General features: G+C 44.6%; 3 protein-coding genes across 5 annotated transcripts; 1 reads left to right on the top strand and 2 right to left on the bottom strand.

The window, feature by feature from the left end:
• Window positions 1-1,294: 1,294 nt before the first annotated feature.
• Bltp3a (bridge-like lipid transfer protein family member 3A) lies at window positions 1,295-47,484 on the bottom strand. Of its 2 annotated transcripts, XM_051187174.1 has the most exons (21): window positions 47,151-47,484; window positions 24,296-24,458; window positions 24,157-24,195; window positions 23,697-23,788; window positions 21,537-21,726; window positions 21,131-21,271; window positions 20,408-20,578; window positions 19,382-19,577; window positions 17,060-17,146; window positions 16,522-16,692; window positions 16,035-16,174; window positions 15,396-15,537; window positions 14,848-15,041; window positions 13,232-14,679; window positions 7,775-7,971; window positions 6,119-6,270; window positions 5,881-6,031; window positions 3,838-4,100; window positions 2,671-2,779; window positions 2,449-2,549; window positions 1,295-2,126 (listed from the first exon to the last, which is right to left on the bottom strand). In XM_051187174.1, exons 1-21 carry the CDS (start codon window positions 47,192-47,194, stop codon window positions 2,001-2,003), a joined length of 4,317 nt encoding a protein of 1,438 aa, XP_051043131.1. In that variant the 5' UTR covers window positions 47,195-47,484; the 3' UTR covers window positions 1,295-2,000. The 2 variants fall into 2 exon arrangements, 1 of the variants encoding a protein (XP_051043131.1); XR_007834691.1 differs by lacking the exons at window positions 1,295-2,126; window positions 23,697-23,788; window positions 24,157-24,195; window positions 24,296-24,458; window positions 47,151-47,484 and adding an exon at window positions 3,026-3,124 and having other exon boundaries at window positions 2,519-2,549; window positions 21,537-21,836.
• A 7,997-nt stretch (window positions 47,485-55,481) lies between these two features.
• Snrpc (small nuclear ribonucleoprotein polypeptide C) lies at window positions 55,482-66,818 on the bottom strand. Its single transcript, XM_051187200.1, has 6 exons — window positions 66,747-66,818; window positions 66,415-66,457; window positions 65,066-65,174; window positions 61,365-61,454; window positions 58,961-59,065; window positions 55,482-55,837 (listed from the first exon to the last, which is right to left on the bottom strand). The coding sequence occupies exons 1-6, from the start codon at window positions 66,752-66,754 to the stop codon at window positions 55,713-55,715; spliced, it is 480 nt and encodes a 159-aa protein (XP_051043157.1). The 5' UTR covers window positions 66,755-66,818; the 3' UTR covers window positions 55,482-55,712.
• A 16,564-nt stretch (window positions 66,819-83,382) lies between these two features.
• On the top strand, window positions 83,383-141,443 carry Ilrun (inflammation and lipid regulator with UBA-like and NBR1-like domains). Of its 2 annotated transcripts, none has more exons than XM_051187191.1 (5): window positions 83,383-83,772; window positions 104,001-104,155; window positions 107,980-108,177; window positions 123,981-124,309; window positions 141,250-141,443. In XM_051187191.1, exons 1-5 carry the CDS (start codon window positions 83,615-83,617, stop codon window positions 141,283-141,285), a joined length of 876 nt encoding a protein of 291 aa, XP_051043148.1. In that variant the 5' UTR covers window positions 83,383-83,614; the 3' UTR covers window positions 141,286-141,443. The 2 variants fall into 2 exon arrangements, with proteins under 2 accessions (XP_051043148.1, XP_051043149.1); XM_051187192.1 differs by having other exon boundaries at window positions 123,981-124,084.
• Window positions 141,444-143,819: the final 2,376 nt, after the last annotated feature.

A 143,819-nucleotide genomic window follows, 5' to 3' on the forward strand; every position in this document is an offset into this window, starting at 1 on the left:
GGATGTGATTTTAGGTCAATTCAAGTGATCCTGATGTTGAATGATTCTATTTTCTAGTTACTGGCTTTCCCTCTAAGAATCTTAGAAACACAGATGCCAATTCTCAAACAAGCTCTGCAAATTTCTGACATTAATAAAAGTGCTTTCTTTTACCTGAGGCAATGATAAAGCCCTAGAGCTAATGTTTCAAGACTGGGTTTCGCCCCAGTCATGTGTGGTAACCTGCTTCCCTCAATTTTCATCTCTGCAGACTAGTCTCCATTTTCAGTGGACATCCCACATCACTCTCCCTGTTCTCTGAACCCCCGTTCCCTTCTCTATGTCTGAGATAAAGCCAATAGAACTGCCCAGTGGTTGGATGGAGTCACTCCCACAGTTCTACAGGTGATGCTGCTCTTGCCAGCCAACAGTGCCTTCCTAATGGGAGCAGAATGTGGCACGGCATCACAATGATCCCTCCTTCCTCAGCAAGGGTCTAGACCCTTTTCTGAGTATTTTTAGTAGTGGTTCAAATACATATGACCTTGATTTCTGTTGTGTTTATAATGATGGGGGTGAGTCCGGGCCCTCATATGTGTCACTGAATGCTACCACTGAGCCACATCCCAGTCCTTCCCTGTCATGTTTCATATTTACAACCCTGCTCACTGACTTTTTCTATGGCTGTGTTTCTCTCTTCTGGTCTGCTTTTCATTGCCTAGAAGCAGCAACATTTAACTGCATTTAAAGTTCTAGGTCATTTATAAAAATTTGAAACAAGGGAACTTCACCAGCTAACAGTGTCTCAAGAAGATGTCCCCAAGTCTGTACTGTGTCTCCTCAGTGTAACAAACCACAACCCTTTACCAACTATGTAGAAATCAGCCTTGGTGAAGAACATGACTGAGTCCTGAAAGTCCCAACAAACTTCATAAATCTCTTTTACCCTTGAAACACACAGGATTGTGCTTTCACTTCCCAGCCCCCAGCCACAAGCATTGCCAGCTCACAACCAACCATCCCGGCAGGTAGTGAGTTGATGCTTCGGCTAGGTCAGTACTACTTGGAGCACAGCACAGAGCAGAGTTCTGGCCTAAGGAGGGAAGGGAGCTCTTTCTCAGTACCAGAAGGAAACCTAGATAGATTGACTTAAGTTGAAAACCACATGATTTTAAAAGGCCATAATAACAGAGGGAGTGAGGCAGCACACTGAGGTGTTACGACTAAGTTTAGAGCACATGTTTAGTTCCCAAACTACCGAGTGCTGATGTTAGCAAAGGCAAAAGGCCACAGGCTAGGGAAGCAAGTGACCTGGGACTCCTGGTGTGTGACAGAGCTGTTCTTCTGTCTCACCATGACCTCAGCTGAGCACTTTTTCTTCATTTAAATCTCAAACTAATTGTTATGCCAGGAATAAGAATCTGGCCAAGTGACAGTCAAAGCATCACAATGAAATTCAACAGAAAAGAAGCTGGACCCAAGGCTATCAGCCAAGGTGGTATCAGCTTAGCTCCTATTCCAAAATAGGCAGTCCACGGTTCCCTGACCTCAGGCCTCCTCTGACCCCACCCATGAGGTTGGGCTATTTCCTGATCTACTTCAAAACTCAGTCCAAAGACTTTTCAGATATGCCATAGGAAGCGCTGGGACATGGGATCTTTGGTGGCTGTGCACGTGACTCAGGTGGACACTTGTTCACAGGGGCCATAAAGGAAGCAAACACCACTGCAGGAAACCATAAGGTGCAATGCTCTACAGTGTAGAGAAGATTCCTCTAGTATGCAGAGGGCTACAAGGCTACATAATGGCAAGACAGGGTGCAGGGCCTGGTACATAGCCATCCCAGTTCCCGGATGCAGCCATGCTCACCCTTGTCCTACACTCAGGCTGACAACCAGCAGGAAGCACACAAGGGAGTGACCTGGATGCTCCCAGCCCCGCTGGCTCCTCAGCACCTCTGTCCTAGGTGATGCTGTTGCTGGTGATATCTCTTCTCCTTGGCACAGATGGTTGAGCTGCTGTCAGAGCTCAAAGAGAGGGTTGTATTTCTTAATCTCCTGGAGAAGTTTTTCTTTGTCCTGGTTGGCAATGGCCAGTGCTTGTTTGGTGTCCACAAGTTCTTGCTGTAGGGTAGGCAATTCTTCCCCCTGAGAGACAAGTAGTTCACCATTAGGGAATCACCAATATGGAGTTGGGGAAGGAGAATCCAACAGAAGCATCAGTGGGGCAGTGGTTAAGACAATTCAAACAGTTTCCCAAGGGTTCCATTCCCTCTGTGGAGCTCATCAACTACAGTGACAGCAACAGCAGTGGCCACTCCCCCACCAGCTCCCATCTATAGCTGCTGCTGGTGACAGGAGCCCACACCACCCCTCCACACAACAGGTGATCCTTTAGACTTCTGGGTTTTAATGCTTCCACAATTACAACCCCCTAGAGGCTTATGAGAATGTTAGGTCGGGTCCTCACCTGCAGTCCCAAGCTCTCTCCTGTGGGCACCAGGAGCACCTGTTCTTTTGGGAGCGGCTGTTTCTCAGTCACTTCGGACAATGGCCTGTCCTGAGCAGGAGCTGGAGAAATAACCACTTTAAGTGATGAATGGCTGCCAACAGCCTGGTAGGTCCTACTTGTCAGCTACATTGACTTATCAGAGAAAGATGCAGAACAGAGAAGCCAAGAAGCCTAACTCACCGCCAAGGTGAAACACACCATCGTCATTTCGCTTCAGCACAAGATGCTCCACTGCCAAAGTGATGGGGACAGGGCCAGGGGATGTTGGATAGATGGGAGGGATATCATCCTGAAGGACAGAGAGGACCATGTGACTTTCCCACCCAGCTCAGGGCAACATATCCATAATTCTGCCATTCAGCTCAAGGCAGTCTGACACCACTGATTTTGTCTCTAGTTACATTTAGTTATTATTCCTGTGTGTGTGTGTGTGTGTGTGTGTGTGTGTGTCTGTGTGTGTGTGTGTCTGTGTCTGTCTGTCTGTCTGTGTTCTCAGATGGAGGTCAGAGGACAATTTATGGGAGCAGTTTCTCACCTTCTACCATGTGAGTCCCAGGGATTGAACTTGGGTCCTCAGGCTTGGCAGCAAGTACTTTTACCCACTGACCCATCTTGCAAGCTCACCCACACATTCCTGCAAGGTATAAGAGACATAACCAAGCCTCGCCCTTCCTACAGATGGTGAGACTGAGATTACACAACTAGCATCTTGGCATGGTTGGGTTACACGACAAAGACATGGTTAGCATCACAAATGACCTAGGTTTTGTGAGTGTATATGTGTGTGTATGCACGTTCACTTTCATGTGTTCATGCGTATATTCACGTGTGTGCATGTGGAGGCCAAGGTGTCTTACCTCAATCTTGCTCCTCCCTTTTTAAATGTTTTACATTTGTGTATGTACATGTATGTAACATGAGTATGCCTGGTGCCTGCAGAGGTCAGAAGATGGAGTCAGATGCCCTGGAAGTGAAGTAATAGATGGACACTGGGAAAGAAACTCAGGTCCTCTGCACAAGCACCCAGTGCTCTTAACTGCTGAGCTTTTGCTCCAGCCCTCTCAAAACCCTAATTCTGAGATGATTTCTCACTAAACTTGAAGCTCACTGGCTAGCAAGTCCCTGGGATGTCCTTGTCCCCACCTCCCCAGAATGGGTCTTTTTAAACACCCATCCTTACACTTGAGCGGAAACACTTTTCCAGCAGAGCTGTCTTCCTACCCCAATTTAGTCTTTTACATATGCCACCCATTTCCTCAATACTGAAATACTGGCAGATAATGCCATGAGGTGACAGGGAAGGTACTGTCACTATAGAGTCCAGAGCAGACACCATGGTCCTCTCACCTTGAGGGTGATACTGGAGTGCAGGAGTTCAATCTGCATCGGGACCACCACTGGGACTTCCTCGTCCTCCAAGAAAGGCCCCAGACCATTGAGCACTGAAGTGAAGAGCTCCAGGTCACAGCCCTGAAGTAAGAACCGCAGGAAGCCATTTTGTGTGGCCAGTGGAGAATGAACAGATGCACCAGGCCCCACCTCAAAGCGCAGACCCACAGCAGGCCTGATGTGGCCAGTCTTCGGATTTGAGGATTCCTGGGAGCTTGTGCCTTTGAGAAGAAAGCCAAGGAAAACGTATTACCACAGGGACTATTGTAAGCACTTCCCCTATGCCCTATACTCACAACCCTTGGCCAGCATATTAGTACCATCCCATCTCACATGAGTGAATGAAGTCTCGGAGAGTAACTCACCCAAAGCAGAAGTGAGGCCTAAAGTCAGGCAGTCTGAGCCCAGGAGTTGGGCTCTTTGTTAGAATGCCTCAGATTCAGGAATGGGAAAAAGCCTTGCAGGAACATGAAGCACTTAACTAAATAGTGCAAGGAAATTGCTTAAAACACAAGCCCTCTAACCCCCAAACCCTAGCATCTTTTCCTTCACATCTGTCACTCCTCCACCTGAGTTTCCCCGAGGAGAGAACAATCTGCATGGAAAAACTGGAAAGCAACTGCCCAGAGCAGTGGAAGCACCCTGCTTTAGGGATCCAGAGTGGCTATGTGGGAAGAGCCTCAGGGCAACTCTCTCAAGCATGTGCACCAGGGAAGAGATACATGGAAGGTCACAGCACCTTAACTCAAACAGTGACAAAAGGTGGCATGGCGGCACATGCCAGTGAGCACAGAATTGAGGGGACACAGGAAGAACAGTAAGGAATTCAAGGCCAGCCTGCCACACATAGTTGAGCTGCAGGTCAGCATGGACTGCATAAATGAGAACAGGCCTATAAACAAACAAGACTTTTTACTATTCAAATTATACCTTAAGACCTGGGAGGGAAGGGATACCCAAAAGGTATAAAACTATAAAAATGAACTGATCTAACTCAAGAACCTGAAGCGTCAAACAGACCAGGTTTGAGCCAGGAGTGTGGTTGTATATGACAATAATCCTAGCACTGGGGAAGCTCAAGTGGATCAGGAGTTCAGGACCATCCTCAAACATGCCACTTTCGTGCACAGCCTGGGCTACATGAGACCCAGATTCATAAATAGGGGCTGGAGAGAAGGTTCAGTGGTTAGGAGCCATGCTCTCGCACAGGGCCCAAGTTCTACCCCAGCCCCAGTGGTGGCTCATAACCATTTGTTATTCAAGATCCAGGGGATACAGCACCCTCTCCTGGCCTCTGCAGGCACAAAGCATGAACCTGGTGTACACACATCGATTCAAGTTAAACATGAAAGTAAAATCAATCCTTAAGATTTGTTAATAAAACCTAGAGTAGTGCCACACTCGAGGCTAGCCTGGTCTATAGAGCGAGTTCCAGGACAGCCAGAGCTACATAATGAGACCCTGTCTCAAAATAACAAAACACAACCAAAAAGATTTGTCAATGAAAACTGTTTTGTGAAGAAAATCAAATCACAAAATAATAAACACAGTGTAATGCAAGAGAATGGTTGCTCAGGAATGGAGGGCAGACCAGAGGCAGTGTTAGGGGCAACACCCAACAGGTGCTATGGTGCATATAGACCAGGTGTAAAGTGTAAGGTATATAAGGAAGGCAATAGAATACACTGCAGTGATATTATTTTATGTGTATTTTATAAATATTCTTCGGTATCTAGTTAAGAATCCAGATTCTTCCTGCCATCTGATGAATGTGGCACAAGACAAAGGACACTTAAACTTCCTGTTTAATCCCAGTGGGAGCTGGAGGTGAGGGTGGACACTACCCACTGTGTGTGCAGCCCAGGAAGGGCTCCAGCAGGCCTCCTGTTAGACAGGGATTCACTGGAGATCTCCTTCCCCACCCACCCCCCTGACAAGACAAGGCCGGGTGCCTCAGGGAAATCCCACCACTCTTCTGGAACAGCCACCATGTGTCTGTACCTGGGCACTGTCCATGCAGAAACTGCCAGAGGCCCACAGTGCCCAACTGCTGCAGGGCCAGTTCTTCTGCTTGCAAGGCTACCGTCAGGTCCTGACCACGAATCTCGATCCCCATTGACACTTCATTCACCTTCAGAACCAAAACTGACACCTGTCAAAAGAGATTCTTAGTTTTGATTCCCAACTTTGTGCTTGGCCCAGAGCCTACCCCTGCACAGAAGAAAGCATGGCAGCTGACCGAGTGAAGGACGAGGTCACCACTGGCTGACACTGAGCTGTTAGTCTCTGGCAATCCCTGGCCACAATTATCCAGAACAGGGCTTCCTTGAACACCACTGTCATCTAAGACACTTGTCACAGATGCTGATGGGACAGACTCTGGACCAGACTCTGCATGAAGAAGGTGATAAAAGAGGTCAATGTCAGAAAGTTCTATTCCCTTCCAACCTCTAAAAAAAAGCAGCAACTGTAAGAAACATAAAAAACTGGACATTTGAAAACTAACCAGAGAGCTGATGAATTTAAGAACTGTTATTTTTAAAGTGCAATACTGCATTTAGTCAAATTTAATACAACCTGTAAACAGAAGCAACACTGGTAGTCAACAATCAGCATAAGTATAGATAGATATACACAGAACAATATATGAACGTAAAATGAAAGAAAATTCTACACTACACACCATGAAAACGTAGGAGTCTTACATATATACTGTATTAAATAAACAAATCATAAAAAGATGAGCAAGCAGAGCATGGTAGCACATGCCTAGAATCCAAGCACACAAAAGACCTTGGGGGGGGGGGTCACAGCCTGGAGGACCTACTTCTGTTCCCAGTGGCTCACAACTATCTGTAACTTCAGCCCCAGGGGACCAAATGCTTTCTTCTGGCTTCTGAGGACACCTACACTCACATACACATACCCATACAGACATACAATTAAAAACAAATAAACATGCTTTTAAAAAGCCAAAATCACCCCCACACCAAAAAACAGAGACCAAGTGGAGAAGAGCTAGATGGTAACAGTGCATGCCTTTAATCCCAGCACTCAGGAGGCAGGGGCAGGTGGATCTCTGGGAGTTCAAGACCAGTCTGGTCTACAGAGTGAGTTCCAACACAGCCAGGGCTACATAGAGAAACCCTGTCACAAAAAAGCAAAAAGAAAAGCCTGTGGAGAAAAGCAAAGCCACCCTAGCACTGTTGGGACTGATGTACATCAGCTGGGTCACATGGACAACAGCAGCCCTCAAAAATAAGAGTTCTCACATGGCCTAGCAAAGGAAACACAGTAGTGTATTCAAGGAATGTGTGCACTGCCATGTATACTGTAGCCCAGTCACAATTACCAAGCCACACAAACAGCATGTGCCCATTATCCAGTGAATAAAGAGAAGTGTGAGTATGTAGGAAAACCTGTCATTTGAGGCAATATGGACAGAAAGGCACAAATCAGGTACTACCTCTTATATATGGTGTAAAAAACAATCAGTAAGAAACAATCAGACACATTGCAAAGAAAAGAACGATGGTTACTATGGAGAAAGGGTAAAGATGTTGGCCAGAGGGCATCATTCTGCTGGACAGGAAGAGTAAATGGTATATATGTGAGATAACATTACCATATAAACACACACATTACAATAGGGAGTTTAAGTCTAGCTAGCCTGGGTTACATGAGACCACCCCCCCCCCAATAAAGAATTAAACATAAAAATAACCTAGGAGATGTGTAAAGAAAGCCACAGGAACATATGTACTGAATTCTCTTTCATTTTGCTTAGGAAAGTACCTATTACATCCTATCTCAACTCCACTTGGGCCTGCTAGTGTGAGCATCAGCTAGAGAGAACACACACTCCCTGGACTCATGCAGGTTCACTCCTACATACCCGACTCCAAGAGCATCACAAAGCCATCACTGCCATCACTATCTACAGAAATCCGGTCTTCAGGGCCACCGCTGTCCACTGAGACACCATCAAATGACTGCTGAGAGACTGTCCTCTTCATGGAGAAAAACCGGAGCCGGGCAGTGCCCCCACTCACTGGGGCTGTTGCCCCCTCGTCTGTCCTGGTCACGACTTCCCTATGTTTAAAAAAAAAAAGTCAAAAGACCACCAATTCAGTTTTGAGGACCTGTTTGTTCCCTTTCAATTTGCCCAGCCTCAGTCTAGCACATTTTCCTAGCTCAGGCAAGAAATGTGAACACACACTTGCTGTTTGAGCATTTTAACTACCTAAACAGACAGTAACAATAAATCTCAAGGTTATTCAGGGTCGTGCCACTCACACAAGAGGCCCACTACCTACCACCCTGGTGATAAATGGTACTAAAGCACCTGCACGCATTATACAGTTCTCCTTTCTATGAATTTGTGTATGTGGATGCACACACATGTACATGCATGCACAAGATACATGGTTTCTGAGTTGGCCAGAAGAGGGTGCCAGGCTCCCTGGAGATGAATTACACAAAGGTAGTGAGTCTTCCGACTGGAGTCCTGCAAGAGCAGCAAGAGCAGCAAAGGCCAAACCACTGCACAAGTCTTTACTCAGTTGCTCTGTAGAGACCAGTGGGTAAGCTGATGAAAATACATTCCCTACCCTCAGAGGAAAGACTGGTTAAATAGTATGTTCTATGGGACTGAGTCACACATGCCCTAAGAGGGCAGATGAGAAATTATCAAGAATGGCATTTTAGGAAATGGCATTTTCTTCCTTTGGTTTTGAAACTAAAGTCTTTCCCTATAACCCTGGCTGGCCTGGACCTTGGTATCCTGAATCCCAGGATTCCAGGTCTGTGTCACCACACTAGGTTCAGGAGCCAGCACTGAAGTGTTTGTGTCCTTGAAGGACTGTGCAAAGCAAACAGCATCCCAAGAGCAAACAAAACAAAACACAAAGCTAGACACAGGTGAGGGCACGAGCAGCTCTACCTGGCTCAGCTCACATGCAGTGGGGGCTGGAGGGGAAAGGAGATATGCTGAGACAGATCTCGAAGACAGATGGCTGAAGTGACAGCTTAAAGACCCTCCAGCTCCACTGTGGGGAGTGAGTCAACAGCTAAAGGTGGGATGAAGAAAGACCCAAGTCCTCTAACCTCCACTGAGTGCTTCTCATGACAACACAGACTGTATCCAAATCATAAAAAAAGCTTTAAAGTTTTGTTTTGTTTTTTAAACTTGGTGAAGGTGGTATCTTTTTGAGACAGTGTCTCAATCTCATGTCAATCTTCTAGAATCCCAAAAGTGCTGGGATTAGGGAAGTGAGTAGCTTTAAAAATTCTTAGAGATGGGGCTGGAGACAGCTTGGTGGTTAAGAGCACTGGATGCTCTTCCAGAGGTTCCTAGCATCTACATGGTGGCTCACAGCCATCTGTAACTCCAGTTTTGAAGGATCCAACACCTTCTTCTGGCCTCTTCAGATGCTGTGCCCACATGATGCACAAACATAAATGCAAGCAATACACTCAAAAGTAAATTTTTAAAAAGAAAAGAAAGAGGGAGGCAGGTGTTGTTGAATTTTACTTCAAACTAGGCAAAGATGTGTTACATTTGTTTATGCTGTATTTGTTTAACAATGTAAAGATGTGTTGCTGATTCACTTTACCTGCAAGGCTGATCTAATAAAAAGGTGAATGGCCAATAGCTAGGAGGAGAGGAAGGACAGGTAGAACTGGTAGGCAGAGAAAAGGAAGAGAAGGAATGTAGGCTCACCAAGTACCAAGGAGAGAACAAGGGAGAAACTGGGGCCAGCCTGGGGCCAGCCAACCTGGCAGCTGCTAGGCAGCCAGGCACAGAGCAAGCAAGGAAACAGGACATACAGAACAAAAGCCCCAAGGCAAAACAGAGATGAGGAAAACAGGTTAAATTAAGTCATAAGAGCTAGTGGGACAAGAATAAGATAAGGCCTAGCACTCATAGCTAATAATAAGTCTCTGTGTCATGATTTGTGAGCTGGTTGGTGGCCAAGAGAAAGCCTGTTACAGCCAGCAAAGGTAGAGAGGAGGCTACTGTAGAAGACAGCAAGAGTGTGCTCCCCACCCCGTTCTCTTGAGCGTGCTCCCACCCACATCCCTAACCCATCTCTGCCTGGAGAAGGAAAAGTTAGTGCTTAGTAGCCTGGTTCCCAATCTTTATCCCACCACTCAGAGGTTACGTGACATACTTTCTTTTTGACACAATGGTCTATAATTAAACAGTAATAACTCAGGTTCCAGAGGAGCTGTTCCATCCTCTGCAAGTGCGTGCCTTGCTGAGATATTTCCTATGAAATGAGGCCCGGTATCAATGTGTCCCACAGAACTGGAGGAAGTCAGCAGGTAAATACCACACTAAGGGCAGAATCCAGCACACAGCAACTTTCAGTATGGTATTTATTACACACTCTTCTGTGTGTGTGTGCATGTGCGTGCATGAGTGCCTAAGGGTATTCGCATGTGCGTGTTTACAGTGCAGACCAGAGATCAGCAAACATCAGGCGTCTCCCTTGACTGCCCCATCACATATTGAGACAGGCTTTCTCAGTTAACCTTGGAGCTCCCCAGCTTAGTTAGAAATGGCGGCCAGCAAATCCAGAGTCCTCCTGTCTCCTTATCATTAGCTTTAAGATTACAGGCAGATAGATGGCCTGCTTTCTTTTATACTGGCCCTGGTTACACCAACTAAGCCACCTCCCTGGCTCACAAAAGACCCCTGTGAGGCTTCAACCCCTTCTTCCCTGGCTAACTACCCTAGCAGGCACTATACATACAGGGAACCACTTAGGACAATTCAATTCATACAGAAAAAAGTTCCAAGGATCTAGGGAGATGGGTCCTTGGCTAAAGCAGCCAGAATGCAAGATGAGGACCAAAGTTCAGATCCCCAGAACCACAAAATGCCAGTGGACATGGCACCCTACCTTTAATTCAGGTTTAGGAGGTGGAGATAGGCAAGCTAGCTAACTAGACTAGATGTCTAGGTAAGTTCTGGGCTTGACTAAGAGAACTTGCCTCAATGAATAAGGTGGAAGAAGAATCCAGAACGATTAAAAGCATCAACCTTGGACCTCCACACATGCCCACTCACAGTAAAACAGGAAAGAGGACCTGGAGAGCTGGCTCAGTGGTTAAGAGCACCAGCTACTCTTCCAGAGTACCTGTGTTCAATTCCCAGAATCTCCATGGTGGCTCACAACCATCTGTAATCCTGATCCCAGAGGATCTGAAGCCTGCTGGCCTCCTTAGGCACTGTTCTTATATGCAGACAAAACATCCATACACAAAACAAATTTAATGGAAAAAAAGAAAAAAGCTCTAATTTCTTGACTGTAATGGCATTGTCTGTGAGCCACCAATCTGTGCCAGAAGAGACTTCATCGTGCCACATTAAAAACCCTGTTTTTTTTAGACAGGGTTTCTCTGTGTAGCCATGGCTATCCTCAAACTCCTAAGAGATCCCACTGCTTCTTCTGCCTCCCAACTTGGAGGGAGGGTGTTGAGACAGGGTTTCTCTGTATTGCTTTGGAGCCTGTCCTGGAGCTCATTCTGTAGACCAGGATGGCCTCGAACTCACAAAGATCTACCTGCTTCTTCTGCCTCCCCAGTGCTGGGATTAAAGGCACACAACTCCAAAGCCTGGTCTCTTATCTTCCTAAAACCACAAGAAACTCACAGGAAAACCCATCATTTTCCAACCTTCTGACTATGCCTTTCTATGTTTTTCGTTCACCCTATTATATCCCCAATGCTTAGCACAGGCCCTATTACACAGTAAGCTCAATGTAGTCTTCCTTCTCCATTGCTACAGCAGACACTAGAGCTACAATCCCACAACAAGCAAGTGCAAGTGCAAAGGCCCAGCTCTTTTCTTCATCAGATGTGAGTCAGAGAGCATGACCTCTCTCAAGAATCAGTCTCCTCAGCTATGAGAAATACAAAGTTCTGCAGTTACTTTACTAGGCTATTATGGGGGTCCAATTAAACAAAGAGATTACAAGACTCCAATTACCATTATATCAGAGTCAGGCGCAATGGCACACACCTGTAATGACAAGACTCAAGATGAGATAGACTCAGTTATTTATTTATATATAGATAGATAGATAGATAGTTTCAGCACTAGTAAAAATTTTTGTTGCTGTGTGAAAAAAATAAAGTTCATTTCAGACAAGCCTGGGATATACAAGACTATGTCATTGGGGAATATTATTTTAAGGTGTGTGACTTGTGTTTATGCTGCATTTGTTTAACTCAGTGAAGCTATGTTACTGTGCCTGTCTTAAACACCTGATGGTCCTAATAAAGACCTCAACAGCCAATAACAAGGCAGGAGCAAGGATAGGCAGGCAGGCAGGCAGGCAGGCAGATAGTATAAATATAGGGAAACCAGGGAGGAGCAAGAGAATGAGGAAAGGGGGAAATCAGGGGCCAGTCACCCAGTCATCCATGGAGTAAGAGAAAGATTAATAGAAGTAAGAGAACAGGAAAAGCCCATAGGGAAAAGATAGATGAGATGATCTACACTAAGAAAAACTGAATAGAAACAAGCCAAGCTAAGGCCAGACATTCATAACTAAGAATAAGACTCTGTGTGCAGTTATTTCGGAGCTGGGTAGCAACTACCCCCCCCCAAAAAAAAGAGCAAAATCAACAAATCGAATACTGTCTTGTCTCAAAACTCAAGCAAACAAGATTTGGGCCAGGAGTATGGCTCAGTGCTAAAAGTACTTGCCTAGCATTTGTGAAGTCTTGGGTTCCTTAGCAACAAGAACAGAGTATGGATGCCAGGTACTATTATTCTGATATAGCATAATCTGTGTCGATAATTGTGAAGCTACACATCCTAAAAAGCTACAAATACTGACTTGAAGCCTTCCCATTCAACCAGCCATTTCCCCCCTTGGTTGGTTGGTTATTTATTTATTTATTTATCTTTGTTTTTTCAAGTCAGGGTTTCTTTGTGTAAAAGCTCTGGCTGTCCTAAAACTGGCTTTTTTAGACCAGGCTGTCCTCAAACAGAGTCTTGCCTTAAAGGTGTGTGCTATAATTTATTCATTGGTGTTTTGCCTGCATTTATGTCTGTGTGAAGGCATCAGATATGACTCAGGTTACAGATGTGAGCTGCCATGTGGGTGCCGGGAGTTGAACCTGGGTCCTCTGGAATAGCTAACAGTGCTCTGAACCACTAAGCCAGTTCTCCAGCCCCCTATTCCTTCTCTGAAAGTGCACACAGCAGACCGCTGAGCCATCATCTCTCCAGCCCCTTATTCCTCCTCTAAGAGTGCACACAGCAGGTGGCCTAGAGCCCAATGGTCAGAATTAGAGGAAAAGTAGAGTAATTAAAGGAGACTGAGGGACCACTCACTTGGCAGGAGGTAGGGACCACATTTTGTGCATGGTGGAGGTCATTCGATCTCTGCCCAAACTGAAGGCATCTCTAGTCAGGGACACAGCTTCCTTGGTGAGATCCATGGTAGCATGGAGAGCCTCTTTTGTGGCATCCTTGGTCATGTGAATAGCACTGGACAATTCCCCCTCAATGTTCTTCAAGGGTATGGGTTCCCCTTGTCCATTTATAGCAGCATCCTTGTCAGCTGGGGACTTCAACGCAGCTGGTGAGGCAGCAGTTTCAGTTCTGCTCAACTTCTTGGCATGGAGAGACTCAACTGCCTCACGGCTTTTCCCTGCTGGCTGTCGTGCAAGTGGACCAAAGTCCTGCAGCACTCCATCGTCATGCACCATTTCCCGGGATGCGCCCAGATCTTCAACGCTGCTGTCCTTCTGGATTTTCTCGGGGCTCACTGGGCCCTGGTCTGAGGAGGCATCAGACTTCAGCTCCCGGTCCTCTGACGGAGACAGCTCTGAGTCTATGAGGCTGGTAGTATCTGAGCCTGCACAGTCAGCATCAGCAGTCCCAGGGGCAGGATGCATGAGGAGAGCCACCTCAGCACTAGGGAAGAGTACACCAACGCAAGCTGTCTGGTCCTGCAGGGGAGACCCAGTCATAGCCTCTGTATCCTTGGTCAGCTGCTCCTGAAGCCCCTGAAGCACTTCCTTGAGACGAAGCAGAGCCAAGTACTGGTAGTGGTCGAGCCTCACTTGGAGGTGGGCAGGGGAGTGTACGAGCATGTGAACATCTGCCACACCCTCCAGCTCTGCCACATGCCCTCTGTGGTCCACACCAGCATCACCTTCTCTCATACCCTCTGAGGCTTCAGTAAAGCCTGAGAGGCTTTTCAAGTCCCGTTCAGTCTTCGACCTCTGATGGGACACAGACTCAGGGGCAAGAGCTTCAGAACGCACAGGACTGCCAAAGCTGGCTGACGGTTTTAGCCTCCCCTCTGAGGCCAAGAGGAGCCGCCGTGCCTGGGCTTGCTGCCAGCGGAGAGGAAGGCAGGCCCAAATGGACAAGGGGAAGGGGGCCACGAAATTCAAGGTATGGCCTTTGAAGTTCTCTGTGCCTTCAAAGTCCAAGGAGATCTGGGTGAAGTGCAGAGACCAAAGATCCTGGGAGGCTGTAGGCCTCTGAGGAGGGAGGAAGCTAGGCTGGGCTGGGAGAGAATCCATCTGGAAAGCGTGATGCAGAAAGAGCATGTGCAGAAGGCTGAAGCCCCCTGGAACCTTAGGAAAGTGACCATAACTAGAACGAAAGAACTCAGCAGCAGCAAAGCCCCGGAAGAGACTCTGCAGGTCTGGACAACTACAGTGTGGGGCATGCCGAGTATTGGTGGCAGTCATTCCAGAGGTAGATAAGACAAGTGCCTGGGGTCGATGCAGCTTTGCCTGCTCTCTCTTCTCCAGTGGGAAGCTCACCTTCATAGAGAAAATGAAACACAATTAAGGCTATCCGAGCAGACATGTGGGGATCTGAAGCTGATAGTCTTACTTCTACCAAGTGGACACACAGAACTGTAGATGACAATCTTGAAGAACTGTAGCTGTGTCTACCAGCAAGTGCCAAAGCTCTAGTTCTGTCCCTACCTTCAACCAGAATGCATCCAGCCGAATGTCCAAGTGCTCATCCTTTTGCCTTGAATCTTCTAGCTTATAGATAGCTTTGAACTGCTCCAAGCTGCGGTATAAATCTAGGCAAAAGAGGTTTCCCCAAAGCAAGCTGACAGGATCCATGGTAAACGTCAGACCATTTAACTGGATGTAGAGATTGGGACAGGGAACTGGAAGTAGAGAAAGCAAGGACAGCCATTTACAATGCAACAGCTAGACTCTTACCCACCAGCTAATGTTTCACGATCACAACAGCAAAGACACGCCCTTGTACACCAGCTTTGTTTGTTTCTCAGACAGGATCTCATGTATCCCAGGCTGACCTCAACAAGCTAGGTCAGAACTCTATTAACTGAGTTCAACTACAGCCCCAGCCCCAGCCCCAGCCCCAGGGCAGTTTGTGACTTAGACACATGACTTAGACATGTAAGGCTCCTAAACACAAGTGAGACTATACATAGTTGTCTCAGGGCTGACAAGGATGAAGGGCACCGAGAGAAGAAATGGTGAGCCCAGGGGCTTACCTGGAAGCTCCTGGTTATCGGGAAAGTAATACTCTGTGAACTGTACATGAATGGCAGCCACCTGAGTTGGGAGGTTGTAGTGCTTGCGGCTGCAGGAGAGCAGAGTGGATGGCTTCTTACTTGGCTGTCCAGCTGTGGAAACCTAAGTAACCACAAGCCACTGTTACCCTGTGTCACAGCACCCACAACACAACTGTTTCCTAAGCAATGCTTGCCTCTGCCAGCACACATCCTTCACTGAGAGGAGCACAGAGCTGTCCACACATGTTCCAGACATGGTCACACTGTGCTGCACTATCCCCAAGTTGCTGTTCTGTTTGGTTTGGGGGATGTGTCTCATGTAGTGTAGGTTGGTCTCAAACTGGCAATGTAGCAGGGATCGCCTTGAACTCCTGTCCCCACTTCAAAAGTGCTAGAATTACATACAGGACCTCAATTGGTCCAAGTTCATTTTCAGCAGGAGGTTATAATTCAGCATTCTGAGAACACCCCAAGGCCTTTTCTCAAAGGCCATGCTCAAGAGAAACCAACCAACTATCCATCTACTCAGGAATAAGGCTAACAGGCCCTAGCTTCCATATCTGGGTTCACGCTGTTCTAAACTATTCCACACCCTCCAATGTCTCCCTGTGTCTTCACCTGGTGGATGTCCAGGTCATCCACTCGTACAACCAGGCAACTAGAACGTAAGCGATTCCATTCTGGAGGCCCAAAGGCAGCCTGCCAGCCCTGAGCAGGGCTTTTGTCAAGAGGACTCTTCCCAGGACTAGAAAAAGAATCTAAATAAAAAGGAAAAGGAAAAAAGAAGTAGATACATTCATTATTCACTATTAATAAATCTTAGAAATTAAAACTCCAGGATCCTTAATAGTATAAAGCAGAAAGAAAGCTCAACCTGGTTGGTGGCAACTTGGTAAAAGTCTCTGTGGATTCAAGACAGCAGCCTGCTGACAGACAAGTGTTTGTAACTGCAGCTACACTGCTGACAAAGGGAACTCAACACTGGAATCACACTGTGAGATGCAGCTGGGTGAACAGATTCTCCACTGCTCCATCTTTATCAGTTATCCAGAGCCAAACAACAAAAGGCTGAGCAACCAGAGCCTTCCAGGTCCTCCAAACCTACCTGCCTTCTTCCGGAATGCAGAGTCTCCACCCAGACGCCACGGTTGTTTCAGACTGGTCTCCTCATGCCACTTCTCCATCTTACTCTGAAACTCCATCACCAGCTTCTGGGCCCAATGGCCTCGGGTCTCCATTGCCTCACAGTGCCGCACCCAATGTTTACAGCTGTCACCTGTGGAGTAAAGAAGAAAAGGACTGGAGCCCAATGTCACAGACCAATGTTCCAATGTTCCTCCTGTCAGAATAGTCAGAGTTCAGACTAGATCCTAGACCTAACCCAGAATTTCTTGGGATAAGAGAGCACCCATCTTCTTCTTAGATGGATTTTAAACCTAATATCTTGAGAGGCTGAGAGGAGAATCCAAAGCAACGGCCATTTCCTCTAGTCATCACCAACTGCATACCACACAGGCTTGCAAATGTCCTCATAGGAAGATGCTCCCAACAGCCCTCTGAGCATATGCAGCAATATCCAGCACCCTTTTGCTGGCTGGTCAGCTATGAGCCCAGAAATCCACCCTCAATTACATTTCTCTGACCTGCCCAGTGGAAGGGGTAGTAGTCAAACTCCATCTTGTGGAAGGTAAGCTGCATGGCACCACCTGTGAGTCTGTTTGCAGAGACACCTGTGAAAGAAAGACACAGGTGAACAGCACTGGGGGGGCAAAGAAACCTAAGCATCACCTGAACCACTAGGAAGACCTCTACAGGGCTTGGCAAGAGCAACCAGTGTTCTTAACTAATGAGCTCCTACCTGTGCTTTATATACTAAAAAGAATGTACAAAGATGCCTTTGTTCAAATAATGGATAAGAAACAATAATAATTGTTTTAAATTAGCTATTTTAAAGCTACTAGTATTTAAAATTTAAAAATATAATTACTGATAATGTTTTGAGGATTTTTGTTGCTTTTTAGGCAAGTTCTCATCAAACTCAAGATAGTCTTATTCATCATAGCTAAGAATGACCTTGAGCTCCTGATCCTCCAACTCCCAACTATCAGAATTACAATATATACAACTACAATAACATATTCTTTTCATTTGGGGAAAGACTATACTTTGTTTGTTTTGTTTTTTTCAAGACAGGGTAGGTATCTCTGTGTAACAGCTCTGTCTGTCCTGCATACTGCAAACAGATCAGCAGGCTAGCCTCAAACTCAGAGATCTGCCTGCATCTGCGTCACCAGCACTGGGATTAAAGGTGTACGCCGCTACAGGACAGCCTGCTTTTCTCCCCAGAGGGTGGGACAGAGTCTTGCTATGTAGCACAAGCTTCCTCAAACTCATGACAATACTTGTGCCATAGTCTCCAGATCACTAGGATCACATGTACGAATCACAACAATCAGCAAGAGCACTATGTGGCCCTGGCTGGTCTCAAACTCAAGAGACCCATCTAGCACTAAAGGCTTTCATCCCCACTCCAAGTCCCCAAGCAACACTGGGGAGAAATTACTCAAAATAAATAAATAAATAAAAATAATAATAATAGCTCTAATAATCACTTCCTCTGGTGAAAAAGAACCATGCCATTCCTCATATCTCCTCTTAAAATGGACGTGAAGTTTCACCAGGACCATGGAATAACAAACTGGAGAGGAAGTGCTGCTTGATGGCCCAGGAAGAAAAAAAAAAAAAAAAAACAAGTGTTTGGCCCTGAAACATTACAAGAGGCAAGGATACAGCAGGAGTTGTATCTCAGTGGTACAGCACTTGCCCAGAACTAACAAGGCCCTGGGTTCAACCCCAAACACTACCAGAATAAATAAGTAAATAAGGGGCAAACAGCAAATGTAGCCTAAAGAGAAGTTAAAGCACTAGAAAACACCGTCACCTGTGAGCATCAGAAAGCATGAGAGAGCAAAAGGAACAGAGACAGCGAGGGAGCAAGCAGGTAGTCAAAATCAAGTGATGACTCCGGGCCCCCAAAGCCAGGAGACTATCTCATGTGGGCCTGACAATGGCTTTGAGGTAAATGAGCCAAGACTGTCTTCATGCAATCTCATAAATGAGGCTATTTGAAGAAGTTAAACAAAAGGTTATTGGCTTCTGCGGGCTCATAAAGAAATGGCAATCATTCTGAAAACATATAAGTACACATGTATAATGTGTATAATACTATGTTAAACATACCACTAACTTGACATAACCTCCCTACACAAATTAATACAATATATATATAATCGGGGGAGGGATTGAGTCAGGGTCTCACTATGTAGCCCTAGCTGTCCTAGAACTAGTTATGCAGACCATAATATAATAGCCTTGCACTCACAGAGATCCTCCTGCCTCTGCCTCCAGAGTGCTGTCAGAGTGCTGGAATTAAAGCTGTGCACCACATCTGACTATCACAACATAATATTAAAATGATTTTAAAACCCTGAAAATTTTTTTCTAGGTAGACCTGTGGTGGAGCGCCTATTTTTGTTTAGTGCACAGGAGGTCTGGACTCAATCCTCAGCTCCAAAAAAGGGAGAGAGAAATGTGAAAACTGAGTTTCCTGGACCTGAATTTACTGTTCCTACAATTCCCCAGCAGTTTCTCCTCTTCTGGCAAATACCAGCCTATCTCAGGGTATTTAAGGAGGAAAAAAGAGTGGGCTCAATCCTTCAAGATCTGCACAGCATGGTAGGAAAATGGCCTGCATGTGTACTGTGTGACAGGTGGCTCAGCATACCCTGATGCTGGTGAGCACTGCCTCAAGCTCACACACGGCTAACACAGGAGGGCTGGGGGCCAAGTAACACCTATGATTAAGGAGCTAACTGAAGGGTGGATGCCACAGTGTCTGTGGGAAACCTTTATCCCAGGCTCCTCCAAAGACAGACCAGCCAGCCAGGCACAGGTCAAATGGGTACCTGGCTCCCGGGACTGGCTGTCATCACAGATGTGCAGGTCCAGGCGGGAGATGAGCAGGTGGTAGGAAGACTCCTTCACATCAAACTTCTCAAAGTACTGGCTGAGGCGACTGCTACTGCTGCTGCTGCTGTTGCCCTGGCTGCCACTGAATGCCTGGGCCCAGGTCTGCTGGGCACTGGGGGCAGGTGGAGTGATCTACATGTGACAGAGAGGAAAAAACAGAAACATCAGAGGCTCACTTGGCGAGCACACTAGCTGCTCTTCCAGAGGACCTAGTTTCAATCCCAGCACCAACATGGTGGCTCATGCCTACCTGTAACTCCAATTCCAGGCTTTCAAACACCTTCAACACAGACACACATGCAGGCAAAACAGCAAAGCACATAAAATAAATTATACATTTAGACAGACAGACATCAAGTCCAGGCTCTGAGAGGCTCCTTCTGATGCTTCCTGAAGCTTAAGTCCACATGAGTAGAACCACAATTTAACAGCATTCCTTCCATCTCATAACTGTCTAACCTCTCACTCAGCACTAACAGAGGAAGCAACCTAAACTCCAAAAAGCCCACCCATGACAAGTTTAGCAACTGTCCCAGTGTGTCTTCAGGTTTGTGTTGCCCTGCAAGCTCTCACCTACCAGGCCTGGGCTGACCCCAGTCATCTCTAGAATGTCCTCCCTAAGGGCATTGCCATGCTGGATAGGCAATGCCCCTTCTCCATGCTCTGAAGCACCAGGCCTACCTGTTACAACACCTGGCACACAAACCTGTATCAAAAACTTGTCAACTGTCTATCTTCCAAGACAGTGCAAGAAAAAAAGGCTCATGCCACCTCCTTTCTCCAGAAGCTATCTCCATCTGCTCTACAGGAGAAATCCAGTGAACACGGCAAATGAAAGATGACAGGTGTGAGTGACACAACTGGTGAACTCCATAAGGAAGCCTTCATTCCCTCAACACTGGCACAAACCAGGGCTGGCCAACTACCTCCCCAGTCCCAGAAGATGTCCAGTTGTCGCTAACCTGCACAGGCTCAGGAGCCAGGCTCTTTCTCTGCTGGGCTGACTTCTCCATGGCCTCACTCAGTGACTCAGCATACTTCATCATCGCCTTGAGCTGTGAGTCGGTCAGCACCCAGAGCAGGTCATCCAGCAGGAACGTCAACTTGGAGGCAACCACATTGCAATCCTTGGTCTGAGAGGCCACAGAGAACCCAGGTTAGCACCTTGTACCTTCCAAGGCTTTAAGGTAACTACGACCTGGTTTTCCCAGGTAGCTTTTCACCTTCCAGGAGGAGAAAAAAGAGCCATCAAGCACTCTGGAAAGCCTATATCTTACAAAATAACTCAGGTTTGCTTGATTAAACAAAAGCCACCAGTCAACCTGGAGATGCTGAGGCCAGTATATACACAATAAATATAGGTAGACACTGTGGGTTGGGTTTTGTTTTGGTTTTTGGTTTTTTTTGGGGGGGGGTCTTTTTTGTTGTTGTTATTTTTGAAGTAGGGTTTCTCTGTGAAACAGTTCTGGCCTGGCTGTCCTGGGACTCACCCTGTAGATCATGATGGCCTCAGAGAGCCACCTGCTTCTGGGATTAAAGGCATGTACCACCACCACATGGCTAGAACCTGATTTCTAAAAGTACCAAAACAATGAAAAGTTTTTCTCACACTGGCGGGACCGACAACAATGTGTGTGGACAGTGGCAGAATATCAACTTCCCTGGCATGGGCAGCACACACTCACTCTTCTCTTGAGGGTTATGTGGATCCGGCCTTGGTTGGTAATGAGCCTCAGTGGAGTGGTGACTGGGTCCTGGTCACCATTATCTGTGGCATCTGCCTCAATTCGAAGTGTCTGCCAAGTTATTTCCTTAAATGTTAAAACCTGGAAGAGGGAAAGTAAAATCCCATGATTCTGTGGACCAGAGCTGAGGGGAAAGACAGGACTGAGTGACCACTCTCAGCCAGCACCCTAACAGAAGAAAGCAGTGGGGTCCAGATCTGTAACTGAACAGTGACACCAGACAAACGGACAAAAAGGATCCCAGCTTTTCCAAGAGTGGGGACAGCGCCAAACAGGAAGAGCATCCTCCAGGGGGTTCTACTTGGAATCCCTCCACTCACTCCCCTGAGAACACTAAGGCTGTCACCTCTCCTCGGCGGGGATCAGTGATGCGGGTCAGGCGCAGGTCACTCTGCTGCCAGTTGGGGTTGACACTGTAGCCCTGGAGCTGCCACAATTCAAAAGAAGCATGGAAGGCCTTGGAGTGGATCCTGATGGTGATGGAATTGACGATGATGAACATCCCCTCCACCACCTTCTCGGCAAAGCCATACTCGCTGCAGTGAATGAGGAACAGTGATCAGAACCCAGCAGGCTGCAGGGATGGCCACTGTTCTGGAAGACAGCAGATTCGGCTACAAATGTGACTACTTAGTTTTCTTTCTTCTTCTCTCCTTTATTTTTTCCTCTAAACTTTTTGGTTGGAGTTTTTTTCTTAATATTTTATTTTTGTTTTTATGTTTATAAGTATACTGCCCACATATATGCCTATCATACATCACATGCTTGAAGTGCCAACAGAGTCCAACAGAGGGAGTTAGAGCCCTAAAATTGGAGTTACAGATGGTAACAGTTGCTGTGTGGGTGGAAGGACGGAACTCCTAACCCCTATCTGCTAAAGATCAGCAGTGCTCTTAACCTGGTGGTAGTACACTCTTTAATCCCACCAATAGGGAGCCGGAGGCAGGAGGATCTCTGAGTCTGAGGCCAGACTGGTCTACTAAGAGAGTTTCCAGACAGTCAGGGCTACACAGAGAAACCCTGCTCGAAAAGTAGGGTGGGGGGTGGGGGAGGAGAGAAAGGAGAGAAAGGAGAGAGAAGAGAGATTAATTTATAAATTAAAGCTGAAAGCACACATATATGTGCAATTTAGTCATATAGGGTAGTAAAAGGTCCAAGAGCCCAATAAAAAACAGAAAAAAGCATACACAGTTCACAGAAAAAAATAACAGTAAACTAAACCTTACACACAAATCAAAACTACAGTGACACCTTGGAGTACAGCTAAGTAAGTCGATCATTTGGCTGCCCCCGATTCATCCCTAATATAATAACAATGGAAAAAAGCTGTGACTCCCACCTGTAATCCGAGCACTCAAGTAGAGGCAAGCAGATGTCCACAAATTTCAGGGCAGCTAGCTCTGGGAATCCTCTGTTCCCATCTCTGGATCCCATCTCCAGAGCTAAGATCACAAGTGGATCCCCATGCCCCTCTGGCATCACATGGCTGCTAGTGATGCAAACTCCAGGCCTCACACTTACAAAGCAAGTGTCACTTTACCCACTGACCCATCTCTCCAGTCCTACAAAAATTAAAAAGAAAAATGCTGTGCCTGGTTACCACACCTTCAATTTCAGGGTTACAGAGACAGAGGTAGGTAGATCTCTGTGAGTTGAGGCCAGCAAGTTCAGGCCAGTGAGAAAATGAGAACACGTCTCCAAAAAAGAAAGGGGGGGGGGGAACCCACTGAGAAGTTATATTCCCCTTTAGAAAAGGAAGAAAAAACCCCACCCTCCCAAAGGAGAAATGGGAATATAGGACAGAATAAAAAGTAGATACTGTTAAAAACAGACACAATTTGCTAAGGTGTTGGGAACTAGTAGGCAGTTTCTTCCAAATTTAAAACTCCCCACACCACCACTACCCAAACATTTCCATCCACAACACACAAATACATCTGAATGGATATTCACAAAAGCCAAAATTACAAATGAAATAATAATTGAGTGGAAAGCTGGGCATGGTGGCACAGCCTGTAGTCCTAGCTCTTGGCAGGTGGAGGCAAAAGGTTTGGGAGTTCAAGGCCAGCCTGAGCTACCCACAGTGAGTTCAAAGGCAGCCTGGGCTACATATGTAAGACCTTTCAGGAACTTGGGGAGGGTTGGTTGTCTTAAACCACATAATGGAATGTAACTCAGTTTGAAGCTGTGTTCTCCCAAATTCATACTGCTATTAGTAACATAGACTATGGAGGTACAACACAGCATCTGGGATTTGCTTTTAAGTCCTGGAGCACACAGGGAAAAGACTGGGAAAATGTTGGTAATTTTTGAGATTTGACATTTGAAACATGGGAATCTGATATACTAGTCTATTGGTTTTAGTTGTATGTTTGAAATTTTCAATAATAGAAGTTTTATTGAGCCAGGAAAGGTGTGGCACACTTATAATTCTAATGAAAACCAGCCTGGGCTACATCGAAGGACAATCAACCAAGACTCTTTAACTGGGCTCATAGTAACTGACCTCTGTCCAGAAGCAAGCGCAATGGGAGACTGTCCATTGGGGGGGCGAGGATCCTCACAGGTTTTCATCTCCACCTCCACTTTATCTAGACACTGGAATGAAAGTTATACAGAACTGAGCATCCACATGAACCTCACACAGCACCAGCAAGACAGCAAAGACTGTGCTACAAGCCAGCCATAACCAACACAAACCACACTCCTAACTTTCTGTCTGGATCCCAAAGGAAATGTAAGGATAGAGTCTGAATGATAAAAATCATTATTACAAATCAAAGCTGGGCATAATGGACCACACCTTAAATTCTAGCACTTGGGAGGCAGCGGAAAGCAGATCTCTGAGTTTGTGACCAACCTGTTCTACAAAGTAAGTTCTAGAATAGCCAGGGCTATTTAGAGACCCTGTGTTTCAAGAAAACAAAAAACAAAAAAGATGACTTTCAAGTATAAAAGGTCATTACCAAGCAAATCGGATGTGTCTTCAACTTTGTCCACTGGATCTGAAAGAATGAAGCAAGGACACCGGCCTGTGACAGCTGTTCCTCAAGAAAACAAGCCTTCTGGCCCGCCACAACAATAGCACTTAGACTCTATTCTCACCCGGATGGAGGCCCTGTTGCAGTAGACCCTGGTAATAGCTAGCCAGGTGGGCAGTTCCAGCACATTCTGCAGAACCTCCTCATCCAGCTCCAGGTTGGTCAGCTGACCCTCCCCTTTCAGGGTGCTCAGGTTGATCTTGTCCGGGGAAAGATTCTTAGTGAACCTGCAAAGAGCGATAGGAAAACACCACTGTTTCTAGGGCAACATGATAAACTGACACTGCTGTAACCAATCATCCATGGTCTCCACACCACAAAAGGTACGAGGTAAGACCTCTCATACTCTTATGACAGTCACCATCCCCCTGATAATGCGTGGTAGGGAATCTGGGGAAATGGATGGGGGAGTAGCAACATAGCCTTCCATTTCTGAATCCCCTCATGAGAGTCCCCTAAAAACAGAGCAGTTAGGCCAGATGTATATATACACCTGTGATACCAGCACTTGAGAAGTTTTGTCAAGGCCACAATGAGTTTGAAGCCAGCTTGGTATACATGTCACCCTGATCCAAAGGCAACAAAAAAAAAAAAAAAAAAAAAAAACCCAAAAGATAGCAACTAAATAGAAACATAAAATGCCCATGAGTGGTATTTTGTTTTGCTTTTTTTAATTTATTAGTATTTGTGCATGTTTCATGTACTTAGGCAGGTGCGCCAAGGCACACATTTTTTTTATTTTTTTAGTACATGGGTTACCAGATTCAATGGAAAACACCTTTACCCTCTGCTGGCCTCACACAGCTAACATGTAGAGAGAACTAGAGGAGCTGGTTGGTGGCTCAGTAATTAACAATGCTGGCTGATCTTTCAGAGAATTGGAATTTGGTTCCCAGCACCCACATCAAGTAGCTCACAAATGCCTGTCAACACCAGTTCCAGGGGATCTAATGCTCTCTCTTCCTGCCTCCAAAGGCACCCATAAACATGTAAACACACAAATAATAAAATACATCTTTAAAAAAAAGAAACCAAAATTCCTCCTGCTCATTAGTTGCCCCCATCCTCATTGTGTGACCACATTCTCCAAGGTCACAATGCTTTCTACCTTGTGTGCTGTGGCTTTCCCCTGGCTACACACAGAATCCACCAGTAAAGCCCTACAGCAATCAACAAGTTATCTACTATATTCAACCAGCTATAACCATGACACTAAACCATTGAATTTCCAGAATCAGCAAGTGATGGCCGACTTAACTCAACTCTAAACCTACTACATTAAACTAGTGCAGACCTACTAGAGTCAAACCACTGATCTACTACTAGACTCAATCAGTGACCAAGCAAATCAAACAGTGACACAGTAGAGCTGACTATTGATCTGGAGACTTTGTTTTGTTTTTTGTTTGTTGGTTTGGTTTGGTTTTTTAAGATAGGGTTTCTCTATGTAACAGCCCAGGCTGTCCTGGAACTCTGAATGAAGACCAGGGAGTGGTGTGGCACACACTCTTAATCCCAGAACTCAGGAGGCAGAGGCAGGCGAATCTCTGACGTCAAGGTCAGCCTGGTCTACAGAGTGAGTTCCAGGACAGCCAGGGCTGTTACACAGAGAAACCCTGTCTCAAAAGTTCAAAACCAGAAAAGAAAAAAGAAAAGTAGAAAGTGAAGCTTCCTCACCAGTCCATGGAGACAGGCAGATGGGTGAAACACACCCAAGCATGTTTTCTCTGCACGGGTACAGAACAAAGCAGAGGGTGCAAAAAGGCGCTCCGTAAGTCCAAGAACAGAGGAACACCTAGGATTCAGTGAAAACCCAAGTGGACTACTCTGAGAAAAGTGATTACAAAGTGGGAGGGATTTGCACCTACTGAAGAGACAGAGAGAATCCAAGCAAGTGCAGCTACCTCATCTGTCAACTCCACATGCAAAAATCAAAATAAACAAGACAGATGGGGGAGATGGTCTACAGCATCTTCCTGATGCTGCAACCCTTTAACACAGTTCCTCATGTTGTGCTGACCTCCAACCATAAAATTATTTTCATTGCTACTTCACAACTGTAACTTTGCTACTTTTATGAATTGCAATATAGTTATCTGTTACGTGACCCCTGTGAAAGGGTGTTCTACACAAACAGGTCGTAACACACTTGAGCACTGCTGGTCTAAATCATAGTGCGATGGAGGAACAGACCAGCAGCTGGGAAAGCAGCCACCATGTTTTCATAGCACTGAAAGCAAAAGAGGCCTTTGTAGACTATAAAACATTGACAAGCTAATCACCTTACTGATGGGATCAGAGAACAAACCAACTGATCCTGACTCTGTTGAGACATGGAGTCTAAATGCTAATCCAAAGGAAATGCAGAACAGAGCTGCTGGTCTATACCACTGAGTGCACCACCAACAAACTCAGGCTGGGAACCTCCAGATTCATTGTCACAGACCAAACTCAAGGCTCTCATCCTCATTCCCTTTCCTGAAGCATTCATCAGCAATCCACTTTGTTCCCCTGGGGGGTGGGGGGAGACTATCTTGCCCTTCACACATTGCAGTCCCAATCATGGCAGACTCTGATGTGGAGCCATGCTTGCTCAGTTTGAGATCACACCTAAGATGAAAGCATGAAAGTTTAGTTTACACATTCTTCCCAAGCAGTGACTGTGACTGAACAAACTAACTGCTAACAACTACCAAATCCTTTCTGGCTGGATCAACTTAAGCCTTGTTCTTGAAGCTGGGCCTGCTCTTCTGTGTGGCAAGTGAGGCAAATGAACCTCATCTTGCTAGTGCATCTCAGGGTTGCTATTTTCTGTCACAATATGCAATGTTTTTCCCTCCAACACTATTCTTGTGCTTTTTATGTTTATTCTTATCTTGGATGCTAACAGTTTAGGTTACAAGTTTGTAAGTTTCTCCCCCATGGGTCCCTCTTTCTCTAAGCTGTGTTTCAATGGTGCACACTACATTACTTATTCATTGTGTGGATGTGTGTGACTGTGGGAAGGTGCACTTATGTCAAGGCAAGTTGGTCCTCTTCCTCCATCATGTGGGTCCCAGATGGAGGTCAGGTTAAAAGGCAGCAAATGCAGTTTCTCTGAACCATTTTGCTGGTCCACAGTTTTATTTTTGTAATTGTTTATAGTATATAAAGGGTATTCTTTTGTAATTTTAATAATAAAAATTCCTTTTGGAAGTTGCAACTATGCAAAACAATATCATATGACAGAAGGGACACACAGGAATGAACTGACCTGATAAGCAAATTCAAGAAAGTGATACCTGTGGACTGAGGAAGCTCCAACTGCATAGAGACTCATTTCACAGCTGTTGATTACCGTGGCCTCTTCTAAAGCCCCCATCAGCTCCCATTACATGCACATGGGGCTGGAAGAACTCTCTCCAGGCCCAGTAGGTGGTCACTTAGGCCACTTGTCAGGACAAATGCGAGGGATGAAGCCACATCTCCCTCCAGGACAGAAAATAGGCAAGGACTACAGAAGTTATAGAGTCCCCAAGGTCAGCACCACATCAGCCACTCACACAGGCATCAGACTAGGTACATCATTTCACTCCCAGGGGTCTTGGGGATATAATTATTTCAACCATTGCACTCACACTGCTTGCTACCTCTGCAAATAACCATCAAACAGTAGCAAGCTGTATTAGCTTCTAAACAATGTTGAAGTTCAGAAAAATGGCATCCTAAAATATGTATGACAACTGGCATGCTAACCACTTTTAGTTAAAAGCCCTAGAAAGACAGCAAATGCCCAGCGAGGCTCTAGTCTGACACTTCTTTATCTGCTTGAAGAACAGTCACAAAGTGGGAAATTACATTTGGTCCCTTCTCTGGGTTTGTAAGCATATGGGTAGATTTTGTCACAAGTTATGCTGCCTCCAAAACCAATTCAGTTCCTAAACAGACTCATTTACTAGTACACTCTAGGGCACTGGGCCTTTCACAACCTTTAGCACCCATCAGAATCCTGCAGTCATGAAAAAAGGTCATGAGCTAATCACATTTCTCTGATTGTCCCTAAGGATGTAAACACATGAGAAAATCACTCTCACCTAGCTAGGTCCTTCCAGCAAGGCTTTAGAGGGCCAAGGAAGGTTTCTCCTTTGTTCTACAATAGGACAAAAAGAAAAAGGAATCCCCCTTTAACATATATGTTGACTGATTTTTAATTCATTTAAAATTATATCTGTGTGTGTGTGTGTGTGTGTGTGTGTGTGTGTGTGTGTGTGTGTGTTGCTAGGAACTAAAGGCAGTTTATCTAAGCACTACATCCTAAGCCTTAAAACAATTCTTTAATCTCAACAAAATATGAACCAACTTTGTGCTTTAACCCACAGAGACCAGCTTTTTTCCCCATGGACCCATGGATACTTCCCTCTGAAAACTAGCTTGCCACAGCATGGAGGAATCCTTCTTTTACTGAAATGAATGCCTGCCCACGAGCAGAAAAAAAGGAAAAAGTCAAATCCATCTACTTCAAACGTGACAGAAAAAGTCAAATGCAACTACAAGAAACAGGTCCTAAAGAACAAAACATGTGAGTCATGCCTCTAAAGAGAGGAGGGGCAGTCCCAATGCCTCCAGAGGAGGGGGGGGGGGTCCTGAGGAGAAAAAGCAGACAGAACAGGAAGCTCAGCACATCTGCTATCGAAAGGCACTTCCAAGCCCTGTACACATTCAGAGGATTAAAAGGATTACAGTTCCTTCCTCCAACTTCCCTAGTAACCTTCCTTCAGTACAGGATGAGAACCAGCAAGAAAGACTGCTCTTCCCCAGGCTGGCTTCAAACTGGTATCCTCTTGCCTTCCTTCAGAAGTCCTAGTACTGCAGGTAGGTGGTGCCACTCCCACTTGAGATCTTTTAAAGATGAAAGTGAGGAAGGAAGGGGACTGCTGAGCTAGATCTGAGATAAGAACACTCAGAACCCAGTGACAGGAGAAAACCAACTCCTGAAAGTTACACATACATACACATACACACACACACACACACACCAAAAAATTTTTTGGAGACAGGGTCTCTTTGTATTTATTGCTTTGGAGCTGTCCTGGAACTAGCTTTATAGACCAGGCTGGCCTGGAACTCAAAGAGATCCACCTGCCTGTCTCCTGAGTGCTGAAATGAAAGGCCTGCATCACCAACACACAATTATCTTATATAAGATCCTCCTAGCTTTATTCTGACACTCCTTTATCTGACAATCATGGACAAGTTCCAGGAAGTGTAAGGATGTCTCCCTTTACAGTCACCTATTTAACCTGTGCAAACAGACTAAAATAAACTTCAATTTATGTGTAAGGTCATGGTGTAATATCATCAGAAACATTTCTGAACTTCAGAAACCCAATGAAATTAGCAAGACCCTTCTTAAGAATGCCAGGGATAATTCACATCTCCACCAAGGTGCTGACTAGTGAGCACAGAAGGCACCATGTTACCAGCTGGACAATGAACTGCAAACAGCATCCATCAAACATCAGAAGCAAACACTGCTACTGAAAGTTCAAGATGGGGGTGGGTATTCAGCTCAGGGGCAGAGTGTCTGTCTAGCAAGTGTCAGGTCCTGGGCTCATCCCTCCTCACCAGAAAGTCTTTGGTATATTACCAGGATGGTAAACAGGCTTTCCCCAGGACAGTAATGATGTACCAGTATGCATTGAAAGACCTTAGATAAATAACCCCCAGATGGACCAACACCCAGCCAAGAACATTTTGTGGTTTTTCTTGGAACATAAATAACCCTTACCCCAGTTTGACCTTATGCTAATGAAAGAATGTCAATATAGCCAATCATGTTATGCCTAATGTATCTATGCTAATTTGTAGTTTTGCCCTATAAAAGGAACCTTGGTACTTTGTTGGGCAGGCAGCCTTCCCTGGAGTTCCCTGGAGAAGCTGATGCCTGATTGTGCATTCGCTCACTAAAAGCCTCTTGCTGATTGCATCTCCTGGACTGGTCACTGAGTCGAGGGGCTAGCCCACCTGAGTAATTAGACCCTGCATTCAGGGTCTAACATCTGGGGGCTTGTCCGGGATCAGGAAGCTCCCCCCCCCCAGACTCATTTCCAGAACCAGAAGGAGATAAGTCAGGCCGGCATTTTGAATTTGTTATATGTGTTGTCTCTTTCATCCGGTACCTGTACAGACTCTGTAGAGACTCAAGAGGCGGGCTGACAAGCCAGGAGACCTCTGAGTCTGACCCTGGAGGACGCTGGGTGAACAGGCAGCCCTCGTCCTGGGAATGGTGGGTCTCAGTCCCCATGCCCATCTCAATTAACAGTTTCAGCTTTGTGCCCATCTGTTGTTGCACAGCTTTTGATTATAGGCCTGTCTATTTGTCTGTTTGTCTCTTTGTGTTCATTGTTTTAGAATATTACCCAGGCATGGGTCAATAACTAACTACCCCCTTAAGTCTGACTTTAGATCATTGGAAAGAAGTCCAAGACCAAGCCAACAACCACTCGGTCCAAGTCAAGAAAAAGGAATGGCAGACTTTCTGTTCCTCTGAATGGCCCACTTTCAATGTGGGCTGGCCCCGGGATGGGACTTTTAACCTTGATATCATCTTGCAGGTCAAGGAGCGGGTGTTCGACACTGGCCCGCATGGACACCCTGACCAGGTCCCTTACATCATTACCTGGGAAAGTCTGGCCCAGGACCCCCCTCCCTGGGTACAGCCTTTTGTCTCTCCTAGGGAACAGCCACTCCTGGCGCCTAAACCGTCTCCTACCCTCCTTATCCCCGTCTCTTCTCCGTCCACTTCTCCCATACAGTCCTCCCTCTACCCATTAAAGGAAATCAAGGACCTCCAAAAGAAAGTCCCTGTTCTCCCCGCCGACTAACAGACGGACCTCCTCACTTTCGATCCTCCCCCTCCAGCGCCAGGCCCACCGCTCAGGCCCCCCCACCACCACCACCCAGGGATCAACCCAGGGGCCCAATCTCCTCCGATTCCACTGGCCGGGAAGACATGGGGCCATCACCATCACCTGGGATGGCTACCCGTCACCGTCTCCGAAGGGAGCGAACAAATGACACCAGGATACCAGCCCTGGTCTTCCCAACTTTTCCCCCTTCGATCAGTGGGTGACCAGATGCAATGTTGGCCCTTTTTCAGCATCAGACCTTTGTAACTGGAAGACCCACAACCTTCCCTCTCCCCAAGACCCTCAAGCCCTTACCGGGTTCTTAGAGTCCATTTTAATAACCCATCAACCCACTTGAGATGATTGTCACCACAGAAGAGAAGCAGAGAGTCATCTTGTAGGCTCGGAAGAACCTGCCCAGGCCCAATGGGGGCCCCACGCAGCTCCCCAATGAGATCAATGCCGCGTTTCCCTTGAACAGACCCTGCCGGTAGGGAGCAACTCTGTCTTTATTGCCAGGTTCTCTTCGCAGGTCTCAAGGGCGCTGGCAAGCGACCCACTAATGTGGCCAAGGTAAGATCAGTCACCCAGGGGCCAGAAGAAACCGCCACCGATTTCTTAGAAAGGTTAATGGAGGCATACAGTATATATACTCCTTTCGACCCTGTCAGTCCCCAGTGGCAGGGCAAAATGATGATGGCATTCAGCCCCTGATATTAGAAATAAATTGCAACGTTTAGAAGGGTTGCAGGATTATACTTTGCAGGATTTAATGAAAGAGGCAGAAAAGATTTTCAACAAGAGAGAAACACCAGAGGAAAAGGAAGAAAGGCTTAGAAAGATGCAGGAAGAGAAATAGGAGAGGATTCGAAGAGAGCAAGAATAGAAAGAAGAAAGATGAGATAAAAAGCAATCTAAGGAACTGAGTAGAACCCTGGCCTCCATAGTGCAGACTAGGCCAGAAGCAGGGAGGCAGGATAGGAATCTGGGAGACAGAAGACGGCCCAAAGTAGATCTAGACCAATGTGCCTATTGTAAAGAAAAAGGCCATTGGGTCAGAGACTGCCCTAAAAGACCAAAGGATCCAAAGAAACAGCCGATGCAAATCTTCTCTTTAGAGGACTAGGGCAGTCAGGGCCAGGAACCCCTCCCCCACGAGCCTCAGATAACCCTTAAGATGGGGGGGGGGGAACAGCCCCTGACCTTCCTGGTTGACACCAGGGCTCAACACTCGGTGTTGACAGAATCGAAGGGGCCCATGAGCTGAAAAACCTCAAGGGTGCAAGGGGCCACGGGTGGAAAGCTGTACAGGTGGATCACCAACCGTAAGGTCCAACTGGCCACTGGCAAAGTGACTCATTCCTTCTTGCATGTGCCAGATTGTCCTTACCCCCTATTGGGAAGAGACCTCCTCTCTAAATTATGAGCCCAAATTCAGTTCCATGCAGAAGGAGCCTCCATCACTAGACCCAATGGGGTCCCCCTCTACATCCTAACTGTGAAATTGAAGGACGAATATACACTTTTAGAAGACTTACCTGAGTCACCACAACCCAATACTCAAAAACTGGCTTGAAAAATACCCACAGGCTTGGGCTGAGACAGGAGGCATGGGGCTGGCTAAAAATCAACCACCCATCATTATTAACTTGAAGCCAACTGCCACCCCAATTTCGGTCAGGCAATACCCTATGTCGGATGAAGCATTTAAGGGGATTTGGCCTCACATACAGAGGCTCCTTAAATTGGGCATTTTAAGACCCTGCCACTCACCATGGAACACCCCCTTACTGCCTGTGAAGAAGCCTGGCACTGGGGATTACAGGCCTGTGCAGGACATCCGAGAAGTCAATCGGAAGGCGGAGGACATACATCCTACCATTCCCAACCCATATAACCTCCTGAGCACCTTGCCACCCACACATATTTGATATACAGCGCTTTATTTGAAAGATGCCTTTTTCTGCTTGAGATTAAGTCCACAGAGCCAGCCCTTGTTTGCTTTCGAATGGAAAGACCTGGAGGACGGACTATCGGGACAATTGACCTGGACCAGGTTGCTGCAAGGATTTAAGAATTCTCTGACCCTCTTTGATGAGGCTTTACACCAAGACCTGGCTGAATTTCGGGTACAGCACCCTGATTTAATACTCTTGCAATACATAGATGATCTGCTATTGGCTGCCACAACTGAACGAGACTGCGAGCGAGGTACTAGGGCCCTATTAGAAAGACTGGGGACATTGGGGTATAGATCCTCCGCCAAAAAAGTCCAAATTTGCCAACTGAAAGTAACTTACCCGGCTATTTGCTGGAAAATGGCCAACGGTGGCTGACAGAAACAAGAAAATAGGCGGTGGTGGTAATACCCCCTGCCAGATGCGGGAATTTCTGGGGACCGCTGGTTTCTGTAGACTATGGACACCAGGCTTCGCTGAGATGGCCGCCCCATTGTATCCCCTGACTAAACAAGGGTCCCATTTCAAATGGGGGGGAAGAACAGCAAGGAGCCTTCGACCAGATTAAGAAGGCCCTACTGATGTCCCCTGCCTTGGGTCTCCCTGATGTGACTAAACCCTTTGAGCTTTACTTTGATGAGTGCCAAGGAATAGTGAAGGGGGTCCTAACCAAAAGGATAGGGCCCTGAAAGAGGCCAGTAGCATATCTCTCAAAGAAACTGGACAATGTTGCAGCTGGCTGACCCGCCTTGACTCCGAATGGTGGGGACAATAGCAGTTTTAATAAAAGACTTTAACAAACTGACTCTGGGCCAGCCTTTGACAGTGATTACCCCACATGCGGAGAGCATCAGCTCTCCAATGCTCAGATGACTCTATCAGTCCATGATCCTGGCACCCAAAAAAGTGCTATTTGGGCCACAGTTTCCCTCAACCCAGCCTCACTCCTCCCGGACCCAGAGCCAGACTCAGAGGAGAGCATACCTCATGACTGCCAGCAGAGGTGCATGGGATCCGCAAGGACCTATCCGACCAACCCCTGCCAGACACAGACATCACCTGGTTCACCGATGGGAGCTACTTTCTCCTGAACGGTGAGCAGAAGGCAGGGGTGGTGGTAGTGGACAGGACAACCATCATTTGGGCCAGTGACAACCATCATTTGGGCCAGTGCCTTACCTCCGGAACATCTACTCAGAGAGCTGAGCTTATCACCTTCACCCAGGCATTGAAGACGGCGGCAGGTAAGAAAGCCAACATTTACACCAATAGCCGCTACACTTTCACTACAGCTCATTCATGTGCACTGAGAGATATATCATAGAATAGGATTACTAACGTCTGGGGTAAAGGAGATTAAAAACAAGGCAGAGATCCTGGCTTTACTGCAAGCCTTGTTCCTGCCAAAGAAACTAAGTATAATGCACTGCCCAGGCCACCAGAAAGGTGAGGGGCCCATTGCTAGAGGAAACCGCCTGGCTGACGAAACAGCCCGAGAAGCGGCCCTGGGACCCCATATATTGCCACTGCAGGCCGAAGCTGATAGCCCTGAGCCTGAGTCTCCCCAGCTTAATTATTCTGATCTGGATTTGAACATTGTTCAACAACTGGGGGCCACTTAATGACTCTGAGACAGGAGGATGGAGGTATCAAGGCAAATTGATTCTTCCCCAAAGGGATGCCAAAGACCTACTAACCTCCCTCCACAAGCTGACACATTTGGGAAAGAAAAAGATGACCACCTTGCTGTAGTGAGAAAAACTCTTCTTCTATATACCTAATATTGGTTCCATGATAAAGAAAATTGTTGATTACTACGTCTCCTATGCCAAGGTCAATGCTGGTAGACTCAAGCTGCCCAAAGGCATCAGGGAAAGGGGACATCAACCAGGCATTTACTGGGAGATAGACTTCACAGAGATCAAACCCGGCATGTACGGTAACAAGTATCTTTTAGTGTTCATAGATACCTTTTCAGGATGTGTTGAAGCCTTTCCAACCAAAAAGGAGACTGCCCAGATGGTGGTCAAGAAGATACTGGAGGAAATGTTTCCCCAGTTAAGACTGCCTAAGGTAATAGGGCCCGCTTTTGTCTCCCAGGAAAGTCAGCTGGTGGCCAGGCTACTGGGGATTGATTAGAAATTACATTGTACATATAGACCCCAGAGTTCAGGACAGGTAAAACCATTAAAAAAAAAAAATAGCAATGGAGACTGGCACTAAAGACTGGGTTCAAGTCCCACCTATGGCCCTCTCCCAGGCAAGGAATACTCCTGCACGACATGGCCTCACCCCCTTTAAGATCCTCTACGGAGGGCCTCCCCCTGCTGCCTCATTCTTTGACTCTGATATCTCTGCTTATGCTAACACCCCAACCCTACAGGCCCACTTGCAAGCCCTTCAGGCCATCCAGGAGCAGATCTGGAAGCCCCTGGCCACAGCCTATTTTGAAAAGGGACCTTCAACTTGCCCACACCCCTTCAAAATCAGGGATTCTATCTACGTTAGAAGACACCAATCTAAGACTTTGGAGCCTCGCTGGAAAGGACCTTACACCGTGCTCCTGACTACCTCCATGGCACTCAAAGTGGACGGCATCACAGCCTGGATTCACGCTTCACACATCAAGCGGGGACCACCAGAGAGCAGTGACATCCCAGAAGTACCAGCCACATGGAAACTCCAACGCATTCAAAATCCACTCAAGATAAGACTTTCAAAAGTTGCCTAATACTATGTTTCCTTTTAGGTCTCATAGTCCCATTCATGAGCAGCCCCCATGCCCCGTGACAATTTACCTGGCAGGTTTCCTCTCAGACAGGAGAGGTTGTCTGGTCAACCACAGGCTCATACCCCCCAGGTACTTGGTGGCCTACACTTACCCCTGGCTTCTGCCAATTGGCAGCTGGGTCTGATTATTGGGACATCCCTGATTATGAACCTGCAGCTATCCCCTTAGCTAGCACACCACCCTTCTCAGCGGTGGCTAGGGGCTGCAGTATGCCCCATGTTAGAAGCCTACTGGGAGGTTGGGATCTGTATGTATGCCCCCGGGATGGTAGGAGCAAAGCAGAGAGCCACAGATGCAGAGACATGGACAGTTATTACTGTGCCACTTGAGGCTGTGAAACCATGGGAGACACATATTGGAGACCCTCCTCCTCCTGGGATTGGATCACCGTTCGTAAAAACTTTTCAACTGACTATTCGATAAGGCTAAAAACCTGTCAAGCTAATGCTACCTGTCTACCCCTTAATATAACCTTCAATGACCCTGAAAGAACAAATTGGACCAAATGGATCATGGGACCTTAGATGGTACCTATCCCGGTCAAACCCAGGTCTCATGTTCTGGATAAAGCTTCAGGTGAGGGGCATTCAACCCATGCCCATAGGACCCAATATGGTTCTCACAGAACAGGGTCCTCCTCTGCCACAGCACCCCCCCCAGCCAGAAGGTACCCCCTTCCCCTGGAGTCTGGACCCCCAACTGGCACCCCCACCCCACTGCCCAAGCCCTCCCCAATGGGGCAGTGCTTGTTCAACCTGGTGCAGGGAGCTTTCTCAGTCCTTAACCGCACCCAGCCCAGTCTCACTAATCCCTGCTGGTTATGCCTGGCCTCGGCACCTCCCTATTGTGAGGGGATCACCACTATCGGGGCTATAACAACACCGCCACAACCAGCAGATATGATTGGGACTCCTCACACCAGCTAACCCTCACCCATGTTTCAGGGCTGGGAACCTGCCTGGGAGACCCGCCTTCCTCCCACCAACACCTATGTAACCATATCATACCCCACTCTGGACAAGCCTCCTACCTAGTCCCTGAGCCTGGCCTCTGGTGGGAATGTCGCACCGGGTTGACTCCCTGTGTTTACACCCAGACTCTCAACCTTACTCAGGACTTTTGTGTACTAATCCACCTGCTGCCCCGAGTCTTCTACCACCCTGCTAATTATCCGAAGCAGGTCTACGAGGGACATCCCAGCCGGTTCCATAGAGAGCCACTATCACTCACCCTAGCCATTCTGGTGGGAATGGGGGTGGCGGCAGGGGTGGGCACAGGGACAGTGGCCCTCATACAAGGCCCTCAACAGTACAGTGAGTTAAAATCATCTATGACAGAAGACTTAAAGGCCACAGAAGGGTCTATCACTAGGCTTGAACACTCCCTAGCCTCTCTAGCTGAAGTAGCCCTGTAGCCCTTCAGAATCGTAGGGGCTTGACCTCCTCTTCCTAAAGGAAGGAGGACTATGTGCAGCCCTAAAAGAAGAATGTTGTTTCTATGTCAATCATTCCAGGGTCATCAGGGACGCCATAGCCAAGCTTAGAGAGAGGCTCAGCCAGCCGCAGACAGAGAGAGAAAGAGGCCCAACAGGGTTGGTTCGAAGGATGGTTTAACAAGTCCCCCTGGATGATGACCCTACATCAGGACCCCTGATTATTCTCCTACTTGTGCTCACCTTTGGACTTTGCATTCTCAACCGCTTGCTCCAGTTTATTAAGGATCGCTTATCCATCACCCAAGCCCTGATCCTCACCCAGCAATATCAAGCCCTCAAATAGCAGGAGGGATCTTAAGTTTTAAGATTAAAACTAGAACAAAAAGAAATGGGGGAATGAAAGACCTTAGATAAATAACCCCCAGATGGACCAACTCCTGTCCAAGAACATTTTGTGGTTTTTCTTGGAACATCACCAACCCTTACCCCAGTTTGACCTTATGTTAATGAAAGAATGTCAATATAGCCAATCATGTTATGCCTAATGTATGTTGGGCGGGCAGCCTTCCCTGCCTGATTGTGCATTCGCTCAATAAAAGCCTCTTGCTGACTGTGTCTCCTGGACTGGTCATTGAGTCGAAGGGCTAGCCCACCTGCCTCTTTAGACCCCGAACTTTGGGTCTAACAGCATCACTTACACACAGGGATACAGTCTGAGTGACGTATCCTTAGGCCATTATCACAGAGCATACTTACATGAATCAGGATGACAGCACACTGCACACTGAGGCTGTGTGATGTGCAAGCACACTATGTATCTGGTCACTATGGGATGTGCAAGCACACTGTTTAACTGCATCTCCCTCATCAATTATAAGCTTCTCCAGAAAGGCAGCAAGGATTCCTTAGAAATATAAGGCGTACTTAACATACTGGAGCCCCCTAGGACTACAATTAAGACTCCAATGGGGCATGGTGGCACCTTTAAATCCCAGAAATTTGGAGGCAGAGGCAGATGGATCTCTGAATTCAAAGGCAGCCTGTTCTACAAAGTGAGTTCCAACCCAGTCACAGCTATTTAACGAGACCATCCTTTTTTTAAAAAAAAAAAAGATTGATTTATTCAGCATGAACACAACATTCTGTCTCTATGCATGCATGCATGCCAGAAGAGGGAATCAGATCCCATTATACATGGTTGTGAGCCCCCAAGTGGTTGCTGGGAATTAAACTCAAGATGGCTGGAAGAATAGCTCTTAACCTCTGAGCCATCTCTTCAGCCCTAGAGGAACCATCTTTAAAACAAACAAAAATTCGCTGAACTGGTATCTCCTGGATTTTGTAACAGCGAAAAAGAATATATTTTAAAAGGTGAACCATGGAATCTGTTGTTGTGGGAGAGAGACAGAGGATTCCTGAACTGAGGCTCCCTCTCGAATGCTATGAGATGTCTAAGATGTCCAAGTGGCTCTAATTACCTACACAAGGATTCCAGCACAAACTCTAGGCCCATCATGGAGTGCAACTAAATTAGACTGAAGCAATGTGATGAAATCAACTGTCCCACACCAGCCTCAGAAGCCAGATGAAACTCAAGAAACAACAGGTATTTGAATTCTTGAGAAGAACCTTGCTGTGTGCATCTCTGTCCCTGGCAGAAACATTATTCAGCATTTGTGTTCTAACTGAACAGAGTACCTATGATTCCCTCATAGCCCAAGGGTGGCAAAAAAGGCTAATGGCAGCCTGGCATTTGTTCCAGTTGAGTATATGGGGAAACACGTTCAGGCCATCTGTTACTATTACTGAGTACAGAGGCTTAGATGAAATCAAGTTGGAAAAACACACTGATCAACTTCATCTCCACCAGAGAAGCACAGTCTGCCAAGGAGGAGATAGAAAGTCTGCCAATCATCCTTGCAAACTGTCTCATGATGTTAGGAAAGCAGACTCTTAAGAGCCAGAGACTTTCTTAAGTCAGGATCTCAAGTAGCCCAGTACTTACGAGGCTTGCTTTGAATTCCTGATCCTCCTGCCTCATACACTCTAGTGCTGGGGTAGCAGGTATGTACAAACATGACCACTCAAAAAGGATTTTAAATGACCATTAATTCAAGCTGGGTGGTGGTGATGCATGCCTTTAGTCCCAGCACTCAGGAGGCAGAGGCAGGTAAGTCTCTGAGTTCAAGGCCAGCCTGGTCCACATCGTAAATTCCAGGACAGCCAGGGCTACACAGAGAAATGCAGCCTCAGAATTAATTAATTAGTAACCATTAATTCAAAATGTTTAATTTGCAAATAAAAACACAAGGGTCAAAAATGAGAAAGGGTTCCCCAAGAGTCATAGTTAGCTGGTGGTTAAACCTGGGGCTAAGCACCCACCATTCACTCCACACACTCCACTACCCTGCCCCAGGAACCTTCAGACAGCACAACTTACAACAGTCCCTCCCTCTGCTCCAGATCCACAAATGTAATCTGCAATTTCATAAAAATATAACAAGACCCAGCTCAGAAATCCAAAACCAACAGGACTAGAGAGATGGCTCGGAGGTTAAGAGCTCTGCTCCTCTTCCGGGGGAGCTTGGTTCAATCACCCACGTGGCAGCTCATATAATGCCAGTTCCAGGAGATATGATAACTCTTTTCCCTCCTTCAGCACTGCATGGACAGGATACACACACACACACACACACACAAAAAAAAAAAAAAAAAAAAAAAACAAAAAAAACAAAAAAAACCCAAATACTGAAAACTGTTTTCTAATTTAATTCCATTATGGTCAGGGAACCTACTAAGTTTTTGATATCTTGAATTGTTTTAATTTTACTATTTTTATGTGTATGGATATTTTAGTTGCAAGCATGTATGTGCACCACATATATGTACCCACAGAGGCCAAAAAAGGGCATCAGATCCCCTGGAACTGAAGTTACAGATAGTTGTGAGCAGCCATGTGGGTGCTGGAAACCAAACCCTGTTCCTCCAGAAGAGCAGCCAACAACATTGGGGGTGATTTGCCATAGGTGTGGTTTTCTGAGTACGTGACTTGGTGAACTGGAGAAGACTACCTGGGCTACCTAGGGAGCCACTGTCTTGAACAAAAAACAAACTACTGATCCTCACTGCACTTATCTTCTCTCCCACTTGCCTGACCACTCCTCAGACTCTAGTTTGGTGTTCTTTTATTTTTACGGCAGTTACTTTGTGACTGCATGTGTATACAGTGTGTGGTATACAAGAGAGCGCGAATGCGAAAGGAAAAAAAACAACCTGTAGGTGTTCTCTCCTTCCACAAAACCCAGGTCCTCAAGCTTGCCAGCAAGGACCTTTACCTACCTCCTAAGCCATCCCATTGGCCTTACACTCTAGTGAAGGAGTTGAAGACAGATAGTTACGGTTATAGTTTTCCTTAGTTATGATTAAAGATAAGTTACATATAGGACTTTAGACTCACAAAGATCGAATAGATGGAATATTTTCTTAAATCTTGCTAAATGTTAATGGACTAAATATTGTTAACTGTGATTCTTACTTGATAACTGGTGTGTGATATATTTTGCTATGTTAAAGTTAAAACCCTTCTTTTTATTTAGACAGGAAAGAGATGATGGGAGATGCCATTATGTATATATGCTTCTCATATATATGGTTAATGAATAAAGCACTGTTGGCCAATAGGAAAGGAAGATAGGAGGGACTAGGAGACAAGGAAGAAAGATAAGTAGTAAGGAGGGTCCAACATGGAGAGTCTGGAGAGATCAGTACGCTGCAGCCGGCTCCCGGTAAGAAGACCACATGGAAATACATAGATTAACACAAATGGCTTAATACTTAAGACAGAGCTAGCCAATAAGAAAGTAGTAACTGGCCAACAGCATAATATCAAATACAGAGTCTCTGTGTATTATTTGGGGCTGGTGCGGCGACAGGACAAGACTGGCGGCAGGAGGAAAAACCCTACTCCTTATACTCTAGTTTCTTCAAAACTATGAAAACACAGCCTCTTCTGCTGTGCAGGCCACTTTCTAGCTAACAGAAAGAACTGGATTGTGATTAAAACCACACTCACTGATTATTGTTTAACCGGGTTCTATACAGTGAGGTAACTAAATGGCCTCTAATGCTTAAGTAAATTCTCTAAGGAATTAATCTAGTGTTCACCATTTTGGCCGCTTCACCTTGTGGTGGCCTGAATGAAAATGGTCCCTATAGGCTCATATGTTTGAATGTGTAGTCCCCAGTTAATGTTCTAAGTTACTGCTCCAGCATCATGCCTGTCTACTTCCCCCAAAGATCATGCACTAACCCTTTGAAACTGTAAGCAACCCCTTGATGAAATGTTTTCTTCACAGCAATAGGACAGTAACTAAGACACACACACTGACACCAAGGTCCCAGTCTCCCTGTGTCATGCACCATGGCATGAGAGGATACTTCCTTTCCCTCTTTAAGCCCAATGAGAAAGCATCTATCCAGACTGCTGGATAGATGTAGTAAATGTCTGGAAATGTAACATTAGAGGCTAGGGAAACTGCCCAGTGGTTAAAGTTCCTACCACACAAAACCAATATAAATGCCACACAGAGTGACAGCCTGTCTGTAATTCAGTCTTGGAAGGTATAAACAATGGAACTTAAGAGCCAGCTAGCCACTGAAGTTAGTCATACCGAGTTTTGGCTTTGTCTAAGATAGTCTGCCTCAATGATTGTTTGGAGAACAATGTGGGAAGATCCCCAATATCAAGATTGAGCCTCCACATACATACACATAATAAGAAAATTGAAAAAAAATGTGATTAAGGCAGGAGAAATGACTCAGCAGGTAAAATACTTGCTATACAAAGCTGATGACCCAAGTTTGGTACCCAGAATCCACAAAGAAAAATGACTCTACAAATGTGTTCTATGATCTCACACATGCTGGCACACATACCCTCTACAATAAATATATTAGTTTTATTTTATTTATTTCTTTATTTTTGCCTTTTCAAGACAGGGCTCCTCTGTGTAGTCCCAGTTTTCTTTTTGTTTGTTTGTTTGTTTTTTTTGTTTTGTTTTTTGTTTCCTATGGGTTTTGAGACAAGGATCAGACTATAACCCTGCCTGGCCTTGAACTTGCCAGCAGCCCTTCTGCTTCAGCCTAACTAGTTGGGAGCTGCCACATCCACCTTCTCAAAATAAAATCTTCCAGAGTGGCTGCAATGAGAAGAATGGAAAATGCCAAGTGTTCAAGGACCTAGAACCAAAGTTCCCACACACTTTGGTAGCAGACATACTAACTAGCATGTCATGTAGGAATATATTCATGAAAGCCCACACACATTCTACAACCCTAAATCTCAAGCCCTGATCTTAAAGAGACTCCCAACAGGTATACATACATTATCACTAAAAAGACATGTAGTAGAACCTTCATAGTTTCACAATATCATTCATAATGGCTCTAACTGAGAAAATACATAGTATTTACCATCTGCAAGTATAAAGACATTGAATTATATTTCCATAAAAAAATAGCATACAATAACGGAGTCTACAACCTGATGTAAGCCATGATCATGCACTACAACAGCCAGACAAGGACTAGCGAGCTGACTCAGCTAGTAAAATGCTTGCTGTGCCAGCATGAGGACCTGAGTTCAGGCCTCGACACACACATAAAGTCAGCAGTGGTGATGTGTTTCCAATCCCAGCTCTAGGGAGGCGAGACAGGAGAATCCCTGGAGTTTGCTGGCCAGCTGGCCTTCCCTTAATCAATGAGTTTCAGGTCCCAGTGAGGTTAACTATAGACTGCTACTAAGAAATGACATATAAATACATGAACACATACATACGTAAGACACAACAAATGTTTAAGCCTAACCACATATAGTAGTGTAAACCTGTAACACTTGTTCACACAATAAAAAAGATGCATAAAATATGTATATGAATCAATAACCACAATGGGCTGGGGACACAGCTCAGCTGGTAGTGTTTACTGTCTGTTCATGAGGTACTGGGTTCAATCTCTAGGACCACGGGATAGGAGAGGGAGAGCCACAAGTGGTTGTGCACACCTGTAATCCTGGTACTTGAGAGGCTGCCTCAAAAATGAACACTTTGGATGCTAGGGATACAGCTCATTGGCAGAGCACTTGTCTCAAGCACACAAAGCCTTGAGCCAGTACAAACCAAAACAAAATATGAATCTATTTTTTTGTTTGTTTGTTCTTTACTGAAATAGGGTTTCTCTGTGTAGCCCTGGCTGTCCTGGAAAACTGCCTCACTTGAAACCACTTTGAAACAAACTTGTGGGGTATTTTGTTGTTTTTTGGTTTCTCTGCATAATAGCCCTGGCTGTCCTGAAACTCGATCTGTAGACCAGGCTGGCCTTGAACTCACTGAGATCCTCCTGCCTCTGCCTCCCAAGTGCTGGGATTAAAGGTGAGCCACCACCACCCAGTTGAATCTAAAGTCCCCTGATTGACTTCACAGTCTATCATATACCTTCTTACTTTGTACAATCCAAGGTCATTAGTTAAGGTAACCTAAAGCAAGAAGAAACGCCAGACACAGTGGCATCATATCAATAATGCCAATACTCCTAAGGCTGAAATAGCCAGGCAGGCATCTCAAGAAGAGGGGGAGAGAAACCAACCAACAAACAAAAACACTGATAACCTAACTTAGTGAACCTTCCTGCCTCAATTTCCCAAATGCTGGGATTACAAGCCTTTAGTACCACACCCGGCTAATTCTTTTAAATAAATTAATTAAAAATAAAGCTATAAATTTAAAACAATTTTAAATATAATTACTTCCTGTTACTAAGTAAAGCTCTTTACATAGATTCATTTCAATGAACATTTAATGGTGTATTAAATTTCTGCATATTGGACAATGATCACCCAAACCATGGGTGAAATTCCTAAGAGACATTTAATCCCTGCTGCCTTCCCAGTGCCCTGATCAATACCCAGCATAGAGAAGGCATTTAAAATAAATATCATAAGGCAGGCCTTGGTGGTACATGCCTTTAATCCCAGAACTCATAAGACAGAAGCAGACAGGTATCTGTGAGTTCGAGACCAGCCTGGTCTACAGAGCAAGTTCCGGATAGCCTCTAAAGCCACAGAGAAACCCTGTCTTGAAAAACCAAAATAAGCAAAATCTTAAATTAATAAAATTACCAGAACGCACTTTATCATCAATGGTCTGTGCCCTTTGCTCTAGGACCCTATCCCTATTCAAATGGCACTGCCACACACCTGCCAAAAATAGCACAGGGACTCTGCAAACCTTCCCAGCTTTCTCTCCTTGTCAGGTCCCACAAAACCACAGAACCACAGCTCCTCCCTGGCCTGTGGGGGTGAGCACAACACACATCAGTATCACCCAAGATTAAATAGTGAGTCCAAAATAAACAAAAGCCCTGGGAAGCTGGCCTTTCCAACCAGACCTATAGCCTACTCCTCTGCAAGGGGCACAGCTTTAAGTGACCTCTTCCTCCTCCCAGCCCCACATCCAGGAAATCTGAAATGACCCTCCTTGTCAGGCATGCTACTCCTACTTTATTTAAAGCAAAAACAACAACGAAAACAAAACAAAAAGCTTTCTTCTCCCAGAACTCAACAAATGTGTCAGGGAATACAGAACTAGTTGCCAGCTTGAGTTACATGACACCATGCCTCAGGGGAAAAGAAAATCTCAAAGACTTCAGCCTGTATCATTAAAATTTTATGTTCACAGAAGGTGCACAGAACATGTGTGCACTACAAGGAAACTGCCCCAGAGTTAGGAAGCTGGTTCTACCACACTCTGGATAAGTCACTTATCCTTGCTGGGCTTCTTGCTTCCTCAGGCAAAAGTGAGAGGCTGAAGCCAGGCTTGGTGACATATGCTTTTAATCCCAGTACTTGGAAAGCAGAGGCCAGCCTCTTAAGTTTGAGGCCAGCCTGGGACTGGACTACATCAAGAATTTTTCTTTTATTCCAGGATGCTTTTCAAGATTCAGGTAAGTGCATTAGGCATTCACAACTCCCACAAAAAAATTACCTGAAGTCAGGAGTGATGGAAAATGTCAATTATTCCAGCACTTTTGAGGCTAAGGCAGGAAACCCACACCAGTTACCTTGGGCTACAAAGTGAGGCACTGTCTCAAGACAGGGACAGAGACAGCAAGAGGTCAGCAGATTAGATCAGCAGTTAAAAGCATTTGCCATACAAGCCTGATGACCTGTGTTTGATTCCCAGAAAAGTGGAATGAAATTAGCAGCTCCCCAAAGTGGTCCTACAACTTCCACATGCACACCGTGGGTCTCCTGCACCTCCCCAAACATCCACAACACACACATCCCTGATAATAATAAATCATCTTTTGTTGTTGCTGTTGGTTTTTCCAGACAGGGTTTCTCTGTAGCTTTAGAGGAAATAATAATCATTTTCTAAACTGTCAGTATGTATGACTTTTTTTCTAGACAGGTCTATGAATAGTACTAAATTGTCCACCCAAGTTATGACACCCAAAATAAAAGTATCCTGTGTCCTACACATGACGTGTGAGGCTCTGTTATAAGTCTGCACATATGATAACTTAAGTAGTCACCTCACTAACTTCTTCAGATTGTCTCAACAAGTAGTCCAAGTCGACTTGGGACTCTATGTTCTCAGGGCTGGCTTCAAAATCCCACTCCCGCCTCAGCCTCCAAATGCTCACATTGCAAGCATGTGCCATCACAGCAGCCTGCAATAATCTATGCAGTATATACGAAATTATGAAAGTAAATGAGGAAGTACCCAGGCTCTAGAGGAGCCCTTGAGCCCAGGTGTGTGTACCATGACTAACCAAAGAATGGATCTGAATATAGCTGATAAAGTCTCAAATATGCCATGTCAAGAACAGTCTCACACATCATTTACCAAATACAATGAAAAGGCTTGAAAGGAAACATCAGCACAAGCCCTGGTGTTCCATGTTAACTGGGAACACACAAACACTCACACACACCCCTCTCTTTAAAACCACTAACTACTGTTCAGACAAACTAGATCACTAGAGGAACTGAGACCACCTAAACTAACAGCTGTCAGCAACCCCAGGCTAGAAAAAGAAAACTAATTGCAACACTAGCTCCTGATTTTTCGCAGCCACCAGTTCTAACAAGTAGCATCATCTCCTACAGACCAGGAATCCTTCAGGTATAACTAAAAGTTGTCTTAACAGCCAGTCAATCCATCACACCCCAAATACCGAGCCTCAGAATGGCCTAACACGACGCACAAGTGGACACTGGCTGTCAGGAAACTTCCACTGCATCTTAAAGGGAAGGTTGCTGAAACTTTATGCCCAACTCCGCTGACCTTTCTCCAATTAGTCTGTGAAAGAAAGCGGAAAGAGAAAGGAGGGAGGTCCGAAAGGAGGACGAGTCTCCGGCGAAGGGCTTACATCTTTTCAACGATGATGCAACAGGGTCAGACATAGGAGGAGCTCGCTTCACAGAAGCCAGCGTCGGTGCTGCAAATCTAAGGGGTCGTGGGTTATGCAGCACCCAGGAGCAAAGCGAGCAATGAAGCGGCGGCTGGGCGGCTCTGGAGGCGGGAAGAGGCCTGGTGCTGAGCAGCGGTGCTCAGAGGAACCGGCTGGCCTGTCTGTGCTCCGTGCGGGTCCGGACCAGGAAAGAGCCGGGTGACCCGCGCAGAGGGAGGAGGTGGCGGCGCGGGGGAGGGGACCGAGCTGGGGCGAGGTAGGAACGCAGCTCTGACAACGGCCGGCGAGAGTTGAACCGGGACGCCCGGCCAGCCAAGCACGGCCTGAGATGGGGGGGGGTTCGGGAAGGGCCCGGACACTCAGGGTGGCGCTCTCACCGGGACAGGTGCTTCAAGATCTGCTTCTTGATGATCCCGGCCATGCCGGAGCCGTGGCCCGCGCGGAAGGCAGGCAGACAGCCGTGGCCTCCTCGGCTGTGGAGAAGAGGCGGCCCCTCACCTCGCTGCGGCGCGGGTACCAGCTGCCGTAGCCACGGCTGCCGCCATGGCACTCTGTCGCCCCAGCCGCGGCGCCCGGAGTTCCGCCACGTTCCCACCCACCCGCGCGGCACCGCAGCCTCTCGCGGAGAAGAGCCGCGACCGCACACCGCTCTCCCGGCTCCCCGTGGCGAAAGCGCGCGGCGAGGGACGGGAACGCGCGCGGCGGCACAGGCGCACCACATGAGGGGCGGGGCAACCGAGGCTCACCAGGCAAAAGGCGAGGCCGCAGGGGCGGGGCCTACGGAGAAGGGCATGGCTTAACGCTGAGGGGCGGGTTTACTCTGTAAGGAGCAGGCTAGTGGCACTGGGCTCTTGACTCCAGAGGCAGAGGCAGGCAGATCTGTGAGTTCGAGGCCAGCCTGGTCTGCATCGGGAGGTCCAGGACAACCAGTGTCACAATGATAGACCTAAATCCAAAAAAGTAAAAATATACAAGTGTCCTCTGGATGGTTCTTGCAACTTCTAAGTCTGAAATCTCACAATGATGACACAGCTCACTTGCCACCACATCTACCAAAGGAAAGCGCCTCAAGGCCTAAAGAGCAAGGACAGTAAGACATGTTTCCAGTGACCTGACTGATAAAATGTCCTAGTGATTTTGAGCCAAGAAATCTGACCTTTAATGCTTCCAGTTTCAAGGGAAAGAAATATCTGCAGTTATGAAGCTTCTATTAAATACATAAGGTCTTCATAGTTAAACAGTGTCACAAGCCTTCAGGACAGGTGGAGCAGGCTTGCTCATGCTTCACCACTGTATCTAGGAGTCTAAGATACCATCTGGCCGGAGCGATGCAACGGGGACAAGGGCTGAATCCTGTTTCCACACAGCACAATGGCTCAGTGCAAGGATCTCATTTCAAAATGCAGCATTCAGACAAACTGCTGAGAAGTCAGGACTCCAACCAACCAAACCCAAGGTAAACAGCATACTTTGCATTAAAGCCTCCTTTTAGAAAGTTAAAAATAAAATAATAAAAAATAAACCAATCTCCCAAATGGCCAGTACTATACATAATTCAAATGAAGGGAAAAAAAAAAAAAAAAAAAAAAACATACTCAGCAATGGCTTCCAAATGCCCTTGGAAAAAGAAGCAACCATGCAGATGAATACTGATGTCTTCAATTCTTCCTATGTAGTGTGGTTTTGCTTTGTTGGTTGATTGAGGGTTTTTTTTGTTTTGTTTTGTTTTGTTTTTGGCAGTAGTAGGTATTAAGCTGAGTGCCTTGTGCAACTGAGGTAGGCAGGCACTCCACCACTGAGCTACAATCCCAGACACCCCCTTTTTAAAGATGTATTGTTTTTATTATCTGTGTGTGTTCCTATGTGGATTTATGTACACCATGCATGTGCAGGTACTTGCAGAGGCCAGAAACTGTCAGATCCTTTGGAATTGGACTTAAAAGCAGTACAGAGCTGCATGGTGTGGGTGTTGAGACCTGAACCTGGGTTCTCTAAAGCAGTAAGCATTTAACCACTGAGCCATCTCACTAGCCCACAGCCCTTCTAGTTTACTCTTGAGTTGTTGTTTTGAGACAAGGTATCCTAGATGGCCCAGAATTTGCTATGTAGATAGACCAGGATAGCATCAAAATTGTAGCAGTGTTCCTGCCTCTGCCTCCTGATGCCAAGATTCCGGCTGTGTACACCACACCTGGCTATACTCCTGTTTATTTACTTCAGCTAAAATTCCTTAAACTTTCACCAGGCAGTGGTGGCACATGCCTTTAATCCCAGCACTCAAGTAGGCAGAAGTCTGTGAGTTCAAGGCCAGGCTGGTCTAACCCTAACCCTGAACTACAGTCAAAAATTTTCTGCCACACAGTGACTAGCTACATATGTCACAGCCAGTTCTGTTGAGAAATTTGGTTGCTAAAAATTTTCTTCCATTGGAGCAATCATCGTCCCATTTCAGCAGGAAGTAACCTTAAGATAATGACGCCCCCTTTCCCTACCCTTGGAATTTTGGGATAATAGTCATAGTCTTTGGGTTGGTTTTAGTTATTTAGGATTGGGTGATGCTTACACTCAGGTTTATCTTTTAGACAGGAATAGGGAATGGTTGGGAAAGGTATGGTTTAGATGGGATATAGGTAGATTAGCCTATTTTCTTGAGAATTTGAGTAAGAATGAGATAGTATTTTACAGCTTACATTGTTATGTATTCTTATGTGGTAAGCTATGTAAAATTAAGTTTATATTTTGTTATATTGTGTTAAATCTTTCCACTTACAATGTTTTATGCACATTATTTTTTACCATATTCTATGTATGTATACTTTTCTTGTATTCAAGACATTTGTATATTGATACAATTTGGGATATTTATCATACTGCCCTTTATAGTTCTACCTCTTGTCTTGACATTTCTACTCTACCTCTATTTTAGGGATTTATATGTATGTATATGTATATAGTTATATCGTTTAAGTATTTGTTCCTGCTTTACTCAGGGAAGTTTTAATCAGTTTTTTAGCTAAGTTCCTGAGTATTACAGATTATCTTCACTCATATTTCCTGTACCTATGAGATTAGTCAGATATAGATGCTTAATCTTCAATCACTTCATAGACATGCAGAACATGGCATTTAAATGTTTTAATATTAGTACTCCATTGACATGAGACACTGTTGCTCCTGACAGCACCGTGCACTTTCCCGAAAATATGTTGGACACTGTTGTTGCTCCTGCTGGAGTTCATTCTCGACTCAGCTAATGGCCTGTTGGGCAAAGAATTGCCCCCACCTTGACCATGCACATGCAGTCCTATGTGCTTGCAGGAGACAAATATAGAAGACTGCTTAACCTTGCCAAGTCAGGGTAAGACAGCCATTCTACTTCCCTGCTGTTGTTGTGGTCTGTCAAGTTCTCTTGGCCTTAGCCAAAACTGGGTGTACCAACGTTGCTGTGAGACCTTAGGTGACTGTCCAGGTGGCTTGCTGTTTCTGTCCTTGCTGCACCTTTTGGAAGTTGTCTATCCGTACTTCCTGTCTACTCTAGTATTGTTATTTTCCTTCTCAGGTCTTGATGAGGTTGAAGATTAAACTATCACAACTATTATTCTCTCTTCCTAATTAGATATATTAGGTACTAGACTTAAGTTTTCCAGCTTAGGACAACTCTATTGTAAACTCCATTATGCCTTCACCCTAGGACTAGATATGTAGGTTATTTTGTTCTCGATTTTCCTTTTCTTAGAGCACACTTGTTATTCACTGTTTTGTATTAAGCCTAAATCTTTTCTTTAGACTAAAAGGGGAATTGTAGTGAGATAGTCCTTCTGTGGCACTGACCATGCCCATTGGGGGTGGAGCCATGGGCAGAAGTGACCTGTGGAAGGAGTCGGAGGGAGAGCTCTTGCTGGCGTGACTCGGACAGGAGAGTATCGGGTTGAATTTCCTGGTGTTCATCTGTCTAGGTTGTGATGGGAGAGGTCATTCTGTATGTTTCTCATACTGGTTAATAATAAAGCACTGTTGGCCAATAGAAAGGAAGATAGGAGGGACTAGGAGACAAGGAGGAAATAGGAAGTAGTAAGGAGGAGTCAAGATGGAGAGTCTGGAGAAAGCAATATGCCGCCGGCTCCCCGGTAAGAGAAATACATAGATCAGCAGAAATGGGTTAATAATTAAAGGCAGAGCTAGCCGATAAGAAACAAGTAACTGGGCCAACAGCATTGTATCAAATACAGAGTCTCTGTGTGTTATTTGGGGCTGGCGCGACAATAGGACAAGACCAGGTGGCAGGCAGAAAAACCATACTCGTTACAAGGTTGTAAGTTATTTCTCCCTGAATAAACATCTATTCGGCCTATTTGTTTATCCTTATCCTTATTTACCGTGATACTGGTCTACAAAGTGAATTCCAGGATAGCCAGGGTTGTTACACAGAGAAACCATTGAAAGATTTTAGTTTGCAGAGCAAGGATGTAGGAAAGGGGCAGAAGAATAATTTTTGCATGTGGAATACAGAAAATCATAAAGAATGGACGTTGATATGGGAGGAAAAGACAGAAATTATGAGAACAAGAAAGGTTACTGTGGTGATGGGGGTAGTGGTCATGCTAGGCTGATCTTGTTAAATAGGTTAGTTACTGAATCATCAAACCTTTGTGAAGTAACTGAAGGCTCTAAATGTACAGCCAAGAGAAAGCCAGAGTATGAGAAAAGTTTCTCACAGGTCTTGGCCCACAACAAGGACATAGGCCCCCAACCCTGGAACAAATTATTCCAGGCCTTGTTTGGGTCACTCCTGGCCAACGGACAGTCTGGGGACTTTCCAAATCATTCTATGGTTTATCCTTTGAATAAGAACAGGTCATACCTGGTGATCTCTCAAACATGAGATCATACTTTGTAATCAATCACCTTGTGCCTCATGCATGTATGCTGATTTGTGGTCTTCTCTATAAAAAGAGCCTGAACCCTTTGGGGGGTGTGCAGCTTTCCCCGAGATTGCTGTCACTCGAGTGCACTTGTTCAATAAAAACCTCTTGCCTGTTGCATCTCCTGGTTTTGGTGTTTGTGTCGCGGGGCTCTCCCACGGGCCCATCAGGACCCCAGAATTAGGGTCCAACACCATGTCTTAAAAAAACAAAAATAAAATAAAATGTTTAAAAGCTTTTCTAAACTGGAAATTTCCTAGTCCCAGATCTATTAATCCCAAATCTAGAATTTATAGTTAGAAGCTAGGACAGAAAGATCACAAGCCTGAGGGCAACTTGCCTTATTCGCTCTCCATCTCCCACCTCTGCAAAACAAATCTTTATTTTGAGAAAGGACCCCTGTGACTTGATTACGTCAACTAAACTTGTAAACTGCAGGCTTGGGCCACTCTCTGTCCTCACATGGCAATGGCACCATAAGTTTGGCAAGGATATTTTGTTTTTGTGATAATTTTTTAACAATAACTCAAAATACAGGCTACCAGAAAGGGACAAACTTTCCTCCCCTCGTCCCTGTCCCCCAGTTACTATTTGCTCTTCCTGAGCTACCAGTGTAACAGTTGCTTATCTCAAACACAGACAACTAAAAATAATTCCTTAAGGACAGCAATGAATTTAAAGAAATTATCTAGCCAGGCAGTGGTGGTACACGCCTTTAATCCCAACACTCGTAAGGCAGAGACAGGTATGAGTTTGGGACCAGCCTGATCTACAGCCTCCAAAGCGATACAGAGAAATCCTGTCTCAAAATAAAAAAAAACAACAAAAAACAAAACAAAAAATAAATTATCTGTTAATAGTTATGTATCATCTATATGACTTGTTTTTTTATGAACCATCCAAGGCACAGAACCAAGCTTGTCTTGGCTTTTTCTGTCGGTATACACAGCATCTCTTTCTCTTTTAAATCCATTATGTAGCCCAAGTGTGGTGCACACCTTCTATCCCAGCATTCTGGAGGTAGAGGCAGGTGGATCTCTGAGTCTGAGGCCAGCCTGCTCTACAGAATTCCAGAAGTCAGGGCTACACAGAAAAACTGAGAAACCCTATCTCATAACTAACACACACACACACCACTATGTAAAGGCAAGCACGGCAGGCAGTACATGCCTTTAATACCAGCACTCAGGAGGCAGAGGCAGGCAGGACTCTCTAAAAGCAGCTTCTGAAGCCTGGAGACAGGACACTGCTGTAAGGTGCTTCCTATATGTGCATATTGACATTGATATTTCTCCACAGCTGCCTGTGAAGGTGGTAGCAGCAGTGTGTCTAGGAGTTGGGTTGGCCTGACCTAAAAGTAGTCCCAGAGTTGGCAAGGTGACTCAGTGGGTAAACTGGTGGCTTTGTAAGCAGGACAGGGATCTGGGCCTCCAGCACCCATAGGGAAGCAGGGCAGACGCAATGGCTGTGGTGATAACTTGCTTGTACAAATAAAGCCTGTCTGGGGGTCAGGGAATGGAGCTTGCCGCTTAGCTAACCATAGAGGTCTGGAGGGCTGTACAGACAGACAGGAAGTAAGGTAGCTGGGCAGAAACAGGATATAAGCACTGAGAAACAGGAACTCGCTCTGGTCTGCTGAGACTCTAAGGAGCTAAGGTGTGGCTGTGGCTTGCTCCTTCTCTCTGATTTCTCAGCATTTTTCTGTATATCTGATTCTAACTTTTTATTTATTATCTAGACCAGTTAAGAACCCCATTTACAGCTGTGTTCCTGTACTTGAGTATGGAGATGGGACCCCTGATGCATACTGGCTACCTAACCTAACCAAATCATGGATAGAGCTCTCTGTTCAACAAGAAATCCTGCCTCAGCAAACACACAAGTGATTCAGGCAGACAGTGGACATCCACATGTGCCCACTGACACTTGAACACAGACACATGCAACAAGGAAAAGTTCCAGATTGATAACCAGGAAAGACAGGGAGGTCTGTTTTACAGAAACAAGTAATTAAATTATTCCAAACCATGAGCTGAGAAATGGATGTGAACTTCCTGAACTTTGCAGAGTGAACAATCCACCTGACACCTGTTCTTCACTCTTAGAAGACTGACAAAAGTTAGCAAGCTTGATTTCTGAGCAATGTAACTGTCTCAATGACATCAAGGAAGCAAGATGTTCTAGTTGGGGCCAAAGCAAACAGTATACCCCTTTCAGTAACTGGATTTGGGGGCTTGTGTTGAGGCAGTTGAACTCTTAATTTATTCACCTCTGCACAGATGGCCAAGTGGCCCAGAGTACAGAAAACCTAAAGCAGTGGATGACTTAGCAAACTGATTGTTTGTCTCTGTGCTGTGCTTACTTAGTTAAGTCCTGTTATTTTCACAGGTTGGATCCAGATGCTGTCAAGCTGACAATATTAATCACATCTAGATATATGTACTATTTTATTTACTGAATCCTTTCAAAATTAAATACACTAAGTTCAATCAACTCAGAAAAAGAACCTCCACAATTTTACAAATCATGTAGATATCAAGCCATTTTTGTTTTGTTTTTCAAGACAATGTTTCTCTGTAGCATTAGAGCCTGTCATGGAACTCACTCTGTAGACCAGGCTCATCTGGAACTCAGATATAAATCGGCCTGCCTCTTGCTCCCAAGTGCTGAGACTAAAGAAAGGCATTCGCCACCACTGCCCGGCAATATTGAGCCATCTGGAAATGCTGGGCCATGGTGATGCATGCTTTTAATCCTAGCACTTAGGAGGCTGAGGCACATGGATTTCAGTGAGTTTAAGGCCAGCCTGGTCTACAAAGCGAGTTTCAAGACAGCCAGGACTGTTACACGGTGCCTCAACACTGCCTCAACACCACCCCTAAACCCCCAAGGGGAAAAAAAAGCAAGCTGGAAATGATAGTACACACCTGTCATCCCAGTACTAGGGAGGTAGAGGTGGCAGCAGTTCAAGGGCAACCTTAGCTGTAAACTGAATTCAAGGCCAACAGGGACTGGAGACCCTTTCTTACACTGTGCCCCTGCCACACCGCAAGGCAAAAGGCCAAGGAGGGGATCTGAGAAAAAGGACTAAGTGGCTAAAATGGGTAAAGTAATTTAGGCTAATAATCAAGAGTTCAATCTTGGGGAGTCAGATGGTAGCTGTAATGAGAACCAGTTGTCACAAGCCTTCTGACATCCACACTCACAAACACACATGAATGTAACAAAAAAGGTTTGGTTTTTTGAGACAGGGTTTCTCTGTGTACACTTGGCAATCCAGGAAATTGCTCTGTAGACTAGATTTTGAGAAGTATTTTTCAAGTGGCCAAGCTGACCTTAGTCACTGAGGTCACCATGCCTGGCTCCGATAGGTTTTTATAAAGCCCAGGCTGGCCTTGATGTTAGGATTATGGGTATGTATTACCATGCCTGGCTTAGACATATAAACTTTTCTTTTTTTAAATTTAATTTCATAGCTAGACAATGGTAGTGCACCCCTCTAGTCTCAGCAGACAGATCTGAGTTCAAGGTCAACCTGATCTACAGAACGAGTTCCAAGACAACCAAGGCTACACAGAGAAACCTTGTCTCAAAAGAAAAACATCCTATCTGAGAATCCAAAAGAAATTTTTTTCTAAAATCCTATAATTAGGAAATTTAAGTAAACAGACAGGCAAGCACAGGGCCTCACACCATGGCTAAAGAGTCTCACATGAGACATGCTGCAGAACAAACTAATACAACACAGCTGGCTTCACATCCTTTACAGAACACAGAACATAGAAGGAAGGAAAAAGGGACACACTTTTAACGAAAAGAGCTGACAATTTTATTTTCATTTTTCACAATGTAAGTGAGAACTGCACTTTTTAAATCCCACTTCTCCCCTCCAAAACTATTTTCTATTAGGAAAGGGGAAGTCTTCCCTGTCATGCAGCTGGAAAACACTCAAGCTCAGCACCATAATCTGGTGAAATAAAACAAGAAATACAAAACTGATACAGAGCCTTTCTGCTCTTATCTGTCTGGCCGAGTCATGCCGGGCCGAGTGGGCACCATCATAGGACGAGCAGGAGGTCTCATCATTGGCGGCCCAGGCATCATGGGCATGTGACCACCCATGGGAGGCCTCATTCCAGGAGCTGTGGGACAAAACAAAGAGGAAAAAGAATGAGAAACAACATTCATGAGACAGTAGTTTGGGACTTCAATTGAGCTGGGCAGTGGCTGTATACACTTTTAATAATTGATCCCAGCACTCAGGATGTAGAGGCAGGAAGGAGGATCCCTGTGAGTTTGAGACCAGCCTGGTTTACAGAGTGAGTTCCAGGTCAGCCAGGGATACACAGAGAAACCCTGTCTCAGAAAAAACAAACAAACAAAACACTAAAAAGTGGATCCTGATAAATACTAGAAAAAGACAGAAAAAAAATGCAACAAATTCAAATTTTAAATTACTTAAGACATCAAACTAAGATGAAAAAGTCAGTACAGAAAACTCTAGCAACCCTAATCTAGTGACAACAGTGGCTATAAATAGACCACCGTTCTTCACAAGGCACCAGGAACACTAGTTCTGCTTTGCTCAGTTTGTTTGGTTTGTTTTTTTTGTTTTTTTTTTTTTTTTTTGTTTTGTTTTTTTACTTTTATTGCTGTTGTTATTTCTGGGTGAGACAGGGTTTCTCTGTTTAGCCCTGGCTGTCCTGAAACTGGCTATGTAGATCAGGCTGGCCTTAACTCAGAGACCCCCCATGCCTTTGCCTCCCTAATCATTGAGATTAAAGGTATGTTTGCCATACCTGGCCCCATCAGCTTTTTTTAGCCAATTATCTCTACCATGTAATAGGAGCTGTCTCCTCTATGTCCAGGCTCTGAGGATAGTTTCACCACTTAAGTGACTATTGGGAACTATGGGAAGGTGATCAGACCCAGGTTGAAAACCTAATAGTACCTGCATTTAGCTCAAAAGAAAAAATAGCAAGCAATCAGGAATTATATCAATTGGAATACAAAGACTTGGGGGGGGGGGGGGAACCAGAGAAGCAACTTCAGCTTCAGTACAACTGACTGTCTAGTCCTCATCTGGATGATGGGATCATGAATGTTCATTTTGCTATTATGCTCTATAACTTTTCTGCTGTATGAATTCCTTCTAAGTATTTGCAAGCATAATGGCACTTGCCTGTAATTCAGCACATGGGTGGCAGAGGCAAGATGAGTGTAGTGAGTAAGGCCGGCCTGGTTACTTAATCCCAGTCTAACCTACCAAGGTTCCACACTGAGCCTTTATCTCAACAAGGAAAATAAAATAATCAGTTGGGGTGGGTACACTGAAATTACAAATGCATCCTGGTATCCCAAAATTGTTTCTTTTAACTAATTTTGATTAAAGGCTTGTGGTATATATAGTTCAAGATATAACCATATTCAAAATTGGATGTGGGGTACAAGCCTATAATGCCAGCACTCTGGGATGACAGAGGGTTCCTGAGTTCAAGGCATCCTGGGTTGCAAGAGTAAAACTACTTCTCAAAATTCCACATACCCTCTTTCCCACACCACAGGAGGGCAACTGATATGTCGTACGTACACACACACAATGTATGTGAGAAATGACAATACAATAGGCACTGAAACTGTAAGGAGCAATATCAATGATAGCATGTGTTACTGTACCCTGAAGTCACAAGCACATCCACACTTGGGGATCTATATGTGGGTTTACAGGATACTGGTTCAGATAAAGCATCCAAACTGGACACCTGAACATTTGTACTCTCACTATCCACAGTGTATTTAACTCTTTCACCTTTTAACTGACTATAAAGTCTTGGAACACATACAGGGTAGTAAAAGTAAAAAAAAAAAATGGCCATCCACAGCTACAGACCCAGCTTCAACATGCTCGCGCAATGAGAGCCAACCCCTGGAAGTCATCTTTCCCATTCCCCCATCATTTGCTTTTTATTGTTTGTTTTTTTTTTTTTTGTTTGTTTGTTTTAGAAAAACAGGGTTTGCAGCTGGGCATTGGTGGCCTTTTGTCCCAGCACTCTGGAGCAGAGGCAAGTGGATCTCTGTGAGGCCAGCCTGATCTACAGAGTGAGTTCCAGGACAGGCTCCAAAGCTACACAGAGAAACCCTGTCTCGAAAAACAAAAAAAAAACAAAAAAAACAAAAAAAAAAAAAAAAAAAAAAAAAAAAAAAAAACAAAAAAAACAAAAAAAAAAAAAGATAAAGAAAGGAAAAAAGAAAAACGGGGTTTGCTACATTGCTTATTTTGCCTCAAAATAGTCTCTTGAGTAATGAGGATCACTCCAGAAGGATTAGAGGTGTGTGCCACCATGCCCAGCTACATTTCTTTCAATTCCTGGTTCCCAACATCTTTAAACTAGGAATTTTATTTTGTGACACTGATTTAGAGAAAAAAAGCAGGTCATGGTGGCACGTGTCTTTAATTCCAGCTTTGGGAGACAAGAGGCAAGTAGATCTCCATGAGTTCCAGGCAACCTAGTTTATATAGTAAGACTGTCTCAGAAATATTAAATAATAACTCAATCTAAATCACCTGGTTGTGTGTTGAGTTCCTAAACCAGTAAATCTGCCCTCTATATTCTCCCATCCCTGTAACATCCACACTAATAAGCCAATGGTATACTTACTGATCAGGTGTAGTTAATCTTTGAGAGTAAATCTCCAACAAGAGGCAGCTCTACATCAAATCAAAACAGAAACTACCTTTCTTCCACCCCCAGATACAAGATACAAGTTTATCCACCTCATTGAAAGTGGCCAGAAAAAAAAAATGGAGGGATTAAGAAGGGGGAACCTTAGGTGGATCTCTGTGAGTTCGAGACTAGCCTGGTGTAATGTACTAGACCTAGTTCCAGAACAGCCTCCAAAGCCACAGAGAAACCCTGTCTTAAAAAACCAAAGAGAAAGAGCCTTGCTAGGTAGGTGGTGGCATATGCCTTTAAACCCAGCAATTGGGAGGCAGAGGCAGATGGAGCTCTTGTGAGTTCAAGGGAGAGTGTCAGACCAGGCTACAAACCTACACAGAGAAATCCAGTTGGTGGAGGGGGCAGCCTCACACTGCTTTCAAAACACAGGTCACAGGTCATTAAGTTATTCAGACATATTGACAAACCAAATCTTTATCATTAAAGACCAACCAAATTCACTGTTACAATACTTACAGCTAACAGAATTCCCCTTAATGCAGAACTAAAACTCACTGCACAACTAAAATGTGACACATTCCAACTCACCAGGTCCTACAGGCATCATCCCAGGAGGAGGGGGGCCCATCATCGGCATCATGGGAGGGCCTCCCATGTGGGGTGCAGGCATCATACCAGGGCGAGGAGGACCCGCTAAAATAGACAATGGAGGCTGTGGTTAAAGCAGGTTTGCATGCTGACACTTTCCTCTCACAACTAGTTAATCTCTAACTAATAAACGTTCTATGGTTTCTTATTCTAACATGTCAAACTTTTGTGATTAAAAAGCGGTAAATAGCCAGGCAGTGGTGGCGAACGCCTTTGATCCCAGCACTGGGGAGGCAGAGGCAGGGGGATTTCTGTGAGTTCAAGACCAGCCTGGTCTACAAGAGCTAGTTCCAGGACAGACTCCAAAACCACAGAGAAACCCTGTCTGGAAAAACAAACAAACAAACAAACAACCAAAACAGACAAACAAAAAAAAAAGTGGTAATAAAATCCCAGCACTCAGGAGATAGTGACATGTGCATAGCTTTGAGTCCTAGGCCAGCATAGTGTACTTAGTAAGTTCCAAGATATCCAGGGCTATAGAGAAACCCTGTTTCTAATAACAAAACAAAACATAAAAGCAATAATAACAAGGCTGGCTTGACAAAAGTGTAAAAATAAGGTGAATCCTTGTAGCATCTGAAATGCCTGGGGCTCAGCACTCAGCTCAGTGGTAAGTCTGTGCTTAGTGTGAACTCAAGAGTATACAAGGCAGCTGGGCTCAATCCTCAGGACACTTATCTCCTATAAAAACAAATCACAAGGGCTACAGGGACCACTCGGGTGAAGAACACTTGATGCTCTTCCAGAGGTCCTGGGTTCAAGACCCAGCAACCACACAGCGACTTACTGTTTTTGAGACAAGACTTCTCTCTGTAGCCCTGGATGTCCTAGAACTCAGAGATCTGCCAACCTCAGCCTCCAAGTGTTGGGATTAAAGGTGTGTGCCATCACTGCCTGGCAGAAATAAGTTCCAGGGGATCTACTGCCATCTTCTATCTCTTCTGGCACCAGGCTCACACACACATACAGTACAGTATCTGTAGGCAAACCACTCATACACATAAAACTTTATGTAAAATGTATGTAAAAATGTATTTGTTTTTGGTTGTTATTTGTTTGTTTTGAGATACGGACTCACTATGTAAAAAGATCAAAGGAGGAAAAATGTAGAGGCTCCAGTGATCTGGAAGCTGCTTGAGCACCCAGAGAGTCTGACAGGCCATCAGTGAGCAACTGCCCTAAGCAGCCCAGTTCTTTGTTCACATCCATAACATACAAGTCCAGTCTGAACACTCCCGGGGTAGCAAAAGGACAATGACCTTGTACCAGATACCCTCCTGTCCAATACATAAACAACATGCCTTCCCAGAGAACAAAGGCTCACGATCTACTCCACTGTCAACTAGTCTCACCTTTCACAGGATTAGGTATGTATGTTATGGGATGTTTTACACACTGTGTGAAGGTGTATTGCTGTCAATGGTGTAATAAAAAGCTGAATGACCAATAGCTAGGCAGGTAGTACATGTGGGACTTGCAGACAGAGAAAGAAAGGAGAAGAAATTTAGGTACAGGAGAAAGATGCATGGAGACACAGAAGCAAGATTATTGGTAAATGAAAGGACATAGATTAACAGAAATGGGTTAATTTAAGTTACGGGAGCTAGTGGGACAAGCCTAACCTAAGACTTTACTTCCCACAAACTAAACAAAAGAACTGTTAATTTTAAAACTACTTTATAATTTACATCATTAAAATGGGCTGGAGAGATGGCTCAGAGGTTAATAGCACAGGTTGCTGTTCCAGAGGTCCTAAGTTCAATTCCCAGCAACCACAGTGGCTCACAGCCATCTATAATGAGATCTGGTGCCCTCTTCTGGAGTGCAGGCATACACGCAGGTGGTGGTGGGGGTGGCAAACCCCTTTAATCGCAGAGGCAGGCAAATCTGTGAGTTTAAGACCAGCCTAGTCTACAAGAGCTAGGTGCTAGTTCCAGGACAGCCTCCAAAGCCACAGAGAAACCCTGTCTCGAAAAACAAACAAATAAATAAATAAATTTAGACCACTAAAAGCTGGGAAGGTAACTTAGTCTGAAAGTAGTTTCCATGTAAGAATTAAGAACTGAATTGAAAGCCAGGCAGTGGTGGTGCGTGCCTTGAGTCACGACACACACTAAAAACAAAACCACAAGGTGGATGACACCAAGATTGGCCTGCAGTCTCCATGTGAACACATGCACTTCTACACTCACACAAGAGGAAATTATACTGTTGAAGTTCTATTGTTTTCCAATTAGGAAACTACCTAATCAGTCTACAAGTCTTTGGAAGCCAACTATGTGACAAGCTAATAAAGGATAATGTGAGCAGCTGCACATCTAACACAAAGTTTCAGACTTACGGAGACTGGGGGGAGGTGGGATCATGGCCCCAGCAGGAGGAGGAGCAGAGAATGGAGCTGGAGGGATCTTCCCTTGTTGAAATGCAGCCGCTTAAGCAAGAAAAGAAAAAACGATGTTAATAATGCAGCAACTCATTTACTACAATAACCACCTTCTTTCTTTGAAATCCTTAACTATATTTACTGCACTCTAGAAAGTATTCTAAAGTTACTACATGTAGCACTACAGTTTTAAAATTGAGATACATAATTGCTACAATTAACTGATTTACTAATTTAGATACTAAAAGTTTTCTTATAATTTAATCCATTTAATAGCTAAAATACCTGTGTAACCAGTCATGTTGGTATACACCTATAACCCCAGCATTCAAGATGAAGAGGCCTAACTTACTATCAGTGAAGCATGACAGGCTTCAGGCTAACAATACTGGGACTAGGCCTCATCCTTATAATAACCAGGAAGAGCCACAAACTGTACCCTGCAGGGAAACCAATCAGAATAGAGAAAAACAAGCACTAGATGCTCCAGAACATTAAGAACAGGTTACCTAACTTGTATAGAGATTGCCAATTTCCTTGCAGCAACACCCGTACCAATCACTGTTTGAAAGAACTTGTTACCTCACTCCTGCCCAATCAGGAATTCAACCCCCATCTGAATCCAGAATTCCCCTACCTTCCCCCCAACCCACCCCTGTCCTTTAGTCCTTAAAAACACTGCCATAGTTGAGCTCAGTGCGCTCCATTATCCAACTATGTCAAAGAGGATGGAAAGTCCAAGCTCAAGCATGCAGTAAAGACTCTTTGCTTTTGGATACAAACTCAAGACTCCCTGGTGGTCTTGGGGGGATGGGAGGGCTCATGACTCAGGCATAACTGATGGAGAACTTGAATACAGGATTGTGAGACCTATTCAGGCAATATAATGAGTCTGTCTCTACATTTAAAAAATTTAGTTTGTAACTAATTCAAGCCATTAGTTTTATTTAAAAAATGTACAATCCACGCCCAAATGCCAGGTTTTAACAGGCTTTAAAACATGTCTCCTCCCATCCGGAGTAAAATTTATGTATATCCCTTACTTACCTCTTCTGAGACAAATGCTCTGACCAGATGTAGAGGCGACACATATTTGAAATCAACAGACTGCACTGAAGGAAACTATCATTTTAACAAAGGCCTACCACAATGACTTTTTCATTTTCAGGCAATGGTGGCACTTGTCTTTAGTCCCAGCACTAGGGAGGCAGAGATTATGGAGTTCAAGGCCAGCCTGATCTACAGAGCAAGTTCCAGAACAGCCAGGGATACAGGGACAGGGCTATTATGCAGGAAAACCCTGTCTCAAAAAAAAAAAAAAAAAAAAAAAAAAAAAAAAAGGGAATTATCTATGTGACTTCAGAAGAGTCAAATAAATAGTATAGTGGCAAAAGTCTATCAGCCCAGCATTGAACAGGCAGTGGCAGAAGGCTCAAGAGTTCAAAGCTAGCCAGGACTGTAAAGCAAGTCCTCAGCTCAAAAAATCCAAACCAAGCTAGGTGGTGGTGGCATAGGCCTTTAATCCCAGCACTTAGAAGGCAGAAAGAGGCAGGAAAATATCTGAGTTCAAGGCCAGCCTACTCTACAGAGTTAGTTCCAGGTCAGCAAATCCTGTATCAAAACAAACAACCCCAAAAAACAAAACCAAAAACCACCCTAAATAAATAAATAAATCACACTCTCAGGAAGCCAATGTCCAACTCAGTGATGCCTGCAGCCTATCCACTCCATCTACAAATGCAATGTAGGCCAGACCATGACTAGAGTTTGTGCCCCTCTGGAGGTTCTCTATAGAGCTTTCCCAGTTAGTACAGCACTGTCTACATCCTGTACAGGATGACAGCCCATAGAGTAAAGAATGAGCAGCAAACTCATATGGGCTTAACTGAGTTCCTGACAGTCTGCCTACCCTGCTTCAAAAGCCTACCATTAAAAGAACTTATTTAGCTGGGCATAATAGCATTACTGGAAATATTACCTCTAACCTATGAAGGGAGGATTGCCACAAGTTCCAAAATACCCAAACGAAGCTGGAGAGATGGATCAGTGTATAAGAGTTCTTGCTCAAGCATAAGGACCTGAGTTCAAATCCATTGATCCCACATTAAAACCAGGCATAGCCATGCATGCCTGGAACCCCTGTATAAGGAACAGACAGAAGTAGATCCCAACTCTCAATGGCCAGATAGGCTAGCTGAAAAGACAAACTTCAGGTTCAATGAAGGATTCTGCTCAGGGAATAAGTCCCAGAGTGATAGGAGCAGAAACCAGGCATGGAGACAATTGCCTTTAATCCCAGCACTTAGAAGGCAGAAGCAGGCAGGTCCCGATGAGTTCATGGAAAGCCAAGGCTACATTTGAGATGCTATGGCCAACATAAAGAGTGAGAGTAAGACCTCCGGCACCCTTCTTTGACTTCCACATGTATGTAGATGCATGGGCACACAAACAGACCAAACACATGTCTGTAACCCTGGGACTTGAGAATCTGAGACAGGAGGATCTAGAATTCAAGTTCATCCTCCAACATACCCAACAAGTTGGAGACCCACATGTACCACATGAAACTAAGTAAATGCTTAGAAAAGGCTCTGTTTCAAATACAATCCATGGTCTACAATAAATGCAAAGTCTTGAAGATTCCTAATGAACATAAAGATACAGCAAATCCAGAATATAGTCCAGAACACATTCAGACTGTTTTTTCACAACAGGTAGGATTCTTCTGACTACTACTTCCTTTTTTCTTTTTTGGTGTTTACAGACAGAGTTTCTCTGTGCAACCTTGGCTGTCATGAAGCTCACTTTGTAGACAAGATCCACCTCCCTCTGACTTCCAAGTGCTGGGAGTAAAGGCGTGCACCACCACCTTCCAGCTTTACCTCTTTTTGCCAGAGCTACAAACATGAAAGCCAAAATAAAGTCTCTCAAAGCCACTCCTACATTTTCTAATTATGAAAAAAAATCTTCTGAAAATTATGTATTGTGTTGGGTGTCAGTGACGCATGCCTTAAAACCCAGCACTCAGGAGGCAGAGGCAGGCACATCTCTGTGAGTTCGAGTCCAGCCTGGTCTACAAGAGCTAGTTCCAGGACAGCTTCCAAAACCACAGAGAAACCCAGTCTCAGAAAAACAAACAAACAAAAAATTACAGATTGCAAGAGCTGAAAAGATATTTCAGGGGTTAAGAGAACTGGACCTGGGTTCAATTCCTAACACCTGCAAATGCAGCTCACAACTGTATGTAACTCCAGTTCCAGTGTACCTAACACCCTCACGGATATACATGTAGGCAAACCACTAATGCATATAAAAATAAATAAATCTTTAAAGAAAAAAAATTATGGACTGTAATTTTGCAAAAATAGGCTCATATAAATGTGCTACAAAATCTTGTTGCCAGAAACAGAAAAATCGTAGGAAACCCCATCTTCTCTACTCCACCTCCCAGCCTAACCAGAAAGCACAGAGGTGTTCTCTGATGCATTATCTCAATAATTAGAATTAATGTGTTCCGATATTCCTGGGATTCCTGGGAAACAAGTAACTTTCCACTCCACTCATTCAACACAAGCAAATGGCCCTGTGTATCACACAGAGTGTGATTTTTAAAAAAAAGGGACTATTCTATTATATTGGGACCAGAGACCAAGACATACTTGTTTTGTCAATTAGGCTCTGAGCCTGCTCTTCCATCCATTTCTGATAGTAGTCTTTTACATTCTCTTTGTGTTTCCGACCACTGCAGTGTGTCTTCCTCACAGATGGCTGCAAAACAAAAACCATGTCAGACAAAGAAGCAAATTTCCAAAACTAAAAAGTTGAAAAGCTTTGGATATTATAAAGACTAGATATTTACAAATCTAAAAACACAATTTGCTATTTTAGAAAAAGTGTGCATGCCCCTGGTCTGAATCACAGTGCTATTTTAATGCCCTCGGGTTTCTCCACAGGAAAATAATTGCTTCAATACTTAAGCAACACTGTTATGAGAATACAGTACTTTAAGCTGGTTGCCTTCAATACCAGCATTCGGGGTAGAAGCAGCTGGATAACCTGATCTACATAACAAGCACACACATCCAGGAAGCCAATGCCCAACTCAATGATGCTTACAACCCACCCACTCCATCTACCAATGCAATTAGGCCAGACCATGACTAGAGCCTGTGTCCCTCTAGAGGTTTTCTCTATAAAGCTTTTCCAGTTATAACAGCACTGTCCACACCCTTCACAGATAACAGCCCATAGAGTGAAGAGTGAGCAGCAAACTCCTATCAGCTTAACTATGAACATCACAGGTAAGTTCCTGACAGTCTGCCTCCCCTGCTCCTGACAGTCTACCATGAAAACTTTTGTTTGTTTGTTTGCATGTTTTTGAGACAGGATTTCTCTGTGTAACACCCTTGGCTACTACCTTCAAACTAGCTCTGTAGACCAGGCTGATCACCAACACAGGGCATTAATAAAACTTTTGAATAATGATATAATCAAATATTTGAGCCAGCTGGTGGTGGCCCACACCTTTAACCCCAGCACTCAAGAGGCAGAGGCAGGCAGATCTCTGAGTTCAAGGCTAGCCTGATCTATAGAGTGCTTTCCCTACAAAGAGAAACCTTGTCTTTAAAATAAAAGGGAAAAAAAACTGAGTTGTAGGAGCTCACTCCTGGGTTTTGGGGAAGAGTTATTTTGACAAGGCCTCAATACGTATCCTAGATTAACCTGAAATTCACCATCTTCCTGGTTCAGCCTCTCAAGTACTGAGATTACAGGCCAATGCAGATTTTGCATATGCGAATGTTTTCATCCTCATAAATCTAAAGCTTTATTATTCTGCAAATATCTTCCACTTACAAAGACCACCACTGAAAGGGTGTAAAAAAAGAATGCGCTTCCCAATTACTTTCTATGAACAGTGGTAGTAAAGGTTCCAGCAGGCTGGAATTAAAACAAAAATCTTATTTTGCATACGAGGCGTTTTGAGACTATGAAAAGACGTTCCACTTACAGAATCATGGGTAAGATACGTATCACAGTAGTCACAATAAAACCTGAGAAAACAAAAAGAATATGAAAACACTTAGATGTGCAAACAAACAAAAAACCTCAAGCTCAGATTCTAAGGCGTCAAACAAAGCATTCTGACAGAAGCCGGGACTGCGTGGGGAGGAGCCGAGCCCACTCTGCAGGGGCGGCAAGAGCGCCGCGTTTCCGACCCGGCATGTCACCAAGGCGCTCGGAGCAGCCTCGGAGTAGCAAGAACCAGAACCCGCGGCCCGCCGTTCTCACGAAGACCCGGCTGACCGCCGAGACTCCGCCAGTCCTCAGACCCACACTCACTTAGGCATGTTGCTCCGCAGGCCGTTGGCTACCTGGTTCCACGCCGCCGGGAAATGACGCACACAGCCTGCGCCGACGCGACCGTAGGGAGAAAAGACGAGGGCGGGACTTCTGCTTCGGGTCTCTCATTTACTGAGGACGGCGAGGAAGTGTGCTATGGGTGCCTATGAGGTTCAGTCCGCGCTCGGTTACTCGTGATCGGTCCTTCGCGCTTGGAAGTGTGTTATTTCGTTCTTTAAACAAAGGGTTCCAAAGAGCACATCTTCTAGTGTTTCCCCTGCTCTGCTGCACGAAGTTCATGGAAAAGAGCAGAACCAAAGGAGGCAGAAGTTGTCATTCTCAGAGACCTGATTAGCAGAAAGGTGAAATCGATCAAATCAATGGTTAGTGAACCAAAGTCCTATGCTTGGAGAAATGAAGCGGAGAAGAAGGGAACTCAATTTAATTTTTTTTTTTTTCGAGGCAGGGTTTCTCTGTGTAGCCCTGGCTGTCCTGGAGTTCGCTCTGTAGACCAGGCTGTCCTTGAACTCAGAGATCCTCCTGCCTCTGCCTCCCGAGTGCTCCACCATCAGGCCTAGCCAGTTTAAAAACTGTCTCACTGCTTCCTAGCTGTGCTATTCTCTCTGAGCCTTCAGTTTCTTCATCTGAAAAGTACAGTTAGTAATTCTTACTTGTGGGATTTGAGGCAGAATCAACTGTAAAAGCACTTGTACAGAATTAGACAGTTGGCTTCTTGGTTAAGAGCATTTCTTGTTCTTGCAGAGGACCCAGGTTCCATTCCCAATATCCACATTATAGCTCACAACCATCTTTAGCTCAAGTCCCAGGGGATCTGACAACCTTTTCTGACCACCTCCAGCATTACATAAATGCTAGCAAAACACTCATACATAATAATAGTATATAATATTAATATAAAAATAATAAATCTAAATAATTATTTTTAGCCGGACAGTGGTGGGATTTGCCTTTAATCCCAGCACTGGGAGGCAGAGGCAGGTGGATCTCTATGAGTTCTGGCCAGCCTGGTCTGCAGATCCAGTTTCAGGACAGCCAGGGCTACACAGTGAAACCCTGTTTCAAAACAAAACAAAAAGAAAAGAAAAAAAAAAGTTTTTTAAAGCTTATACAGTGTTTAGTGCAATGTCTGTACATTTAGGCAACCATAAATAGTAATTATTCCATAGGAAGAAGTTGGTAGCAGTACCTTACCCACTAACAGTCAGGTCAAACTTACAGTTTTCTCTCTCAAACTTCACAGTGCTTGCCTTTTAACTTGAACTCCAGAGAATGAAGGAGGGGTGCCCAAAACTTAGAGTCATGCTGCTGTCTAAGAAATACAGAAAAGCTACCATAAGTAGGCCAGTTCACAAAGCCTAACTCAAACATGATGTCATGTTGAGGTACTGATTTCCACTGTCACCATCAGATAACTTGGGTCTTTACTAGTTTCTTAATGACCTTCCCTCAATCTTCTGTATTCTTCCTCAATCCTAAAGTTACAGAATGTAATGCCTGGTGTGGTAACAACCCTGTAATCCCAGCACTCAGGACAGCAGGGGGATTCCCTCAATTCGGTAATCAGCCTGGTTTACATAGGAATTTCCAGGTCAACCAGAGATAGAAGTTACATTCTGAAACTGTCTCAAAAAGCCAAAATAAGGGACTGTAGAGATGGCTTCGCAGTTAAGGGCACTAGCTGCTCTTCTAAACAATCCAAGTTCAATTCCCAGCACCCACATGGCAGCTTAAAAACTAGTCACAGGGGATCCAAAACCCTCTTCTGGCCTCTGGGCACTAGGTATACATATATTCAGACATACATGCAAACAAAACACCCACACACAAAAATAAACATTAAAGCCGGCCCAGCAGGGCAGTAGTGACAAACATCTTTAATCCCAACCTCAGAAGGCAGAGGCAGGAAAATCTCTGTGAGTTCAAGGCCAGCCTGGTCTACAGAGTTCCAGGACAGACTCTAAAGCTACACATAGAAACCCTGTCTCAAAACCTCCCACCCCACCACCTCTCTGACCCCACCCCCAAAAAATACCTGGTCCAGGATCCTTGAAATTTTGTCAAAAAAAAAAAAAAAAATTACTGGAACCACAATTACCTTGTCCATTTGGTGGCAGTAGACACTATCTATCTTGACAAGTGAGAAGGAAATAATGATTCATTAGTTCTGTGAATATTTTGCCTCCCTTGTAGTAAACAGAGAGTTTACAGCTAAGAATAGAAAAGGCTAAAGTCCCAGGGCCTAGAGAATGGGTTGTTCTTTGAACCTCTTTATTAACCTAAAGCTGTTAGAGCAACAGGTTTTAACATTAGGAGGAAGCCAGGGAGAAACTATTGGCCAAGGCAGAATAACAGGTTTAGTGGGTAGGCTCTGAGTCATGCTTTGCTGAGAAGGCATCATTATTATTTGATGATGGGATGCCTCTCTTTACATGGGCAGGATAGCTTCTTTAAGCTTAGTTTATTAGCACAGGATGTTTTCAGTCTAACTCAAGTGGTTCCCTGCTAGAAAGCTGTGATGGGAGATGGAAACACTTAAGCATGTCCTGAGGATGAGAAGGAAACACACACACACACACACACACACACACACACTGCCCTAGGGTAAACTGTCTTGGCTTTTGATTGGGAAAAAAAGCAAACAAACATGAAACTACCAGTTATTAAGCACTTAGGTGGGGTCAGAATTAGATAAGGAATTTTCATTGTTTATCTGATGGGATTGGATGTGGGTTTTTTTGTTTGTTTGTCTGTTTCTTTTTTGTTCTTTGTGACAATGAATTTGAGCACCAAAGAGGTAACATAATCTGCATAAAATTGCAGTTAGTAAGTGTCAAAGTCAGGACTTGAGCTCAGATAGCCAGAGTCCAATGCTAACCTCTCTGAGGACCAAACAGCCAGTGTGTGAGAATCTACTGCCTTTACCACAGTGGGAGAGCTTTGTTTTTTCAGACACACCCTTCAAAGCACCACAGTGTAGTCTTCCACATGCACAGATCATGCCTCTAAAATGTACCTCTGAATCGTGCTTCATGACCAGGAAGATCCTGAGGCAGGGGGACCAGAAGCTCAAATAACATGTAGAATGTAAAAACTGATTCCCACACATAGTCTTCTCACCTTCACAGATACATCTTGGCACACATGTTTGCATATTGGCATACAAAATTAAATTAAAATGCTTAAATATAGTCAGATGGTCAGGGAGCATGCATTTAATCCCAGCACTTGGGTGGTAGATACAGATGGATCTGAGTTCAAGAACAGCTTGGTCTACAAAGCGAGTTCCACAACAGCCAGGACTATTTCACAGAGAAACCCTGTCTGGAATATAAAAAAAATTATAATAAAATAAAATAAAAAGGGCCCTTATAGGTATGCCCAGCCATTTTTTAAATGCTGTTTTAGTTAATTTTAGATTCCAGATGTAATAAAGTTGACAAAATAGCCATCAACCAGGTGACTCTAGGTTTTGTCAAACTGAGAATAAAAACTAACCAGCAGAGTGAGTGTGCAAGCACGCATGCCATAGCAGTATGTGTGTAAGCACATGTCATAAAGTGTGCAAGGACACATCACAAACTGTGTGCGAGTAAGCATGCCACAAGCACAGTGGGTGTGCAAGCACATGTCTCAAGCAGTGTGCCATTTCCCCAGGCCCTAAGTGAGTTTTCAGAAAACTGTAGTGTGTGTGTGTGTGTGCACGTGCACACATGTGTGTGCGTGTGGAGGTCACAGCCATCCAGAATCTCTTTTCTCCCATGAACTCAGGTCTCCAGGCCAACACAGAAAGTACCTTTACATGCTGAGACAACTCACCTCAGCTCAAGTATGAAAGTATGATGAGTTTTGATGAAACAAAGCACACTCAAACTGTAGTCCAAATCTAGGTGTGGTGGTATACACCTGTACTCCTAGCACTGGAAAGGACAAAGCAGGACGATTGGAGTTCATAGACAGGTTTACCTACCTAGAGATAGGAGGCCAGCCTAGGATACATAGTAAGATCCTGTCTCTAAAAACCAAAACCATGGCTACACATAGAAACCCTATCATGGGAAACTAAAACAAACAAGCAAAAAAAAAAGGAATTTAAACTAAATGATTAGGGGCTGGAGTGATAGCTCAGAGGTTAAGACCATTGGCTGCTATTCCAGAGGACACAGGTTCAATTCCCAGCACCCACATGGCAGCTCACAACTGTCTATAATTCTAGTTTCAGGGGATCTGACACCTTTATACCAATGCAAATAAAGTTAAATAACTTATTTTTTAAGAAAAAAAATAAATGATTATTTGCCCAGCTGTGTTGGCACATGCCTTTAATCCCAATACTTGGGAGACAGGCAGAAGACTTCTCTAATCCTGTAGCCTGCCCCTCTGAAGTTTCCAATCAGGTTATTTATTTTCTTCTAATTCTTTTTGTTTGTCCAGAGAGGGCTAGTTGTGTAGACCAGGCTGGCCTCAAACTCACAGAGATCCTCCTGCCTCTGTCTGTCAAGTGCTGAGATTAAAGGTGTGTGACATCCAGCCAGAGCTGTTACACACAGAAACCCTGTTTCAAAAAAACATAAAAAGCTGAGTGGTGGTGGTACATGCCTTTAATTCCAGCACTCAAGAGGCAAAGACAGTTGGATCTCTATGAGTTCGAGCCCAGCCTGGTCTACAAGAGCTAGTTCCAGGACAGCCTTCAAAGCCACAGAGAAACCCTGTCTCGAAAAACCTATAAACAAATGCCACTTAGAGAGAGAGGTATGTGCCATCATCTCCAGGCCCAAGAAGGGGTTTGTACATAGCCCCAAATGACCTGGAACTCACTGTGTAGCCTATGCTGATATAGAACTTGCAGCTATCCTCCTGCCTCTGCTTTTACCAGGATTAGCAGCATGCTTCATCATACTCAGCTTCAACTAAAATTGTTTCTTACATTTACTTGATGCATGGGTGTTTTGTGTGTATTGTGTGTTTGTGCTGAGTGTGTGCTAAGTGCTTGTGTGCCTATGTGCATGCATGTGTTAAGATCAGAGGACAACTTAAGGGAATCTGCTCTTCCTTCCACTCAGAGATCAAACAGGAATAGCCAAGCATGGTGGCAAGTTCCCACTGACACAATGCCAGTCCTGAAATCTGGAAGTACAAACCCCACTTCCCTGAGGCCTGCCCCATCACCAAGGAGAGAAAGGCCACTCTGGCTTTCTGAGTAAGAAGTCCCCTGATGGCTTGGGCTCAGGTCAAGGTGGGTGGGTTCACAAGGCCCATCTCTGTCAGACGGCAGCCTGCGCATGGTCAATGTCAGGTTCTGGTCAATTGTGCTGCACTTGTTGATGGACTCTGGCCTCTTGGACTCTAGACCTAATTGTGCCTGTCTCAACTTCTGATCTGGTTCCACTTCACCCTTACCCCAGTGATCTCTGTGGACCTTTTCTGCTGGTATCCCAGGGAGCCCTGCCCCAGGAGCCCCAGTCTCTCTGGAAGGACCGTAAGCAGGGGCCCTTCAAAGCACAAATCCTGGGGGATCCACATGTGGTGTGCACATCTGGAGTGGCCTGCGGGGAGGGTGGGGAGGCTGAAGCTCTTCCCTCGGTGCCATAATTTCCGCACACTACAATCTGGCATGATGATAAATGTGTGGGGGAAAATGTAACAAAAAATAAAACAAAACAATCAGTGACAGACATAGTGGTTCCAGCTTCAAGCTGAAGATCAGAAAAGCAAAGCAGTCAGCCATTAGCTCTCACCGCTACCTCAGCTCAGACCAAAGGGATGATCCTCAGACTACCCCTGATTTCACTGCTCCTCAGATTCATGTCAACTGCTACGATGTCAACATGGATAGAGACTCCATGTCTTCCTACCTTCAGTGTGGCTGGAGAATGAATGACAGCTCTGAGACCCTGTTCCTGTCTTAAATACCTCTTAAGAGTCCTGAGAATAAAAGGCATGAGCTCTGTCACTCCTTTAGATTGATTCAATCTTATGCAGCCCTGAGTGGCCTTGAACTCAGAAAGATCCATTTGCCTTTGTCTCCAGAGTCCTGGGGTTAAAGGTGTGTGTGTGTATCACCATTGTCTGACCTCTATGACTTGTGACTGGCTTTGCTTTCTGAATCCTCAAGCAAGGTTTAATAAATCGTATGTAATATATCACCACACAAATTTTTAGAAAAAAAGTGCCATGCCTTTAATCCCAGCACTTAGGAGGCAGAGGCAGAGGGAATCTCTGAGTTTGAGGCCAGCCTGGTCTAGCCTGGTCTACAGAGTGAGTTCCAGGACAGCCAAGGCACACAGAGAGACCCTTTCTCAAACAAAATAGTGTCATATCAGTGAGGCATCATGTTACACCTAAGGCTCCAGGATCATTAGGAAAGAGGAGAGGGAAAGATTGTCAAAAGCCAGAAGGACAGGGACTGTACTGTGAGCTTGTGTCTCCTAGGAATATCAGAAGCCACACTCATAGTCACCAATGTGACTGCCTAAATATGAGCTGAACAAGGTCAGAAGACATCGCTGACAGGATTCAGGAAAGCATACAAGGCCTCCTCGCCTCCTCGACACGATACAAAGAACTAAAGACAACTCAGGGTCCCTGAGAGCAGGAGAAATAATCTCCTCCAGGGAAGAGCACAACACCAAACATACAAGTAACATACAGACTGGGTAGGTTATATGTACAACGATTAATGAAAAAAGGGCTAAGAATTTGAAATAGAGTGAATAGGTGTGGTTCTCAAACTTTCTAATTTGGCAAACCTTTTTTTTTTATTTTTTATTTTGAAACAGGGTTTCTCTGTGTAGCTTTGTAGACTATGCTGGCCTCGAACTCATAGAGATATGCCTGCCTCTGCCTCTTCAGTGCTGGGATTAAAGGCGTGCTCCACCAATGCCATCACCACTACCACCTGGAAAATTCTGCAACCCTTTAATACCTTATGTTGTGGTGACCCCAACCATAAAACTATTTTCATTGCTATTTTATAACTGGAATTTTGCTACCTTTATGAATATTTTTGGAGATATAAGTTTGCCAAAGGGGTAACAACCCATAGATTAAGAACCACTAGTTTAGAGAGAAGAAAGAGAAAGAGAAAATGGCATAACTATAATCTCAAAATATAAGTGAAAAGCATTTTTTAAAATTTAGATAGCAAGAATATGCTATCTAATACCAAATATGCTCTCTATATTCAAATCACCAAAAATTGGATCTTTAAAAGTTACTACAGAAATGCATTTGGTATAGGAAGTAGCTATGTATTGAACTGATTCTCATAAAACTGTTATTTAAAACTTAAAATAACCAAAACCAAAACAAACAACCAAAATGAGTATCAGAATATAGGTCTGCTACTTAAGCCGTCAGATCTCAGCCTGAAGAAATTAAGCCACACCCACTGAACCCTCAGCTCCCTCTGGGACAGTTAGGAAACTGGGCTGGCTGTCTTTTATAGCCTTTAATGTGTAATGTAATCCTATCCTGTACCTGCTCCCCTCCATGCCTCCAGTCACATAGGCTTCCCAGACTAAATCACACATGGTGGGAACTTCCTGACACCCTTGGGAATGAATATAAAAGCCTAGGTCAGGTACTTGCTTTTGATTAGATTTCTCTGAGTTCTTTCTACTGAGCCTCTTCGCCATACCTCCACCACACCCCTGCCCCCCACTCCCCTCCTGGCTGGCCTGGAACTTACAGAGCTCCACCTGCCTCTGCTCCAGCAAAGGTGTAAGCCAGCTGCTCCTCAAGTTTTAAAGGGAAGCCTGCTTTCCCATTATGCCCTCCTCATGTCACCCATTTTTAAGCTGCTGTCCTACTTCAAGGCACTGCCCATGCCCTGCCCACCATGGCCATGAGGTCACTCTGCTAATGAAGCTCATTTCCGAAGGGTAAATTCATGTCCTTCTTTCCCAGACCTACCCCTCCTCTTTCTAACAAAAGGCAGTGACGGTTGCACCAGCATTTTTTTTAAGTTTAAAAAAAAAGATTTATTTATTTTTATTTTATGTGCATTGTTATTTTGCCTACATGTGTGTTTGTATGAGGGTGCCAGATTCCCTGGAACTGGAGTTACAGCTGTGAGCTGCTGTATGTATGCTGGGAATTGAACCTGGGTCTTCTGGAAGAGCAGCCATCTTTCCAGCCCATCACGGACATCTTCTGAAAACTCATGTGACACAGCAGAAGTGAGACTGAAAGGAAAGCTGGAGAAGGTAAAGGGCGGGGTAAGGAGGAAGGAGGAAGGGAAGGACTTTCTAGAAACAGATCTACATGCATAGGCAAAACCACCACCACTGCCACTCATTCATTCTGGAGACTGATGACTCTCCACAACTTGTAGATGAAGAGTCTCCTGGAGGTAGATGGTCAGACTGGGCATCAGCTGGGTGATGCAGCTGTCCCAGCAGTGCCAGACCCTGTGAAGTCACTACCTCCTTTTTCTGAGTATGGGTGTGTGGGGAGCTGCCATAGCCATCACAGTGTCACACCCTGAGGTCAGCAGGTGCAGTGAGTGCTTTGCTTTTGGATTTTTTGTTTAACCAAAAGCTCAGGGCTTATTGGAATTTCCTGTAAAACTCTGGGGAAACCTGACGAATCATTTCAAATGAAACACTTTGTTTTGTTCTAACTTCCTCATTATTCTTCACTACTGTTATCTTTATCTAGTATGTCTCAAGACAATATCTCCATAAGAGTGCTTATCTAGCATATATTCCATTCCCAGCATCATATAAACTTGGCACCAGTAGGGCACACATGTAATCCCAGCAATTGGGAGGCAGAAGTAGGAGGATCAGAAGAATTTCAAGGCCATCCTAGGCTACATATAAGTCTCTGTCTCAAAAAATGGGTGGCTGAAGAAATGGCTCAGCCATAAGAGTTGTAACTTCCTCTATGTTGTGGAGTATTATTTTTACTATGTAAAAATGTGTTACCTTTGTTTATGCTGTATTTAACTGTGTAAAGGTGTGTTGCTGTTTTACTTGGCCCACCTAAGGCACCTGATTGGTCTAATAAAAAGCTGAACAACCAATAGCTAGGCAGAGGAGTGATAGGCAGGACTGGTAGGCAGAGAGAATAAATAGCAGGAGTAATTTAGGCTGGAGAGAAGAGAGAACAGATGTAGAATGGGGGAGAAAGAGAGGAAGGTGCCTGGGCCTAGGCAGCTTCCAGCCAACTAGAACACAGAATAGGATACAGAATGAAAGAAAGGAAAAAAGCTCTGAGGCAAAACATAGATAAAGAGAAACAGGTTAAATTAAATTATAAGAGCTAGAGGGATAAGCATTAAGATAGGGCCAAACATTCATAAATAATAATAAGTCTCTGTGTCATGATTTGAAAACTGTTTGGTGGTCCAGAACAGTATGCTATACCTCTCTCAACTCACTTAGAGAACCAGAGTTCAGCTCCCAGCACCCACATCAGATAGCTCATTATTACCTATAAGTCCAGCTCCAGGGTTCTGACACTCTCTTATGAACTCTTCAAATATCTGTATTCACATGTACATACACACACACAAAAAAAAACAATAAAAGTAAAATTTAATAAATTAATCCCAGCACTCAGGAGGCAGAGGCAGTTGGATCTCTGAGTTACAATTTGAGACCAGCCTGTTCTACAAAGCGAGTTCCAAGACAGGCAGAGCTACACAGAGAAACCCTGTCTTGAAATACCACCCTCCTCAAGCAAAAAAAAAAAAAGGCAGAGTGGCGCATGCCTTCAATCCAGCACTCAGGATGAAGAGGTAGATGAATCTCTGTGAGTTCCAGGTAAGCCTGGTCTACAGGAGCAAGTTCTAGGGCAGGCTCCAGAGCTATATAGAGAACCTCTGTCTTAAAAATCAAACACAACAAAGAAAAGCAAATAAGAAATAACAAGTAGACCTTCAGAGGGATTTCCTTTGGATGAGAATAATTTGAGAACTCTACCAAGGCAATGGTATGCTGTCGGAACTAGAGAGTCAGATTTGTCCTGGGCTCCAAGGACAGAGGACAGTCACTGACTAATTTCTACCGGGACTTCTCCAATTTAGAAAGAATGTCGTCAGAGAAACACTGGGACTTTTTCCAACTTCATATCTTGAGGTTCACCCATATTCTAAGGGTATTGATGTATTTCCTTTCCATCTGTAATCTTTTTGGTGACTTGCTCATGATCCAAAAAATCTTGAGGTCAGAGTAAACAAACACATATAGAAAACCCCCTGGGGAAACTCTATGATGAGGAAAATGTGTTCTTGAAACATAACTGTAGAGGTTTGTACACACAGCTCTGCTAAAGCCAGCTGTGGTTCTTTGACCTTGGGGATTTCCCTTCAGAGGTCAAACTATTTCTAATACAAGAAAAATGATTTGGTAAATTGAGGACGGGAGCTATATTTAACTCTCAAAAACTGGGAGAAATGAACCTTAAATAAAAAGGATATTATAAGCCAGCCATGGCTCATGTCTACAATTCTAGCACCTGGAAAGTGGAGGTGAAGAACTAAAGGTGAAGGTCACCCTTAGCTACCAGCTTGGTCAGCATAAAGAGATCAGGCCAGCCAGGGTCACACAGTGAGAACCTGCCTCAAAAATAAAAGTGAACATTTAGCCAGGCAGTGGTAGTGCCCGCCTTCAATCCCAGTGTTCAAGAGAAAGAGGCAGGTGTATCTCTGTGAGTTCGAGGCCAGCTTGGTCTACAGAGCTAGTTCAGGACAGGCTCTACAGGCACAGAGAAACCCTGTCTTGAAAAAACAAAATAATAATAATAAAAAAAAGCGAACATGTATATTCCCTGTAACCTGACCACCTAAAAAGAGATATGGTTAATGTTATGTAATTTAGTCTTAAAAATTTCTTTTTCTCCCACTTATAGATTTATTGGGCTAGTTGGATGGTTCAGTGGGTAAAAGCATTTCCTGTGCAAGCCTGAAAACCTGAGTTTCAGCCTCAGATTCCACACTGGATGGAGAAAACCAGCACCCAAAAGTTGTCCTCTGATATCCACACATGCACCATGCACATACATGCACACAGTCACTCACACAGTATAGTAAAATACAGTATACAAGGATGTATAATGTCTATGCAGGTTCTCAGAGATCACTTCACCACCTACTTCTCTGAAGTAGTTTCTCTCTCTTAACCTAGAGTTTGCATTTTCAGCTCCTTGCTTGTTTTTAGTTTTTAGAGTTTTGTTTTGTTTTATTTGTTTGTTTGTTTTTGGTTTTTCGAGACAGGGTTTCTCTGCGGCTTTGGAAGCTGTCCTGGAACTAGCTCTTGTAGACCAGGCTGGCCTCAAACTCACAGAGCTTTGCCTGCCTCTGCCTCCCCAGTGCTGGGATCAAAGGCATGCACCACTACCGCCCGGCTTGTTTTTAGTTTTTTTGAGACAGGAGTTCTCTGTGTAGTTCTGGCTGTCTTGGAACTCACTCTATAGACCAGGGTGGCCCCAATCTCACAGAGATCCGCCTGCTTCTGCCTCCCAAGTACTAGGATTAAAGGCTCACAACACCCCCTGGCAGAGCTCTGTTTTCATTTATTGACATAGAGTCTTATGTTGCTCAAACTGTCTTCAGATTCACTAAGTAGCCAGACTGACTTTGAACAAATAACAGTGCCTCCACCTCAGTCCCCTAGTTACTGGTATTACAAAGGTAAGCTATCCTGCCTAGCTCTAATGATACATTTTTATTTTATTTTGTTTGAGCCAGAGTCTCACTCATGTTGCCCAGGCTGGTTTTAAATTCACTATGAAGCTGAGGCTGGCTCTCAATTCCTGATTCTCTAGCCTTTGCCTCCCAAGTGCTGAGATTACAGCTGTGTCACCATATGGTGCTCTTTCTTGGCTTTTTTTTGCCACAAGGTGTCATGCACCAGGCTCACCTTGACCTTGCAAAGCAGTGAAGGCTGGCCTTAAATCCTGATCCTCTGCCTCTTAAGTGCTGGGATTACACCATGTGACTTGGTGACCAGGTTATCACTCTGTGTTAATTTGGTAATTTGTGTCCTAAGTAAGAACATGAAAAAGGAGCAGAAAACCTGGAGTAGATTGTTTGGAAGGATCTGATACACTTCCCAGGTCAGAAACACACAGATTTTTATTCTGATCACCCTGAGTTTTATTCCTTATGGCCTCGAAGTTGCTTTTTGTGAGATAGCTGCAACTCAAACATACCAGTAAAAGTAGAGTTTAACTTGCTAATCTTTAATCAAGTTGAACCGTTGAGCAAACTCTCTGTAGCAACAACTCCATTTGCTTACAGTGCCAATCTTCAAACTTGAATACAAATCACCAGGTGATTATCTTGAGCTTCAACCCAGATGAGCTGATTTCAGTTGGGCTAACAGGAGTCTCTTTTCAGTAGTCATCAAGGCAGCCCTTGTAATCCCAGCAATTAGTAGGTAGAAGCAGGAGGATCAGGAGTTCAAAGTCAAATTCAATTGCTCCTTCTGTGTTTTTTTTCTGGACAGGGCTTTTCTGTATAGCCCTGGCTGTCCTGGAACTCATAAAGATCTGCCTGTTTCTACCTTAACATCACCCAGCTTAACTTCAGATACTCTGTAGTGAGTTAGAAGCCAGCCAGCCAGCCAATGATACTGGTGACTTTGCCTTAAAAACAAAAACAAAACAAAAAACTAAACTAGACAGGTGATGATGGCACACGCCTTTGATCCTAGCACTCAGGAGACAGAAGCAGGTGGGTCTTTATGAGTATGAGGCCAGCCTGGTCTACAGAGCATTCCCGGACAGGCTCCAAAGCTGCACAGAGAAACCCTGTCTCAAACAAGAATTCCCAGAAGCTAGGCATGATAATTCACACCTGTAATCCAAGCAGAGTGATGGACACCCTCCCTTTTTTTTTTCTTTCTGAAATTCAGCTTACATTTGGCTTTTTAAATGTATTTGTCTTTGAACATCGTATTCACTCCACTGATTTTTTTTCCCAGACAGGGTTTCTCTGTGACTTTGGAGGCTGTCCTGGAACTAGCTCTTGTAGAATAGGCTGGTCTCGAACTCAGAGATCCACCTACCTCTACCTCCTGAGTGCTGGGATCAAAGGCGTGTGCCACCAACACCCAACTTATTCCACTGATTTTTATTTCCCTCTCTGAAGATGGTAATAGTCATAACACTGATGTGATCTAGTTGTGAGGATTGAGTGAGTCAGCCAGCGTGTGGACAAGGAATACCTGGCACCACAGGTTTTGTTTGTTTGGTTTGGTTTTTCCAGACAGGATTTCTCTGGCTTTGTAGGCTGTTCTGGAACTAGGTCTTGTAGACCAGGCTGTTCTCAAACTCACAGAGATCTGCCTGCCTCTGCCTCCCGAGTGCTGGCATCAAAGGCGTGTACCATCACCGCCCAGCTTACCAGTTTCTTTAAGCACACTTGCCCCATACCCTCCATCTTCTCAATTTCACCCTGACCACAGATGGAGTGGGACAGCAGGAAAGAATAAAGGAAAATATCATAATAAAACAGAAATTCTTTGGGATTTTTGTTTTTGCCTTTTTAAATTTTGGTTTTCTTCTCTTTTGGTTTGCTACAAGAGGAAAGCCAGTAACTTTGTTTTGTTTTTGTTTTGAGACAGGGTTTCTCTGTGGCTTTGGAGGCTATCCAGGAACTAGCTCTTGTACACCAGGATGGTCTCAAACTCACAAGAGATTTTCCTGCCTTTGCCTCCTGAGTGCTGGGATCAAAGGCCAGCACCACCACTGCCCGGCAAGCCAGTGACTTTTAAAGATTAATTAATATTAAAAATTATGTATGCATTTTTGTTAAGATTTATTTTTATTGTTTTGTATGAGTGTGTTAGTATGTACACATGTGTGCAAGTGCCTGCACAATCCAGAAAAGGATATTCAGTTCCCTGGAAATAAGACTTACAGGCAGTTGTGAACTGACTGATGTAGGTGCTGGAAACTTAATTTGGTTCCTCTGCAAGAGCAACAAACATCCTTAACCACGGAGACTCTCTTCAGCCCCTTTCTCTGTGTTTTTGTTTGTTTGTTTTGAGACAGGGTTTTTCTGTGAACAGCCCTGGCTGTGCTGGAACTTGCTCTATAGATCAGGCTGGCCTTGAACTCACAGAGATCCGCCTGCCTCTGCCTCTTGAGTGCCATCACTACCTGGCTCTGTTTTTTTTTTTTTTTTTTTTTTTTTTTTTTTTTTTATAGTTATCAGAATGGGGATGGAGGGGAAGGAGTCTTCTAAGAACAGGCAAGATTTTACAGCTGTACAACACTTCTTTCTTTCTTTGAATACTTCTAAAAGCCTTCACTGCCTCAAATCCTGTGGACAATCAGCTGTGCTAGGGTCAGGGCTCCTATAAGTAGCTTCAGGAAACTCTATCCCTTGCCTGTTTTCTCTTCCAAAGTCTTATAGTCAGCACTTGAACAGATTGTCATACACTGCTGCCTGCTTTTTAAATATATCTATATTAACCTTTTTATTTGTGTGGGTAGGTGAGTAGGAGGGAGTCAGTGTTATCCTTCCACCACGTCAGGATTAAACTCAGGTTTTTAGGGTTGGTGACATATGCCTGTAGCCATTGCCATCTCACTGGTTGGTACTTTTGTTGGTGGGAATGAAACCTGGGCTTTCTGGAGCTAAGCATGTAATGACCGGAGGTTGATGTCCAGGAACTTCCTCGATGACTCTCTGCCTCACTTAGTGAAGACAGGCTTTCTCACTGAACCTGAGGTTTGCCTTTGGGACTAAGCTGGCTCATCAGCCATCTCTCAGGACCTGCCTATCTCTGTGCTCCAGCTGAGATTATACACACAAGCACCCATTTTAGCTTTGTGAGTGCTGGGGATTCAAATTCAGATCCTCACCCTTGCACGGAAGATGAGCCATCTCCCTAGCCTCAGAGCTTATGTTTTCAGAGGGTCAGTAAGAAAAAATGAACTAGAAGATAGGCCAAGTTTAAAAAAAAAATCCCTGCATACTTTGGTCAACTCCTCATATCTAGTGCTTTGTACAATAATAGTTATATTCTGAATGCCCATACTAGTTGTCAGTCTTAGTAAACAGTGCATTGTGCTTTTATATTGTTACTTTATTATATAAATTAACTTACCAGATGGGTTCTATTGTTACAAATAATAGGAATGAAAATTTAAATCTCAAATGTATGACCCAAAGCTACCCTCTCCCCCAAAAAAGGATCTCACAATTAGCCCCAGGTGACCTATATAATACACTGTGTATCGGACTCTAGACTTAAATTATTGATCCTCTTGCCTCCTCCTCCCCAGTGCAGTTATTACAGGCCAGTGCTACCACCCTTGGCAGAAGGCGGTGTGTGTGCTCGAGTGCACATGTGTATGAAAGGCAAAGATCACTGTCAGGTGTGTCATTTATTTTCTGAAAAACTGAACTTGATTTTAATTAATTTGGGTAGGCTGTTTATGATTCTCCTTTTTCTGTGATACCCATGATCCATGCCCCTTTCACTCCCCACCCCCCCCACCCTCGCTTTAAAAAAAAAAGTTATCTCCTGTGGGATGGTGGTGACTTATGCCTTTAATCCCAGCACTCTATAGAGGCAGAGGCAAGCAGATGTCTGTGAGTTCAAGGCCAGCCAGGGCTGTTTCACTAAGAAACCCTGTTTCCAAAAAATAAAAAATTAAGTTCTTGCTATGTAGGCGTGGCTGTCCTGGAATTCACTTTGTAGATCAGGCTGGCATCAAACTCACAGAGATCTGTGATCTGCCTACCTCCACCTCTAAACTGATGGGTGAGACGGGCACCACCACCCTTGGCTGTCAGCCACACCTTATATGCGGGTGCTGAGTAGCAGATCACTTCTTACCCATTCTCTTTTCCGTACCTAGTTGCATCTGGCAATAGGCGATACTGAAATGGGCAGATGGGCCTCTCCGCTTTCTAATTCATCTTCAAACCGGGCCTCAAAGAGGTAGTTAGATACACTGAATACAGTATACCAGCATGTTTTGTCTTGGATTTTAAAGAGAATTAGATTTGCTGAATTCTCAGGTGTTGACCTGCATTTGCAGAGGATAGGTTCTGGCAGCCAGGATAGTGTTCATCTGCACGTGAGGCCGCCTTTGTTTTTCTGGAGACGCCATTCTAAGGTTGCATAATAACAAGCAGTCATGATAAACACAAGTCAGAGGTCAGGGACTAGGCGTGAACCCTGTGTCCCTCTGGGAAAGTATCTTTTTGAAGAAGTCCTTCCAGAGCTGAGGACCAAGAGCCGGCTCTGTGCTGCCCTTTGCACTTTGACCTTGCCTCGTTCTCTGTCCCTGAGGCGACTTCTGGTACCCAATCAGCACAGGGGTGGGGTTGCTTGTCACAGCTGTACATCCCAATCCTGTCACTCCTCCCACGCAGCGTGGGGACTCGCGCGGGAACACAGACCCGTCCAGGGCCGTCCTTTCCTGCTCCCCATTTACCGGCCCCTCCGTTCCGCCGCGGTGAGGTCACGCGAGAGACGTCACTGGGTTATGACGTCACTGAGGGCGGGCTTTCGGGAGAGGAAGGGGCGGGGCCCGGGCGGCCCCCGCGCGTGCGCATTGGGCTCGGTGCGTGAGGAGGCGGAGGCCGCTGTCCTGCGAACCGCGGCGGCGGCGGCAGCGGCGGCGGCGGAGGCGGGCGCTGGGGGGGTGGGAGGGGGGGGGAGCGCGAGCCCAAAAGCTAGCGAGAGAGGGAGCGAGCGGTGCGGCGCGGCGCGGCGCGCGCAGCCCATGAGGCGGTGAGAGGCCTGGGGCCTGCCTCGGAGCAGCGCGCGCGGCGCCGGCCAGCAGCGGGCCGCCCTTCGTGGGGCCCGGGCCCGGGCGCGGCGGCCGCCGGTGGGGAAGCAGGCCGGGGCGAAGGAAGCTGGGCGTCCGGGCCCCCCAACATGGAGGGCATGGACGTGGATCTGGACCCCGAGCTCATGCAGAAGTTCAGCTGCCTGGGCACCACCGACAAGGACGTGCTTATCTCCGAGTTCCAGCGGCTACTCGGCTTCCAGCTAAACCCGGCCGGCTGCGCCTTCTTCCTGGACATGACCAACTGGTGAGCCGGCCCCACGCGGAGCCAGCCCTGCTGGCAGCGGCCTCGCCGCCCCGAGGGAAGAGACACCCGAGCCCGCTGGCGGGACAGGGCAAGGCAGGGCAGGGCAGGGCCGGGCCGGGAGGTGGCTTGGGAGTCCGGGCCCGACGAACGTGGGAAGAGGGGAGAAGTCGTGGGACCGAAGCCAAAGGCAGTGTGTTCTGGGAGTAAGAAGCCCAGGAAATGAGCATTGTGGAGTGTTTTTAATTTAAATAGGTGTGAAGGAACCGAGGATGACAGGACTGTGAGGGAACTCGAGAGAGTGTGTTAGGTGCAGGGGTCGAACCCTACCCGGGCACGGAGGAGACCTCGGAGCTGGGAGTAGATCGTGTGCGTGTCCCCATCTGAGGAGAGATAAGGAAAAAAACAACTTTTTCTGAGGAGGGAGGGCGCACACAGATGGTAATCTGCTCAGTATGATGCGAAAGGAAGAGCTGTGCCAGGGAGAACTGATACAGGACCTGGAGTGTCAGACTCGGGCAAGACCTAGGAAAAGTCTTCAGAAAGTGGAGGAAAGGAGCAGATCCTGGGGGCGGGAACTAAGTGATGCGACCAGAGTCCTTGGCAGGGGGTTGGTTGGCCTTGGGAACTTTGACAATTCTACTGAATATAGGCAATAGAGGGAACGAAGACCGGCTTATTTGACCGAAAAACCACTGGAAAAATGGAGAACGGTAACTTAGGCCGGGGACCAAGTGTTTTGTCTTGTAGTTGCGTTGTACAGCCTCAAGTCAGGCAGAAGACTATCGTACAGTACCGACGAGTTTTGTGTCTCTGACAGCAAGCAGCACTTGCTGTTTTTGGCAAGCAAGACTTTTTCCCCTTGGTCTCCAGGTAGGGATTGTTGAGTTCATGCAGGATGCAGGAGGGACTGGAGACCATTAGACTGCCTTTGAAGCAATTAATCTGGATTTGGGTGAAAAGCAAGGCGGTGCATGCCCTTTGCCCTGTGTTGGGTATTTGGTGCCCTGACTGGTGGAGTCTTGTTTCTCTTGGCATCCCTTGAACAAACTCCCATTTGTTCCCATGTTCACCAAATGCCTCAAGCAATGCCTGAAAAGACAAGACGTTGTAAGCTTGGATTTTTATCCTACTCCTTGCCTAGAACCCGCTCCCCCCGTGCTTATTTGTAGATGAGAACTATTGGGTGGAACGCATGTTTTCATTATTGGTCTTTTAAAAAAAGCCAATCGTTACAGCAAGAGTGGGCTGAATCTTTACAGTTTGATAAAATCACTGTAGAACACAGTCTTTAGGGTTAAATAAGCATTTGTAAGTTCGGCTGTATCTTTAAAAACACCTTGGAGGTTTATCTTTATTATTTTTGTAATTATGTGTTAGTATGTGCATGTGTGTGCAGGTTCTTTTGGAGGCCAGAGGCATCAGATACACTTGGGCTCGAGTTAGGTAGGGGAGCTGTGAGCTGTTTGTAGTAGTGGGTGCTAGGAACTCAACTCAGGCCTTCTGCAAGAGCACTGTGCATTTTTAGCTGGCAGGCTATATCTCTCCAGCTCCTCTGCTTGTACTTCAGGCCCAGATGATCTGCTGCAAGGATTGTAGTTAACTTTCTGAGCACCAACTAGCTGACCTTAAGTCTCTGAACTCTGGACACAGAAGCAGGCAGGTTTCTGAGTTGAAGCCAGCCTGGTCTACATAGGAAGTTCCGGGCCACACAGGAAAACACATGACTGAAATAGAATGACAGGTTATTGACTAAAGTAAGGTGTGGGGTATTGCTCTAGTATAGTTTCTAAGAGCTCTATCCTGTGTTGAGTTCTTTTCCTGCCTGCTTCCCACCTCTTAGCATCTTTTCCTTTTATTTAATTAGCTAGGAAGTTTGGCATATTGTCAGTTTGTTAGGAAAAGAACATTATTTCTCCCTGGTTTCCCCTGATTGACCATTTAAACACTGAAATTTTTAGTTCACTCATTGGTTTTTGATTTGATTGAGACAGAGCCTCCATTGCAGTTCAGGCTAGCCTCAGGCATGCCTGGATCCTTGGTCTCTTGAGTACTGGGATTATAGATGTGAGCTGTCAGGTCCAGCTAAGTTTTTAATGCTGTCAGTGCTTATTATTTATTTATTTATTTATTTATTTATTTATTTATTTATTTATTTTTGTTGTCAGTTTATTACTACAATTATTCTGACTACAAAACCAACTTAGTTTATATACTTGAGGGGTCTCTGCCAGGTAAGATTGTTTTGGGGTTTGTGAAAAGTGAACACATGAGGCACTGTGGCTAAGAAAAAGTAATTTCAGAATCCAAGTTCCCTAGCCATGTGATGGTGGTACACCTTTAATCCCAGCACTCAGGAGACAGGTAGGGGGATCTCTGAGTTTGAGGTCAGCCTACTCTACACAGTGAGTTCTAGAACACCTTGTGTTGTGGGTGGGGTGGGAGGCAAAAAAAAAAAAAAAAAAAAAAAAAAACTGACTCCCAAAATTTGAACTTTGACCTCCATACACCTGCATGCAATAGTCACACAAAGTAATATTAAAAAGTTGTGGTTCTTTTGTTTTTGAGACAGGGTCTCTATTATGCAGGTATGACTATCCTGGAATTCCCTGTGTAGGCTAGGCTGACCTCAACTTTGCAAGACATCTGCCTGCCTCTACCTCCCAAATGTTGGGAATAAAGGTGTGGGCCACATCACCCCTCCCCTATTTTTTAATTAAAAAAAAAAAATCCAAGTTCTTAAAACAAAACCTTACAAAACAAAGCCAAAGACCACACCAGCAAACTCTGTATTTAAGATCTGTACCTGGAGCCAGGGTTAGTTGTGCACACCTTTAATCCCAGTACTTGGAGGGAGGCAGAGATAGGCTGACCACTGAGTTCAAGGCCAGCCTGATATACAGAGCCATCTCTGGGACAACCAGGGCTACCCTGAGAAACTCTGTCTCAAAAAACAAAACAAAACAACAACAAAGTCAATCAAAAAATCAAAGACTTTTAAATAAATACCATACAACATTCTTTAACATCAAACTCTGAACAGATGGAAGGTGAGAAACAATGTGTCATTCAAGTCTTCAAAATGACATAGATGTGTGAGATTTGAAATACAGACAGAGGGTAGCATGAAGCAATGCTTAGTCAATAAGTTGCAGCACATTTATAGCTTATAAATTATTATTTCAAAATGAAGATCTCAAATTTTCTAAAATGAAAAACAAACTGAGATTATACTTTTTTTTTTAAAAGTATTCTTATTGTTGTTGCTATAAAGACCAGTGGGACATTTTAGTCATTATATATATCATCTACTTCTTTTGTTCAGATAGGGTCTTACATAGTCTAGGTTGGATTAGAGCCTCTGATCTTTCTGCTTCCCTATCCAAGATGCTAGGATTCAGGTGTGTGCCCTTTGTGTCCAAGAAATTCTGTTTTTGTTTTTGAGACAGGGTCTCACTTTGTAGACCTGGCTGGACTGGAATTCAGAGATTCCCTTGCCTGTGTCTCCTTAGTGCCTGAATGCAAGGTGTACACCACCACTTTTAAAAAGATTTTTCTTAAATTACTGTTTTTACAGAGCATTTTTCTAGTACTTATTTTAGCTGCCAGCAACAGTGATGGGATTGGTAGGACTTGCTCTTCACAGAAGTCACCAGTGACTATGTCCTACGTGAGTAAACTCACTGAAGGCTGGGATGTGCTCAGTGGATGCCAACCATGCATGATATTCTGGGTTCAGTCCCCAGCACCAAAACTAAATGGGATGTTTTGTATATTAGTTATAGTTGCCTATTAGTGGAACTTTTTTCAGACATGCTACTGAGCTCTGAATAAAGAATTTGTAAGAAGCCAGGTGTCATGGTACACTTAATTCCATCCCTGAAGGAGGCAGAGGCAGGAAGGTTTCTGTGCGTCCCAGGCCAGCCTGGACTACATAGTGAGTTCCATGACAGCCAGGGCTGCATAGTGAGACCCTGTCTCAAAAAGAAAAATAATAAAAATAAAAAAAGAATTTGTAGGTGATCAGTTGCCTATCATCCATCTCGTGGAAGATGGAGAGTGCTCACCAAGTTTTAGGTCAGTGAATCCTGGTCTCTCATATATATATATATTTACACACACACACACACACACACACACACACACACACACACGTATATTACACACACGTATATATACACACATACATACATTCAATGAAATTTACCATATAACTAGTTTTGAGTGTACAATCTGGTATTAAGTAGTTTTTAAACTCACCTCCCATTCTTTAACATGTTCTCTTGTTTATGTGTTCAAGTAACATTTCAGCATAAATACCTTTTTTGTTTGTTTGTTTTTGTTTTTGTTTTTTGAGATAGGATTCTCTATGTAGCCCTGGCTGCCTGTCTTGGAACTCTGTAGATCAGTCTGGCCTCTAACTCACAGAGATCCACCTGCCTCTGCCTCCCAAGTATTGGGCGCCCACCACTGCACCTGGTAGCAATTTATTTTAGAGGACCTTAACTTAGGCATTATCCCTAAACTGATATGTGAGCTGGCCATTTTAAAATTTATTTTATGTATGTGAATTATATATCTGAATGTACACCTTCATGCTAGAAAAGGGCATCAGATCCTGCTGTAAGTGGTGTGAGCCATCATGTGTTTTGCTGGGAATTGAACTCAGGAAGTCTGGAAGAGCAGGCAGTGCTCTTAATAACCCCTGGCCATCTCTTCAGCCCGTCAGTAGTCTTCTTTAAAAATATGTGTGAGTCAGGCTGTCAGGCTTGGTGTGGTATACCTGAAATCCCTGAAGATGGAGGATCAGATCAAGGTCATCCTCAGTTGTTTGAGACCTGCTTCAACTCACCCCACCCAGCAAAAAATGCATGTTGGGGTGAGGGAGTCATTCATTGGTATGTGTTTAGCATGTGTGAGCCAAGGAAAGTGTGCTAAACACTATCATCAGAAAAGAACCTGAGAAGATTGGGAGTTCTTGCTCTAGGTTTTCTTTTACATTTCTTTTTAAGTAGGACTCTTGGTATAATAGAACCTTATAGCTTATAAATAGAACATGTTCATTTCTGGGCTTTTTTTTTTTTTTTTTTTTTTTTTTTTTGCTGCTTTGTTTTTTTGTTTTGTTTTGTTTCATATTTTTGAGACAGGGTTTCTCTGTATAGCCCTGACTGTCCTAGAACTCAGACCAGTCTGGCCTCAAACCAACAGAGATCCACCTGCTTCTGCCTGTCTCCCGAGTATTGGGATTAAAGGCCTTCGATACCACCACCCAGCTACTACCTTGTTGAAAATGTTTACACTGTGCTGTTACCACAAGGCTTATGTTTCTTTACCACCTCCCATCCACCACCAACCCAAAGTTCATTTTCTATGCAACAATAAAAACCACCAGGGAGTATTTTTTAAAGTACTTTTATTACTTTAAATTATGTTTGTGTTTGTGTATCTGTGTTGTCCTATGTACACATGAGTGCAAGTGCCCATGGAGGTCAGAGGCATTGGATCTGGATTTAGAGCTATAGGCAGTTGTGAGGCACCTAATGTGGGTGCTGGGAACTGAACTTGGGTCTGAAAGAAAAGTAAGTTATTTGACCACTGAGCCATCTCTCCAGCTTTGATCACCACACAGTATTTAAACAAGTATATTTTGGGTGGATGCTAGCATCTGTGTAAAAGAAAAGTAGGAGACTATTGTGTGATTCCCAGGAAGATTCCTGTGTCTGCACTTCACTTACCAGTAAAGTCTCAGAGCACAGTGCAGGATGTGCAAAGATTTGTGTGCCTGTTGTGGGGTTTCATGTGGATAGGGATGATGAGATCTTGAGTGACAAGTGTGTAATTGATTGTTTTTGGTATAGACTATTTGTAAGGTGGTGGTGTTAAGAATGAGGAAATCTGATGTCATAAAATTACCTGTCTTGTTTTGGGGTGATCCTGCTGTGTGACTCTTTCTGGCCTAGAACTTGCTGTGTGACCCTAGCTGGCCTGAAGCTCACCTGGCTCCTCCTGCCTGTCTACCTCTTAGCTTGCTGAGGTCACAGGTGTAAGCCAGCAGGCCTGGTGAAATCACCCCCCCCCCCCAGTGTGCTCAGGGTGCTTTACAGCATTTACCCCAGAGGCAGCTGCAATTGCCCCACTCCCTCCTATCCAGGCCCCCACCACCATCACAGGCAACTGACATCAGTTCTGTTACCTCAGATGGAACTAGTCTATAAATAGAATGACAAAATATTTGACCTTTTGTGTCTGGCTTCTTTCTTCCTTTCTCCCATCTCTGCTTGTCCTGTCTCTTTTCCCTTCCCTCTCCTTCACAGCTTCACACATGCTGAGTAAGCACTGAGTGTCTGAGCTGCATCCCAGCCCTTGTGTCTAGTTCTTTGATTTAGTGTACTCTTTCCAGGGCAGCCATGTTATGTCAGTACTTGGTTACACTGTATGTGTATACCACAGTTTTTGCATCTTTATATGCTGGAGCACATGTAGGTGCTTCTGCTCCTGGCTGCTGTGAATAGTGCCCTTTGGAGTATGTAACTGTGTTTGAGCACCTGTTTCACGTAAGTGTAGAAAGCTCCCAGTGGGATTGGTAGGTTCTAACAAACAGTCTTTGAAGGACTGCTAACACTTTCAGTGACAGATTTTACATTTCTACAAGAGATGAATGAGACCCTGTTCATAGTTTCTCCACATCTTCACCAGGACATGTTTTGTTTTATTTTTGAGGCAGGATTTCTCTGTGTAACAGCTCTGACTGACCTGCAACTCACAGAGATCCACCTGCCTCTGCCTCCCGAGTGCTGGGATTAAAGGTGTGTGCCATCACTGCCTGGCTGTATTCTCCTTTCTTTCTGGCTTTGGAAATCACAGGGTTTTCTGGAACTGGCTTGCTTAGCACCATTCTTAGAAACCTTTCCTCTGGACTCTTACATCTATATAGCATCATCATGCACATAGACTTGCTCAGGGACAATGCTCCAAGGGCCTGTGTGCTCCTGAGCATCTTCTGCAGTGTTTTAGACAGGATAGGTATTCAGTGAGCATTTGTTGAAGCAGTTCATGAGAGGAGATGGGAGAAAATGTTTACTGTTACAGCCTCTCACTGTGGAGCCTTGAATACTTGAAGCCCTGCCTCAGCAAGTGGAAAGATGCAAAAGAAATATATTTTTTATTATTACTGTTGTTATTGTTGTATTGTTAGAAGAGCTATACACATTCCATGGTGCTCTCATGGGGTCAGAGGATAGCTTTTGGGAGTCAGTTTTCCTTCCTCTGTGTGTTCTACGTTATTCAAGTTGTCAGGTTTTCAAAGCAAGTATTTATCTGCTTTATTCCTTGGAATTGAACATAGGATCTCCTGTATTTAGACCAGAACTCAGCTATATCCCCATCTATTTTTTAGTGATATGGAACCTCTCTACCTCAGCTTTCCAATTGTTGCTTTATAGGTGTGCCGTAGTTATACGTAAAAGCCAGGTTTGATGGTGCTTGTCTGTGCTTCTAGTACTTGGGGTGTGCTGAAGGTTCACACTTGACTGACTCTTCTGTGGTCATCAGCTCATGGACTGATACAGGCCATCCACTCTAATGATTGACCAACAAAAGACCACTTCTAAAGTATACTCTGGTTGGGTTACACTCTGTAGCCCTGACTGACCCTCATCAGGGGACCCTCCTTCCTCTGGAGCTCAGGAATTACAGGTATGAGTCACGACACCTGGGTCTTGAGTTTTTTTGTTTCTTTTCACTTCTATAATAACCTCAAACCTCCTGGTGCTCTGGTCTATGCTTCCCCAGTGCTGAGATCACAGGTGTTGGTCCCTGTACTCAGTATATGAATTTCTAGGTAGGAATTCTGCCAGCTGAGTCAGTCCACAGCCTCTTTTTTAAAGTTATTTTTTTATTTTCAACTAATTTATTTAGGTTTATTTATATGTATCAGTGTTTTGACTGCATGGTATGTGTACTATGTATGCCTGATACTCATGTAGGCCAGAAGAGGCTGTCCCATCTCCTGAAACTAGAACTATAGGCATTTGAGCTAGCTACCAGTTAGTTGCTAGTGCTGAACCCAGGTTCTCTGCAAGAGCATCCAGTGCTCTTAACTGCTGAGTTGTCCCTAGTTTAGGAAGTTTTTTCTCTTCCCTTTTGGGCTTAGAACATAGACCTTTCAGTCTGTTAGCAGGGATTGGAGTAAAAAGGTGTGCTTAGGCTAGTCCTGTTGTGCCTGTATTGTTGGTCCTGGGAAGGTTTAAATGCAGAAGGGTACTCATAGACTCACAGCTCTGAATCTCCAAGTGGCCTCCACAGTTTTATTTTTCAGTGGGAATGTCAGCACTTGCTGGTTCCCTAAAATCTTAAAACTGCAGCTCACAAACATTATCCAAAGTAAGACAGCCACTGAGTCTTTAAATCATTGTGTTTATTACACTTTTAATTATTGGGGATAGTTGTCCCATGTGCCTTTAACTTCATTAATTTACAGCTAACACTGATCAAAGTATCAACCTCTGTTGTGTCTGTAGTGAATGTGTGCAGACTTAAGTTTTTAAAAAATATCTGCCAGCAGTCAGATCTCCCAAGTTCAAGGACAGCCTGATCTCCAAAGTGAGTTCCAGGACAGCCAGGGATACACAGAGAAGCCCTGTCTCAAAAACAAAACAACAACAAAAACCCTACCAAATTTCGTAAATGGCTGTTTAAACAATTAATTACAGAACGGGCCAGTAATGAAATCCAATCCTCAGTGTCTGTGGGCTGGTTTAGGTCTGCTCTTCTTCCAGATGGACACCCGAACCTGCAACTGCTCAAGTTCTTACAGAAAGTGGCACAGTGCTTGGACCATTACCACAGCCTCATCCATCCTCCCTCCTACACTGATATGGTAAAACATTGGTTAACATCTATTGTAAACACTGCACATGGGGAGGTTGGAGATGACCCAGCGGTCAAAAACACTAACTGTTGTAGGTTCAGTTCCCAAGACCTCTTTTGGCCTCCTAGAGCATCAGGCATACACATGTTGCATAGATATACACATGCAGGCCATACACTCAAACACATAGAAAATAAATAGGTTTTCTTTTTATTGTTTTGGGTTTTTTTGTTTGTTTGTTTCTTTTACTATGTAGCTAGCCCTGGCTGTCTTGGACCAGGCTGGCCTCAAACTTCTGAGTGCTGGGATTAAATGTGTATACCACCACAACCCTGCAGAATTTTTTAGTTTTTAATTATTATAAAATCTCTGCTGACTTTCCTAATCTCTCTCATTGTGACTTAAAACAAGTTCATTTGTTCAGGATAGAAAAGATAGGCACCCCTCCCCCATAGACACTTGCTTTGAGAGTCTCCCTGTATATCCCTGGCTGACCTATAACTATGCAACCACTGTGCAGAGGCTGGTCTGGGATTGGCAGTGGTCTATCTATGCAGATTTACTGTATAGAGGCTGGTCTGGGATTGGCAGTGGTTTATCTGCCCATAGTTGCTTCACCAGTGTGGGGTTACAAAAGCGTTTAGCCACATCAAGCTTCCCCATTTTTGTAGGGGTGGCCAGTGTTTCATGTATCCAAGGCTGGCCTTGAACTACTGCTGATTCACCCTGCCTCAGTTTATAGCCCTGAGATTATAGATGTGTACCACCACATCTGGATCTTTATTTTAGAGGTTCTCAAGAATGTTCCAGATTGCCTCCTTGAAGGATGCCGCAGTTCATCTTGATACTGAGGAAGTAGAGAGCCTGCTTTCTGTAAAGTATAAGCAGTCACCTTTGCCAGATGTGTTCATCTGTCAGGTTAAAAGGTATTAATTGCGTTTGCGTTTCCTTGATTGCTGGTGTAGTTCAGTGCTTTGCTTATAGGTAAAGTAACTGTTTTTTTTTCTTCCCCTCTTTTATTCTGTGCCCCCCCCCCCCTTTTGAGTCAGAGTCTTTTGTAGCCTGGTGCTGGCTTAACTCACAGTGTATCTAAGGCTGGCTTGGGACTCCTGATCCTCTTGTCCTCTGCAGCCGCCAGTGTGTTCATTCTATCAGGTGTAGTTGGCTTTCTTATAACACCCAATAAAAATACATAATGAATCCTATCAATGTACCGACAACCTGGATTTCAAAATCATTAAGATTTTTCTTTTTTCTTTTGCCACCAGAACCTTTTTGTTCTTCTATTGTTTGATTTTTCAATGTTATTAGGTTTACTATATGTGGGTTTTTTGTCTGTGTGTGTGTCTGTGCACCCATGTGTTCTTTTATTTTAAAAAAGATTGTGTGTGTGTGTGTGTGTGTATGCGTATGATATGTGTTTGTATGAATGTTACCCAGGATGTCAGTAGAGGCCGCAAGGCCTCAGAAGCCCTGGCTGGAGCTGGAGTTACTAGTGTCTGAGTTGCTTGATTTGGGAGATTGTACTTGTTCCTGTTTTCATTGGTCATTTGTATTTTCTGTGACTTGTATGAGGTAATTTTTTGTTTGTTTGTTTGCAAAGTGAGGAAAATGGCTGCATCCAATGTTCAACCTATCTCCTAACTTGTCTTTTTTCACCCTTCCTTGATGAAATATGTAGAGTTGGTGGTATAGCTGGGTGACAGAAATGTGTTTAGTTTCTGTAAGTCCCTCAAGTCAGTTTCTAGCATTTTGGGGAGCTAAACAGGGACCATGCAAGTTAAATGCTATGCTATTGAGCTAAATTCCCTTCCTTTAATTTATCCACTTTAATAGGATAATAATAGTGTTTATAGGGCATGGTATGGCATCCCCTTAGGTTTGTACTGTGTGTGATCAGTTCAGGCCAGTTGACCTAAAAGCGGACACTTAGCATTTCTTGCTGGAAACTTTCATAGTCCTCATCAAGATAATTCTGGAATATTCTGTTAGCACTGGATTTGTAATTCATATTAAATATTCTCAACATGCATGAGCCTCTGAACTCAATTCCCATGGAATTGACATGAAGTTTTTCCCTCTGTTGAGTTTGTCTTTTAACTTTTGCTTTTACTTATGTAGCCCTCTGTATGGCTTTTTCTTTAATGATGCATAATCCATCTGTTTGCTTCCTTTCCCTCTTTTGGTTTAATGCTGGGAAATGAATCTAGTCTTTCCTTTTTTTCATTCTGTGTTTTTCCTTTCATGCTTAAACCCTATATCCATCCCCACCTGATGGGAAATATCATTCTGTAAATATATTTCTCTTGTTGGTTAATGAATAAAGCACTGTTGGCCAATAGGAAATCAAGATAGGTGGGACTAGGAGACAAGGAGGTTTTGGGAAGAGGTAGGAGGAGATTCAAAATGTAGGACCAAGAGAAAGAGGTCCCGGCCCTCTCTCTGGTAAGATAAGACCACATGGAAATATTTAGATTAATAGAAATGGGTTAATATTTATGACAGAGCTAGTCAATAAGAAACGCTAGTAACAGACCAGCAGCTTTATATCTAATACAGCTGTGTCTCTGTGTTTTACTTGGGGCTGGTACGGCTCTGGGACTAGGCCGGCAGGAAAACCTGCTCGTAACACCCACCTAAGAGGTATATAAACAAATACCCACAGGCTGGCCTTGAACTAGCTCTGTAACCAAGAATAACTTCTGAATACACCTCCCCCTGCCTAGGGTTACAAGTGTGCACCCACACAACAGATTTTATGTGGTGCTGGGGATGGAACCCAAGGTTTTGTGCATACTAGGCAAAAACTCTTCAGCTGAGCTATTATAATAGCTGGTATTTATTTGGAAACCCAACAAGTCAATATAATGTGACTTTTAGTGGTTAGGCAGTGAGATGGTTGATATTGTTCATTTGGCAAGATATAAAATCAATTAAGAGATGATTGTGCAGGCACCCCTGGGAGGGATTTCTAGCTTATGTTAATTGAGACATTCCAGATTGTCCTGGATGACATAGGGAAACCACAAATTCCCTTTTGTTCCCAGAAAGGAACTTAAAGAAAGCCATACTTGAGAACTGTTTGCTTGTTTTGAGACAGGGTCTCACTGTTCAGTTTAGGGTGGCTTTTACCTTGCTCAGTCCTTTGGCTTCTACTAGTGCAATAATGACAGGCTTGTATATCTGGGTATCCTGGCTTTTTAGTGTGTTTTAACAGCCATTTAACTCCTTGTTGATTCTCAGCCATTAGTGTATTGGGATTGCTTTTCTTCTAGGGCCTGGTGAGCTCTATACCCCAAGATCCTCTCATCATGCAACCATGCACCCCCCCCAACTACAAGAAAGGGGCTGACCATGGACTCTAGGTTGACCCTAAATTAGTGTTAGTCCTCCTGCTATATCCCCTCTGCTGTTGAGATTATAGGTGTGAGCCGCTATCAACAGCTCTGGCTTTTTTGCACAATCTTTTGCTGTCCTGGAGATAGTGATTTTCCTGGTCTTTTGATTTGCTTGGTCTTCTAGGTGTTTTTGTTGGATTTTTTTGTTTTTTGTTTTCAAATTAAATTATCCTCGTTTCTTCCAGGTGTGTAATTTCTTTTCAGTATTATCAGATACTCTTTAAGTGTTCTGTCAGCCCCCCCCCCCCCACTTCTTTTTTCCTTTTAAAAAAAAGTATTGCTCAGTGGTTAAAAGCATTGGCTGTTCTTGCAGAAGACCCAGATTTGAATCCCAGCACCCACATGATGATTCACCAACCATCTGTAACTCCAATCCCAGGGTATCTGATGCTCTCTTCTGGCTTTGTGGTACATATATATGTATATGTATGTATGTGTATATATATATATGTGTGTGTGTGTGTGTGTGTGTGTGTGTGTGTGTGTGTATGTGTGTGTATAACAGAATATCTTTTACATAAACTAAAAATATGTATTTATTTGTATAAGCAATAGGCAAGATATCTAAAAATTTTTAAAGTTATAACTAATGTAAGAAAAACTATATACAATATGTACAATATATGCAGGAAATAAGTACATTAACAATGTCTAGTCCATTAGCATTTGACAAATTCAGAGAAAATACTCCATTATTTTTTCTTTCTTTCAAAGTGTTGTACCCACTTTACTTTCTATTCGGATTTGCATTATCAAATTATCTCTTAATGTCTTTCAAACCATTTCTGCTATACACATCTTCAGTGAGTTTCTTTACTGAATCTGGTAAACAAGGAAAACTATATACTATCTAGTCTTCAGTTCCTTCAGATACCTGAGAAGGAAATAATATTAACTTAGTAAGCAGGAAGTGTGAGTGACTTCCAAAGAAATGTGAGAAATGACAGAAACAGCTGGTTGCCTAGATGGTCACCCATGGTTCCTCGGCAGCATTGGGGCATCCGTCCTATAGGCCTAGCATATCCGACACACATTTCTGTGAATCAGGATAATCTGAAGGGCTGTCCCACCTTGTCTTGACTAGGTTTGCAGTCACTCTCTGGTGTCCTGTTTGTGTCTAGTTCGGACAGCATGCTGCCAGCAGTTGAGTCAAGGGCACTTTCTTGCCCCATGGCTTACTTTTATTTTACCTCAGTGTAAACTCCATGTGGAGTTTCTTCAATGCCCATCATCTTCTCTGATGTAGATTGGTGCTGCCATGAGCAGATTAAAAAAAGAACCTGTTATTAAAACATGCTAAATGCCATATTCTATAGATCTGTGAAGTGATTAATGATGACCTGTCTTTCAAAAATATGTTTGATCTTGTAAACATATCTAATGTGACTACAAGTTCAATTGTAATAGATGACTAATTACTAAACTACATTTCCATATTATCCTAAACAGTTGATAATAACTTTCAATGACTAGAAATTTGCATTACATTGTTAAATAAGCTGTGTAAGTACAATACCTTGGACAATATTGAAAACATATGTACAGTATGTTTTAGCAAAATTAATCCCAAATTTCTGTCAATATACAACATTTGTATCCAGTATATAAAAATCCAACCCAATGTAATATTTAAAACTAGTAGTTGCTTTTTTAAGTGGATTCAATATTCTACCTTTTTATCATATCTTTATCCTTTTTTTCAGAGATTCAATAATTTACCTCTTTTATCCTATCATAATCTGTATGCCCCCCCCTTTTTTTTTTTTTACAAAACAAAAACCTTGAATATAATACCTTTGTTCAACTTACTTCCTGATTGTAAATAACAACATTTTGTAACCAATCCCCCTAAACAATGACAAATATCCTTAACTCAATAGGTGACCAAAACTACCTACTCCACCTCTTGGGAATGTGGGCTTAGTGTTTTTAGAGTTACTTCCTGCTGTCAGGGGGTGATGGCATCTTTAGGGGGATCCTCTAAAGAAAAATTGGGTTAATTGTCAAGCTGTATAATTTGTTGTCCAGTCTCTGTGTAATGGTCAAGTGCAGAGCTTGTCTCAAATCCTGACTAATCTATAAGGCTGGATCACTTCAGCTAGCCACCTTGAAATTGTTATGAGCAGTTTATAGTCCAAAGCTCATCTTTAGTTGGTGTTATTCAGTATCATGGTATAGTCATAGTCCTGGTAAAATTGTCATTGTAGGGCCCCATCCTCCTTTTGGAGACTTCAAAGGTCACTGAGGTTTGGTCATATTTCACAGTAGAAAACCGATAGAGGCTAAAACCAGAAATCATGTACATGAAGGTAGACGAAACCTTTTTCTAGAATTGGTTAGTACTATATGATCATTAATATCATGACAAAAATTATGAGACAATATTTGCCTTCTGTTCCATATGAAGTGGCTTTTCTGACATGAGACGGAGATTTTGGATTTTACTTTAACAAGCATGCTTGGGTTTAGAGAAGGAGAGAGCCACACTCCAACTCCAAAGCCAGCTTTAATCTTTATTTGGACTGGGGCTACAAAAGGACCATTCACATATGTCTGTAGAGAAAAAAGAAACAAACATTTGGGAAGATATATGAAATTTTATCCTTTTGTAAATGTGATACACCAATAGGCAAATTTATTCTTTTCTTGGGGCAATTTTTCTAGATGATTGTCCTTTTTCTTCAGATGTCTCATTTGTCCAATGGTCTCCAGATTCCTTGGCTGGACACATTTATTCTTCTGAAAAGACAAAAAATGAAACCCTTCCCCAACCCTAAATTTTGGGGAGCTTCTACTTTTGCAAGTTATATCTGATCAAATGAAAAACACTTGTTAGTTTTACAGGTTAGGTTAGATTAAATGGCCATGCTGCTTGATGAACAAACTTTGTGTAAAAGGTGAATGGTGTTTCTCAGCTAAACCCATATGGCCTTCCTTTATCATACTTCCTTTTTTTTTTTTCTCCCAAGCAATAGGAGCTAGATTATAGGATAGAATGTGTGTTAAGATATATTTGGCAACTTTTTAAAAAAATCAAACCCAAAAGTTCTTTACATTTTTAATTAGAAAACAGCTCATTGACAGGCTTGAGCAGATTGGTTTGAAACTCTGCTTAATTGAAGATTATGTTATAATAACATAACTTTTTGTTTTGTTTTTCGAGACAAGGTTTTTCTGTGTAGCTCTGGAACTCACTCTGTAGACCAGGCTGGCTGGCCTTGACCTCATAGAGATCTACCTGCCTCTGTCTCCACCTGGGTGCATGCACCACCACAACCACATATAACTCATTTTAAACTGTCTGAATTTCATGAAAAACCAAAATTGTTTGTGAGGAGAGCTGTGTTTGAGCATATGCTCTGTGCTGTCGTCCTGGGGCATTTTCATGTCTCCCATGGGTCAATGTCCCAGCATTTCCAGAAATTCAACATAGACACAGCAATTGTAAATCATTTCAGGAAATCAAATCCAGGGACCAAAACAAGAAGTTATCCTAAGCATTCATTTTTGATGGAAATATGAGTTCTTGGAAGCCAAGGTCCATGATGGAAGTGACTCAGCAGAGAGCAGCCTCATGTCAATAGTACACAGTTTGCCTTTGTAGTACTAATGTTTTCTTTTGAGGGGAGCTCACAGCCACATACTCGGACTTTGCATAGCTTTTTTGCACTGCAGTAAATTAATATAACAATGTGGCTTCATGTGTGGATTCATCTTCACAGTTCTGTAGCCTGGACCTGGTCTGACTGAGCTAGAGTGGATGGTTCCTTCTAGGGACCCTGCTTCCAGAGCCACAGGCATTATTGGCTGGGTTCCACTCCTCCATCTTCCTACCATCTGTCATTCTGTCCTCAGACTGACTCCCTGTCTATGCTAGTGAAAGCGGACATGGGGCGTGGCTAGGTAGTCCAGGGCAGTTTCTGTTTGAAGGTCTGCTGATGAGTAATTTTAATTTCCTTTACAGTGTGCTTTGGCATGTGGGTCTGAGGGCAGAAGACAGACAGGTAAAGGATAAAGCACAACAGCAGGTGCTCCACAGCATGGTGACACTGCCAGCTCTGTGGAGTTGTGGATTATGTAACTGAACCTGCTCTGTTTATGCTTAGTGGTTTGGTGTTTGTTTTTGCAGTACTGGGGCTAAATCTAGGGCTGCATGCATATTGAGCGCTCTGCCCCTGAACTGTTTCCTCGGCCCAATAAAAGTATTTTTTACATTTTTCTCTTTCATTTTCTCCCTCCCTCCCGCATTTACTGTGTGTGTGTGTGTGTGTGTGTGTGTGTGTGTCTGTGTGTGTGTACATGGTAGCCACAACTGCATCTGGGAGCCAAGTAGAGCTTATTGGGTCTAACCCTGCTCACTGTGTGGGTTCTGGTGATGGAACTCAAGCTGTCAGCCCTGGCAGCTAACACTCTTACCCAGTGAGCCATCTTTTCAGATCCCTCCATACCCCCTTTGCTTTTTTGGGATCAGGGCCTCATACTTGACTCAGGCTGCTTGGTTAGTAAAGGGTCTATACAGTGTTGGACCCTCTCCACTCTCCTTTGGTCCTGTGCTTTTTTTTTTTTTTTTTTTTTTAGCATATGGAAGGCTGTTGCTGCCTGGAGGCACTGAGGAACTCTGGCAGTTGAGCCTCTGTTGTAGCAGTGTTCTTCCTGTCCCATCGCCAGCCACAGAGTATACTGTTTGGAGACAGGAGTGCACCTGCTGGCACTGATCTGGAGCTGTTTGATCCAGTCTTGCTCTGGCTCTGCCCAGGGCACCAGTCTAAGACTGGAACCCTGAGGAGGTGTGCAGCCATGCCTGGTGGCTTCAGTCTTGTCTCTGTAACCTTCCTCCAACCTCTGGTCAGCATTCCAGTTCACTACTTTCATTCTGAGTTTGAGCTTTAAGAGGTTTCTTGGTCTTTTCCTAGCTGAATTACCTGTGCCATGCAGTTAAAGTTGAGCAAGTAGTTTTACTTGCTTTGGCTGTGGACTGAATTGGGATGCACGGGAGGGGTTTGATAGGGGAGTGTCTGCCTAGTAAGTAGCATGGCCTGACTTGCCCTTGGTGTTCTTCTCCAGGTCAGGGAGGCCTGACCTGATGGCACACTTGGGTAAGATAGGACACAACTGCTGTGAGAGTTGTCTCAGTTTGCAAGACTTCGTTCCTCCAAGTTGGATTTTATAGCAGAAAACAATACAGATTGCTTGTAAGAGATTGAGGCAGAAAATAAGTCTTTACAAAAAACTGGACATAGCTTATATAAAATGTTTTAAGTGAGCAAAGTGAAAACTAAGCTTTTTTTCTTTGATTTTATTTTCAGTCCTTAAGGTTAGGGCTGATTGCCATATGCTTCTGAGTCCTTCTGTGGGCCACTTCAGCTTTAGCCACTTATTTATGGCTTTGATCGCTGTCATCGACAAAGGAAACTTCTGGAAAGTAAGATTAAAGTCCAAGCCTTTGTATGCAGCAGTGGGTGAGCAGGTACAGTTTGGCTCCATGTAAATTTCATCAGGCACACAGGACAGCCATGCAGCTGGTGTGGTGATTCCAATCCTTACTGATTAGTATGACCTGCCACCATCACATGACACTTGTTCTAAGTATAGACTGCCTTTCTGGCAGCTGCAAACACCTGGAGAAGCAGAGATGGAGGCCCTAGCCAGAAAGCATTTGCTTCTCCTCAGTGTGGAAACACCATGCAGTCATGGACTTTCAATCTTGTTTCCTGCTATTTTTGTAAATGGTACAAGCAGCCCATTGCTGCAGAGAAGCTTACAGGTTGGCCTGTTGTCTGTTATGTGAACTGGTGATGAGCTCACTGATAGAAGACAGGAAGAGTCCCTTACTATCATTCCAGAAGTGTCTTGGATCTCTGTAATGGATATAGCTTGTTTAAACAGCCTTGTGGCCTTTGGTTTCTGGCACTGCATACCTGAGCCAGCCCCAATGGGATGCTGTTTGGTTGGAGAGGACTCTCAATAGTGTGCTTGGCTTCTACGAGTAGTTAACCAGGTGGCTATTGCAAATAGCCTTTTGCTTTCTTCCTTTTCCTTTTTTTTTGTTTTGAGATAGGGCTTACAGGCCCATGTACTATCCTTATCCTAGTTTACCAATAGTGCTTGTTGAGAGTAAGTGTATATACATGCTGGTTTGTGTGGAAGCCAGAGGTGGTAGGATGGCCGTTACTCTACAGTTTTTGCTTTGTTTTTAAATATGGTCTAACTATGTAGCCCTAGAAGGTATGGAAATTGCTATGTAGAGCAGGTTGGTCTTGAACTTACAGAAAGCTAACTGCCTCTAAATGCTGGGATTAAAGGTTTGTGCCACCGCATCCACGCCTTCCCAGCTTACTTTTAGAGACAAGCCCTCTCACCTTGGGTTCACCAGATGGCTTGACATCCTAACCCATGAACCCCAAGATCTCCTGTCTCTGCTTTCCATGCTAGCTTTGCTTAGGATGTTAGGAATCCAGATTCATACCCTCATGGTTACACACATTAAATAGCTCTTGTTAAAATTTAAAGATTGCCTGAATGTCCATATGTGCCCTACCTGCATGCCTGGTGCCCTCAGAAGTCAGAAGAGGGTGTTGGATGGTTACGAGCTGCCATGTGGGTGCTGGGAATTGAACCCCAGTTCTCTGTAAGAACAAGAAGTGCTCTTAACTACTGAGCCCTTTCTCCAGTCATCCTACCCACCCCAATAGCTCTTATACATGGAAAAAAAATGTGATCATTTCTCATTTATTTACTTATTTTTGATTTTCAAGACAGGGTTTCTTTGTGTGGCTTTCATGGTCTTGGAACTAGCTGCCTAGAACAGGATGACCTCACAGAGATCCACCTGCCTCTGTCTCCTGACTGCTGGGGTTATGGTGTGTGCCACCACTGCCCAGCTGGTCACTTCTCTTAATAAGAATTTTTTTTTTTTTAAACAGTCTCCATATTTAGCTAAGGCTGACTTCAGACTGTAATCCTCTTATCCTCTTGGGTGCTTATAGGCTTCAACCACCACACCCAGCAAAGAGAAAAGCATTTTAAAATGTCAGCAAGATATAAAGTTGGCAGAAATCTAGCACAGTGAAGAAACACTGACCATCAGCAGGGAAGCAGGTGCTGTCATACATGCAGTGCAAGCATTGTTGTCCATCTTTTTATTGTAGGAAGTTTATATCCAACAGTAGCAATACAAATGCCCTCTAAGAAGTATCTCCTAAGGAATTTATTCTATAGTGTGCTTATATATAAGTTGAGAAAATTGACTCCCACAGGGTGTTCTCTGATCTCCATGTGTGCACCATGGTGTGCACATACCTGCACTTAAACATGCATGAGTAGAGGTATAGCAGGCTTTCTTTGGGGCCACCAACAAGCTCCCAAATCATGGCATGGAGACTTATTAGTTATGAGTGCTGGGTCTTATCTTAATGCTTGTCCCACTAGCTCTTATAACTTAATTTAACCTATTTCTCTTTATCTACGTTTTTCCTTAGGTTTTGGGTTTTTTTTTTTTTAAGCCTTTCATTCAGTATGCCCTACTTTCACTGCTTCCTCCATGTTTAGCTGGCTGGGGACTGCCTGCCTGGCCGGCTGGCCCTGAGTAAATATCTCCCTCTCTTTTTTTCCCTTGTTCTCTTCTCTCCTCTGGAGCCTAGATTTCCCCCTCCTACTTATTCTGCCAGCCCCGCCTATCCTTTACTGCCTTGCTTTTTGTTAGAGCAATTGGGTATCTTAACCAGGCAAAGCAACACATCTTTGCATGGTTAAACAAATGTAACAAATCTTTGCTTAAAGTAATTTTCCACAGCAATAATGTCTGTTACCCTCTGCAGTATCTTCAGGGAAAGGGACACATAAGTTTATGAGTCCTGTTTTTCCAATTGTTTCTCAGCAGTGATCAGTGAAGGCTTTTATAGTGAGAGATAGTTCATTTAATATCCTTTAGACAGAACTGAAGTCTTTTGTCTTTTTATCTATAGGAACTTACAAGCAGCAATTGGCGCGTACTATGACTTTGAGAGCCCAAATATCAGTGTGCCCTCTATGTCCTTCGTTGAAGACGTCACCATAGGAGAAGGGGAATCTATACCTCCTGATACTCAGTTTATAAAAACATGGCGGATCCAGAATTCTGGTAAGTGTGTGATGGGAATTTCTGTGATTGGTTTGTTTGTTTGTTATAATAGAATGAGAAGGGAAGGCCCTGATTGAGCCTTTTCTCCTTTTCTTTCTTTTTTTTTTTTTTTGTTTTTTGTTTTTTGTTTTTTATAGTTTTGAGACAGGGTTTCTCTGTATTGCTTTCGAGTCTGTCCTAGAACTAGCTCTGTAGACCAGGCTGGCCCTGAACTCTCAGAGATCCACCTGCCCCTACCTCCCGAGTGCTGGGATTAAAGGCGTGCACAACTAATGCCCGGCTGTCTGAGCCTTTTCTTATACATAGTATATAACATTTTCTTATACTGGCTCAATGACCAGACACCTGTCTTAGAGTAGGAAGAAGGCTTAGTCTGTTTCTGCATCTAGACACAGTCTAATACCCATTTGCTGCTAGAAACTAGGCTTTTCTGTGGTAGAGTATTGTCTCCCCCTGAAGTTCTCCTTGATGCCTCTTCTGATCTCATTAATACTCATCCTCCCCAGCAGCCAGAGAAGGTGTCTCCTTGACAAGAGCAGGGTGGTGGGAAGAGTTCATTTCTGTGTAGCCACAGGACTCTCAGAAATTGCACTGGAGTGTCTATGAGGCATTAGACCACTTTGACAAATGGATTAAGGAGTGTGGGAATGAGTTCAGAAGTCATTTTAATATAGCACATTGTAATTCAGCACAGTGTTGTATAACTGTAATCCCAGCACTCTGGGTCAGAGTCTAGACTATTGCTGCTAATTTGAGGCCAGCCTGGGCTATTTAATGAAATCCAAATCAGCCAGAACTCCATAGTGAGACCAGGCTGGCCTCAAACTCAAAAGAGATTCTCCTGCCTTTGTCTCCCGAGTGCTGAATTAAAGGCGTGCACCCCCACCCAGCAAATACATATTTTTATTTCATTGATTTGACGTGGAGTCAGGGTGCTCCTTTCTGCACGTGGGTCATGGAGATTGAACCTGGTTTTCAGGCTTGGGACAGGCACCTTTTACCTACTTGGTAATCTCACCAGCCATTTGTTTTGAAACAAGGTCTTACTATAAAGCCCTGCCTGGCCTTAAAACCAGGAGTTTGCTTGCCCAGCTATTTGGGCTCTGGCTTTGTTTTGAGACAGGGTCTTACTCTATAGGTCAGACTAGCTTCAGGCCTGCCACTTTCCTGCCTCAGCCTCCTTAGTTTGGGTTATAGGCTGGACTACCCAAATACAGCCTGTTACAAGGCTATATTTAACAGACTGAGGAAGCTGGGTGTGGTGTTAATCCCAGGACTTGGGAAACTGAAGGTAGGAAGATGTTGAATATCAGGCCAGCCTGAGCTAGAGAAAGAGGGAGGGAGGAAAAGAGGGACAGAAACAAGCAGGCAGGTAGAAAGACAGAGAGAGTGTCTCAAGACAAAGCCCGATTTATTTTAGAATAGCTATTCTGCTTTCTGTAGAGCCTGGTGTCTATCATTTACTCAGGGTAGCTCTGCAGATGATAGAGAAGTGGGGAGGTTGTGATGGGTGGATTGCCAAGTCAGACTGCCAAAGCTGCCTTTCACCTTGACCTCATTGTTGGGGTAACCGCTGTTGGCTCCCAGCACTACTTGTATCTGAATTCCCCTTGAAACATTGGACAGCAATTGCTTGAGATTTTATCCTTTAAGGTACTGTGCACAAAAAGCTTTTCATTCTTTTGAAAGTTGTTCAAGCCAGTGTAGTGTAGCTTTATACCTGCAGCCTGAATGCTTTCCATTCAGAGGACTGAGTAGGAGTGAATTATTAGAAACGTGGGAGTGATGGTTCCTCAGCCTTGTCCCAATCCTTCTGGTGTCTTCAGGACATAGAAGATCACTGTAGAAGTCAGAGTAGGCATCTGTCATTTCTTAACTCTCATTCACAGCCTGCTTTTAGAGAAGTGTTCACTGAGAGTTAAATGCATAGCAATTGTCGTGACACTTCTTGTTTTAGGTACTAGACTCTAGCACAACAAATGAGATACATAAAAAAATGCATGTAGCTGTACTAGTAAATTCCCCAGAGTGTTTAACTGCCATATTCTTGACAGCCCTTTGGTATTTAGCTTTGTAGATGTATACTTGTAGAACTGGCACTTTGTTGTTGTTGTTGTTGTTGTTGTTGTTGTTATAGAAGCTTTGGAAGCCTTACAACAAATACAGAGGTTAGAATTTAAATTAGAAATATTCTCTGTAAAGATGTAAGTAGGACTGGGTACCCATGTAGCTTGGCTGGTAGAATTCACCTTGAATGCAGTCCCCAGCAAAACACACACACACAGAGAGAGAGAGAGAGAGAGAGAGAGAGAGAGAGAAGGAGGGAGGGAGGGAGGGAGGGAGGGAGGGAGGAAGAGATAGAGAAAGTAAGTAGACAGAATTTTCTTTGTCATCAACTTTGTTTTTCCAAGGAGGGTTAAACAACAGTTTCTCTTGTGTATGTGTATGACAGCTATGGTTGTCACATGAGAGTGGCTTGAGCATGTTCACGCATTCGTTTTCATTTTTTGTGCTTCATAGAAATGAAAATGAAAGTAGACTTTGGAAAGGAAGTTGAAAAAGAATAGCTATTCCCTCCCTCCCTCCTGAGACAAAGTGTCATCATGTAACTGTGATTGTCCTTTGTCCACCCCATTTTCTTTTTCAGATCATTAAAATAGGCAACTTTTTCTCTTTAGGCTGGTTACAGACAGGGTATTTCCCTGAGCTTAGTTACCACAGTTTAGCATTTTGTAGTTGCCTTGTTAAGTGTGGGAAGGAACTTCTGACTGTCTTCATGGAGCAGCCTGCATACACCAATGTTATTGGTGAGCCCTCCATGGGGTTTGTCTTTTGCACTGACGTATACATGTTCCTTTCATCTCCAGACCTGTGTAGCCACAGACCTATGGTCATGCCCAGGCTTTTTGGAGCTCCTAGATGACTTCCTTCTATTTTAATTCTATTATCTCCAAATTGGTACAGGACAGGGTGGTGGTTTTTGTTTCTTTTTGTTAATAAAGCCATAGTCTGTGATAAGAGAGCATTACTGCCTTAATCATATATGGAACTTAATTTCCAAAGCCATAAGCATAAGAGTCATCCTTTTGTTCTAGGAAGACCTATTCATTTATATGAGATAACAAAACAATAGTAAACAGATCTCTAGGCCGGTGGTCCTCAACCTTCCTGATGCTGAGACCCTTGATATAGTTCCTCAAGTTGTGACCTCAACCATAAATAATTATTTTTTTAAGATTTATTTATTATTGTACAATATTCTGCCTCCATGTATTCCTGCATGCCAGAAGAGGGCACCAAATTTAATTATAGACGGTTGTGAGCCACCATGTGGTTGCTGGGAATTGAACTCAGGACCTCTGGAAGAGAGGTCAGTGCTCCCAACCTTTGAACCATTCCTTCAGCCCCATAAAATTATTTTCATTGCTACTTTATAACTAATTTTGATACTGGTATGAATTGTAATGTAAATATCTGGTATTTCTGATGGTCTTAGGCAATCCCTGTGAAAGGGTTGCTTAACTCCCAGGTTGAGAAACTATGTGTGTGTGTATGCACATGCACATATGTGGATGCCAAAGGACAGCTTGAGGGAGTTGATTTTCTCCTTCTGTTATGTGAGTTCTGGGGTCACACTGAGTTCACCAGGCTTTGCAGTAAGTGTATTTATGTACTGACCTGTTTTTCCCACCCTCAGAGTTCCCTTGGCCAAGTGGTAAGAGACATTGTGTGTATATGAAGAAGCCACTTCTCAGTTCAACAAAAAACTCTAGCACAGGACGCCTGGTTTACTAACATTTTTTTTTTCTTTTGCTTGAACTCAGGGGCAGAGGCCTGGCCTCCAGGGGTTTGTCTTAAGTATGTCGGTGGAGACCAGTTTGGACATGTAAACATGGTGATGGTGAGATCGCTAGAGCCCCAAGAGATTGCAGATGTCAGCGTCCAGATGTGCAGTCCCAGCAGAGCAGGGATATATCAGGGACAGTGGCGGATGTGCACTGCTACTGGACTCTACTATGGAGGTGAGTATGTCATCCATGGCAGAGGAATTAAGGCAGCACCTGGCAAGCTTCACAGCGTTGCTTTCAAAGCTAATGAATGTATAACAGCAACAGTGTGTGGCCTCTTGTTAGCTGTGCAGGTGAATACCTTGAAGCTAATGACCCTTTTACCCTATAATTTTAAACTTAAGTGGAGTGTATGAGATATACTTGCATTGTAAATAATTGTTTACTGGGGATGCTGACTTTACTGTGTCATCCCATAGTGTGTCAGAATATTGGCCATAGTCCTTGTGACCACCTCTAGATGTACAGATTTATGTCTGTAAGTCATGTAGATCAAAGAGTGCACAAAACACAGTGTTCTTCTGCCAGGTGGTAGTGGCACAGCCTTTAGTCCCAGCAGGCGCATCTCTGTGAGTTCGAGGCCAGCCTGGTACAGAGTTAGTCCCAGGACAGGCTCCAAAGCAAATCAGGGAAACCTTGTCTCAAAAAACAAACAAAACTCCCAAAAAACATGGTGTTCTTCTTGCTGGGGACTTGTCCTGTTGTAAACATGTCAGCTTTCCCTTTATTGCCTCACTTTCTAAACAGTGATGCATACGCTACATTTTCCAGTCACTCCAACGCAGGCCGTGCTTTACCCTCTGTGCTCTGCAGTGACTGGTTAACAGCAACTGTCCAGTGGCCAAATTGGGCAGCTGTCACAGTCTTCACAGTAGCTGGCTTTACCGATTTCAGGCACTACACTGCACATGTTTCTTAAAAGGTAGTGTCTTTGACTCCTTCTGTTTCTCCTCCTGTCTGTTTAGTTGCATCTTTACCCCAAAATTACTGCCTGTGAGCTGAGTTCCATTTGGGCCTGTTGACCTCATCCACCATGTGGTGTCAGCTACCCCCAGTTGTCTGCACAGGATGCTCACATTGCTCTGTGGTCAGGGCCTATTTTCAGAGCTTTTGTCTTTGTTTTAACTGATTATGGGCAGAACACCTGGACATTGTGTAGCTATGGGTTTTAAAATTTTCTACCAGCAACCTCCTACAGTATTTAGGCCAAACCCCTGGGTTGGTCATTTGTTCTCTCCACCTTTCTTAATTACAAGCCAATTCCTCTTCATTCTACTGTGCCAGCCCTTGGGGGAGTTCTTGACTTGTCTAGGAATGTGGGGCCTTTGGTGTTGTGTCATTCATTCTGGGAGGCATGTTCTATGGTCAGCCCATGGAAACTTCAGATATTTTTACAGTCTGAAAGACATACTAGTAGAAAGAATGTTTTATAGTGCTTAAATGACATCGCTGTTCTGCCTGTGCCTTCTTTAATGCAGCTAGATTCCTTGGCAGACTCTGAAAGCTCCTCACCTACCTCCGGACCCTAACAATGCCACACACTTGTTCCTCTGTGTCTGTCATGTGTATTCTTGTTTGAAGTCTTGCTCTCCACCAGATTTCTGTTCATGCTCACAGCCTGACACCATCACTGCCCATCATTTTCTGCCCTTCCCTACTTTCCTTATTGCCCCAGGAAATTCACTGGTTCCCTTCTCAGTCTCTCCCTTTTAAATTATTTTCATTTTCTGTGGATGAGTGTTTTGCCTGAATGTGTGTCTGTACACCATCAACATGTAGTGCCCTTGGAGACCAGAAGAGGGCACTGGATCCCAGGAACTGGAGTTACAGATGTTAGTGAACCACAGTTCCTGCCAGTTGTCCTCTAAGTTCTACCAATTTTTTGGTGGGAAGGATAGCCGCTGTGAGTTCATTTTCTGGTTGGTGCAAGGCACAGTTCTGGAGTCAAGTTAGCTCAGTTTGATGATTTGTTGAGAAGGAAGGGAACTCTTCCCAGCCCCTGCTGGTGTCTGTTGCTTGGTGTAGCCTATGGAAGTTACAGGATGGATCAGGTAGACAAGATTCCAGTCTAACCTGCAGAACCCTGGCCTGGTGTTTCTGCTTCGACAGGATAGGCCTGGTATTGGCCTGTTGGACAGGCTGCTTCCTCAGAGTTTCAGGAGCCAGGCCACCAATTACTAAAGGCTTGGGGATTCCAATCCTGTGGCCATGAACAAGAGAATTGATTTCCTAAAAAAGCAGCAGATCCACCATTGCCTAGGGTAGACCTTGGGGATCTCTGGGAGATGGAACATAGCACCTAACAGAATACTTGGTGCCTTCACAGAACTATGTGTGGATAAAGTGGAGAAAGGATGGCTTCTAAGTCTTGAGCCTTCTGGGCTGCCCTGTGTGGTCATGTGTTGGGGTAGGGAGGCCTGAGAGCCAGTCACAGGAAAGGCCCTGGAATTCACATGCCTGTACAAATTATTGGTTTGGGTTTAGGGGGTTGTTTTGGGTTTTGTTTTCAGATAGAGTCTCTCCATGTAACTCTAGCTGGCCTGAAACTCAGTAGTAGACCAAACTGACCTCAAACTCACACAGATCCACCTGCCTCCCATGTATTGGGATTAAAGGTACATGCCACTATGTCTAGCTATTCCAATTTATTATAAGAAAATCTAGGGACCCTGGGCTGGCAAGAAGGCTCTGCAGATAAAGGTGCTTGCCACCAAGCCTAAGGATCTTTTTGGTTTTTTCAAGACTGGGTTTTTCTGTATTTCTTTGAAGCCTGTCCTGGAACTAGCTCTGTAGACCAGGCTGGCCTCAAACTCACAAAAATCCGCTTGCCTCTGTCTCCCAAGTATTGATACTAAAGGCATGTGCCATCAACGCCCAGCAGAAGTAGATTTTTGTAAGTTAATCATCTGAGGATGCCATGATACATTTGCCCATATATGCACATACACAAATAGGTAAATGTAATAATACAATTTAAAGGAAAGTTTTTAGACTTTTTGGAAAGATCTCCCAGGTGAAAAGAGAGTAAGTTCCTCCTATCTCTTCCCACCTCATATTCATCTCTCCACCCAGCCACATCATCACTTCCTGCCTGTCTGTACAGACCTCCAGACCTCTGTGGTTAACTAGTGGCTAGCTCCACCCTCTGACCTTCAGGCAAGCTTTATTTGTTGGAGTATAAACAATATATCACAACATCTGTCAATATTTTTCTTCTATAGAACTTGCAAATTAAACAATCTGACCTAGAGTATTTTAGGTTTTCATTTGCCAGTTGAATTTATTTTCCTAACTCTATATAGATGATGTCATTCATTTTGTGTGACTCCGCGTGGTTTGAAGGCACTAGTCCTCTCAACTAAGTGTTATTTTTTGTGGTGTCCTGCTTCTTGCTATCTTTTCAACGTAAGTGATAAGTTCCCTTTCATTCGTGGTGCTGTGTTTTTCCTAGTGTTCTTTTCTTGATGAGCTTATCAATTTTATTGGCCTTATCAAAGGGTCAGAACCTGGTTTTGTTGACTTTTTTTTTTCCATTTTTTATTTTCAGTTTTGTAGATGCCTCTAGTTTGTTTTTATTTTCAGTCTGGGACTTGCATATGTAACCTGGCTGCCCTTGAGCTTACTGTATAGTCAAGGCTGACTTTTGAGTACTGACTCTCCAAGGTGACTGAATTACAAGTGTATGGCTCAGTTAGTTTTATCTATTTATACTCTTCACTTTATCATTCTTCCTACTTGGTTTAGGTTTGTTTTGTTCATTGTTAGTTTCTAGAAGGTATAAGTTCTAGAATTGTTTAGTACTACCCTCTGAGCATTGCTTTTAGTTAAATCCTACAACTTTCAAAATACTGTGTTTTCATTTTTATTCAAGTCAGAACTATTTTCAAATTTCACTAGAGACTTTCTGTTTGACTCACAAGTTATATAAAAATGTGTTGTGTAATTCCCACATTAGAAATGTTCTGTTACCTTGTTTAGAGGCTGTGGCCAGAGACCACACTTTATATATTTGAACCCTCTCGAATTTATTACATTTTGGGGTGTGTGTGAGAGAGAGAGAGAGAGAGAGACGGAGACAGACAGACAGACAGACAGACAGACAGACAGACAGACACAGATGAAGGAGGCCGTGGAACCATAGAGGTCTACCTGCTTCTGCCTCCTGAGTCTCCTGAGTGTGGGGATTAAAGATGCATGCCACCATACCTGTCTTCTGTGTTTTTGAGACATGATCTAGCTTTAAGACATAGCTCAGGCTAGCCCAGCCTCCAGAGTCACAAATGAGCACCACCACTTTGTCTAGAATTTTAGTCTTTTCATGGTTCATCTTTGTCCATCCTTTTCTTTCATTGTATATAAGTTATGTTTGAAGATTGTTTTGAATGGCATATGGTGGCAAGTTGTTTCCCCATTCTGACAACCTTTTGTGTTTTTAAAAATATAATTTATTTAATTTTTATTTTATGTATATTGGTGTTTTGCTTATATTCATATCTGTGTGAGGGTTTCAGATTCCCTGGAAGTGGAGTTACAGGTAGTTGTGAGCTGCCATGTGGGAGCTAGGAATTGAACCTAGGTCCTGTGGAAGAAAAATCAGTGCTCTTAAATGCTGAGCCATCTCTCCAGCCCCCCCCCCTTGTCTTTTAATTTGTATGAATTTGTATGTTTACACCATTCACTTTAGTAATATGAGAAGTATATGTCTTGTCTCAGAACATATCATAGGTGTAAGAAAAGGTATTGTTATGGATATAAGCACAGTTAACATACATCGTTCCACTTATTACCTTTTCCTTTTTTTAGTTTTTTTTTTTTTTTTTTTGTGGTATTTATTTGTTTGGAGTAATGGTAGGATTTAGTTAAGGACAGTAGAGCAGTTGCAGTACAAACGCATGCAAAGCCTATCAGGAGGTAGCCAACCAGCCTGATGTGGAACATACCTAGAATGGTGAGTCAGTGCAGTGTGTATGGGGCTCTGTTCTGGCCTCACTAACTGCTTTTTGGGTTCTCTTCTTTGACCAGATGTACATTTATAGCTGCATTATTAGACTGACTGCAGGCATGGTTGTCAACTTCCCTGTTCTAAAGGCTACCATACCTGTGACCTCTCCGCTCGAATTTTCGGACAGAGAGTGCAGAGGGACAAAGAAGCTCAGTGTGACTTGTATCACCATAGCCCCTCTATATAATGTCTTTAAAAAAAAAAAAAAATGTTTATCATGTGTATTCAGTATTCTGGTGGCGTTCATGCCTGCACACCAGAAGAGGGCACCAGATCTTCTCATTATAAATGGTTGTGAGCTACACACATAACGCGCACACACACACACACACACACACACACACACACACACGGGGGGGGGGGGAGAGGCACCACATTCACTGATAAACTCAAGAGTGAAAGACAGCACACCAGCTTCTTCCTTTCTCTAGCTTTGTCATTTTGATTTCCATCACATAGTCTAAACAGGCCTAGATAGAAATGGACAGATCTCCAAAAATGCACTGGAGAAGACTATCACAGACTCTGCAAGTGCCCTGGCCAAGAATGAACCATGTGCCAGATGGCCCCAAAGTTTTCAAAGGATGGGTTTGATAAAGCCTTGTTATTTATGCCTCCCAATCTCTCAATAAGAAAATGAACAGCCCTTTTGAAAAGTGGGCCATGTACCTAAACAGAATAGACATCCTGTTGAGAGGAGCTCTGTAATTATGAGGGACACAAGAGAGTCTCCCGTGGGCCTTATCAAATGAAAGAGGCTCCACTAGAAAGGCTTTCACTGTGCGCTTTCCCTCTATGTGACCTTCTGCAAAAGGCAGAGCTGGGGTGGTAGATTCGTTGGCCAGTGATGGGGAGGAATGAACTGGCTTCAAAAGAAGATAGATGTTTCATTCGGTGACAGGATGTGGGTGTTGCAATCAGTTTAGGGAGCTGTGACAAGTATGGGGTTCAAGATTGTATGATAAAATTGGAGACCTTGTCCTTTGTGCCCCCTAGAGGAGAGGAAAGCTGTTGATGATGTGAGCTGAGATGCATGTGAGAGCAGTGGGGCTGAGTGCCCTTTCAGCCAGATGGCTGTGAGGAGCCTGCAGCACACACACCAGCACTGATTAGGTCCCCATCTCTGTCACTGCTGAGCTGGAGAAAGTGTCTGGTCTAGTTGAGGCCCCGTGATTGGCCAAAGCAGTGAAGTGAAGATGAGAAGAAAGGCCTTGAACACTGCTGTCCCTCACTCTGCTTTTGTCAGTGAGTTTGGTGCAGGGGGGTTGGGGGGGGGAGCGTGACACAAGGAGCAGTTACTGCTTGCTGGGATTGTGATGTGGATTGAGAACAGGATTCCTGGAGGCCTGAGACAAGGCAGGTGAAGAGGGGGAACTGGGCATAGCCAGTGTTTGGTTCTGTGAAGGCCAGCCTTCACCATGGACAGCTCCAGACCACCACCATGCTCTTACTGCATCTTTAGCCACCAGCAGGTCTGAGACAAGTGGGGCTCATGTCTAACCATTCAGAATATACTTGGTAGCTCAGTAGAAGTTAAACCATCACATTAGAAATGTGTGGACCGCTGGGCCATGGTAATACACCCCTTTAATCCCAGCACTCGGGAGGCAGAGGCAGCCAAATCTCTGAGTTTGAGGCCAGCCTGGTCTACAGAGCTAGTTCCAGGACAGACAAAGAAACCCTGTCTCAAATCCCAAAAAAAGAAAGGAAAGGAAAGGAAAAGAAATAGTGTGGACCTGAAGGATAAAGTAAATATGTAAACCAGAGGGATAATTCAGGTGCTTAATTTTTTCTTTCTGCATGTATGGTATGTGTGCATGTGTGTGTACATACCTGAGTGTACAGAGGCCAGAGGTCTGTTTCAAGTGTTTTCCTCTGTTGCTTTTCTTATGAGGTTTTGCTAGTTTGCTTGTTTTGTTTTTTATTTGGTTTGGTTTGGGGTTTTTGAGACTGGGTCTTACTATGTATCCCAGGCTGGCCTAGAAGTCACAGAGCTCTCTTTCCCTGCCTCTGCCTTTGGAATTAAGGAATCGAGTGAAGCCATACACCACCTCAACCAGCCCACTTTGTTTTGAGATAGAGGATCTCTCATTGAATCTGGAGCTCACCAAGTCAGCCAGCAAAGCCCCAGGGACCCACCTGTCTCCACCTTCTGAGTACTGGGCTTTTAGATGCTCCCCACACCTAGCTTTTACATGGGTGCTGAATCCAATCTCAGGTCTTCATGCTTGCCATGTAAGCTTTTATTTTATTTTTAAGATTTACTTGTTTTGTGTATGGTGTTTGGCCTGAATGTATGTGAACTACCTGTGTGCTATGCTGGCAGAAGCCAGAGGCGAGGTGTTGGATCTCCTAGGCTGAAGTCACAGATGGTTCTGAGTCACCATGTGGGTGCTGGGAATTGAACCCCTGTCTTCTAGAAAAGCAGCCAGTGCCTTTAAAATGCATTTCATGCACACCAGAAAAGGGAATTAGATCCCATTACAGATGGTTGTGAGCCACCATGTGGTTACTGATAATTGAATTCAGGACCTCTGGAAGGGCAACCAGTGCTCTTAACCTCTGAACCATCCCTCTAGTCCCTTGAGTATTTTATTTTAAATTGATTTTTGCTGAAAATTCTGTAAGATCCCAGGATTCTCTAGGTGTGCTTCCTTCACTCTTGAGAAATTCAGTTGGAAGTTTAAAAAAAGAAAAACTGACTTTTCATTTATGTATAAAGTGGCAATTAAAAATTAAATCCTTGGGGCTGGAGAGATGGCTCAGTGGTTGAGAGCAGTGGCTCTCTTCTAGAGGACCCAGATTCAATTCCCAGCACTCCCATGGCAGCTCACAGCTGTCTATAACTCCAATTCCAGGGGTATCTGACACCCTCACACAGATCTACATGCAGGAAACAACATTGTATATTTAAAAAAATAATTTTTTAATTTTAAGCCATTTTATCATGAGTTAAATGTATTGCCTCTCATGTTAGATGGAAAGATTATTAAATGTCATTTTTTGATCTGTGATTTATACTAGGTACAAACATTTGCTCTCAGTAAACACTACAGCTTGATTTCTTATATTATTAAATATAGTTGTACTTTGAAATATGCATTTATAGCTTGGGAGGGGGGTGTTTCTTATGTTGTGTGTAGAGGCCAGAAGTCTCATGTTGGGTACCTTGTTCAGTTGCTTTCACCATAGGTTTTTTTTTTTGTGTGTGTGTGTGTGTGTGTGTGTGTGTGTGTGTGTGTGTGTGTGTGTGTGTTATGTTTAGTGGGAGAGGTGAGTATATATCTTATGTGCTGGGTGCCGGTGGAGGCCAGAAGAGAGCATAAGATCACTTGGAACTCGAATTACAGGCTTTGGGAGCCACCTGATTTGGGTGCTGGGAACTGAATTCAGGTCCTTTGAAAGAACCATAGTCTTTTTTTCCCACCCACCCCCAATTTTTAGGGATTAGAACCATATGTAAACCACCCCCCATTGGAACCACGTGCGGTCTTGACTGCTAAACTGTTTTTCAGCCTCTACGGCATTATATTTTAGACATGTTCTTCCACTGGCCTGGCACTCTCAGCAGCTAGGATAGGCTAGCCAGAGAACCCTAGGGGTGGTTGTTGTTCTTTTGCTGCAGCTAATGCCTAAGAAACACACACGAGACTCAGCACCCACGTGGAGTTTATTGAGAGGAGGGAGAGAAAGAGGGGGTAGCTGGTGGCCAACAGGAGAGAGAGGGGGGTGTGGGGCACTTGCTTTAAAAGGGGAGGCTTGCCCATGCGTAACTGAGTCCTCTGGCAGCCAGGTAAAGCTTGAGCCGCCAGGTAAAGCTGACGTAGTGATGACAAGGCCATGAGCGTTGTCGGGGCGGGGGTCAGCTGGCTGCTAGTTCCTAACAGTGGTGTTATGGGGTATTTGGCATTGTGAAACTCCAAAACTATGTTAATATAATTAACCTTGGATCAGAGGGCAGGGCCAGTGACATGCTAGCAAGAATTAGCCAGGACCTGGCAAGATTGATAGATACAGAAAGGAGTAGGGAGGGACTTAGAGATTCACAGGCCCTTTTGGTTTGGAATGGAAGGAGAGATGAGTCTCTGGCTAAAAAGAAAGGTCAACTTGGTTTGTCTGACTCCCAGGTCTTTATTGGTAAATAGAACAACTTAAATTAAAAAAACAAAAACAAAAAAAAAAAAAAAATGGGTTTGCCTGTCTCCCCCTTCTCACACTGGTTCTGTAGATGGAAATCAGATCTGAGTGTAAGCCCCTTAGCGCCTAGCTTATGTCCTCAAGGTAGACTTCTGTTGTTCTGTTGTTTTGAGACATATGTGTTTCTAGTGGTCTTGGTACCTTGTGTTGTAGCTCAGGTTGACCTTGAACTTATAGGAGCCACCTGCCTCAGCCTCCTGAATGCTGGTATTATAAGTGAACACCACCACACCAGGCTAGAAGTAGGATTTACATGTATGTGTTAGTGTACACTTAATGGAAGCCAGAAGGTGGCATCAGATCCCTTGCAGTTGCCTGACATGGGTGCTGGCATCCAAGCATTCTTAACCACCAAGCCTTCATCTCTCCAGGTTTTCCTTCCTTAAATTTGACTCCCTTTAGCCACCCTGGCTCTTACTACCTTGCCAAGGCTAGCCTCAAACTCATGGACGTCACCTCTAACCTCCAATCTAACCTAAATGCTTAAATTACAGGCATGGGTTACCACAAAACTTTAAATTCAATTTTGCTTTAAAGAGTGGCTTTGCCAAGTCTCCTGACCTTTCGTTGGTGCAACAGTGTACTGCTTGGTATATAAGCTGCTTGCCTCAGCCTGGTGTCTACATTAAAGACAGTGGTGAGTGGTGGTTCAGTTCACTCGGATGTCTGGGTCCAACTGCTGCTCTTGTGGGGAAGGCAGGATGTAGTGAGATAGTCCTTCTGTGGCACTGACCACGCCCATTGGGGTGGAGCCATGGGCGGAAGTGACCTGTGGAAAGAAGTAGAGCCCTAAAGCACACTGCGTTATTAACTGCATCTGCAGGTCTAACATGCTGCTCTGGAACTGGAGGAAGTTGTAGACAATAGGGCTCATGTGTGCACTGGTCTGGGAGGACTTGTGCTCTATCTGCTTGCTGTACTGTTCTATAATCTTGCCCTCCATTGATAGTTTCCTATTTATGCATTTACTTGTCAGTGATGTCAATATTGGAATGCAGCTGGCTCCTAAACTGGCTCCAAGCTTTATTTGGACTGAACCTGTTAATGAACTCTTTATTCCAGGACCAACTAATTTTTGTGACCTCCCATTTCCTTTTGCCTGTGACTTTTTCCGTCTCACTTTTTATGACCCTGGATTGTCTTGAAGAGTTGTCAGTTGTCTTAAAAACTCCCTTGTCAGATGTCTTAAAAACTCGCTTTTCAGACTGCCTGATGTTGTTGTGATTACACTGGTATCATCACATAGTTTGGGACAAGTACTCCAGAGATGAGCTGTGTCACTGAGCGTGTTGTACTCAGCCAGCACCACTGCTGCTGTGAACCTTGGCCACATGGCTCAGCAGTGTGTGTGTCAGGGTTATTTGCTGTAAAGTTACTTTTCTTCCCTTTCCTTGTTCAGCTCCTTCTAAGCACCTAGCTGGTTTCTCAACACACACAAGGGTCACATATTAGATACCCTGCACATCAGATACTAACATTACGAACAAAAGTTCCCAGGTCTCATTACGGATCTCCCGAGTTATCTGTACTGCAGTACTTATTGCTCTTAATTATTCTAGCTTTAGCTACAGCAAGTACTTGCAGTTTGGCAACTATGCTGAACCTGTCACATGCCTGTTCTTTGATGGCTTCCTTGTGTTTCCCATGCCAACCCTGGAGCTGGTTGTTTCTCCTGGGAACTTTGGTTCTCTTTTATTGAGAAACCAAAGTCTGGACACTGGCTGCAGTTCATGCTGCAGGAGTGTTGTTCCTGGAGGCCCTGTTAGCAAGCCTCTTGGGGACCAGTAACCAACCAGTCTATGCTTGTCTCTGTGCTCCTTCCTTTGCATATGTCAAGCTAGTAGACTTTATATGGTGTGTCTGGCTGTAGTGCAGTGCGACAGGCCCTTGAGAAGCTTTTGCCACGTGTAGTGTCCTTCCACAGTGAAGTGCTGCGCTCCCATCTGCCACTCACCGACTCTTGCCTCACCATCACTCCACAGCATAGGCGCTTCCAGGGGAGCCCACAGCCTCTTCTGAAGAAACAAACTTGCCACTTGGGCGTGTTGCCCTATGTTCATTTAACAGTTCAGTTTTACTGGACAGAGCATAGGCACTTGTTTTAAACTTTGTTTTGTCTAAGTTGTCTTTATGTGTTGGTGGGATGCATTAGCACAGTGAAGAAGTGTCATTAGTCCCCCACAAGTGGTGGCCTTCATCCTCATAAACATTTCTCTACTGAGTTGAGAGTGAGGCATGTGGCCTGCATCTGAGGGCACTGAGCTTAGCTGGTGCATAAAGTAGATCTCAAACCAGACAGGTGGAAGATGGGACATGTGAGGCTGCGGAGATGTCTCCGTGAGCAAAGTTCTTGCTGTCATCAGGTTTCAAACAAACAACCAGGTGTGCTGGTTTGTGCCTGTGACCCTGGCAGTGGTGGGTAGAGACAGAAGGAGTGTGCCGGTTGATCATTCTCATTCTAGCCAGGTTCAGTGAGAAACCCTTGTAGCTGGACTTTCTTTGGACTATCAACTCCTGACTAATGACACAAAAGCTTTTTATTAATTGTGAAAGCTTGGCCTAGCTTAGTCTTGTTCTCAACTATCTCTTAAAACTTAAATTAACTTCATATGTGTTCTGCCATTGTGGCTCATTACCTTTCCTCAGTACCATATGTCCAACTTTCCTCTGCATCTGTCTGGCAAATCCCCCCTCCCCCAAGGAAGGTCCCACCTGTCCTCTCCTGCTTAGCTGTTGACCATTCAGTTCTTTATTAAACCAATTAGAAGATGCCTTAGATAGGTGAGGTAAAATAGAGACATCTTCACACAGTGTGATCAAATATACCACATTTCACCTTTTTTGTCTAAAGTGTTTTTTTAACTCTAACAGAGTTAAAACTCTTCACAGTAAGAACAATTATCAGGTAAAAATTGCATTCACAATGTCTATTCCATTGATATTTGGTAAATTCAGAGAAATTTCTCTATTACCTATCCTGTCAGAGTTTTAAATCTGAACCACTTTCCTTCATAACTTATATTGCTAACTTAAAAATACCTTTTTAGACCTTAAAACATTTTCTTAGGTAAACAGCTTAAACTTTTGTGTTTCTCAACCTTATAAACTTTTGTAAGTTTCTTTTCTGAATTTGGTAACAAGAAAAACTGTAGGGGCTGGAGAGATGGCTCACTGGTTAAGAACACTAGCTGGTCTTCCAGAGGTCCTGAGTTCAGTTCCCAAAAACCAAATGGTGGCTCACAACCATCTGCAATGAGATTTGGTGCCCTCTTCTGGCATGCAGGCAGAACACTGTATATATAATAAATAAATCATTAAAAACAAAAACAAACAAACAAAAAACTGTAAAACTATAACTATCTTCGCTCCAGGACAGCCTTCAAAGCCACAGAGAAACCCTGTCTTAAAAATCAAAACAAAAAAAACAAGAAACTACAACTATCTTCAACCTCATCAGAGCTGTGAGTTAACGGGAAGTGCAGAGCAAACAATGTCCAAAACTATAGAAATGACAGAAACAGCTGGCTGCCTGGACAATCACCCTTTTCCTCTGCAATGTTGGAGTATCCATCTTTGGCCTACAGGCCTAGAATGTCTGACAAGACTTTTATGTGAAGCATGAATTTTGAATGACTGTCCTACCTTGTCTTGGCAAAGTTCGGCAGTCAACTTCCTTTGTGTCCAGTGTATCCAATTTGGACAACATATTGTCAGCAGTCAAGGCAAGGGCTGTTTCTTGCCCAGTGGCTAGCAAATCTATATGGAGGTCCTTTGATGTCTATTATCTGAAGTAGGTTGGTGTTGCCAGAAGCAAAAGTACAATAGTATAAAAAGCCTTATGCTATTAAAACATTTAAAATGTCATATTCTATAGGTCTCTGAAGCATTTGAAGATCATCTATCTAAAAAATGTTTAATTTTGAAAACATACCTAACATGATTACAAGTTTAATTGTTGTATATGACTAACTGCTAACCTGCATTACTTAACAGTTTGTAATAATAGCTTTCAAGGACTAGAACTTTACATTTTTAAGTAATCTGCATAGGTACAATATCTTAAACAAGTAGAAATGTATATACAATATAACAGAAATATCCTTAAATTTGTAGCAATATACAAAAATCCATACCAATGTAAAATATTTGAGACTGGTAGTTGCCTTTTAGTTTTAAATAGATTCAATAGTCTATCCTTTTATCTTGTCATTCCTATACCCTCCTCTTTCTTTCTTTCTTTCTTTCTTTCTTTCTTTTTTTTCACTAAATAGGAGAGAAGGAAGGATAAAGGAAAAAGAAATCCCTCAATCTAACCTCCTTTGTTTAGTTTCCTCCCTGACCATGACCAATAACAACTTGCAGCTAACCCTTTAAACAGTAACAAATATCCATAAATCACTGAACAACCAAATACCATCCACCCCACCTCTGGGGAATGTGGGCATCATGTTCTTAAAATTACTTCCTGCTGTCTGGGGGAAACAACGTCTTTAGTGGACGCTGAGAAGATTTGGATAATGTTCAAAGTCCTGGAAGAGAGCTAGCTGTATCATTTGTTGTCTAGTCTCTGTGTGATGGAAAAGTACAGGGTTTAACTGAGGTCCTGGCTGGAGTAGTCTGTGAGGCTGGACCATCTTAGTTAACTGCTCTGAAGTTGTGCTGAGCAACCATCTTTAGGTGTGTTTGTCATCTTAATGGCATTACCACAGTCTAGGGCCCCATCATCTTTTTGGAGACCTTTAAGGTCACTGTTAGAAAAGGTCACAGTTCTTTGCAGAAAACTTTAAACATTTAAATGCCACCCTAACCCACAAGTGGAAGTGATGAAAAGGAGAATACCTGGCATCACTCCTGGCCTTCACATATGCTTCCACAGGCTTATGTACTCAATCAGACACACATACAGGACACATTCACTCTAGCTAGAAAGCTAGCATAGGAAAGTGTGGAGTGACTCTCTTAGAGCCTACAGCCAGCTTGATCTTGTTTAAGGCTCATATCTTACTGTTATATGAGCTTAAGTCAGCCTAGAACTCAAGTGGCATGTCTCATCCAAGATGTCATAATTGAGCATAGTTGCTCAGCCTTCTGGGAAGGAGACTAAGGTAGGAGGAACATTGCCATGAATTTGAGTGCAGTTGGGGTTTACATGGTAGGACCCCATCTCAGAAACACATTTCATAGTAGTAGTTAGCATGAGGACATATAGTTTGTTGTTTGTTTTTTGTTTTTGTTTTGAGACAGGGTCTCCACATCCCAGGCTGTCATTAAATTCACTATGTAGACCAGACTGTCTTCAAACTCCCAGAGACCAGCCTGCATCTGCCTCCTATGTGCTAGAATTAAAGGCATGAGACATACAGTTTGTGTCTGGATTGTTTGCCTGGGATTCTGTGAATTGGAGTTTTGCTAGTGTATGTGGTTGGTATATGTCACTTCCTTTTCTCAGGAAAAGAATTGCCAATGCCAGACATGATCAGCAGGTGTCACTGCAGCTCTGCTTCCTGTGCCCAGTTCCTAGCTGGCTAGTTCTCAGTACAGCTCTCAAACCATTCAACTAAATGGGTATGGCAGTGTGGCATTGTAAGATAATCTCATGGGACGCCAGTGAAAACCTGGGAATGGCCTCAGTACCTCCCTGTCCTTTCATGTCTACGTGTTCTAGCCTCCCTTACTAAACTCTGCAGGGCTTAACTGTAGTGTGGGGTTGCCTTCCATAGCAGCTGTGTGGGAGCCAGTGTGGCTTTCACCTTTGTTTTCAGCAAAGTGTTTGAATCCTTAGCTTTGACAATGAAAAAGTCCAAAAGGGAACTGTGACTAGGCATCTTTTGGTATTGATCTACTAAGGTTCAGGTTTTCACCATATAATCTCACTGGCCTGTGATTAAAGGCCAGTAAATTTAAAAAAGAACTTAAGGGCTGGAGATTCGGTATAGTGGTTAAGGTCTTGGCTGCTTGAAGGGGAAACAGGTTGGATTCCCAGAACCCACAGCTCACAACTATCTGCAACTCCAGTTCCAGGAAATCCAGCACCCTCTTCTGGCCTCTGAGGACACTGCTACACAGATAAAAAGGCAAAACATTCATGCACAAAATCAAAATAAATAAATCTTTAAAAGAAATAACTTAATGGGTTAGTGTATCTTCCTACATTACAGAACAGAGCTGGTGATGGATTGGGTTACCCTGGAAAACTAGGCTGATCTGAGCCTTCTGTGTACTTGCTAGAAAGTATCCTATCCTGTATCTGGTTAGTGCTGCTTTACATGGACGTCCTTATTTATTATTTATAATGCCTTTTGCTGTAGCTTCTCTTTTTGGACAGCGTATGGTCATTCTAAATTGCCTCCCAAGTCAGGTAAGGTTAAATAAATTGCAGTTCTAGTCATAACAAAAAGTAAGCAACTTTAGCTTTAAGAATTCTGTCTTCCTAGAATTTTCAGAGTTAAGCACATGTGAAGTGAAGCCACAAAGAGCATTCTATGACTGGAGCATTCCGGTTCTGCTTGCTCTCTGGACAATGGTTTCCCCAGTATCTCCATCAGTTGAGAAGCCTTCCTTGTAGCTTCGTGGGTCTCACCTCAGAACTGTAGCAGAGCTTTTCCTTGACTATTGAGGGCTGAGAAGCATATGACGTGCATGCATCTGGGCAGCTTTCAAAGAGCTGGCTGTGGAGAATGATTGTCTCAGTGGTTTAGATAGTATTTGGGTTTTTGGTGGTGGTTACACTGGGCCAAGGGTATGCCTGGCATTGATCTGAGCTGCCTTTTTGTTTCAGATGTCATCTGGGTGATTCTCAGTGTGGAGGTGGGTGGACTTTTAGGAGTAACGCAGCAACTGTCATCTTTTGAAACGGAATTCAACACACAGCCACATCGCAAGGTAGAAGGAAACTTCAACCCGTTTGCCTCTCCCCAAAAGAACCGACAATCAGATGAAAACAACTTAAAAGACCCTGGGGGTTCCGGGTTCGACTCGATCAGCAAAAATACATGGGCTCCTGCTCCTGACCAAACCGAGCAAGATCAGGATAGACTGTCACAGAACTCTGTAAATCTGTCCCCCAGCAGTCACGCAAACAACTTATCAGTAGTGACTTACAGTAAGGTAGGTGCCCTTGGAGAAGGGGCAGGTGGTGGGCCTTGGGATCCGTGATGCTCCTTCGTGGCAACCCTAGAATGCTAGACCACCACTGCCCAGAGCAAACGTGGCTGTCAATAGCATCGACACAAAAGCCTTCTCCCTCCCTGCGTGTCCTGTGGCTGCTGCTTCACCCACGTGTGTAATTTACTTCTGTCTGCTCTGATTTGGGCATTGAAAACTGAGGCTCTTTACCTTTATTATTTTTAAAACTGTCAAAATATCATTAGCCATGCTTTCAGGGCAGGCATGTACTGAGCTTAGTTAGCATCATTGCAGTACCTTCTATAACAGGCTCCTGCTGTGTTTTCTTGGGTTAGGTGGGTTTTTTTCCTGTGAGTAAAAAGCCAGGCTCAATTATTTTTTTCTAAAATAATGTTGGCTTTGACTATTCTGTCACATATCCTCTTGCTGATAGCTTTTCTGTTTGCTGTGGCTCATGACTTCCTCCCCTGCAACCTAAAGTGGCTCAAAGTGATATTTTGACTTTGTACGTATAGGAGATAAATAAAGGGAATTGACTGTAATTTCAGATATTCTGATTGTCAAGAGACACTTCTAGGTGTTTGTGAGTTGCTGTGTTTCTGTTTCTCTCTAGCCAGTTCAGTCTTTCCACTATTCAGGTAAGGGTGGCTCCTGACTGCTGGTTTGGACTGAGTCCACAGCTAGGGTTGTTGTCATGGCTCAGCCATGTGTGCACTCACCTCCCATTGACTGCTAGAGCCTCTGTGTACAGTACTGTCCTGAGTTCATCTGTGCTGCATGTTGGCATTCATCCTTGGGGTTTAAAATGCACTTTGTTGGCAGTCAGGGTACCCTGCTGTAAGAGCCGTGCTGTGTGATCAATCTCTTAGGGGCAGCTTTGTTCACTTGGGAGGATGCAGAATTATTTGTTGACTGATAGGGTAGTCATTGCAGAGACTTGTGCAGCCACGTTATCTGTCTAGGATATTTAAAAAAAAAAAAAAAATCAGCCAGTGAATTGCCTGCATTAAGGAAAGATTCCATTTTGTTTTTTAGGGGCAGGATTCTCCTCCTGTCTATGACTCCCAAGTATTGGGGTTACAGTCCTGGTTCAAGGAAGCTAGCCAAAACTCCACATGTTAATATTCAAATAAATTTTTATTTTCAAATTTATTTTGAGACAGGGTCTTATAGCCTAGATCAGCCTCAGACTTGCAATATAGCTGTGGAGGATGGTCTTGAGCTTCATGTTTCCCTGTGTCTCAGCTCACAGACAGCCACCAAGCCTCATTCCATGCTGTGCTAGGAACAGAAGACCCACTGCACACTGGGCAAGCACCTTACCAACTGAGCCACACCCTAAACCCAGAATATTCTTTTTTTTTCCTTTAAATTAGACCCCTCCAGAGTGTGCCCATTATGGCAGGTAGAGCAGCTGTCCCTGGCCAATGTACCTGATTATAGTGGAAACAATGCAGCTGGGGTTAGTGAGGAGCTGGAAGTTGGCAGAAGCCTCTCAGGCTCTCCATTGTCTTCAGGACAGGATGCTGTTCACCCAGATGGGCCTGCTACTGAGTGTGATTGCACTTAGGTGTTCCCGGTTAAGGAACTAAAGGCATTTCTAGCTGTGGACCATCTTTCCTTTAGTGACTGGTGCTTCTTAACCAGTTCCAGTGGTTATTCACACATTCACAAGACAGATGGAGGGCTGAGTCTTGTGCCAGCCTAAGATCCCACTAGGCCCTGCTGCTTTTTAAGTGGTGAGAACATTGAATATATTTAATTGATGGGTTTATACTATCCCCTCACCATTTAAAAGTAACTTTTCAGGGCAGGGCCAAAGAGATGGCTCAGTTGTTAAGAGTACTGGCTGCTTGCAGGTGACCCAGCACCTACATGGCAACTCAAGAGTCATCTGTAGCTACAGTTACAGGGGATCCAGCACCCTCTTCTGACCTCCGTAGGTACCAGGTATGCACATGGTGCACACACATAACATATTTGTTTGCTTACTTCTTTATTTATTTTTTGGTTTATCGAGACAAGGTTTCTCAGTGTAGCTCTGGCTGTGTGCCTGTAACTCACTGTGTAGTCCAGGCTGGCCTCAGACTCACAGAAATTTGTCTGCCTCTGACTCCTATGTGCTGGGGTTAAAGGCTTGCAATAACATGCCTGGCTTACACATAGCATTTTTTAAATTTTTTTTTCAATGTAAATAAAAGCAGTTTCTCAGTTAGTGAAATGACTCTGTGACTGAAAATGCTGATAAACCTGAGACCCCACATAGTGGAAGGGGGAAGCTGCAGCTGTCTTCTGACTTTCACATGTATGCCATGTCATACACACACTAAATAAATATATTAAAAACAGCTTCCCAGTAGAGATTGCATCCAGGAAGACTTGGATAGAAGAGACGAATAATGTGAAATTTGAATCTTAAGAGAATTGTGGCATTTGTTGTTATTTTTAATCTAAGCAGCATTTTACTCAAAACAGTATGAAGCTTCTGGATAGCTCTTCTGAGTCCAGCTGGATCTGTTGCCTCCACCTCCTTGGGAATGACACAGGGAGTGGTTGGTGAGTGATGACACATCTGCCCCGGTGTAGGACAGTTGGTGCCTTGAGGAGTACAGTGGGAATCTGTGCCCACACTATTTGTTGTGCCCCCAAAGCAAGTGGAGTGAGAACAAGTCAGTCAAGGTTGAAGTGAAGTAGGGGTGAAGGAAGGGGATTCACAGAGGTCAGGGGAGGCTAGGAAACCCTGATAGATGCACAACATGAACGTGGCGTGGAGAACCTCAGGTGCTGAGGTATGGGCAATGGAGGCAGAGGGTTGGATGAAACAATCACAGATGGCTTTGAGAATGTTGGTAACAAGAGCTGTCCCAGAGGACTCACATAGCAGTTCACGGCCATCCTTACCTTCAGTCCGTGGAGAACTGATTCCCTCTTGTAGCCAACTCTGTGGGCACTGCATGCACATGGTTCACAGACAAATCACCTATATATTAAAAATAAATTAACACACACACTCTAAAAACTAAAATGGACACAAGTAGACATCTGTCTAATGATGAGACTTAAAAAGCATGTATATAGCAGTGAGACATTTGTAGTTAAAGGTCCTTGCTGCCAAGCCTGACAAGTGAGTTCCATCCCCCAGGACCCACATAATAGAAGGATAAAAAAAAACAATTTCCACATCATTCACTGACCTCCACATGTACACCATGAAATTTTTATTTTACTTTGCTAATTTGTTTTTTCCCCTTGAGATAGGGTTTCTTTGTATTGTTTTGGAACCTGTCCTGGCACTAGCTCTGTATACCAAGCTGGACTTGAATTCATAGAGATCTGCCTGCCTCTACCTCCCAAGTGCTGGGATTAAAGGCATGCCCACCCACACCTGGCTAATTATTTTTTATTTCAAGACAGATTTCTCTGTATATCCCTGACTATCCTAGAACTCGATCTGTAAACCATGCTGGCCTCAAACCCAGAGATCTGCCTGCCTCCCCTTCCCAAGTGCTGGGATTAAAGGTGTGAAAAACATAGGTAAGGGGACTGGAGAAGATGACTCAGTAGTTAAGAGCATTTCCTGCTGGTGTAGAGGACCCAGTATTAAGCAGCTCACACCCATCTGTATCTCCAGTTCTAGGGGATCCAGCACCCTCTTCTGTCCTCCTAGGACACTTATATGCATATACACACAGACCTTATACTTAGGTATACATATGCACATGCACGTGTACACATACACAGAAAATTAAGTAAATAAAGCATAGGTGTATAAATAAACATGTATATTTGATTAAGAACACAGGATTGGCTGGTTCTTGAGGTAGACATGCTTGAAGTTGTAAAGTGTGTCCTTGGCAGAGTGAAGCTGTTTTTGACTTGTTCCTAAGAGCCCAGCACGTTGTTACTTTGCCTGTAGGTGAAGAAACAAAAGTTCTGAGGGACTGCATGCCTTGCCCAGTGTCTCATAGCTAGGAGGAAAGAGATAGGACCCCGGTGTAGGGGCCACACAACTGAGGTTGGTGCTTGCTTCCCCTCATTCCTATTTTGGCTGAATGAACTGTGTTGAGGGCCAGCATGAATTGAGGTGACCATCAAGGCAAGAGTCAACATTGGTGTGTGACAGACATTCTAATGTAGAGTAGCCTGACACACAAACCATGTGGTGTTTATAGAAGATGAGCAGAGGGTAGAAAGGGGTCCTGGGACTCCGGAGTGGGGGGAGTGTCTGCAGTGCCCCTGGTGCCAACTTCAGTGTTCCTGATGTGCTGCTGTCAGGATCACTGATGTGACAAGACAGTGGAGTTACCCAGGGAAATACCCCCCAGCCATGGAGGCTGGGGAGGAACAGGATGCTCTTGGAAGCTCATGCACTGTTGCTGCAGATGCTTTTCTGCTGCCTCTGTGGCAGAACTAAACTTGTTAAAGTTGGGAGGCCATAGTGCAAAGATCTCTGGAGGCCCCTGCTCCTTCCCCGTGAGCACTGGGTGATTATGTCAGCACAGTTGGGTGTCTATCAGTGTTGGGCTGGATACCCTGGAGTCTTTCCCTGGCTGCTGTGAACATTCTTAACCCTGACTCCCAAGGGGGAAGCTTTGGACAAGAATATGTGCCCCAGCTGCATCCTACAGCTCACAAAGTCTGGCCCCTCCCTGGGACCCCTTCAGAGGGGATCAGCGGGAAGTGCAGGCTGCCCTGCTCCAGAAATTCTTAAAACTGGGCCCTTGCCTTTGTCGGGAGTTGACTGGCCTCATTGTCAGCCCAGTTGTGGCTCATTTGTCCCATGTACTGCTGAGGATGGGATCTGTGTCAGTGGACCTTTCACTGTGAAGGAAGCAGAGCCTGCAATCCAGGGGTCACACTCTGGACAGTGCATTCTTCCACTGTAATTCAGCTCCAGGGCGGAGGAGCCTCTGTTTGGGCAGTTGGTTAGTGGAAAGTGTCCAGGGGTGTGGAAAGAGGGAAGGCATAGACCTATTGAAGTTGAAGACTTCTTATGACCAGGATTTCCAAATGCTCTCTGTGGCCTTCCAGAACAGTAAGACACAGTAGTGACTTGGGACAGGTGGGAATAAATGTGGGGCTATGGACAGCAGGTGTTGTCTTCTACTCTGCAGCAAAGAGCCTTTGTACCAGGCAGGCAGAGCCCAGGGGACCTATCTTGTTACTGAGACTTAAGGGTATTTCCTACTGGCCCTACTGCTATTTGTCATGTACTTCTACCTTGAACTGTATCACAGCCTGACCCACTGTCATTCCTCCCACCAAGCCCTGGCTCAGAAGGAGAACGTGATTATTTTTGTGTGGAGGTCAGCCAGTGCCTCTACTTTGCAGCAGGTGCTGCCAAGTGCCATCTGCCCTTTCTGCCCACATTCCCACCTCTGTTCTGTAATTTTGAGAGAGAGGAGAGAGAGACAGTGAATGTACATGAGGACTTGTGCACTACAGTGCTTGTCTAGAGGTTACAGGTCAACCTTCCAGAGTTGGTTCTGTCTTCAGCCATTTGGACCCCAGAATCCCACTGAAGCTGTCAGGCCTGGCAGTAAGCACTCTCACCTGATGAGAGTCTATCCTGCCCTGTGGCTGCATAAAGTTAATTTCTCTCAGGATGCTAGAAGGATTGGGGTAAAATAAACTTTGCTTTTTGGGTTGTTTTTGAAATAAGGTCTCTGTGACCCAAGCTGGGCTTGGCCTCCTACCTTCTTGGATCTGGGACTGCAGGTGTGTGCACCACACCTGACTTTCCTCTTGTGGGGCTGCATGCAGAGAAGCCCAACATTCTACTGCTGAATGGCACTGTCCACCCTGAAAAATCTAATCTTTTTCTATGGACGAAAGATGGTGGTTTCTGGATCTTCTTACCTGCTTTAAAGTGGATGCAGATTTAATATACTAAGCCTGGAGTGGTAATGCACACTTCAGCACTCTGAAGTTCAAGACCAGCTAAGGTTATGTAGAGAGATCCTATCTCAAAAAGAAAGAAAATCTAGTATGATAATAAGTTGCTGGGGGGTGGGGTGTCCAGGTCTCAGGTTAAATAGGACCAACATTAGCAGCTTGACCAAGGGTGGTGATGGTCAGTAGCTGGACTGATGGTTTCATGAGGTGCTAGAGGGCATCTCTGCACCTCCAGTTTTACAATTTACAAAGCTTATGAGTGCTCCATTCTGGCTCCCTAGCTACATTTCAGATGAGGAACCAGGCAGCCACTGCCCTTGCCCTGCTAAACACCCTCTCCTGGCAAGCTTTCTGTCTGTCTTCCAAACAGGGAGGATACTCCTGAGGGACCTGATCTCCTGGATTTGGATTTTGTTGGTATTGAAGTTTCTGTTCTTGTTGTGACAGAAACACCTATAGTTCTCAAAGTCACAAGAGAAATTATCCTACATTCCTTGATGGTCCTTCAGAAGATGCAGTCTCTGTGGTTTTCAGTTTCCCTGGATGTAATATTTTAGAGTGAGGAGAGCAGCTGGCCTGCTGCTCTTGGCAGATTCCATTCTGCAGAAACTACCTGGAATTTTAGGCACAGACACAGCCAGTCCAAGTCCCGAGGTAGGAATGTGCCTGGTGAGTTCAAAGACTGAGATATAGATCAAGGTGGGTGCTGCAGGGGAGTGAGGGGTGAGCAGATGTGAAATCGGAAGGCAGAAATTACATTCTGGGGGCTTTTGGGACCCTGTGAAGCTTTTGTTCTGAGGGAAAGAGCCATGCAAGGGTTTAGAGCCTGGAGTGATGTGTTTACCCTGTCCTGTATGGAATGAATACAGGACACAGTAGAGGCAGATATGCCACAGCAGCTGGAGCTATAAGTGGACCCTCGAGGGTCTGTGTAGCTAGAGGGATATGAAAGGAGTGAGAGATGATAGAGCAAAGAAGGGTGAAGTGGACATACCAAAGACAAAGCTATCACAGAGCCATGGTAGAGTCAGGAGCTGAAGGGTGGAGATCCCTGTAAACACCCAAATAGAGCAGCAGCAGGCAGCCTCACATCAGACACAGAGCTTGAGAAGAGTATGGGGGCGGGGCTGTATCCCTAAGTGTTGAGCCACATGGCCAGTATCTCTAGTTTTATAATAGGGATTGCCATCTTCTAGCTGCTGATCTGTAAGAACAGCACCAATGTCACTGGGGGAACAAAATCTCCAATTGGTTAGAGAGAAGGTCCAATATTCACCTCTCACATGTGTCTAAAGCATGGTTGCTCGAGTTATTCCTGCTTTCTTTGTGGTTCAGGTCCCTGAACCCAGAGCCTTGGGCATGCTCTTCCACCCAGCAGTCCCACTTACTCTTGGGTTGGTAGTGATTGTCACTTGTATATCATGGTTTATGAGCATCTGAACTCCTGGGCTCAAGCAGTTGTTCTGCCTCAGCCTTCTGGGCCACAGAGGCTTTAAATGTGTCCCACCATACCTGGCTTTTTGTTGTTGTAAGCAAGGTTTCACCGTGTAGTCTGACTGGCCTGGAACTTGCAATATATTCTATGCTGTCCTCCAAGTCACAGCTCCGTCTACCTAAGCTGGGATTAAAAGTCTGCAACTATGATGACTGGCCCCCTCCCTTCTGTTCTTAGTGAACTCTGTTTGTTTGTTTGTTTGTTTTTCTTCTCCTAATATTTTATTATTTTGTAAATATGAGTGTTTTGCTTGAGTTTAAGTCTACCTGATACCTAAAGAGGTCAGAAAGAGAGTGCTGGATCCCCTGGCAGTGAGTTTAGAGATGGTTGTGAACTACCATGTATTTGCTAGGAATCAAGCTTGGCTCCTTCTCAAGCAACAAGTACTCTTAACAGCAAAGCCAACTCTCTGGCCTCTTAGTGCTCTTTCCTAATACATGCTACTCTAGGATTCCATAGTTACAGTAGTTACTAATGCTTGCCACACTTCCACAGCAATTAATAGTCGGCCATGGCCAGAACCCAATTTGAAGTCAGCATTGTAGATCATGTTGTGATGAAGGCTGCTGGTGAATAGAAATGGTTGCCCTCTTCAGGCGGTCTGTGCACTTGTGTCCAGTGTGGAGACTTCACTCAGCCTGTGGGAGCTACAGAACCCGCGGCCAAGGAGGAAGCAAGACAGAGCAGCAAGGGATCCACCCATGCTCTGGCAGCCCAGCACATTCTGTACCAGCAAGCATTTGACAGGAGATTCTGGGTTTGATGCTGTTACAATGAGTACATCTTCTGAAAACTCAGAAGAGCCAGTAAAGGCCTCTCGGCTCTGCCCAGTGTTTGCATTGGCATGGGCTGTGTGTGTGTTTTAAAATAATTTAAGTAAATAGCATGGGCCTTAGAAATGTCTTTTGTTATGTAGCATTGCTGATTGACTGAGACTGAGAAGTATGTCCAGGAACACTCCTTTGTATCTCCACAGTGTCAGTGGTGCCCAGCTCCTTTGTGTGTGTTCGGGACTCTGGGCATTGTTTCAGGCTGCTGAGGCTAGGCAAACCTGTAACAGAAATGCCAGCCATCTCACATTGGTCATTATAACTCCTCCTCTACAGTCAGTGAACAAAAGTGACTCATGGCTAAGAATCTGTTGGTGTAGCTGCTGAGCTTTCACACTGGTTCCCTGTAGCACAGTTGCTCTGACTATGCTCCAACAGGCTGCATGAGGTATGAGGATGAGTCCTGTGCTGGCTGCAGAAGCTATCATCTGCCTTACACACATCATATTGATATTGCTCAGTCGGTCATGAGTCTCCATGCTCAGCCACTGCTAATCCAAAGATGCTGGTTGATCACACGTGTGCCTGGCTGTTGGAAGGGACATGAGCCAGAAAAGAGGAAATGGGACTTAGGGAGATTGGTTTCGTGTGTGTTGGTTTTTCTCTTTTCTTTCAGAAAATTTTATTTTAATGTGTTACAATAAGTTTTTGGAAGATTTGCTCATTTTTGACTTGTATGTATGTATGTATGTGTATGGCATACGTGTACAGGTGCCCACACATAAGAAGGCATTTCATCCTCTAGAACTTGAGTTATAGGCCAACTGTGAGCTGCCTGATAAGGATGCTATGAGTGAACACTGGTCTGGAAAAGCAGGAAATGTTCTTAACTGCTGAGCCATCTCTCCAGTACCTTCATTTCAAGTTTTTTTTTTTTTTTTTAATGTTGATTGTTTGTTTATTTGTATGTGAATGTGGGCATGCATGCTTCGGCTCATGTGGAAGTCAGGGTGACTTGTAAATTGAACATCAAGCTTGGTGGTAAGGCCTTTGCCCACTGAGCATTTTAGAATTTTTGTTTGTCACTATAAGGTAACCCATGCTAGCCTAATTCTTCTGCTTCAGTCTCCTGAGTACAAGGATAGAATGTGTTTGCACTCCAATTGGCTTCTCTTGGTGGGTGGTGAATGGACAGGACATATAGTCCTGTGTCTTAGTTACAGTTTTCTATTGCTGTGAAGAGACACCATTGACCATAGCAACTCTTAGAAGGAAAACATTTAGTTGGGTTGACTTACAGTTCAGAGGTTTAGTACATTATCATCATAACAGGAAGCATGATGGCATGCAGGCAGACATGGTACTGGAGAAGGAGCTAACAGTTCTGCATCATCTTCCGAAGGCAATAGGAAGCGAATTATGTCACTGCACATACATAGCTTGAGCATAGGAGACAACAGAGCCCACCCCCACAGTGACACACTTCCTCCAACAAGGTCATACCCACCCACTCCAACAAAGTCACATCTCCTAATAGTGCCATCCCCTTTGTGAGCTATTTTTTTTTCAAACCACCATGCCCTGGTTGTCCTAGAACTAACAGAAAATTGTCTCCCAAGTGCTACATTAGAGACAATCATCCCCATGCCCAGCATGTGCGCACATGTTGGAATTATAAGCAACCCTATCTATATTGATTCTGGGAACCAAGTTTGGATACTCTGGAAGAGTAGCAAGTGTGCTCTTAACCACTGGACTGGTCTCCTCCCCTGCAGTTAACTTTTAAGTACTCATAGGTGTTGGGGAAGAGAAAACCTTAAGGTTGATAGTAGTGAAGAAAGTGATGTCTGCTGGGCAGTGGTGGTGCACACCTTTAATCCTAGCGCTCGGGAGGCAGAGACAGGCGGGTCTCTGTTAGCTCAAGGATAGCCAGGGCTACAAAAATAAAGTGGTGTCTTGGTGGATAGTGAATTTGAAACAAATTATAGGGGAAACTACATGTAAGAATGCCCAGAGGACATTAGCCAGCCACCCAGCTCTGGCCAGTGAGGTGTGCTTTTAAAGGACAAAGGGGACTTACCAGAGAAGATCTTTGAGATCTGTCAAAGGAGGGTCACTTTTAATGTGAAAGGAAACAGCACCAGCAAACAGTTCCCAAAATACTTGATAACAAGATTTAAGAAGCTTGGCTGACTGGTACAAGAAGAGAAACAACTTACTTTTTTTTCTGGGTTATGATGGGGAGGGCTTGTAGAAACCTGTAGTTGACAATCGTCAGAGGAACCTGAGTGAAGCTCTAGAGGAAGCAGGCCAAGGCTCGATGTGGTTTAGAACTCTGAGCTAAGTGTCTGCATTGCCAGACACTTGGATGAGCGCCTCTCCCAATTGACTTCCTTCCTTCTTACCCTAGGAGATGGCCAAGAAGAGCTGTTCCCCAGCATCTCATCTGGATTTCAGCATACTCGCAGTAATTTGTTGATCAAGGGCAAGAAGTAGGGTTTATAGCCTAAGCCTGCTTTATGTAGGCTATGCATGCTCTCTACTAACTGAGCCAACCCTGGCCCTCAGTTGGTGTTGAAGTTGCAGTTGTATTTGTGTCCAATTGCTCATGGCAACTTTGTTAATTAGATTGGGAAGGTTGAAGGCTGACAGCTGTTGTTGGTTATGGGAACTGGGAAGGGCAGAGGAGAGAAGATAGGTGTATGGGTGAAGAGGAGAGGAAAGGTGCAGGGTGAATGCTGAATGGTTGGTGGTGTCAGGTTGGCTAGGCTGGAGTGGACATAGAAAGGTTGGATGGGTAGGTGGATAGATAGGTTCCTTGATGACAGCAGAAGTTAGTTAAGACCAGCTGGGAAAACCATTACAAAGATAGGAATAAAAAATGGTTTTACAAGGCTTTTAAAAGACAGAGAATACTCTAATTACTGAGTTAACCTTTTAAGCACTTTGATAGGCCATGACCATAGGCTACCCTAACATAGTCCTCATGTCTAAAGCAGGCTTCCTGCATTTATCCATGGCTAGCACATAGGTGCATCTTTGAACTGGGGCACTTTCTCATGAAAGTGGCCTAGACTGTAGTGGTATGGCTTCTTCAGCGTTACTGCCTGCTTGAAGTGGCCTTGCCTTGCCACCAGCAAGCCCCCTGAACAGCCAGCAGAGGGGCTTGGGTATTTTGATCTCGCTGGTTGTCCTCATTACCCCAACATGTAATTCCATTTCTTGTTAATCAGAGTCTTAGATTCCAACGTACTGGCCAGTCTCTGGCCCTGGTTGGCCAGTCCTTCCTGCACCCTTCGTGTGTGCAGTCGGGGGTCAGGACAGCCCTTCCTGTGAAACCTTTTACCCATCTTCTCTGTTGCACTCAGTGTGTTTAAGTGACACAAAGGAGCACTGGACAGGCAGACAGAGGAGGGGGCCTCATAGTGTTATCTGTTGCCGTTGATGCATGGGGTTTAGGGGTACCTGTGTGCAGCTAACACTGTTTATGAACCAGTGTGGTCCCTCTCCCCTTTTTCCTCCCTGAGACAGATTTTCTTTGTGCAGCCCTGGCTGTCCTGGAACTCGATCCGTAGACCAGGCCACCTGCCTCTGTCTCCTGAGTGCTGGGATTAAAAGTGTGAGCCACCACTGACCAGCCTGTGGGCACTTTTTATTTATTTAAACCAAATCACAACTAAAGCAAAATAAAGATGGGTGTCTGAAAGTCTCTGTGTTGTGGTGGTTTATCTGAGCAAGTTTTCATATGGGGAACGGACTAATCCCAAAAGGGCTCCGTGAAATGTCCTTTAAAAGGAATTCTGGCCTCTTCTTGACACCTCTCCAGATAGAAGACAAGAACTGAGTCCCCAGCACAGCTGTTCCTGGCTTCATTTTTAGTGCAAGGACTGGTGGGTTGGGCCCTGTGCAGAATGCAGCGTGGTGGCTGTGGAAATGGGGACTGAAGCAAAAAGAAGTAGAGCTAGTTCTTATATGTGATCTCACAATTAAAATGGTTTTCTGGGGACTGTTAGTATAAGGTCAAGCATGTTTAATCCAGAAATACAAAACAGGAAACTTCTGAACTCCAACAGGATTCCTCAAGTGGGAAGTTCTTTGTCAGACTGCTACATAAAATTAAACCTTTGCTGGGCAGTGGTGGCACACGCCTTTAGTCCCAGCACTAGGGAGGCAGAGGCAAGTGAAACTCTGTTAGTTTGAGACCAGCCTGGTCTACAAAAGCTAGTTCAGGACAGGTTCCAAAGCCACACAGAAACAACCCCCCCCAAAAAAAAATTGCCTTTAAGAGTAAGCCAAACACAAGACATAAGTAAATGGTAGTTACTCTTGAGTTCCATCCCTCAGCCAGCTCACTGTGTACATGCAGTTACTCCAGAATCTGGTGGCAGGGGGTGTCCCCTCAGAAGCACTTCACATTCTAATACTCAGTGTGCTCCCCTTTGGGGAAAGGTGGTTTTTGTTTCCCTTTTGACTCCCCATTTCAGGAGCTCCTGTAGGTTACAGGAGCCCCTTGTAGAAGCTCACAGACGAGCTGTGACTCTTGCTGCTCCACAGGGTCAGCACCAAGACTGTCAGAGACAGTTGTTGTTGGGTTTATTTTGCAGACTCAGACAGAAGTACTAGATCTTTTCCTCAACAGTACTAGGGCTTGACCCTGGGCAGCACCTGCATGGCATGCTATCACCGTGTTATACCTTCAGCATACAAGTGGAAAAAATAATGAGTTGGAGTGAACTTAAGTTTATACATTGTAAAATATCTTAGAAAAATAGCTATTTCATTGCTTGCAGTAATTAGTAACATTGGGTTCTGGACAGACTGGTAAGGACCTAACACAACTGATCTCTTCCCCCAGCAACCAACTGTGTTCCGTGTAGAACATATAGGCTGGATAGAGCACCTGCTCTCTGGCTAGTGTGTACTTGGGCTGCCCACAACCTTGACAGCTGTTCTTTCCAAAGCCCCAAAAGACTGAGGTTGGGAAAAGTCTACTCAGCTACTACAGGCCTGAGTGTTCCTTCCCTGGCAAGTGTGGTGATAGCTGCAAGGAAAAACCCACTTCCTGCGGAGTTTTGAGTAATCTTTAGGATTGGCCGTTAAATCTAGATTCAGCAGGAATCTGGATTACTGGATTGATGTCTTGGCAGCCTTGGTTGGATGGGTCATAGACCTTATAAATGTGGGTGGCCTTCCACACCTCGTTGATGGATTAATTTTTGTTTGGGTCAGAGTTGAATTCTGAGCTCTCTGGTACTATCTGCTACTACATCATTCCTTGTCCTTACCAGCAGTGCGGTGCTACAGAAAATAAGGTCAGGGAGGGTCTGGCTTCTGCTCTTCCTACAAACAAAAGCTGTGGCTCAGGAGGCAGCTCAGGGGGTAAAATACACACTGCAGGGACATGCAGAGCTAAATCAATATCCCCAGCACCCACATAAAGCTGGGTGCTGTGGTGTGCTGAGTCCTGGTGCTGAGGCGGTAGAGAGACAGGGTGTGTCACTAGATGCCAGCAGAGAGTGACTGTGCTGCAGACCCCTTCTGGGCTGGGATTGGTGATGGGAACTACCCAGAACCTGTTCTCTGGCTTGCAGAGCCACATCAGAACCATAAATGTGGATGAGCCTTGCATGCGGATTGTCTCACTGCATGCCTGGGGTAGGAACGGCACTTCCTGTTTGACCTTCTGCCACAGGATGCTCAACACACTGTTCTTGGAATCTTTGGTAGTCTATTCCTCTGCAGCTGGTGTAGTATTGCCCCTCTTCTGTGGTCTCCTTGTGACACATATCGAAATAGCTGGTCCCTTCCTTCCTTCCTTCCTTTCTTCCTTCCTTCCTTCTTTCCTTCCTTCTTCCTTCAAGTGATGGTGGCTAAAACTTAGGGGAAGGGAAAGACCTTGTTCCTCAAGCCACCTTTCTGCACCTCTTTTAGCATGCTACTCTCTCGTTTGAAATAGAATTTTATAGCTTTTTCTTTCCAGAAGACATGGAACCTCGGTTATTAGAAAAACAAGGAGAATCATAAATTAAGCCAGTTAAATTCAGGCTAGATGGTCTTAGGGAGCCAAACCAGCTGGCAATTCAAGAGTGCACAGCTTTATTCCTGTCCCCTCCCAGTGCATAGATCTCATCTTTTCTATTGGGGGGGGCAGGGTCAGCTGTGTAGAAGTCACATATTCCCTTATGTAAGTATTCCCAGGTAAGCCACAGACCTGGGAGAGCTGTATGCACTGTGGAGGAGGCTGGGAACTTCATGTGTTCTTTTCCCAGTCTGAGCTGCCTGTCTGGGTCGTTCCAGGTGAGTAGCTGTTGCTGGGAAGTGCTGAGTCAGGGTGGCTTGCCTTTAGCAGCTGTGTTCTTGCTGATGTATGGGAGCCTCCTACCGAAACCCACAAGGTGGAATCTGAGAGCTCATGTTTGGCAGAGCCACCAAGGGTGGTTGCAGCCTTCATTTACCTACTGGAGATGTGGCTAGTGCAAGGGCCTGCAGGCATGTGGCACCCTGTCATTCTAAACACCAGTGCTGTGCTCCTGATAAGGTTAACTCCCTTTTATGAGTTGGAAAAGTCATGTGTTTCCTTGGGTCCCAGACTTAAGTAGACAACGCCTGATGAATAGCTGACAACCCTTCTATATCAGCCTTCCCTTCTTCCCAGTTCTTCTCTGTTGGTTACACACATGCATGTGTGGGCGCACGTACACACACACTTGATGTATTACCAAGCAGGTAGAGACATACCATGCATCTGTTCTTCAGTACTTTCCTGGGAAAATCAGCACCTCATACTCCCATTCTTAGTTGCTTTGACCTCAGGTGGTATTCCTTAGGATACAGGGATTTCAGCCTCTTGAGCCAGGCATTGTATGTCAGCTTCCAGAACCTGGAAAGTGAGTAGCTGTGTGGAAGAGTCAGATGTGTGCAGGAAGTGCTCTCCGGGATCATGTGAACATACAGAGTGGGAACAGACCCAGCTTTCCCACATCTTTACATCCTCACATCCAGCACTACTGGTCTGCCACTAGTCCCCTCTCCTGGAACCTCCAGGACTGTGGCCAGACTGATGGATAGCCCAGGTATTTGTGTCCCCTCAAGCTAGTCAACCACAACAAAACTGACTTTGGAAGGGCCTGACTTACAGGGGTCTGACACTCCAGGTGTTCTGAGCATACCTGTCCTTGTTCAGTTACCAATTTAGGCACCATCTGAGGGCCAGGCACCACACTGGGACTTAAGATTGTTGTCATCCTGGCTCCACTATAACCACATAATTCTGCTTAAAGAACAACTAGTTTTTGAAAGCACTCTGGCTTTGCCCACATTTCATCAGACTGATGGGGGGTGTCCTATTTCCTCCTGCTGTGGGTTGTGCCTAGATTTGGGGTTCTTCAGATGGATACCCAGCATGGGTTAGCTCCCTCTGACCACTCATGGGATGGCTGAGTCTCCAGTGTTCTCCATGGAGGCTGCTAGCCCACGGTGGCGTGTAGGACCCTGGTGTAACTGGTCACTAGTTACCTTTGCCCTTTCTCGGGTCTTTGCTTTGATTGAGTCCACCCAAGGAAAAAGGAGGCAAGTCCTGTGGTTCTGGTGCTGGTTACAGTAGACTTTCCTCCTCCTTCCTCCCCCCCTTTGGTTGCTGTTTTTGTTTTTTGTTTTTCCAAGACAGGGTTTCTCTGTGTAACCCTGGCTGTTCTGGAATTCTCTCTCTGAAAACCAAGCTGCTCTCAAAGTCAGATCTACCTGTCTCTGCCTTCTGACTGCTGGAATTAAAGCCGAGCACCACCCACCACCCACCCTTCTTAATGCAGGGAAGACAAGATGGAAGTCTTTACCGCTCAGCCCAGGAACAGAGAAAGTACCTTTGGGGTCGGCCCTGTAACCCCAGTGCTTAGGAGGGCTGAGGGAGGGGATCAAGGGTTCCAGTCCAAGGGCTGGCCGAGTGGCTCAGTGTGAAGGGCATGCTGCTTGCAAGTGCTCACCTGTGACTTGAATTCCATTGCCTGCTTCTGGCCTCCATGGGCTCCTACCTGCATGTGGTATATACAAGTTCGTGGAGGCACATACTCATAATCAGTTAAAAACAATTCCAGTCCACACTGGGCTACATAGTGAAACCTTGTTTTAAGCAAAGCAAAATAAGGACAAGGAAAGTAAGCATCCTAATGCATTTGAAATATGGTAGGAGGGACAGCTCACTGCAGTCCTCAGGTCCTAGCAGCTGCCACCTCAAACACCTCTGTCTGTGGGAAGATAGCAGCCCTAAGGGCAGTATGGGGCAGGTTCTGGTACCATCAATGGTGCTTGGTGCTAGGTAGACAGCAACTGCTAAACTTGTTTTTAATGTATTCATTTTGTGTATGCCACAGCATGCACGTCAAAGTCAGAGGACAACCTGGGGGAGTCAGTTCTCCTTCCACCATGGGGTTCGGGGGAGGAGATTGAACTCAGGTCCTCAGGTTTGGCAGCACTCGTCATCGTCCACTGCGTCGTCTTGCAGTGGAGAGGTTTGAGAACCTGTGTCAGGGATGAGTGAAGATTTACAGCCTGGCTGGAAGAAAGTGGGCATCAGCTGACTGTCACAGGGGAGCCATGTCTCTCTCGCCTCTCCTCTCTGAGGCTGGTGGGATTCAGTGGGAAACTCAGCAGCTGGGCTTGTCCTGGCACTTGGCCAGGACAGTGATCCTCACACCTCTGGACTGGGGCTGGGTTTGCTGGTCAGGCAGCTCTCATCTTCATCACTGACTGTCTTCACTCTCTTCCAGGGGCTCCACGGGCCTTACCCCTTCGGCCAGTCTTAAACAGGTGTCAACAAGAAGGAAAATTAACAAAAGACAGAAGGCCTGACTTTGGGGGGAGAGGGCAAGGGGTTCCACTGGATCACAGACCACATCGCATGGACCCCTGGCTCAGATCCCCACCCACCCCCCCAATCACGGAAGAAGAGGAAGAAAGACTAGTTTTGAGTGAACTCAGTATGCATGTGTGAATGCTGAACTGCAGGAATGGTGTTGAGGCTACCAAGAAGAAATCCACGCAGCCACCCTGGGTTTTGGTGATGACGTCAGTCTGATGAGTTGTTAGGTCTCTCGGGAAGGGGAAGAAATTTAAAATGGGGGAAAATAAGCCATCTTTTTAAACAAAAATTATTTTACCTACAGAGAGGTTGTAGTTTTGAGCACATGTTAGTTTTTTTCCCTCTTCCCAATGTTTCTTTTAAGGAAGGGACAACATGCTCTACAGAACTGGAAGCCTTCACAGTGAGGTGGGGCTTGTGTGGGGACTGCCAGTCAGTGTTGCTGGGCTCATGCTGTGTCCCCACCTGACTGTACAGTCTGACCTCGATTGTTCTTAGTAGCATCTGCCAATGAGATCACCTTCCCCCCCTTTTCAGTCAGTCTCTTGTTGATTTACACCTTTGACATTTGTGTCTGTCAACCCCGGGGCTTCTTAGCATCAATACTCTCCTGTGTGGCCAGCAGAAGCCTGGAGGACAGTCCAAGGGGTGTCCTTTTGCATACTTACGACATCTGGGACTGCTTCCTCCCATGTTTCTCTTGGCAGAAGGAGTGTGGCGGCGAGCACACAATACTGGGCCCTTGGTGCAGTGGCCCATCTTCCCTTGGCTCTCCGCAGGTAGGTGCATGTGCTACATGCACACAGGGCTGTAACTCATCAGCAAGTGTGAACTCTGCCCTGCTTTTCTTATCACACAGCTCCTCTCACGGGCCTTTGTGGCATCCTCACAGCCTATTAGTGGAACCAGAACTGTTACAGAATGATTCAGCCCCAGCTGGGAGCCCCACTGCTGACCACTCCTCCAGCAGGGCCTGCTTAGTGTGGGGTGGCAAGTTGCAGCCCAACTGGAGTGCAGGCATTTGCTCCCTGGGTAGGTGCAGTGCCCACTAGTGTCCCATGGACTCCAAGCAGGTTGAAATATGGATGTCTCCATGGGAATCTTAAACCAGGCTAGAACAGCTGTCTGCCAAAGATACAAGAATATGCAAGTCCCTCTTCTTAACCCCTCCTTCCCTAAGTCAGTGGCTTGAGAGCCAGGAATGTGGATTTGGTGTGGCTGCAGGGTCCCCTGCCTGTCTCCAGCCCCCATGTGCTCCAGGGTTGTGAGCAGAGCAGGGAGATCAGGGTATGAGTGGCTGTAAGAGGTCCTCTAGCCTGGGTGTGGGTGCAGGTGTCTGCCTGCCTGTCTGTCTGTCTTGTCTGTCTCTGGATGCTTGAGTTCCAAAAGTGTGTGGTGTTTGTTCCTCCTCATTTTCTTCTGAGACTGTTGATTTTAAACACTTGATTGTGGAAGAAAAGCTTGTATGAAAATCTCGCCTTTCCATGTCCCAAAAGAACAACCAACAATAAGCTTTGTTTCATTGAGGAAGTCCCCCGGGGCAGGTGGAGAAGGGCAATACAGCTGGGTCTCAAGTTAAATAAATGGGCTTCTCTGGCACCCTTACTTCCTCTGCGCACTTAGACCCTTGAGCCAGAGGCAGCCCCAACGGGCCCAAGCCATAAGTGAAGGGGTTTTGTCTGAGGGTCATCTCAGAGGACACTGCCACCCTAGAGCGCATGCATGCCCAGCCATTCTCCCTTGTTTCCTGGTCTTGGAGCAGTGTGTCTCCAGCTGCCCTTGGAATCATGAGAGGCTTCAACCCTGCCTCCCTGGCTCCTCCATCTGTCCCCTACTAGGCACCATTCTTTCTCAGTTTCCCATCAGGGGCCTCATGGACCACTGTCACTGAGTGTCCTTACCATCTTGTGCCCCTTCCCGCTTGTAGCAACCTCACTTGGCAAATATAACAGCTCAGGTACCCTGGCTTTCTTCCCAGAAATAAGTCCTATCTGTTCGTCCTTGAGAGGTAGCTCGTTCAGAAGGCCAAAGCAGGTACAAACCTTGACCCATGGCTTCCTGGGTCCCACTCTTCCTGCAGGCCCTTGGAGCCTTCACACACACTAAGCCATCTTTTGGCAGGGCCCTGGGTCTGGCACCCACGAGGTGAAGCAGACACCAAGGTTCAGGTGATAAGGGGCCTGAGCCCAGCTGGGAAAGTGGGTGTGTGTGGGCTTGGGAAGAATCTGTGTGGAGTGTGGTATGTGTGTAGGTGTGTGTGCACGTGTGCATGCCTGTTTTCTTTTTGCCATGGGGATAATTGAATTGGGGGCATTTTTCTACAAAAACAGCTCCTCTCCCCCTGTACAGACCAGCTGTAACTGTAAGCCAGCTACTGTCATCAACACAGCTGGTGGCCAAGGTGGGAAGTAGGTGTGAGTGTTAGAACCCCCAAGTCTAGCCTGAGCTCCCAGCAGGAAAGGATGAGAGGGTGGCCAG

Source organism: Phodopus roborovskii, unplaced genomic scaffold (genome assembly GCF_943737965.1).
Source record: "Phodopus roborovskii unplaced genomic scaffold, PHOROB, whole genome shotgun sequence".
NCBI classification, from domain to species: domain Eukaryota; kingdom Metazoa; phylum Chordata; class Mammalia; order Rodentia; family Cricetidae; genus Phodopus; species Phodopus roborovskii.

Excerpts from the sequence above, each read along its gene's own strand:
- Snrpc (XM_051187200.1), bottom strand. Across the intron at positions 59,066-61,364 it reads CCCACCTCCCCCCAGTCTCC|CGGGTCCTCCTCGCCCTGGT; the intron begins GTAAGTCTGAAA and ends TGTCTATTTTAG. Across the intron at positions 55,838-58,960 it reads GATGATGCCTGTAGGACCTG|CTCCTGGAATGAGGCCTCCC; the intron begins GTGAGTTGGAAT and ends TTTGTCCCACAG.
- Bltp3a (XM_051187174.1), bottom strand. The coding sequence starts at position 47,194 with ATGGCCGGGATCATCAAGAAGCAGATCTTGAAGCACCTGTCCCG. Across the intron at positions 21,727-23,696 it reads GCGCTTGCTTCTGGACAGAG|CGAGTATGGCTTTGCCGAGA; the intron begins GTCAGTTACTAT and ends CATTCACTGCAG. Across the intron at positions 19,578-20,407 it reads TGGCTCCTGAGCCTGTGCAG|ATCACTCCACCTGCCCCCAG; the intron begins GTTAGCGACAAC and ends TGTCACATGTAG.
- Ilrun (XM_051187191.1), top strand. The coding sequence starts at position 83,615 with ATGGAGGGCATGGACGTGGATCTGGACCCCGAGCTCATGCAGAAGTTC. Across the intron at positions 83,773-104,000 it reads TTCCTGGACATGACCAACTG|GAACTTACAAGCAGCAATTG; the intron begins GTGAGCCGGCCC and ends TTTTATCTATAG. Across the intron at positions 108,178-123,980 it reads TACTGGACTCTACTATGGAG|ATGTCATCTGGGTGATTCTC; the intron begins GTGAGTATGTCA and ends TTTTTGTTTCAG.